Source organism: Tachypleus tridentatus, chromosome 13 (genome assembly GCF_004210375.1).
Source record: "Tachypleus tridentatus isolate NWPU-2018 chromosome 13, ASM421037v1, whole genome shotgun sequence".
Taxonomy (NCBI): Eukaryota; Metazoa; Arthropoda; class Merostomata; order Xiphosura; family Limulidae; genus Tachypleus; species Tachypleus tridentatus.
The window spans coordinates 79,998,853-80,142,445 of NC_134837.1; the positions used below are offsets into that span (position 1 = coordinate 79,998,853).

The 143,593-nt window shown below is 35.1% G+C and overlaps 1 protein-coding gene and 1 long non-coding RNA gene across 17 annotated transcripts in view; both read left to right on the forward strand.

Annotated features, from left to right (window-relative positions):
* Positions 1–16,020: 16,020 nt before the first annotated feature.
* Positions 16,021–112,579, forward strand: LOC143240344 (uncharacterized). 5 transcript variants are annotated; one of them, XM_076482614.1, is made up of 13 exons: positions 16,021–17,132; positions 58,767–58,868; positions 60,012–64,428; positions 79,513–79,605; positions 88,961–89,000; positions 89,630–89,722; positions 96,660–97,105; positions 98,943–99,050; positions 99,331–99,497; positions 102,890–103,035; positions 104,933–105,001; positions 110,493–110,643; positions 111,722–112,579. In XM_076482614.1, exons 2-13 carry the CDS (start codon positions 58,837–58,839, stop codon positions 111,990–111,992), a joined length of 6,033 nt encoding a protein of 2,010 aa, XP_076338729.1. In that variant the 5' UTR covers positions 16,021–17,132; positions 58,767–58,836; the 3' UTR covers positions 111,993–112,579. The 5 variants fall into 5 exon arrangements, with proteins under 5 accessions (XP_076338729.1, XP_076338733.1, XP_076338730.1 ...); XM_076482618.1 differs by lacking the exon at positions 89,630–89,722; XM_076482615.1 differs by lacking the exon at positions 58,767–58,868.
* Positions 112,580–135,921: 23,342 nt separating this feature from the next.
* LOC143237782 (uncharacterized) overlaps positions 135,922–143,593 on the forward strand; it is a 19,414-nt gene continuing 11,742 nt past the window's right edge. For 7 of the 12 annotated variants that reach the window (XR_013020269.1, XR_013020270.1, XR_013020271.1 and 4 more), the window contains exons 1-3: positions 135,922–136,626; positions 143,098–143,181; positions 143,486–143,593. The exon at positions 143,486–143,593 is cut by the window's right edge and continues 500 nt beyond it. This is a non-coding gene — a long non-coding RNA (uncharacterized LOC143237782). The other 5 variants (XR_013020267.1, XR_013020268.1, XR_013020265.1 and 2 more) reach the window with 4 other exon arrangements.

A 143,593-nucleotide genomic window follows, 5' to 3' on the forward strand; every position in this document is an offset into this window, starting at 1 on the left:
ACGGAACAAATCTTTGTCGGTAAAAGCGCTTAATGGCACATGAACTGAAAGAGTAATATACAAATATATATAAAAAACTTAAGAAATAAAATCCAGTGATAACTGGCATATACACAAAAACCTAAAAATAAAATATATTAAATAAAAAAATTATAATCACAGATATGAATAATGTTAACTAAATAACTGGAGTTAAGACGTTAAAAATGCAATAACAAACAATATAAAAATTATTTCAAATCATACTTTTCTAGGACTGTCCGGAAACAGAGAACAAAGATCGTCTATACTGGGGTCAAAGTTTATATCATATGAGGTAACAATGTTTAAAATACTGTAGAGTTCTGTTGTTCCTCTTTTCACTTTTGATTTAAATCCGGTTTCAATACCAATAAGAATCATGTTATTGATGGAATGGTTAAGGTGGTTAAAGTTTGGGGACAACAGGAATGTGTTTTTTTTTTTTTTTGAAAGAGGATTCGTGGTTAATAAAGTGTTTCCTCTGGGTTGTCTGGGTTTGTTCAAACAGATTTATAGTTACATGTGTTGCATCGTATAAGATAAATCATGTTTTGAGTTTGTCAAGAGATGTTTTTTCTTATAGGTGTTCTGGTTAGTTGCATGTTAGTGAGTTAAAAGTACAAGTCTGTCGTCGAACGTTCTTACAAGGGGGACAGTCATTCCGTGACACAGTAATAATTGACTTGTGTTAGAGAAAGGAATTTCAAGGAAGTTTTGTTTAGACGTTCCATCGAGCTGTAGTGACTGGACGTATTTTATTATTATTTATTTATTTTTGATATTCATGAAACATATTTCTTAAGTTTCGGGTGATAGCCACCGGAGGAAATATGTTAGGTTGTTTGGAGTCAGATCGGTTGAGGGTAACAACACATGAAATTTTGTCAGCTTTTTCTCTTTGTTTTATTTTCAGAAACCTTATAACCTCTTTCTTTCATAGAGGTTTTTTTGGCATCTCACTACATCTTTTCGATAATTGTTTGTTTGATATGAATTTCGCACAAAGCTACTCGAGGGCTATCTGAGCTGGCCGTTCCTAGTCGAGCAGTGTAAGACTAGAGGGAAGGCAGGTATTCATCATCGTCCACCGCCAACTCTTTAGCTATTCTTTTACCAACGAATAGTGGGATTGGTCGTCATATATAACGACACCAAGATTAATAGGGCGAACATATTTAGTGTGACGGGTTTCGAAGCCGAAAACCTGAGATTGCTAGTTGATTACCCTAACCGGTGTGTTTTCTAATCATTACTATTCGTGAAAATTATTTTTCATGCGAAGGACTTGACTGTAATTAGTGTTTAGGTTAAATGTGAACCGGATAACAGCTTTGATAGTCGAAATATGGTGACCTGTCCTTGTTTTTTGTTGTTTTTTTTGTACAAGTCAGTATGTAATGTAAAAAGCTGTCTTTAAATATATATTTGCACCGAAAATTATTCATTTAAAATTGTCTGATAAAAAAAAGAGTTTGTACATGAAACGTTTTTAAAAAAGTAGATGGTGGATCAAAGTTAAAGATATATTACCAGTTTATCGTTTCTAAAACTATTTATTTCTGTGGTTTGATTTTTAATCTCATCCTATAAATGTTTGTAAAGTTTGAGGCTATTTTAATGCCCATAACAATCAATACGATTAATTTGAATACAGTATTCATTATTAAATTTGAAATTACTTATCTTTAGAGAAAGTGGGGCTAAATCAATGACTTCATTGAATTCAGAATTGTTAAAATACATTTGTGGCAGTTTTGATAATCTAGACCTTAATTTTGTAGAATGTTAGTGTATAGAAATGAAATATCCGCAGTACAAAGAAGGCTGTTAAAGGGTTAATGGACCTTTATTATTAATGCTATGAAATTCAAAAGTGCCCTTTATATCAAAAGGACGAGTGAAGGGAATGTCTTTTATGTGGTGATTAACATGAACAGGTTATCTTTTCTGTAGCCGTATTAATGTCAGAAATAACCGGACGACCATGACTGTGGAGTTTATGGGTTTTAGAAAGTAGTTAAAAATCACCGTGGGCAGGTTATTTCAGGTATTAAGTGCTCAAAATTATTTTTGTTGTTAAGTTTCATTGATCTGAAGAAGCCGTTTAGTTTGTCGCATATGTTCATTGTAAATTCATTAGTTAGGTCATAAAAACGTTTTTTGTAAAATTACACTTTGCCGTGTTGTTGGTGGGTTTCAGCGGTGAAAAGTTTTTGATATCAAATATAACCGTTGCTCCATTTTTGTCAGCAGGTTATACTAATGATACAATGATTTTCATAAAGAGTAAGCTTTAGATGAAACCTAAGTTAAATTGCTAATTACTTGTGTTTTTTGACATAGGGTTCTGACCACGTAATCATATTTAAATAAAGGTCCAATGATAAAGCTACTGAGTGAGTTGCTTGATTTTTAACTTAATTATAACTGTTATCTCTAGTTACCAGATAATGGCTCCACGAGTGGTTGAAACGTTGTAATTAAGTTAAACAAAATATGAAGATAAACAAACCACTCAAAAGGCTATCTCTGAAGTTTTATTTAAAACATTTAACGGACTTCTCCTCACAACAAGTGTAGTCATATTATGAATATTATTCCATCAGTATCTTGCGCTAAGCACATTGTTCATCATAGTATAATGGTTTGAACACGTAATTGTATTGTTGACGTTTCTTCTATTAGTATCTGTAACTAAGTACAATTTTTACTGCTATAGAGTTTTAATCACACAATTATATTGTTGATAAAAGTAATTCCTGAAATCATTGTACGTCTTCTTTGATGTTGTCGTTTTTCTTTTCTTTTTAGTACGTGAAACCCTTTTAAATTAGGGAAAAAAAATCTTTATTTTAGCATAGGTTCTAAAACTATATGTCACCGTCCGTAATTTTGAACTAATAAACAGAGAGAAAGTAGCCACCCTATAACGACCACAAATAAGAAAGAAATGACTGTCACACTTATAACGCACAAACACCTTAGAGTGCGAATAATATTTTGTAGTATCTCACCAATTTGGACCGCAGTCGCCGGCTCTTAAATTTGTAGCTCTACTATAGACAGCACTAGCTCATGTTCCAAAATGGAAGAAAACAGACGGAAAGATTGAGCGGCACATGCAGGCGAAATTAACGGTTGCATTTACATAATAGAAAAGATACATATCACTTTTTCCGGGACAGATACGATTAATATAAATATTTTGAGGTATTAACTGTTATATAAATGAGATTATAGGATGTAAACGTTATTGTTCACGAGGACGGAAGTGCATGTTTCATTCTCTCTAACAGCACTGAAGGTTTCCCCACAGTTTCACTGATCGACATCTTTTAATCTCGGCTTCTAATAACACTAGTATCCAGTTAATTGACATGAATTTGATACTGTTAGGTTAATTACTCAGAAATAAATTAAAATGTAAATATTTAATACAAATAAAGTACACGATGATGTACTAATATAAATAAATAAACGTCAAGGTGTATCTGTTCCTCAATCATTTCTACATTTCTTGATCAATCAGCTCTAGATTTGACACGGTGATAGAGGATGACATAAGAAAGGTCATGTAGGGGTGGACCCTCCAAATAATTTAATGTCTGATTTAGTAAAACCTACCAAATCAGCACCAGACTTGACTCAGTAATACGGGATGACATGAGGAAGGTTATGTGGGGTGGACCCCCCTGCTTACCTAATGTCTGATTTAGTAAAAACTACCAAATGAGCACAACTTGACGCAGGAATAGAGGATAGCATGAGGAAGGTCATGTGAGAGTTTGGACCCCATTTAGTTTCATATTGTTAGAATTAATGAAAATAGAATGTCTTTCTTTTCGATATGTGTACCTCTCTGCATTTTCATTGTTCTTTTAATATACATTATGTTAAGAAAAAAATAGAAACTTTCTATCCTTTGTTATAAATGAATTTGTATTTCATCCGACTAACAGACAGATATTCCAGCTCGAAGTAATATTAGAGAAAACACTGTGGAGTGGGTTTTCTTATTGCAAAGCCACAACGGCTATCTGCTGAGTCCACCGAGGGGAATCGAACCCCTGATTTTAGCGTTGTAAATCCGAAGACATACCGCTGTACTAGCGGGGAACGAAAACACTCTTGAACATCGACTTAAGTATGCAACGAAGAAATGTTATACTACACGTGTGATGAATAACAGCAAAATCTATTTTTTCTTTTTTCTTACAAAAAAATAACAATCTATTCCAATATTCTATTCCCACCGCCAACTCTTGAGCTACTCTTTTACCAACGAATAGTGGGATTGACCGTAATTACGTGTCGAGTGCCTTAACCACCTGGTCATGCCGGGCCTTCTTTGTCTCGGACCGAACATGTCCGAATGATTAACGTACCGAACTATGAAGGTCCATTTTTCATGTTTCATAGCAATACTACGTAAGATTTATACTTTTAAGGTCATAGGTGCGTTATAGAAGTAACGGTGAAATCCTAATATTCGGCTAGACAAGAGTTGGCGGTGGGTGCTGTCGACTAGCTGCTGTCTCTATAATATCCGCTAAACGGACAGATATGCGCAAACAGTCGTTTCAGCAGTTTTGCGCAAAAGATCTGGAACAATCAATGAACATATATGAACTGAATTAATTTTCCAAGAATGTAATATCAATAAACAATGTGACAGAGTGACCTGGGCGTTACAAGTGCGAAATAATGCTGTGTCCTATTAATCAACCCTCGTAATATTTGTTAACGTAAAATGTTTACTGTTCTGTCTGGTTTCACGAATTGTATCGCTTTCATAACATATGCCATCTTCAGGAAATGAAGATAAAGCTCAGCGTGAAATTGTAAATTAACCCTTAACCGACGGCCATTATCAACTAATGATGCTACCTACAACATTTCTGACGTGTAAGTGTCAAAGAAAGATTATAATATATTAATTTATTTATTTTAATATCGATGTTTGTGTCAGTTAAATATATATTTAGAAATTAATGTAACTTATATTGTTTAATTGTATTGTGAAATTCCTGCCCACTTTTTAAATTGTAGAATATCCTGGAGAGTAAGAATCAACAATATATGTTTTAAAAAAGCACTAGTGTATTGTTGGGCCAACTGAAATTTTTAGAATCTCGCCTTAAAGTTTATAAACCAACGCGTCGAGAAAGAGTTTGTATTATTGGTTTGCAACAGTTGGTTTACTACACCAACAACAAAGAAACAACAATAAATTCCAGGATATAATAAATTACAAAACCTTATACTGCTGTATACCATACGTTCCCGATATCAGCGAAAAAATAACCAACATTTGGAAAAAAACTTATAACAAAACATAACATTCCAGTAAGCACCAAATATATTCAAAACCAGGTACAAAATTAAAGTCCATACTATGTAAAAAACTACACTGACAAACACAACATCAACATAATTTATAAAATACAATACAACAACTGCCACGACTTCTTTATTGAAGAAACAAGCAGAAAAATGGAAACTGAATTCAAAGAACAACAACAATAAAAATCTTCACACGTTTTTGAACACTGCAGGTCAAATGAATACAACATAACCATAGAAAACACCCAGATACTAAGTAGGGAAACAAATACAAACAAACGCAAAATCAAAGAAGCCGTACTTGTACAACAACCAAAACCAAAATTAAACCAATATAAAGGAACGCCTTTATATCTATACTAGTTAATAACTTAACATACACCTGCAACGCCCCCCTACAATCCTGTACCCGTTTTCACTCTCGTCTCTAAGACGTGTATGAGGGGCCTGGCATGGCCTAGCGCGTTAAGGCGTGCACTTCGTAATCTGAGGTTCGCGGGTTCGCGCCCGAGTCGCGCCAAAATATGCTTGCCCTCCCAGCTGTGGGGGCGTTATAATGTGACGGTCAATCCCACTTTTTCGTTGGTAAAAGAGTAGCCCAAGAGTTGGCGATGAGTGGTGATGACTAGCTGCCTTCCCTCTAGTCTTACACTGCTAAATTAGGGACGGCTAGCACAGATAGCCCTCGAGTAGCTTTGTGCGAAATTCCAAAACAAACAAACAAACAAGACGTGTATCCGGCAACGGTCACATTCAAACTCTTTCTTAACCTGAGAATGATCTAGGAAGGTCAAAACGTTGTTCTCTCCACATATCAATAAAGTGTTAATAACCATACCAGCCGTTCTGAGATTCATGTTTATCTCAAGCAGCTTTCTCTACATCAAGTATAATTTGTATTATTGTTTTCTTTTAAATTATATTTATATTAAGAATGAAAATAGTGAGTATTGATCTTGTTGACAAACATTATAAATTTGATACATATCTACATTGAATTAACTTATAAATTAAAATTAATTTGACACAGTTTTAGGCTATTTGATATCGTGACATGTGACATCATAAATTGGGGTCTCAGCCGTGTAGTTTACTGCAACCTAAATTTCGATACATGTATGTTTTACAATGTTAATACTGAGTATAAATCATTACTTTAATAATATAAGTTTTCTTTATATTGTAACGTTGTAAAATATTTGTTTATTTCTTATTTATAGACATTGAGGAATGGTTCAATAATAATAAATATCGGGAAAATTGTTTTGTTTGAATTTCACGCAAAGCTACACGAGAGCTATCTGCGCTAGCTGTCCCTAATTTAGCAATGTAAGACAGAGGAAAGGCAGCTACTCATCACCATCCACCGCCAACTCTTGGGCTACTCTTTTACCAACGAATAGTAAGATTTACCTTCACATTTTAACGTCCCACGGCTGAGAGGGCGAGCATGTTTGGTGCGAGGGTGATTCAAATCCGCGTTTCTCAGATTACGAGTCGGGTGCCTTAACCATTTGGCCATCCCGAGCGATAGAGGGACACCTCAGCGCTACAATAAAATACATAATTATATCATTTTAGAGTAAATTAACATCAGTTTACAGGTGAAATAAAGTTCCTTAAAATATATATTTAGGATAACAATGACACAGACGTTAGTGACTGACACAATAACGGACTGACCGAGGTCACAGAAAATAAATGCCAAACCTATTTTTTATCAAAGTTTAAAAAATTAATTCAGGTTATAAATCAGGTATTTTTTGTTTCATTTACCAAATATTTTCATATCAATTTAACATTTGAGACAATTAACTTATCGAGTTATGGAATGTTTGAACCTTAGCGGCGTGGTGACATAATTCTGCAACTGAAAACACTCTTTTTTACTCATGTTCAAATAGACAAGTTTTTAAAATTTAATTTGAATATATTTCTCCGTGAATTGATATGGGACAAATAATCCTGTTTTATTTATAAGACGTTCTCTGCAAAACAAGTCGGTAAGTGACGAGTCTGCGCGTTAAGACGCACAAACAAAACGAACTGGATTTTTGATACATGTAGCACGCGTTATACACTCCTGTATTATGAATCATAACAGAAATAAGATTGCAGCTCCCTACGGAGCTATTTTATAACATTCAAAGGTTATTTTAAAAGCGTAGTTTGTTTGTATGAATTTTGACTACCATTACGAAAGTTAGTTTTCAGTTTCTCTGTGTGGTCTGGACAGTAAGTGTTCCTTGTTGAGAGGTTTTGTATTTGCTTTACATTTCTCTCTACGGATTATTCGATCAGGTATAGTTCGATTTCTTCACTTTCTTCAACGCGAATGGTTTTAAACTTTTGTTTTATTATTATTATTTTTAATATTTTATCTGACTACTTTCTATAACTGCCTCACTAGTGAAGCCTGTAAAACACTTATGGTTTTCTGTGGTTATTATGTGATTTTACATGTAATAACTATTTTCATAAAATGACTAGTTCAGTTTTTATACTTCGTCTATACAATAATTGCCAAGTGATTAGGGAGCTGGCCTGTTGTTCACAAAATCCAAGGTTCGAGGAGCGTTATTGCTGCTGAACATGCTCTGTCCTTTTCAGTCCAGGAGTGATAAACGTCTTATTCACTCCTACTCGTAGTCTGTTAAGATTAGCCATGTAGGCGGCAGGTACTGTTGATTCTTTGTCCTACCTCTGGTCAGCGATTATACATTAAGGATGGCAAAGCCTGACTTTTAGGAGTCTCTTATGTGATCATTTAGTCCATATGCAGCATATGATACAATACATGTTAAAATACGCAATACGTATGTACTTGCACATTAGTAACAGGATTATCAGACTCATAAATTAAATATATGTCATCCGTTTGTTCTAATTACTAATTCTTCCTTCTATGCGGATTATCCTTTAGTCTGAAGTAACTTCTACGTGCCAAAAAAAACAGTCTTTCTGTGTTGATGTGTATGGTGTATGCTAATATTAAAAAAGTACTCTGTTTCACTTATATCCACATGCAAAAATAACTTTTCACAGATCTCTAAATAAAATAATTTCCTCAACGAGTAGTTAATGAATATTTATTGTAAGGATTTTTTTTGACAGCAACGGGAATAATATGTTTGGAAAATCTATCAAATCCTTTCCATAAATTATCTAATAATAATTAAAAATTAAACTCTGAAATTACTACAACTGATCCAATGAGAAACAATAGTTGACTTGTAAAAAACAAATTTCTTGAAGACGAGCGTTTTAGGTAATATAATTGGGTAGCCGTAATTACTGGCATAGGAGAAAGTAAGTCTGTACGTAATGTAACAATGTGAGTAATAAACATGTTTCCATTAATAAGTTTCACCCACCTGTAAGAGTTGAGTTAGGTTAGAAGAGCTGTTGTTTGAGTATAGATATCAGTTATATTTGATGTACCCATCCCTCAATGGGGCAGCGGTAAGTTTACACATTTACAATGCTAAAATCCAGGGTTCGATTTACGTTTGTTACTGACGAACCAAAAAATCCTTGAAATGTCCCAACCTCCTGGGTAAAATATTTGATTGTTTGTTATTGAATTTATCCATCTTCGGTGGATAAAGCAGATAACTCAGTGAATTTGTTTGTTTTTGAATTAAGCATAAATCTACACAATGATTTGTCTGTGATCTGCCCACCACGGGTATCAAAACCTGGCTTCTAGCGGTGTGAGTAAGCACACATACAGCTGTGCCACTGGGGGACAACCAAAAATTTCAACAAAAAATTTGCTCGACGTAATAAATAGACACTCCCCTATTTCAATTGCAGTTGTGAGTCCTGATGGTAACGTTTAAAACATAAATAAACAGAAATTCGTTTAGATCAATATAAAACATAATATCTCATATAATTTTAAAAAGATAAAGTAATTTGTTTTCAACATTAACGGAATAGTCTAACGCTCAACACCATCAGCCGCCTACAAGGCTACTTTAACGGAATATTTGAACTGACTGACTGACAGTTTTTATACAGTTGATTCAACATGGGTCTTTCTTTTCGTAGCGATTCAAGCTCAGAAAGCACGAAATGTCGTTGTTTATTATTGATGTTTAACCACTGCACTAGCTGGAGTTATGATATCTTACCCCTGGCCAGGTATGGCCAGGTGGGTAGGTTGTTCAACTCGTAATCTGAGGGTCCTGGATTCGAATCCCCGTCACACAAAACATGCTTGCCCTTTCAGCCATGGGGACGTTATAAAGTGACGGTCAATTTCACTACTCGTTGGTAAAAGAGTAGCCCAAAAGTTGGCAGTGGGTGGTGATGACTAGCTGCCTTCCCTCTAGTCTTACACTGCTATATTAGGGACGGTTAGTGCAGAGAGCCATCGTGTAGCTTTGCGCGAAATTCAATAACAAACAATCAAATATTTTACCCAGGAGGTGGGGACATTTCAAGGATTTTTTGGTTCGTCAGTAACAAACGTAAACAATAACAATTCGATATCTTAAGGTGATACGAAATTTAGTTAAGGTGAAAAACTTGTACTTGAGTATTAAAATTTAACAATCATGTTCAACGATACATGTTGATAGCAAATAAAATGAATTTTGAGGCCAAAGTTCTTAAATTGTTTGATTACAGTGACTGAAGGCAACAAAAGCACATAAGAACTTTGGAGAAGTAGGGGTGGGGTGGAGAAGAAAAATATGCATTACTAACTATGCAATCTGTTATACACCAACTCACAGTGTTATAATGAAAGGTAAACATGTGGTGTGTCAAACCTAAAACAAATTCTGTACTACAACGAACGTTTATTTGATCATGGATTACTTACGTCGGGTCTGGCAAGGCCAGGTGTTTAAGGCACTCGACTCGTAATTTGAGGGTCGCAGGCTCGAATGCCCGTTACACCAAACATACTCGCCCTTTCAGCTGTGGGGGCGTTATAATGTGACGGTAAATCCTATTATTCGTTAGTAAAAGAGTAGCCCAAGAGTTGGCGGTGGGTGGTGATGACTAGCTGCCTTCCCTCTAGTCTTACACTGCTATATTAGGGACGGTTAGTGCAGAGAGCCATCGTGTAGCTTTGCGCGAAATTCAATAACAAACAATCAAATATTTTACCCAGGAGGTGGGGACATTTCAAGGATTTTTTGGTTCGTCAGTAACAAACGTAAACAATAACAATTCGATATCTTAAGGTGATACGAAATTTAGTTAAGGTGAAAAACTTGTACTTGAGTATTAAAATTTAACAATCATGTTCAACGATACATGTTGATAGCAAATAAAATGAATTTTGAGGCCAAAGTTCTTAAATTGTTTGATTACAGTGACTGAAGGCAACAAAAGCACATAAGAACTTTGGAGAAGTAGGGGTGGGGTGGAGAAGAAAAATATGCATTACTAACTATGCAATCTGTTATACACCAACTCACAGTGTTATAATGAAAGGTAAACATGTGGTGTGTCAAACCTAAAACAAATTCTGTACTACAACGAACGTTTATTTGATCATGGATTACTTACGTCGGGTCTGGCAAGGCCAGGTGTTTAAGGCACTCGACTCGTAATCTGAGGGTCGCAGGCTCGAATGCCCGTTACACCAAACATACTCGCCCTTTCAGCTGTGGGGGCGTTATAATGTGACGGTAAATCCTATTATTCGTTAGTAAAAGAGTAGCCCAAGAGTTGGCGGTGGGTGGTGATGACTAGCTGCCTTCCTTCTAGTGTTACACTGCTGAATTAGAGATGGCTTGCACAGATACCTCTCATGTCGCTTTGCGCGAAATTTAAAACAAATCAAACCAAACACTAAGTAAATACAGACATAACATTCGTTTATCTAGTAAGACCAGTTTCTCTTTCATTAGGATTTTTTTTTTTGGGGGGGGGGGTAATTTTGGGGCACAAGAGTGAAGTCTTTCCGGATACGATATACCAACAGAACAGGAGTGTAACCATTTGGACACTAAGGGATTATTTGGTACTTCAAGGCTGTCTTTTCACACCCACCCTTGAGAAAGGTAAACATTTCAACCCACCCTTTACTTTTCAAGAAATCATCGATTTTCCGTTCCTTTTCAAGTCCTGTAAAGGTACGGGCTTTCACTATTGTGCCAATGGTAAGTCGTTCTATAAGTTAATCATGCTGTCAGAACTTATCCCGTTTTTCTGAATTTCGAAGTTATAACGTCCTGCCATATTAACTTCAGAATATATTACAAAACAAAAAACAACACACGTGAACACGAGCAAAACCTCGAAGCTTCAGAATGTATTGTAGACTAAAATACCATATAACAACTATTCTAACTAACAATGTTTGTCCGCACAGTAATAAAATGTTAACTTGTTGAGGCGTTGTTAAAATGACAACTATTACAACCGCAGTAAAAAATGTACTTGGTTCGGAGGAAATCCAGGTGGTCTTAAATTAGTCCTAAGTCCCTTAGCTAATCTAAAAAATGTGAAGAAATTTTTATGATACAAGATGATAAAATTAAAATTAGTACTATGTAGAATAAGAGTTATTGCAAAATAACAAGTATTAAAAAAATAGAAATAATAAAAAATTATAAATAAAGATAAATATATTAAATATTCTAATGAACAATGATTAATTATAACGAAACTGTTCTACATTGTTGTTTATTTGTTGTCAAGCTCAAAGTTGCACACTGAACTATCTGTATTTTAGCTACTGCAGATACCAAAACCCAATTTTTTTAGCGTTTTAAGCCCTCAGGCTTACTGCTGAGCCACCAAACGGGATCACATTGTCGAGGTTAACGTAATGCACGCTACTGATAGTAACTACAGTTTACCTTTGTTTTCCTGAGAGTAACTATAGTTCACCTTTGTTTTTATGAAAGCAACTAGAGTTCATCTTTGCTTTACCGTTCATCTATGTGGAAAGTTTGCCTTTCTCATTATGTGAGAAAAACATTGAATCAGAAAAAGAAGTTGATAACTTCCTATGCATTGTCTGTACTATTTTTGTTACCTATTATAATTTATCTCGGGCGAGTCTACGATTTATTATGTTACGTACGTTACATATTACGGTTTCAAATAGCCGGAAATTTAAATTTATAAGTTAACTGAATTTCGATATGTATCAAATTTATGATACTTGCCAACGAGATTAATACACACAATTTTTTTTGTCCTTAACTCAAGCCCTCCGCTGGTACAGTGGTAAGTCTACTGATTTACAGCCCTACAATCAGCGGTTCGATTTCTTCTTAGTAGGCACACCAGATAGCCTGATGTGGCTTTTCTGTAAGAAAACCACACTTCTTAACTCCAATACTTTTTGATATACAAACAACAATACAGTTTATAACTACGGTTATTACAAATAGATATTATAAATGTTGGTTTATATACAAGAGTTTTACAAACTATACTAAGTCTTCTATCTGGTCAAGAACTGAATTTTATAAGCGGTCCAGGTTCACAACAAACAAATTTATCCGGAGTTTATGTTATTACACACCGCTTAAGCTAGTGCCCTCTTTTCTTGGCTGGTCTCACATTGCTAAAAAGCTGACTTTTTACCGACGAATTTATTCGTAGGAATACTAACGTACGAAGTTAATTCATTCAAAATGAACGGTTTGAGCGTTCAAAATATATGGATGTTCCTGGCCAAATTCTTTAGTTTTTCGATTAATAAGCGTTAATCACAATTATAGATTCTGAAGCTTATAGTGTATCGACTATGGCTAACCAACAAAATATTCTGTTTTGTCTCTCGGCGCGTCGGTTTATATACTGTAAGGCGAGATTCTCGAATGTTCAACAATATTCGAAGACACACTAGTGTTTTCATAAGCCATATATTGTTGATTCTTGCTCTTGAGAATCTTCCACAAATCTAGAATACAGGCGCTTGCGCAATACACATTTAACAATATGTGTCACATGCATCAAAATGAAACAAACATAGATGTTAAAATAAATGTATAACAATATATTCGTTATATATTGAAAAGTCTTTATCACTTCGTGGACATTAGAAGTGAAACGTTCTTATCTTCTTGTGGACAGCAACAAAATATATATCTCTTGTTGTGTATATTCATGTTTATATAAACAAACTTTAAGGACCACTCTGCAAGCTTCCGAGATGGGAGTCTTGCATATTGTGAAATGCTGTTTCGATCCCTTTCATCAGTGTATCCATCTTCCTTCTAGGCTGATAATATTCGCTCTATTACCCACAATATTCTTGGAAAACTAGTATCCGAGCTTTGCATATCATTACTCAGAAATGTGTCAGAATTTCCAAGACATTAAGCTTTCTTGGCAGCTTTGAATTGTCGATTAGTTGGAAAATCGCTAAAAATAAAGTATATAGGTGCTAAAACTATACATAACGAAAGGGCTCCTATCTTTGTCTACGATGCCAAACCACTATATCATGATAAGCAAATCATTCCTTTAAAACGTTATTAACCTTTCATATACATAGACCTCAGACACATATGGACACACGTATTTATATAAGAGGTTGAGATGTTTGCGTCAAGCTACATAAGAACTATGTGCCCTAATTACACCGACCACCACCCGAATTTTAAAGCGATAGACTAAAGGGAAGGCTGTCAATTAACAAAATCTGTCACAATTAACCTATTTAAATCAAGTAATGAGAGTTCACTATCATTCTTATAACGAAATTACGCACTCAGTTAGTCAGAGAGCAAGTTTTTTGTAATAACAGGACGCGAACCATGGACCCTCAGATTCACAGTGCTACATGCTGTCCTCCAGATCACGATAGGCCATTGTGTATTCACACAGAGACATTTCTTAAAAACAGCGGTATGTTTGCGGACTTACAATGTTGGCCCGGCATAGTCAGGTGGATAAGACCTCGACTCGTAATCTGAGGGTCGCGAGTTCGAACCCCCGTCATACCACAAATGCTCGCCTTTTCAGCCGTGGGTGCGTTATAATGTTACGGTCAATTCCACTATTCGATTGGTAAAAGAGTAGCCCAAGAGTTGGCGGTGGGGGTGATGACTAGCTGTCTTCCCTCTAGTCTTACACTGCTAAATTAGGGACGGCTAGCGCAGATAGCCTTCGTGTAGCTTTGTGCGAAATCCTACATAACTTACTTACATACAATGTTAAAAACCTGTGATTCGATTTTACGTGGTGGGTTAGACCGTAGACGGCGTGTTTGTAACTTTGTGCTAAAACGGATCTTTAAGATATTTGCAACAAAAAAAAGTGCAGGATTCACTTTCTATAATCTGTCGTTAATAGATCAGTTTACTTTGTCTATATTGCTATAATTTATACAGCAAAGTGTATAAACGTAATAAACATTGTTTGAAAATATTATAAAGTATTCAAATTTAAGAATTACGGCTTAATACAAAGCAGATTGAAATTAAATATCTTGTATTATTAACTCTTATGCCAAAAAATGTGTAGGTTTGGATAATTTAAAACAAAATGTAATAAACACAGATATTTTAATAATGGCTTGAACATTTCGTGCTACCTGGGGTCGCGCGTCACCTTGTATTGACGTGCCCGGCTGCGGTTCCCAAGGTCCAACAAGGTTCCATATTTCGTTGAACACACTTTGCTTTTTCAACTGTGGGCATGTTACGTTTTGGTTCAAAATATGAAATAGCACATTTCTTCGGAAAGATGCTATGAACGTATCTGTAAGAAAAAAACAAGTCTAATCGTATTGTCTCTTATGTGTGAATGATATAAACATGTGATATATAACATCGTAAAGAATATCCTATAACCTCGAACTACTGCTTTGGGAAGTTTCCAAATTTTCTCACCCGCTTTTAAACAAGAAAGGCTGATTTAATCAAATTTCAGCGTTAATTTATTTCATTTTCAAAATATTCTGAATATTTAATCACATTATTGTCTATTACCCGCAGATTCTAATGTAGTGTTTAATCAAATACGTGCGCCCATCGAGTACCGTGCGTATGTTGATAATGTCTCGCAATCTCATTCAGTACGAAATAAAACAGTTGTACAGAATTAAATACAACTTTTGATGAATTATTACCATATATACAGGGTTTAAATACCGTGTTTTTGTAAAATTAGGGACATTAGCATAGAAAATTATATTGACGACATGTCACTGTACTGAGTTGTGAAATAAACAAACAAAATTTCCTGTTAAGAAAAAACGCCAATAAACTTTACTTATCATTGTTCTCATTACCACTTTTGTTCATATTTTTTTATTTATTCTGTCGCGTAGCGCTGATGAAGAGACATTCACTGTAAATGCTTACATTTCTACGCACCAATAGCAACACGAATACGTCATATTTAAGCTACTAAGCGTAAACTGGAACTTGATTGTGCCTTCATGAGATTAGGTCATCCTCGCCATTTACTGCTTACTTTAACTGTATTACTACGCTCAACATTGTAGTTTACATTATTGTTACGAGAAGAAAACAAAATTTGATATGGACATTCATTATATCATGTCAATGATTTATAAAAAGACTATAAAAATGTATGACACGTACAGGTATAGTTCTTCAAACAAAATATATTGAGAATATTTCTGCCATTTGGAGTAGGTACGCCAGGCTCGTTCAATGACGTCAGTGATTTTAGTTTACCGATTAATAGCAGAAAGCTGTTATAATACAGTTAGTGTAGTGATAGAGTGGAGGTAAGTAAATTGAATGTATTGTGCCAGTGTGCAACCAAACATTACTTAAAGATTAACACAGTATTGGTGAAAACAGTTCGGGTTTTTAAATAACAATACTATGGTAACATTTTCCCAACAGAAACAGCCATCAGAAACATGTGTTACTATCCGGTCTTCCTTTCGATATAGAAAGCAAACCTTCTACTGATGAAAGTTCCTTCACACTCAACGAAATCGCTGCACAGCTAGTTAGAAAAAATCTGGTTAGAAATGTCACAGTGAAAGTGCATGTGGTGCCTGGCTCATCAATACAACTAGATATAGGAAAGAAAGGGTTAATTAATACTGTTAACAATGTTTGCAAATACAATATTATGCGCACCCATCCCACGATCTTCCATCGATAGTTACTTACCCTATACTACAGTATACTCGTCTCAGAGCCACGTACTTCTGTAAAACCCGTAATGACGGGAGTCGACTGGGGACAGTAGGCAAACAGTCTGGTTTTAGCGCAGTCGTATTTTAGAGTTTGAACCGAAAGGGCGTGAAGTTGAGAGTAGTGAATTATATTCCTTATCATATGATAGAAGCTTACTTTGAGCAACGACAAAAGAAATAGCATACTACCTTTCGAAAGGAAGAAATTCTCTGAGGAATACCTATACATTTGTGTTTTGTTTTTCTCTGTGGATGATCGATATGGCGTTACCTAACTTATACTGTTAGCGCCTTTCTCTATCTTACGTTCATTAGAAACTGGTGTTGTCGATCGGAAAGTTCAGCGAAGGAAGAAGGTTCATGTGACAGAGTGAATAGCCTACGTTAATATAGCTGGTGCTTTTTCAAAACGTTGTGATATGTTAAGAATCGGGCTGTGCATATTATCATGTGAATATTTAGTTGACGTCTGAGTTGCTGTTAGTATTCAAAGGGTGCTTAGGCGATAGATTGTGTAACGTCACGTACGAGCCTTGTTATTCTGATCTCTAGCTTTGTTTATTTGTTAGAAATACGTACGTTAGTATTACCCCAATTAGATTTCGTTGTTTGCAAGCCAATTATAACATTTTTATGTTATACATGACTGCAATGTTCTAAAAAGGTAGGTTTTATCAGAGTATATAAATAATTAAATAGTAATATATTAATAATGAGAAGACATTGGTTTTATTTCTAGAATTAGGCAGTGTGACCTAATTTCTAGAAACAGATTTTGAAATTCGTTTGTAAGACTAATAGTAGTAGCAAGTAAGATACGAACTTACTAACATGGCTGACCTAACATTAACAATTACTAAAGCATAATTTGGTTATTTTCATTGTTTCAACTTTCAAGGTACACGAACAGTATTAATAAATGTTAAAAAGGGACTCGTTTTCTCGTTAATTTTGAAGAATAATACTAATTATTGCCTTTGGAAAAAAAGAAAAATGAAAATGACAATATTTAGTAAATGTGTTACAATTTTATAATTGTCACCGAATAAAGGTATGCCTCAGAGTTGACACGTATTATAATTTGCTTTCTGTAAAAAAGCGGAGTGTTTGTGGAAATTCTTAATTTGCAGAATTTCGCAAAATAATTTCTTTTATAATATCTTAATAAAGTATATTATTATAGTATTTTTTATTATTAAGCTGTTATTGTGTATAAATATGTATGGGGTTATTTATATCTTATAATTTGCTGTTGCAAGTCATCATTGCAAAGAAGTGTTTCAAAAATGATCCAGTTACGAATATTTTGTTACTATTATGAATAAGGGTTTTAGAAAGTATAGAGATGCACTATACTCGATGTCTAATGATAAAACTTTAAAAGACTAAGTCAGTACATACATTTTAGAGAAGTACATGAGGACCTTCTGTAAAATAATAATACTGAGCAAAGCTGGGTGACGTTATTTTTAGATTACCCTTACTACTACCAGTTAAAATAGTTAATGTGAACTGAAACTACTTATTAAAGTTACAGTATGTTCTGTGTACCCAGCGATATTTTCTTTAACGAAATCTGAAAGTTAAACGAAAATTAAATGTTTCTTCAAAAAGATCACGAACGAAAATTAAAATTTAAAAACAGCAACAGTAGTCGGTAAGAATTTAACTCGAATTTTAAGTAATTTTCTCTCAAATTCATAAGTCTCAAATCTTCTTATGATATTTGAAAATGAAGTAAAGGGTCAATGTGAATTTTACCAAGTTTATTATTAGGCATAATAGTCAGCACAGAGTAAACCTTTTTTATCACATACAGTCGTAATAGAAATTAATAACTATAAATAAGTTACTTTTCAAAATTGTTTAATAAGTTGTATATTTCAAGCTTAAATATTTCTCCTGGCCACTGTAATCAGTGTTGTGGTTACGATCTGGAACATAGCTAACTGGAACCTCTAAGTTATCGTTTTTTAAAAGGAAGATACTTAATTACTAAAATTATACTTCTATTACTTTTCATTTAATTTGTATATTGTTCATATTACAAGATGTTAATTACCAAGAGTAATTACTAGTAGTAACACACTTGAAAGAATTACTATACAAACAGGTGATTTTAATTTAAAACTCGGAGCATAGTGTAAAGTAAAATTAACGTCAAACACTCAAAATTGAAACTATTACTAAAAAGCAAAATGAAATAAAAACTAAATTTTATATATATATAAAATAAAACCATGTTAACATTAACCTCGCGAGTTAAATTAGTTAATGGTCAACACTTTTCTGTTTTTACCAGAAACAGATTTGCAAATACCTTCGTTGATTCTCTGTATGATCGTTAGAGTTAACACGTATACTCGTTTTGTTTAGTACTTTTTGTAAAACATTTTGACATTAATTTACACATGTTTATAAGATTAGTGAATATCATATAAAATTAGACTTACTGGGTTTTCTATTTTAGTGAAATAGAAAACAAAAATGTTAATTTTATATGCAATTTTTGCTCTAACTTTTCGACGACGAATTTAAGAAATACATTTAAATTGCAGTAATGCTATTTGTTGAGAAATCTTTGGCTTGCATCTAACTCGCACTAGAAACCCAACACCTCAGTTTTACGAGTGTATAAAACCCCTTTCCCTCCCGTCCACACTTCTCTTGCTTTTCGTATCCAAAAGTAGGGTAGAGAATAAAAATAAACTTATGATATAAGAACTTAATATCAATGGAACCATTTTAAAATCTGTAATTTTTCTAGCACAGATTGAAACTTGTTTTATCTTTTTTTGTTTTTGTCTTTGTTTCAGTGTTTGATGTGACTAATGTCTGATATTTTGATAAACTACATAATTGTGTGATCGAGTTAGCATAATATCCGACGCGTGTTACTGATTTTATGGGGAGGATTTGTGGGAAGTTTTCACTACATTTAATGAAAGCTAATCGTAACACTTGAAAGTAGAATGCAAAGTTCGTTCCCAAAAGTTTGGTGGTATTCGACGGTTCATGTAATCTCTTAAAAACCTTGTATGTGTCACGCCACGCTTGATTTATCAAAATACGATTTTAGTGATGGGGGCCTGAGGGTGTGTGCGTTCCATGAAACGTTTTAACTGTAGTGACTGTTCATTTAATTAATAAGCCTAAAATGAAGAGGTAGTGTGGGATCACCTAGCTTAGAGCCAAGCGCATAAAATTTGTCTTGAAAGTAAAAACAAAAAAATTCCTCGAATTTTAAACTTATAATAGAAAATTGCTTAATTCTAAACGACTTATCAATTTGTACAATAAAAAACAAACCTCTTTAATTAACAAATATTTTCCAGTTTTACTGTATTTACATTTTATACTTTCAGTACATACACTAACAATAGTAGATTATACTTTGTTGCTAAGCAACGTGAAATAAAAGCCATTGTTGGAACGTGGTTACCGAAACGCGCTGGCTTTTCTGTACAATAGAAGTTGTTAATATAAATGATCTTTCACCAATACTTATTCTATGACTACGTCACAGATATATTTCACGAATTATCTTAATTTTGATTGGTTTACAAAGGAATTTACCGAAGTTTGACTGTCACGACTACACTTTCCTTCAGCTTTTTTGGTGAAGATTTCACTAAATTAATTAAGTCAGTTAGCCACGAAATGTGAGGTTAGGATATACTATAAGATGGAATTAATTGCCCAGTCATATTTGATAGGCTGTAGAGTAGTTTATAATAAGTTATTTTTTGTGCTAGAAGTACTGCATGACTTGTTTCTAAAGTTTTGGGTGTTTCATCAGTAGCACTATTGGGACCTTTTTAACTTACGTCTTGTTTTAAAATGGTATTTATGCATTTTTTTAAGGATATAAGCTCGTATCCGAATGATTATTTCAATGATCTAAATTAGGATAAAACAGAGATTTGCTCCCTTAACTCAATATGGTTAATTTTCGGGTGGCTTGGGGAGAAGAGTTAACATTAACCTGAGTTATCGATCACGTGCCATTTTTTGAAATTCTAGATATGCTTGTGTAAAACGTATATTTATTGCACAACATCTGAACTGAAATAACCTGTACCGTGTGTCTCAGCACAGTATGAGACAAGGTAATAGTAAATATGTGATGTACCCGAGTTATGGAAAGGTATTATGTCTTTACGTAAAGGTCACAAAGCAGTGTCAAGGTCTCTTCACGTCACTACTTGGTACTAGTAGTGAAGAGGCCTATAAGCTAAGTGAGTCTATTTTCTTTGTAAACCCTAAAACGCCAGCGTGGGATCTCTGACCTGATATTACTTCGTGTTAATGATTGAACATTTAATTCTGGTATCCTAGGGTTACTTTAGTATACATACGTAGCAAACAAAGTTAGAGCTAGTGCACTGGATAACACGAATATTAAGTGATTCAATCTTTCAGCTGTAACACTATAACTGTTTGTTTGTTTGTTTTTGAATTTCGCACAAAGCTACTCGAGGGCTATCTGTGCTAGCCAACCCTAATTTAGCAGTGTAAGACTAGAGGGAAGGCAGCTAGTCATCACCACCCACCGCCAACTCTTGAGCTACTCTTTTACCAACGAATAGTGGGATTGATCGTAACATTATAACGCTCCCACGGCTGAAAGGGCGAGCATGTTTGGCGCGACGGGGATGCGAACCCGCGACCCTCAGATTACGCCTTAACACGCTTGGCCATGCCGGGCCCACTATAACTGAGCAGTAACTATCGAAAATGAAAAATCCGTTAAAAAAGTCCGTTGAATAACTAAACTGCGCTTAAATTATTAATTAACGTAACTGTGATTCGTTTATGGAGAAATAAATATTTACAGGCTCCATTTGAAATTCTTTTGTCGCGGGTGTAGTTTTAAATCTGTTAACTTCAACGGTGGTTGCACGCTGAAGTAATTGACTTAAGGTAATGACGCGAAATACGTTGAAACTAACCGGCCAGTAAAGAATACAGTTGCCTACGAAACTAACCAAACAAAAAGCGCATGTCTAACAATAGTAGTAGTAGTATAGTTTGGCTGAGTAATGTAAAACTATTTTACAGCAACACTTGCATTGCAGAATCGATTGCAACATTAGATTGTTGCACTAATTTTCTTAACAAGGGTTTTTTTCGTCTTCACGCAATTAACGCGCTCGCTCATATTCCTCTTACTTGCAAAGTGTATCTAACAAACATTTGGATTTAGCCGTATTACATATTGAAGATACAAAACCAATCATATTTTCGTTAAGCCACGCCTTTTACAACGGAAACTTTTTATGATATTGAAAATGTGCCAGCTAAATTTGAATCACTTATAAACATATTTGTATTTCATTGTTAATGTGATATCAATATAAATATGTTGAGTATTTAATACAATCTTTAGATTACATTAGTTTTTGTTAAAAATACTACAACAAATTTACACGTGGTGCGACTCGTACCTTCCCCTTCATGTTCAATTTTGGTAATGTACAAGTAAAGGACAGATAAAAGCCCTACACTATTAAGCATTGTAAAGGGTATAAACGGTTCATTGTGAACCGTTGAGATTTTAAAATAAACTGGTTCTACCTTCTACTGTACACTGAATCGCTTGGCAAACGAGAGCTAAACATGTAGCTTATGCAGTGATGTCGAGAAACCCACTTGTTGAGAAATTTATATGCAAAAAATTTTATATTTATTTTTATATTTTTTATTTATATTTTTATATAATACCGCCCTCTACATTTCGACACTCAGTTACACAACCCCTTTCAAACATGTGGTCAGCTTCCGGTCAGTTACCTCTTTCTTTGTGAACTTGACGATGATTGAAGAAGGTCGAAACGTTGTTCGCTCTTCTATGTAAAATATTTTCTCAACCCAAACGAGCCGTTTTTGCATATAAATGTAGCTTATGCCTTTTTACCCAGTTAAATGAGCCATTCGAATACGGTACTGTTTGTCCATTTTAAAATGTTTTTATCTTGGTTTATTATGCTATATTTGTCGTGGAGTTTGTTTACTTGAAAAGATACTTTTTTCATATAATACGATGGCCCTTCGGTAAAACGAGAATATCATAACATAATGAAGTAGGCTTAACGTCAGTGAAACGATCGTGTAACATTGCTTGAAAAGGAAAGGCTTGTACGCCCGTTATTGTGTGTGAACTTGTAATAAACAGCAGATCTATCTATACCATTAACCAACTGAAATATGGGCCAATCGTACACTTGCAGACAATACTGGTTGTTTGCAAGTGTGGTATTTTAATAATATACAAAGTACACGTCCAGTCATTTTTGTTATTAGATAGATTTAAAACACGTAAAAACGCTACTGCGCAGTAAATATTCTAGGTAAAAGTTTTGCGATAACACTATTTCCACCTGGTTTATCATCTTATCAATCGCTCGCAGCAAGCAGTTTAGGTTGTGACTTATTTTACCGTTGCATTGTGAGGATGAAAATATGCCATGTAGTTAACATGGCATTTATTTAATACCTTAATAAAGGCTGAGAGTTTTATCAAACTACTTTTCGACATGTAAAAATTTAGGTTACAACAGTTGGTAAGCATATGACATTCTGTTAAGTAGATTAGGTTCTTTCCTGATGCTAGCATCAAGTATACTTCCCATGAACAGAAAACATTTCAAAATTACTAAATTAAAATTGATAATAGTTACTCTTCATATATTTGATGTGTTTTACATCATTAAACTGCTTTTCATTCAATCAGTGATATAAACAAGAGCTTACAAACCGCTACAATATCTGTCGGCCTGATGATCCATGATATTAACGGAAAAGCCTTGTCGGCACTGGTCATGGCAGAAATAGTATGGTTGGCTTGTGATAACATATTATTGTTTGTTTATATTCATAACTTCTCAGAATTGCAAATATAGTTTTTTCCCCATTGATTATGTGTTTGTTTGACATGTGCTGGGAATAGTAAAACTTGCTGGTTTGTCAGCTCTGAAAGATAGTTAATTGAAATAAGTAAACGGTTGGTGTTATAAATAATAATAATAAATGTTATTAATCCGTACCTTAATTTTGATTTGTAAATGACTTAAAAATTGATAACAATTACACTTTACTTGCTTTGTAAAGCCTACCTAGCCCAAGACCGCTGCTCTATCGTATACCAATTTATTTGATGATTTTTTGGTATTGTACGAAAAACCCTGTCGATACTGAATATGGCAGATTTCTGTTTTTACTCTACTTTCTTAGACTTGTTTGCTGAAAGGGAGTATTCATACAATTTTTACGACTTGCATCTTGGATTTACTGTATTACAGTAGAATTCAACCTGTCGTTACTTTGTGTAATAATGGTGATGCCACATTACAGAATACAGATCATTATTACGTTAAGGAGTAGTAGTTGTGGAACTACTGTTACAATAGAATACAAGCTATTGTTTTTTATGTTGCATCACTTGTATATGTTTTATTTGATAATTCTCGTCCGTATTAAGTGTGTGTAGTTATTTATGAAACATTAATAACTTTTTGAACTATGATAAAGAAACTTAAGGATTTTGTGTACTAGATTTGTAAAGATTTATTAAAATCGGATTTAATACGTTTTGTGTACAATACGTAATGAAATAAGGCATTCTAACTCTATTGTTATGTGAATTATATTGAAAGAAATGCATGAAGACAGAAAATTTGTATATATTTTGTGTGTGTGTATTCGTCCGAGCCTACGTTCAAAGCTAAACGATTTCAGTATGGATATTACATCTTGATAACTGAAGTAAAACCTTCAGAATGGTATGTGAAATTATCACCTAATACGTTATTGAACTTCCTTCATCATAAAGAATATAAAATGTCGAATATGTATGCTAAACATTTAAAAGCAGTGGTACTGACTGTTATATTTCTCGAAATATTAGGCCCAGTATGGCCAGGTGGTTGAGGCGTTCGACTCGTAATCTGAGGGTCGCAGGTTCGAATCTCCGTCATACCAAACATGCTCGCCATTTCAGCTGTGGGGGCGTTATGTGACGGTCAATCCCACTATTCGTTGGTAAAAGAGTAGCTCAAGAGTTGGCGATGAGTGGTGTAGACTAGCTGCCTTCCTTCTAGTCTTACACTGCTGAATTAAGGACGGCTAGCACAGATAGCCCTCGTGTAGCTTTGCGCGAAATTCAAAACAAACCCGAAATATTAACCCATTGGCGTTTAACTTTTTGTACCAAATTCCTTGGATTCCATGTCCATTCGCTACAGTGTCTAAAATATACAAATCACATAAATAGTAACAAAATTGCTGTAGAGCAGGGACGACCCAGTGATCCATCGAATTGACGGTTGAACAAGCTACTATATGGATTTTGTCTGGTATAATAGTGAACAATGTTAAATAAAAGTATAAGTTGAGTATAACGACGTGAGATTATAAAATGTATCCTAGGTTTTGGAGGTGACTATGGAAGTAAGACCCACATTGCAGTGAGGATACACCGTCTATCAGTCTTAACCTCCAATTCGCTAGTCTTACATGAGAAAATTAGAAATTAGAAGAGCGAGATGTGGGTGCTCAAGCCCACAACGTCCCACATCTATATCACCCTTTACTGCCTGCAGGTAGTTGTGGCAAGGTGACTGATCTCCCAAATACAAATAAGAATAAGATAAACATAAAAAGATGAAAAATAAAAACTAACTAAATAAAATGAATACAAAATGAAAATAAGGTACTTCCATTCTGATTAGATTAATATATTAACGTGTAAGATAAGTAGATGAAACAAGCTCGTCCTGTATTAGTGGGGGCAGTCGAGCAGGGTAAACAGGTGCGATCCATATTCGCAAAGATTTCGAGGCCTTCTTTCCAGCTGTAATAACATAAGCACAGACGTGTAATACTAATGTTTTTCTAGCACCTGAAGACAACAGATGGAGTTCCGCTGACGTGAGTGGGCAATTTAAAAGCGTTTTCAACATTCTATTTCCTTGTTCCCCAGCCCCTGACGTTCAACCGAAGTGACAGGTAACCCCTTCCCAAAAGACAGAGCAGCAGAAGATATTTTGCATAGTGCCTCAAATGAATAATTATTTTCGCAGCCTTTCTTCTTTTTTCTTTAAACATTGTTTAAGTCAAAGCCTAGGAATGCGTGTAATAAAATAATAAGTTAAACACTAATTTTAAAATCTCTGTGACACTTTCCCATTATTTATTCGTTTTTTTTTAAATTGCTATGATATTTTATTAATGATATAAATACCTTTTATATATTTTCATCTTATTTTATTTTATTTCACCAAATGACTCTGCAAAAGAAAAAAAAAAAGTATGCTCTTTCTTCTGTTAAACAGTTAATCTACAAGGTGGCGCGGCATGGCCATGGTAGTTATGGTGCTTTAGTCGCATTTAGAGGGTTGCGCGTTCGAATCCCTATCCCACCAAACATGCTTGTCCTTTCATCCGTGGGGCGTTATAATATTGTAGTCAGTCCCATCATTCGTTGGTAAAACGGTAGCCCAAACTTAATCTTGTCAGTATGCCGAACGATACTGAAATGATCAATCTAGTTACACTACAACTGGTATAGACGTGGGGTAAATTTATTGCAGTAAAAATTGTACACTTACACCTATTCTTAGGTATTTCTAGTTTGTTTCTAGTGATTTTTATTTCCAATAATGATTATAGTACTGTTAGCCACTCTTGTTTTGAAACGGATAACGTGGTTTAAATTTGTAGTACCTACATGCACATTAATACTAACAGTATTAACTTTGTATCTGGTATTAGTGTCGGTTATTTAATTTTTCCAGCGCATATTGGTGTATACATATGTTTATGCTCGTGATAAACGGCTTCTAACACCAACGGACACTCAACGTTTCGATTCACAGATTCTTCAGTGTCTAATTAGAGAAAAATAAATTTATGGGTGATAAAGTCTTTTATTACCAATACTGGCAGTGTTGGTTTTTTTTAGAAACTGGTTATCATAAAGAATGTGTGGTAGTTGTGTTATGCAGCTTCCGGAGATTTATTCTATGTATGTCAATATAATTTTATTATTAGCTGTTCATAAAGTTCAAATATCCCCCCCTTAAAAAAGGTTACTAAAACTCATCCAGTAGGCCTAAGCTTCGCCTTGACATAGTTAAATTCCCGTACATATATAGCCAGCCTTTCTCCATGTTGATATGCAAGACTGACAGACGTAGTAACGACGTTGTTTTCATATTCGTTTGTAAGCGACCACATTGCATCCAAAATTGGGTTTCCTCCGGATGCAGTACTCAAAACAGTAGGTAAGATAACTATTTTCTCAGATATGCATTGCAGAGAGTTGTTTTAGTTGATGTACACAACCATAAATGTAAATGAATATTCACGTCCTTAATATCAATAACTTACTTGCATAGTCTATATAATATACACCCTTGTGGAAATTAATTGAAACAAGACGGAAAATTACGATTTTTTCAATTTTTTGCATTTTTTTATGAGAATTCAAAAATTACTCACAAATTAATACATGATATGACCGCCTTTATTTTTCAGAAGATCATTAATCCGCTTTGGCATCGATTCCACGAGTTGACTGCACTCTTTACTAATTTTTGGATCGCGGTACCATACTTCAATTATGGCCTCAATTAGCTTATCTTTTGTAGTACAGTCTTTTCCACAAAGTCTTTCTTTACAAATCGCCCAAAGATTTTCAATATGATATAAGTCTGGAGAGTTTCCAGGCCAGTCCAGCACCTTTATTCGAGTTGTAGTCATAAAATTCTTCATAAGTTTCGATGTGTGGCACGGAGCCAGATCTTGCTGAAAAATGCCAGATCCATTTGGAAATCTTTTTTAATTCTGGAACGACTCTTCTCTGCAAAACTTCGATGTACTGTGATTCTCGCATCATACCTTCTATGATATGTAAGCCTCCGACGCCATAGTAGCTGAAAAAGCCCCAAAACATCTTCAAGGGACGTTTTACCAACTGATTGATGTGAGATTCTCAAAGTTTCTCACCTGGAGATCTGCGAACATGCAAACTTCTTTGACCCTGTACGAAGAAATGAGTCTCGTCACTGAATAACACCTTCCTCTATTGTTTTTGCGTCCAGTTCTTGTATTTCAGACCCCATTGATACCGTTTTTTCTTTATTGAGTTGGTAAGAAGTTGTTTTTTGACTGGTTTCCTTGCCCTTCTAACGCAATTTCGAATGACGTAATATTTCTCGAAATTTCGTCATATATCCCAAAAATAGATCGACCGTATTGCAAATCACAGCTGATGACGCCGTCTGTGTGAAAAAATGACTATTAAAGGAAGTTAGCGGGTCCAGTGAGCCTACACCGGCCGCCATGCTGAAAGTATTGTAAAATGACCATTTGTTTCAATTAATTTGCAGAAGGGTGTACATATTTGTTACGAAAAGAGAGAGCCTTTACCCTAGCTTTCTTGCCGTTGTTTTATGTAAAATTCTGAGGAAAAAAAGTAAAATTCGAACCTTCATCAACGTATTTCTTGAAAATATATTTGTACAAGTTTGCACTTGCACTATTGCTCAATAGTAATCCAGATTTTGCGTCAAACCCGTAATAACTTTGGTGTATGCACAGTGGAACTGCATTAAAAAAAATTCTGTAAAATTTCGTTGTTCACTTTTACAGTTGTACAGTTTTTTACAGTCTTACACAGCAACATAGAGAAAGGTACAGGAATTTAACTAAAATCTGTCAACGTGAAGCTTAGGCCTAGTGGATGAGTTTTATTAACTTTTTTTTTGGTGGTATATTTGAACTTGAAGATTGATGGGCGAGTTTTAAGTGCAGATTTGAATGGGATGTTGTTAACATTATTGATTGTATTATAAAAATTACTGTAATACTTTAAAAAACAGCCGTATATTAAGTCTTTAAGTTTTTTATAGGCAGTGGATATATACATAGTTATTGTTACCGATCTGTCGAACGAGTGAACTATATCATTGAAGCTGAAGATAACCTCTAAGAATACAAAACGTTGTTAAAATGGACTTGGCTAAAATGTTTTCTCCTTTCACATATGGCCCGGTATGGCTAGGTGATTAAGGCATTCGACTGGTAATCCGAGGGTCGCGGGTTCGAATTCCAGTCGCACCAAACATGCTCGCCCTTTCAGCCGTAGTGACGTGAGTGATAATATGATGGTAAATCCCATAATTCGTTGGTTAAAGAGTAGCCCAAGAGTTGGCGGTGGGTGGTGACGAGTAGCTGCCTTCCCTCTAGTCTCGCACTGCTAAATTCGGGACGGCTTGCGTAGATAGCCCTCGAGTAGCTTTGCGCGTAATTAAAAAAACCAAACCGCCGTATGGGTACTTCGGTACTTCAGGCAGCACGTGTTCGGGTTTAACGACTTAATACATGTATCGAGTTGTACAGTTTTTTAATTTTATATATTATAATCGTACTTTTATTATATAGAATGTTTTGCATTTTTAGTTTAATATATGTATTTAGGACTAACGTAAATCTCCAATGCTGGCTGAACCTCGTCGTATATTATTTGGATTACGGCCGAAAATACGGCTAAGAACGAAGATATCCACTTATACGCACGTTAATCTTCATAAGTAGTATGTAAGAAAAGCCATTACTAGCACGATTTTTAGTTTCGCCTTGAGTATGTAGCTTTCTCTGATCTAAAGTTAATATTAAACACAGTTATATTTTAGCTATTATGGTATAGCTACTTGTAGAAGTGTATTTACCTATTTATGTTTGTAGCTCGTTGATACGTTTGTTTTTTACCCGAAATAGAAAGCTGGAAAAAATTCACATTTGAAGAAAAGGTGTACCGCATTTTCAAAGTACGAGTTTTTAGTTAAAAAGTGGATAAGCCAGATATCCCGCGCCATATTATGGTAACGTATTCGCTGTGCAGTGTGTAATACAATACAGTATGGTGTATTAAGAACATTATAGTATGCAATACTTACGAAAAAGAAAACAAGTATACTATTACATGCTAACTTTATTAAAAATAAAATAAATTGTAATAGTTCGTAATATGTAAAAGGAAATAAACCTTAACATTACATAGGTTAGTCTTCTTAAGACTAAAAGATAAAGAAAACAAAACAAAAAAATCTGTTTAGTTCCTGGTACATTAGTCTTGTGCATGTGATCGCCTAGTTATAGCATTGCTGTTTCTGTAGCGTTCTTAAAGGGAAACTGTTGTAAATATAGGAATGCTTGAAACCCTCAGCGGTGGTCTGTCCAACACTGTTTGTGCGTGTGTTCGAGCGTGCGTATGCGCACGGAGGAATTAGTCAGTCCTCGTTTCTATCCCCGTCTGATCTCAGTTTAGTTTGAGTATAGTTTGTTACTAGATGCGGGATAAGTAAAAACAGTAGGTACACATAAACAGGTATGTGGAAGACAACAACGTGTTACAGTTAGACAAAATGTCAGTATTGAATGGAAACATTACTGGTATTGTAGTTTTAAAATATAACTTTTTTTTTTTCTCTGGAATCGACAAATTGTCATCTTTTCTGGCTTTAAAGTTGAGCTTATGTGTCCAATTTTATTTTTTTAATTTATGGATTATTAATAAGAAAAGCTTTTTCATTTTCTGTACTGTGTGTTCCTACATAGAAGTGAAGCGATGCCAAATGTGGGAACATATATAAATAAAAACGGTCACTTTACGTTGATGGTGGTTATAATCGCCAGCCAGTTCCCACGTTTATAAAGTAAAACGGTTGTATAAACTCTAATTTGACCAGTTTCCGCCAGGTGCAAGAATATTTATTATTCACATTGTCGTTTAACTGATGCTGTAGTTCTTGGTGTGAAACATCAGAATTTACCGTATTTCACACTCCGTGTAAAATTCGAATGTACGGAGTTTCAATATTTACGTCACTTAATAAAAACAAATCATGTACTTCTATTCTTGATATAGCTCGTCTAATATGTGTTGTTGCTTTTAATTGGTGGATAAGTCGTCCAACAGTATTCTATAACAAATGAATTGCAGCTTCTAAACAGACCATCTTCCGAATTTCAAGTTTTAAAAGTATGTCATGTGTTAACAGTAAAGGGTCTTTCCTTTTTTGAGGTCAGAGTTGCAAACATAACGCGGTTCTAAACGCATGTAAAATGGACTTTCTACTGTGCGTGGAGACGGACATTTATTACACGTAGTTGTAAAATCGCAATTAAGAGACACGCTACATTCCCCTTTTTGGAGTTTTAAAGATTCCAAGTAGTACTTGAAGAATATGAATGTGCTTTAGATGTCATGATGTTATAAGTTGCTAGCATCAACAGTCTTTTGTTATTTAGAAAGAAATCAAGTAATGACGTAAATAGGCTGGGTGTGGTCTCGTGGTTTAGGTACTGGCCCATGAATTTGAGTGTCCAGGTTTTGTGTCCCGTACTTTGAGACTGTGGATGTGTTTTAAGAATGAAGGTGAAATCCCACTATTCATTCAGAGAAAGCCAAGCTTTGAGGGTGGGTGTTGTTAATTAGCTGCCTTCCCTCTAGTGTGTGATTTCAAGATTGGTTTCGACTAGCGTGGAAAACCCCTTGTTTAACTTGCGCGAACATTAGAAACAAGGAAATAAAGGAGGTAATATTAGGAGGTAAATGTTCTAATGTTATAATATGGAATTACCGGACATTACCTCCCCCCCTGTTTTGTTTTCTGGACATATTACTTACCTTTATTTCACAACTCAATTTTCTTAATATCTTGGTAAGATTAAACAGTGTTGTTTTGTACCGGTTGCTACAGCCGTTTTGGCATATCGTACTGGTGATGTGTGACGCATAGAAATTGCGTGGACGTTTAGATATGACGTGACGTCTCGAATTTTCCTGACACTCGAGCAAGAAATAATTGTAAGGATATAAAACACTAGAGTCGTTGATGAGTTTGTTATTTAGTGAGTATAAAACTGTGTAGGAAATTACACGTAGTGGTTGTTGAAAGAGGTAAAAAGAAAGTGTGTTGTAGGTCAAACCACTAAGGAGTTAACTATATATTTAATTAGTTTCTTATAACTTAAAAAAACAAACCGAAAAAAAAACGCTGCACTAATTGAAAATTACCCAGAATACACTATAACCCGATATTATAGTTTTTACCCTGGGATCTTTCCAATTAGTGCAGCGTTGTTTGTTTAATTTTTTGGCTTGGTTTTTTAAGTTGTAACAAATATAATTAGTCGGAGGTTTCGAGTTGTTGTTTTTAATGCAGTTCTTCCTTGTGATTTTGTTTACTTTTATCACAATGTATTAATTTTCGCTTATAAATAAGTGTGTAAACATACATACATACATACATACTGTTGTGGATGCAACGTTTCGGGAAATGCTCTTCTTCAGTGTGTGATATTTGAAAAAGGGCGTTGCTCGAAACGTTGTCCACAACAGTAAATTTATTGATATATATTTCTAGTTACTCTGGTGGTTTGACCTAATATATTTATTGTAAGCCTATCAGTGAACCAGTTTAGTGCCCGTGCCATAAACACTCGAAGAAATGTATCAAGTAAATAGCTGCTTAGTTTTAAATGTGAGTTAGGCCTATCGCTCGGCAAATAATAAAAGTTTCAGTTGAAGAAACGAAACTATTTCTCTTCATTAAGTACATTATACTTCCAATTATTATAACCGAATAATAACAAAAAGAACCCGCCAATGATGAAAATCGTTACAACAATGGTACCATTAAGTAGAACGTTATTTCGTAGTAATTAAAAACATCACCACAACTTATGCATAGAGACAGTAATAGTTCAAATGTATGATTTTTTTAAACTGTTTATTCAACGCAGAAAAAATTACATTGTGAAATTTTGTGCATTCTGTGTTTATAAAATTCTGGTTTCAAATACCATTTCATGGATACTTCGTGAATATTATATTTTTCAGCTTCTAGGGAAAGGATGAATTGTGTAGGTCAGTGGTTCCCAACCAGGCGTGCGAGATAGAGTTCCAGGGGGTGCGAGATAACATTTGTTTTGGCTACCTTCACCTTTATTCTTAAATAAATAATTACTGTGAGGGGTGCGAGAAGATATTAATTTTTTTTAGGGGTGCGGGGCATAAAAAAGGTTGGGAACCACTGATGTAGGTACTTCGATCCAGTGAACTGAACTGCTTGACGTAGTATGTAATAATATTTTTTTCTTATCTGATTTGATACTTCAGGGATCAGGCTTATGAAAATAAAGGGTATTGTTAACTAACAAGTTTTATATCGCATTTTCACGTATTATATGTAAATGAAACTGCCGCATTTTTTGCAGTTTTTAAGAATAAGAATTACGTTAAACAAGTGCAGTGTATCACAAGTACTGCTCCACGTTATCTAATTACCTTTCAACTGTTGGTAATGCGTTGTCGCATCGTATACCGTACTTGTTTTATGAATCTCAGTTTATGTGTTAGATGTCTTAACTAAGGAAACGTTTGTATATATGTGGGAGTCGCACGAACTGCCGACTAAATACTGCAGGTTTTATATTAGTTATAAAACACAAGGGCTTGCTTATACCTTAAGTTAAAAATGGTATAAAACGCAGTTGTGTTTAGAATGTTTGTTTTCAATTTCGCGCAAAGGTACAAGATGGCTATCTGCGCTGTTAAGAATGAATATATTTAAATTTTCACTATTACGTTTGTCAATTTTCTCAATACAACAACAATAACAAACAAACAAAAAACATGCTTACCTTAATATGAGGAATTGTAGCGTGGGAAGATAATTTTTTTATGAATTGCATGTAGGTCGGAAATGATTGAAATTAGAGTTTTGATTACATAAATATACGCAGTCGATTAGTTCGATAAGAAGAAATGGATGTAAAACATCTTAATGAACACATTTGTGAGAGTTTAGAATATTTGAACAAAAATATAAAACGTGTGATAGATGTGAGAGATGATATGACAATTTTATATTCACTAGAGGGCAGCGGCGTAGCCAGGCACATTTTTTCAGAGGGTTGGGTGCAGCTGGTTAGACTTGAAGCGAAAGGAAACTTAAAAAAGAATTCTTCCCTCATTTATTTTTTTTTTGGGGAGTATAAAGATTGGTACCGCCTCACCACTGCTACTTGTATGTCGTATATTTCTCAAATTACTGATTTATTTACATACCAATCACTGTCGATGAAGCTTATATATAGTACACCGTATTGAGTAGCATATTTTTGTCTGTTATAAACATTCAGTGTGTAAACAACCGATAAATTATTTATACGAAATCACTCATTTTTATATAAAATTCTCAGGGAATTCCAGCGGTGGATTAACCAAATTATTGAAAAATATTTTGTGTACAATTTCTGTGCAACGTATGTGTTATTGCAAACCCTGTTATTCATAAAGTCATCCAACCAAAAGCAGTTTGTTAATTAATTAATTTGTGGTTTTCCGTAGCGCAAAGCAACACAATGAGCTATCTGCATTCTGTCCCACCAGTGAGAAATGATCCCACACTTAATTAAACCTTGTAAGTTCGGTATATTTATCGCTGATCCACGAAGGGGACTGATTAGAAAAAAACTTTCACAAGTCGATGGACCCATGTGATCCATTGGTATTTCTATGGTTAATCATATACATGTTATACCTTTTTATACTGACCTCCGACCCAACGTGGACGAGAGTTTTCCTGTTTTGTTATTAATGTAGGTTTTGTGTATTTGGAGAAATGAAACGGGCGAATTATTTCAGATTGATCTCTTCTAATGGATTCGATAAATTGTTCACGTAATGTCACTTATAAGTAACAGCAAAACAGAGTATTTAATCATATTAACAAAACTGAAGAAATAGAGAATTATTAGATAAAACAGTTTGTTTCTTTCGTAACAAATAACGATTCGTCACAAAAAATAAGTGAGTATGCAAATAGGACCTGTTTGTATGTAAACTTACACTACAGTTGGCCAGTGTGTGTGTGTATATATATATATATATATATATATATATAATGATTCATTATGAACGTTACACGTATATTGATTAGTACAGCTATTGACTTGTAATAGAACATTTCAAAGTTACAGAAAGTTCTGTTGAAAATTCGATATTTGGCTTTCATTCTGTTATATAACGTAAATTCGGCGTGTTTAAGCAGTTGTAACGGTGTTTACTTGGTACGGAAGTAAAACTTCTGTACAGTTAATAGTAAACGGCATATACACTACAGTAATTAATAGAAGCGTATGTTGCAAAAACCCACGCGTATCTCTACAAACATAGCCGTTCTTAATAACTAAAACTAGATTATATTCTGTTTGAACCTAAGTACGTCGAGTTAGTTCATGATGCCAAGTTCTGAGTGTAAGTTTATAACAATGTAACGCCGTGCGATAACCATGATGTAACACTATCGGGCAGTAAAATAGGCGTTGATATATCATCTGGTTTAAATAACGTAGTTATCGCGTTAGTTCTCGCCAGTGGTTCGCGAGTCTGCCCGTATCTACGACACACAAACTGACCTCGATTCATTTTTCGTGTGTCAGATGAATTAAACGGATAAATTAGTACATTTATTTTCTTAAACTTTCTCTTAGAAATTCAAGGTTCTAGTTAGTCAAAGAATATTAACTATATATTATATAATATTTTCTGAGTCGATGTGATATTATTATACATAGTGTTTCTTGTTGCATTCTAGTAAATGATCTTATGCTATGTCCGCGTGGAGTATGACTTTTGTAGCCTCAACACTTACCCACAGTCTGACAGACTTGCGAGTTGGCAAGATGCCAAAATTTGGGACTTGACCTTCTTGTTGTTTTAATCTTGCTGCATGGTAGGCTTAGTAGACTTTGAACTTCCGAGACTGTACTGTAAGTACGTCCTTCGCCCATAACCAAACACCATGAACGCATTACTTGTGGACTTTTAACTTAAGCTATCTGCTGAAATAGGACCTTGTTGTATTTCTTTGATACATCTTGATGTCTACCGAAGCGGACCCCGAAGTTTCAAAGAATAGCAGTAATTGAAAAAAGGAAAACCTAAACTTTTAGGAATGCTACTTATAACTATTTATATTATGAGAAATGTTATACAGCATGAATATATTCGCATATATATATAAAAGTTTGTTTTGCTTTGTGTTTTTGATATCTTGACCTATTTTTGTCTCTTTAGAAACAAAACGTGTTGGAAGGAAAAAGTAAGGTTAAAATGTCAATTGTTCACTACGTAATCTCAAAATATGCAGTAGTTAATAAAATTCACAAACTTTGTTCACATGTATTGTTTTTATGTAGTTTAAATGTATTTCAGAAAGTGTAAGTAGTTAATTTTTCATGATTTCAGTTGGGTTAAGCCAATAATATAAGTAATGTTATTTGACTCCTGCAAGGGTTCGACTCGTCATCTGAGGGTCGCGAGTTCGAATCCTCGTAGCACCAAACATGCTCGCCCCTTTCAGCCGTGGGGGTGTTATAATGTGATGGTCAATTCCATAATTCGATGGTAAAAGAGTAGCCCAATAGTTGGCGGTGGGTGGTGACGACTAGCTTCCTTCCTTCTAGTCTTACACTGCTTAATTAGGGACGGCTAGCGCAGATAGCCCTCGTATAGCTTTGCGCGAAAATTAAAACAAATGCTAGTATTGAGTTAAACACCCGAGAATAAACTAGTTCTCCCTGTCTAATTTTACCGGTTTTTTTTTTCTGAGTATCAGTGTTAATTGATTATTATTTTTTGGTGTTATTTTTATTATTTTTAAGCCGTTGAAAAACACCCAAAACTATTAAAGTAAAATATTTAGCACTTTTTTCAGTTGCTCTTGAGGAAATTTTTCTCTGTTTATGACTTGACAAAATTGTAAGAATAATAATAATAATTTTGTTTCACAAACATTTATTCAAGTATCGGGTAATTTCTGTATTTAAATAAAATATTTTCAGTTGAAATACACATGCATTTTCAAATAACAAATAACGAGAACTGATTAGACATGTTTCAAATTTTCACATAAATATTTTAATCCTTTCTCCTGTGGCGCTCGCTCATAATGACAAGGCAGTATATCTGTGGACCACTAGAAAATACGTTTCGTTACTTGTGGAGGCTGAGCACAGATAGCCCATTCTGTAGTTTTGTGCTTCATTACAAATAAACAAGTTTTCCTGTGGCATGTATTTGGAAGTAAATACTTTTTTAAGATTTTAAGCTGCCAAACGTTAACCTTAATAAGAATAGTGTTATTTCTTCTTTTTTAACCAATTTTTAGACTTAATTTTCAGACATTCAGTCATATAAGTGTTATGTAAGTGTTATCTTGTTATTTTTTAATTTTGTATCATAATTTTAGCCGTTAGAATTCTTGTAGTATTAAGCCTAGAAGTGAAACGAGAATAAGCTTACGATAGGCACCTTTTTAATAATTCCTTTAGAATGTTTGTCTAAATAAGTAGTTAGAATAAATTTGACAGTTTAAAAGTAATTTAGTTTTTCAGTAAGAATGTGTGGTCAGTATAAGTTAGCCAGCTTTTTAGTAAAGCATGGAAAGACCTGGTGGTTGTTGGCGCAGCAATAGATTCGCAGTCTGGGGTTCAAATTTTGTCACTGAACATGCATGCCCTTTCAACCGTGGGGGCGTTATAACATTCAGATCAATTCCACGTTTCGCTGCCATAAGAGTAGCCCAAAAGTTTGTGGTAGGTAGTGGTAACTAACTAGCTGCTTTCCCTCTTTCACTTCAGAATTATGGGACGACTAGCGAAGATAGCCCTCGATAGCTTTACGCGAAATTCGGTATGAATGCTTTTCCTGAGGGAGTGGTTACCTTATCGAGTTAGAGTACTTAACTGTTAGATTTGTGAACTGTTTAAGATGAGTAAACGTGTTTTGATGTGCAATGAATAGTAAGACTTAATTTTCCTTATTAAGTTGTAATATTTACAAGTAAGTAACAGTTTAATTATTTGCATATCCTCATGGCGTCAAGAGGCCTTAGTTCATATATCACATATGAACTATTTGTCAGTCTTGCAAGAATCCCGTTGAAAAGCTCTGTGTATATATTACATTGTGAATGAATAATTATAAGATTTATTGACGAAATTTTTAATGTCTGTTTTCAAATAAATTGATCCCAAACTTGCTTAATTAGCGAGGGAACTTGGCTGTTCTGATGCACTCTAAAAATATTGAACTTCCTTGTGGTGTTAAGATTTACGTCTACGAACAAAACAACAACAACAACAAATTATATCCGATTACTACATCCAACGTGATTGCGTCACAACTCCGAACTGTTGAAATTTACAACTGTCTATTTATGATATTTGGTTTGTTTACACTTGGGTGGATACACAATCTGTATTACTTGTAGGTTAGAGAACAGTATTTCCCATAACATCGTAGGCTACATATGGTGCTATGAACGTGATTATAACCTGTGTACTCTTAGTTTTGGTGTTAGGTGTAACAAACATGTTTGAACGTTCTGGAAGATGGGTAGTGAACCCGAGTATTCATTTTTCGCATCCTATTGTACAGAAAATGCACTCTATATTTTAGGACATTGAGTGCTCCATAAGAATGAAGGTCAGATTTGGGTATTCGATCAGATAAGAATATCCGAAGAGTCCGGGGTTATTGTTGACTTGCCAGTTGCCTTCCTTCTAGTCTCTTAGTTCAGAATTAGGGATGGCTATGCAAAGGTGCTTAGTGTGTGGCTTTTTGTGAAAAATGTGTTAAAAACATACAGATGATTTCACGTTCATTGAACTAAATAATCAACAAATATAATTATTTTTACAGTATGCAAGATCCTACTTCAGTAATTGAACCGTTTCGATCCATAGTGTTGGTTTATCATTAAATCAAAGTCGCATATCAGTTCGGATTAGCGCACGATGAGTCTCGTTTGAGGGGTTTACATTTGGTTTAAGAATGGAGTCCAAACCGCCAAGTTTCAACCATCGTTGTATATTCTTCGTTGTTTTGAGTAATTAGGGTTATTGATGTGCTTTTCTTCCGATGTTACTGAGGTTAAATGATCCCTTGGAGAACAAGAGAAGCTGGTTGGTTCGTCAAGTGCTTGTGAATGATAGTTAATTCAGGTGAAGTAAAATAACCGTTGTATTATTAATTTTAACCACAGATCTGACTTGTAAATGGGTTAGATAGAATTGGTAATAATTACAATTCACTTGTTAATTTTTATCATGAAAATAAGTAATGTATATAGTGTTTAGGCCTAGATCACTGCTGTGGAAGTTGCACCTCGGGCAGTCCGATGAACCCTAGTTTTTTAACTGGATATAACGGTTGTAGTGTGGTTGCCATGTTATACTTTCCTTTGCTTTCACTCGTGGGTTCTTAGAATTACAGTAAAGCTCGCGCAGCCAGCGGAAGTCTTCTTAGTACGTATTGGAGCACATGCGCACATGGAGCTTTTGTTAGGTGGTAATTTCTGACATAACCTATGTAGGTTAAATACATTATTTTTGGCATAACTTTTTCACATCACTGGCTTTTCGGAACGTCAGACAGACTCTTAACAGCTTTGATTCTGTATTATCATTGCTTCTCAAACAAACTTTTCATGGATACTACGTTTTTGTACTGTGACTACGTCGAGATGATGAGTAACATGGCTCGTGAGATAACTGGTTTTAGTGTATATAATGCCGTTAGACCTTCTGTTTAATCTAAACTTTGATTGTAAAATTGTACCCAAAAGGTTTTTTTTTAGAACTACAAACTTAAAAAAAATATTTAATAAATTATATTATTTTGTTGTAATGTATTTGCCTTTTCAGTAGTTTTGTTGACTTTTTTTATGACAAGTTTTGCACAAAACAGAAGGTGTGTGAGATCTAGTGCAGTAGAAATTTCTGTCTAATATAGCTCGTTCGTCCGTCCGTCCTTCCTAGCATGTGTACATCTCAAGATTTGCTGTTTAATGTATATATAATAGCTTCATGCAACTTGAAGTGAATGTGTAAGTGTAAACTTTGGGTTTGGTTTGTTTTGAACTTCGCACAAAGCTACTCGAGGGCTAGCTGCACTAGCCGTCCCTAATTTAGCAGTGTAAGACTAGAGGGAAGGCAGCTAGTAGTCATCACCAACTATTCATTGGTAAAATAGGGGGATCAACCATTACATTATAACGCCTCACGGCTGAAAGGGAGAGCATGTTTGGTGTGACGGGGATTTGAACCCACGACCCTCATATTACGAGTCGAGTGTCTTAACCACCAGGCGTTGGTAAAATTTGGGAGCCATAATTATTAAACTGGTATAATTGGATCAATCTCCCTTTCCTCCAGGTGCAATGGTAACTCGATCAGAACAAAATAGATAATTTTGGATATCTACGTCTTTATCAGGTTTATTTTTCACTAATTAGAAAACATTTGGGTGAGGTTTTAATTTACCTTTTACAAAATGTTAGACTAACAAATGTTAACTAGCCTCGTTATTTGTGAGGCTTTTATTATAAGTTCATGGCACCCCACAGGGCTTACTTTAGTTCACTTGTCTTCGAATGTGGACCTTGCTTATTATTCTGAATGCTTTGCTTCGTTTCGTTTGTAAGGTAGGTATGGAAGCTACCCTGAAATGAAAGCAGATCATAGTTTTTTAACACCAGAGGTTAGTAGCACTGCATGATAAATAGGTTTTTTTTTTCCCAAAAAGGTAATACATAAATAATATGGTGTTAAAATTCCATGCTCTATCACATGTTGTGACATAAGCAAAAGTCATGAAAATTACATTTAACCAAGTTAATAGTTCATGTCTTGCTGTAACAGTTGTTTAATAAACTGATAATATAAACAGCGACTCAAGTACCACTACGTCTGGCGTATTCTCAGCTGGGCTAAAGATCTCCTTGTAGTAGATGAAATGCCTCGAGGGACCTGGATATAACCTATATTGTGTATTTGACGTATTTATGTTACATACTTTGACTTGGAGTTTTCATTTAAAAATTCAATGTGAAAACCTTTATATAAAACAAATGTTAGAATTGTTTTGCTGACATAATAATCACCCTGCATGACCAAGTGATTAGGGCGCTCGACTCCTAATCTGAGGGTCGCAGGTTCGACTCCCGTCACACTAAACGTGTTCGCCCTTGCAGCTGTGGGGGTGTTATGTTTAGAGTCAATATCGATGTTCGTTGGTAAAAGAGTAGTCCAATGGTTGGTGGTGGGTGCTGATTATTAGCTGCCTTCCCTGCCAAAATAGAGACGGCTAGCGAAATTAAAACAAACAAACAGTTAACAAGCTTATGGCAATTGTGGAAGCTAGGCTATAGTTGTTATTTCGTACCTTTCGTATTTAAAATCCCCCATTCTTTTTTTTTTTCTGGTTTTCATCTTGAACATTCCTAGAGTGAAATTAATTCTAAAGTCGGTAATAATAATAATAGCGATTATCATATTTTTAAGTGTTACTGCTTTAATATAAAATATTATTTTCTGCCGTTTATTCTTAGAATTTCGTTCTGCTAACGCAGCACGCATGTTCGACGAAAGTGATCCATCGTTACTGACTACAGAGACACGGTTAATGCCACAACCGTACCGAGTTGGTTTTATTCTTGCGTTTTTCGGTCAGAATTTGTCGAGTATGTGCGATGTGTCTAATTTACAAAGTTCAGAAAATCGCTTTTAATTCAGATTCCGAAAATAAAACTGATAAAAAGCGCATAAGGAAATGTTTCACTAAAAGTAGTGTGTGTAGCAGTGAATAAATAATATTAAGGGTGTATATTAGGATTAGCAGGTGCACAGCATTGATTAATTTTGGTGCGCGTCAACTTCTACTAATGTATGGTACGTAAGAAAGACCACGCCCGAGAATCTCTGACGTTTTATATTTTAACACGTGTATAGGCACGTGTTTGTGCTGAGAATGGGGTTCAGTTAACATGATTCAAGAATCCGCTTGTTTCTTCTCACTGTTTTTATAAAATGGGATTTCTAAAATGAATTCGCTATAGTCGGTGCAGCTGGAAGTAGAAACGGTAAGCTTGTTTGTACGATTTTTTTAAAGCTAGAAATTCCAAGAATGGAAACTAACAAATAATTTAAAAAAACACGTCTAAATTATGAAACTGAATCGTAACAAAATTAAAGAGGCCATCATTCGCGGGCGAGTGTAACGTGCCTCTGTCACACATTCCCAGCATGGCCCATTTTGACACCAGAAAAATTGTGAAAAACTATACAGAAAAAATATACATTTTTGGGTTGTTTGACCATAGATCATATAAAATAATATTTTCAAAGTAACTTAGTCCACTTTATTTTATTTTTTTTTAAGAGAGGTGACGTTTTGAACGAAGATATTTTATCACAGTACAAGACGGAAAGTGATAAAAATAACACTTTCATGGTTTATAGAAGTCTTGTTGTGTTAAAAACAGTTGTGTTACTATATGTCTTGTCAATCAAAATTGACGGAAGGCGATGAACAAAGACATTGGAACAGTAATTTTAATTTCCTCATTCCTTTCTGACTGTTTTAACTGTCAGTCAGATAATGGAACATTAGTTTTATTTAAACTTACCAGAATAAACTGCATCTTGTCTGGTTTTTACATGTATTCGTTCCCGTTTTTCTATTCGAGTTACCAGAAAGACACTGCACCTAGCGATTTTTTTAGTGTTTTTATTCTTTTCTTTCTATTGATGATAATGGGGAAACAATGAAGTATTTTGAAACGTTTCTGTTCCTCCATGTTTTTTGAACCTATCAAGTAGACAGTGAAACTGATTTTAGAAATTAACCCTTCATCCTTCCCCATTAAAACTGTCCTGTATAGATATGGAAACTGTGATGTGTAATTGTTTTTAACTACACACCTTTATTAAAACGCAGGCAGACACTGAAGCTGTGGTTTTAATGCTAATATTCCAATAATTTTGAGGAAGACTGATTACATTTTAGAAGTGAATTTTTGGAAATTGAATTTATCAGGAACTTTATGTCCCCCTATAGAGATCGTTACATATTCAAGAACACGTTCAAGCAAACGGAAGGAGGTTTGGCTTGTGAAACCGAAATATAGTTCATGTTGTTCCAGTGTTTTCTGAAGAACAACACCAAAAAGATGTGTTTGAGTGCCATGAAGTACTAAAATTGTGTTAAATAAGGTAAGGTGTAACTGGAACATCAGTGGGTATCCCTAAGACATGTCATTCGATCGATAGCAATTTACCTTGTTCGTTTCCGTTGTACCAGTCGCTTCTCTTCCTATCTGGTTTGTTTCTAGGTGTGCCAGTCTTTACTCTTACTACCAATATAGTTCGTTGTCACTCTGCCAGCCGCTTCTCTTCCCATGTAGTTCGTTCATTGTTTCTGTTGCTTCGCTTCTTATCCAGTTTTTTTATGTTATACCAATCGCTTCCCTTCATATATAAATAGTTGTTATTGTGGCAATCGTTTCGCTTTGTATCCAATTGGTTGTCCATCGTTTCCTTTCTTGCCACGTTCTTTTCTGTTGTGTCAGTCTTTCCTTTGTCGCACCGTGAATGTGTTAGTGTTTTTTTTTTTTTTTCTTACATTGGGTGTTTTTGGCCGACACGTGGTGTGGCACCGGAATAGATAGTTATGATATGTGATAGCAGAACAGTATGTATGAGTAAGTTCTATAGAAACACCAGGTTACCTCATTCTCAATTTGTAGTTAGCTCGATTAAATATTTTAAATTATTTCAAGGTATTTCGGTAAACTAAGTTCTCAACGACGTTAGCGGCAGTCTTTAATCGACGTTAGAAGTTTGCATTCCGTATTTATGTGTTCATAAGTAGTGTACACGTCAGATAGACCTGTTTATTTTTATAACTGAAGTTTGTGATTGACACAGATAATATCTCGATAAAATGAAGATAAAATGTATCTGTTTTGAACACTAAACGTAATTCGATTCTGCTCAAAACATTTTAAATAAATAACCTCGATACCTGAGCTTTGGAACGAAATTAATCATATACGATAAATGCAGTTTAATTATAACCTCTTCACACTCGTTGAACTGTTACTCATAAACTGGAAGATCAGGTTTTGATGTAAATAGATTACAGGTCAAAGTCACATGAAAATATTTTTAAAGCCCCTCCCCCCTTCTAAAAGTAAATGGGCTCGAATCCTTGTTACCAAATATTGTTTTTTCTTTCAGCCGTGGGTGTGTTATGTGATTATTCGTGTTGACGAGAAACCCACTTGAAGTAACAATGTATCTCAAGACGGATGGTATGGGAATTAAAAACTTTAATAAAATAAAGCAGAGAACAATGTTTCGACCTAAGAAGGTTTTGAGATACGATGTGACTATTCGTTGGTAAGTCTACCCCAAGGGTTGGCGGTGGGAGGTGTTGATTAGTTTCTTTCCCTCCAGTCTTTTACTGCTAAATTAAGGACGGCTGGCGCAGATAGACCTTAGTAGTTTTGCGTGAAATTCAAAATAAACCAAACTAAAAATAAATTATTGAAACATTACAGCCAAACTCTTCGTGTTTGACGAGACTTACAGAGCCTTTTTATCTAATTACTTTAGAAGTCATGATAGACAGTGGCCAACGTCATACCAGTTACCCTCTTTAAATAAACTGTATGTTGCTGTAGTTTCGATTTTCCACATCTACGCAGCTGGCATACCCTGTTGTAACAATGTTTCTGATTGGCTTGCTAATCAGTCAACGTCATTTTTTTTTCCAGCCCGGTGAATAAATCTTCACGATACTCGTGATGCATTAGTTGTTTTCAAAATCTCAGAATTTTCCTGGTAGTCATTCTAAATTCAATTATTATTTATCTTTGATGTTTTGCTAGAAACTACCACTGTAAATTAAAAAAAAAAAAATCTCACGAGACTCCTGTATTAGGTCTCACCGTCCGCATTTTGAACCGTACCGTTGGGGCATGCAGTTTGTTTAGGGAGCATTGGAGTGGAATTTACATCCGGGAACCAGTTCACTCTTTTGTCACCTAGTAATAAGAGAAAACACACGTGTTTTAATAATATTGGATAAAATTCCGTTTCTCACATTAATAAAATTATTGAGACTTGTGCATTGAGTAAATTCATTTAAATAAAATAACACGTTTTTTCATCCATTTAACCTTGTATTACTTGGAGTTATGAACAACAAACACAATCTTAATGGACATTAAAATTAGTCTGTTAAATAAAGCTAAGTGTATTTGTTGCTCATACGTTTCTACATTTCTCAACCAATAAGCTCCAAACTTGACACAATGATACAGAAAAATGTGAGGGGGTGGGTGGGGGAACACCAGTCTAATTTAAATTCGAACTTCGTTTTATTGATACAGTATGATGCGGGGTTTTGACCTCCCATTTAATTTCGTATTGGTAGAACTCTTGAAAACAGTATTTTTTGTTCTTGTTCTGGTACCTTTATGTATGTTTATTGCACGTTTTTATGTTTACTGTGTTGAGAAAAAATATAAGTACAATTATCGGTACTTTGTTACAAACGAGTTTTTATTTTACCCGTCCAACAGACGGGTACTTCAGCTGATCCCAAAAATACCAAAATATGAGGCCTAGAGCAAATCAGAATAGTTATACTTTTATATAACTTCGATAACTAATCATTAAAAAACAACAAAAAAACAACTGAAATCAGAAGTTACAGTACACATAATGTGTTTATCCTGTTTGTATAATAATTAACGGGAGTTTTGTGTTCACTCTGCAAAATTTTTCTGTTATTGTTCAAAACTAGTAAAGGCCTAGCTGATCATTAGCCCTTATTTTTTTTTTTTAACTGTTAGACTAGAGAAGTCAGCTAATCAAATGCAACTACTGCAGGTGTTTGGGTTACTCGCCCTGGATACACAAAGTGCAACTAACATTTATTTCAGCTTGTGGTATAGACGGCATTTCGGGTATTTGGTGGGTCCTGATTGGGATACGTAAAAAACGTATTTAAAGGCTGAGAAAATATATTCAAATGAATAATTTTTATTGAAAATATTAAAACTTTGTCAATGTAACATCGAGACACTACTTAACGATTTATTATATTAATTATTATTTATTACATATTAATTTTAAAACATGTTCTGGAATAAATTTTAATTTGTTACGTGGTGTTTAGTTAATTATTAGTTGTAGGATACTTATAACTGGTATTTCTTTTCCTAACCTTTGTTTCAACCTTTTTGTTACGTCGAAATTAATATTATTCAGTGTAGACACGAACTTTTTTCTTACATGCTTATATTCAGTGTTATTGAACAACCTTGAGAAGCGTAAGTGTCGTGTTCCAGTAATGTATGTAGTTCATCATCGTAACAGCCATTATTATATAAGATATTCCTCACGAAAATATTGATTGGTTATGGCAAATTGAACTTCATCGTTTTCATTCAGGCTGTATGTATTTTTCCGCTAAACGTAGTGTAGCGTATTTGCGAGGATTCGATAACGAAGATGTTCATTTGTTGTATATTTGTGTTATGATTATCATTCCTATAAATGACTGCCTAGCAGATACTAAACATTTTGGTGTAACTAAACACCGGAGTCGAGCAGATACATTTAAGTTTACGAAACAGAAATTATTTGTATATTAATAATTGTATTGTCTATCTTTTGAAAATTACTTTGAGAGGTCTCTTTATTTTACTGTACGAAAAAAAATCACTTATCATACTTCTCCAGTACTTTATGAGGAGATGATACTATAAAGTATCCATTACTACCGTGAAAGGTGTTGAAAGCAACAACCTTCTTTATGAAATGGCACTGCAAGGCTAGGTGGTTAAGGCACTCGACTCGTGATCCGAAAGTCACGGATTCGAATCTGCGTCACACCAAACATGCTCGCACTTTCAGCCGTGGGGACATTATAATGTGTCGGCCAATCCCACTATTCGTTGACAAAATAGTAGCCCAAGAGTTGGCGGTGGGTGGTAATGACTAGCTGCCTACCCTTTAGTTTTACACTGCTAAATTAGGGACGGCTAGCGCAGATAGCCCTCATGTAGCTTTGCGCAAAATTCGAAACGAACCAAACCTTATGAAATAGGTGTTAGATGACATTTAACTTTCACTCATTCTTATCTAGTCGGCCGGGAGTGATTAATGCGTTTATTGTGTTAAATACAAGGGTTTATGGTTCGTGGCCCATTGTCGCAAAACCGCACTTCGCACTTTTGAGACTTTAGTGCGTTATGAAATGACGGTCTACTTTCACTGTTTGGTAATCAGTAGTAGTTCCAGTGTTTGACTAGATAGATTCCTTTTGGTCTTATCAGGTTTAGGGACGAATATCTGAGGATGTTTGTGCAGTTTGTGGAGAAAATTCTGAAACTTATCTAGTCATCACCGGTTGAACTGCAATATGACCGTTTTAAGTGTTGGTTATCTGCTATGCCTGTTTAAGGTATCACTGACCTTTAAAACTGGGCAAATGTATTTGATGATGAAACATTGTTAAGCATGTTCTATAACCTTCCATTTGAACAAGGGCTATACGCTACTCGAGGGCTATATGCGCTAGCCGTCCCTAATTTAGCAGTGTAAGACTAGAGGGAAGGCAGCTAGTCATCAACTACCCACCGCCAACTCTTGGGCTTCTATTTACCAACGAATAGTGGGATTGACAGTCACATTATAACGTCCCCACGGCTGAAAGTGCGAGCATGTTTGGTACGACCGGGACTCGAACCCGCGACCCTCAGGTTACGAGTCGAACGCCTTAACACGCTTGGCCATGCCGGGCCATAATATAAATAGATGTGCTAAATTTCGTACTGATATCGGCCATCTTCTCAAAACGCACTGTTCAATGTGCTCACCGATGTATTAGCAGAATAACTTCACCGTTAAAGCCAAGATCAACATGAAACATAGCATACTTGTAATACGTGCTCTTCCATAGCTTGATTATTTTAATTAAAAAAACACCTTTATCAGTTGTCTCGCGAGTCTAATCATGACTAATAAAGACATCAATGTAAATTTTCTGCCCATATCAATTTTTACATGCTTTTATCATTACTAAATAAATATGATATTAACATAGTTTGTGTCATGTGCTTCTCTATTCCTGCCATAATAATGCATATGACATACATATGCTTTTAGAGATTGAGACATCATAATTTGGTTTTGTGCTCATCGTAAGTTGTAGGAAGAGTTTGCATTGTTTCCTCGCCGTGTAAATTTGCCCAGTTTTAAGGGTTAGTCCTACCTCGGGCAGTGTCTGAAACATCTTTTATACCTGGTTAATAACAGTTCAAGTTTTTTAAAACCATTTTGTGTTAACAGAACATTTTGTGTGTATAATTTATAAATGTTTCATATTTTCTCTAATATTTTGTTATACATTTCCCTTCTCATTATTGTTCGTTTATTAATTTACTCTTTTATTTCTTACAGCATCATCCCATGGAAATTACAGCGTAAAACACTGTTGATAAAAATAAGTGATTATACGGAAATCGTAAAGTTGTTCAAGCAGAACTGTTTAAAAAAACACTTCGTGTTTGACTGTGGTGCGATTAGCATCAGGCTTAGCAATTTTATTACCTGTTCTAGTTCTAGCCAGATTTTCAGGTTGTGGCATTAGTAGCTTCGTATTATTGTTCTCTAGGCTGTATACAAGGGCTTATGCAGAAATCTGTTAAAAGGAGGGTGGTTATGTTTTGAGGTAAAAGGGGATTAGAGACTTTACTACTGTGAGATTGAGAAGCATGCCTCTCAGATACTTTTCACTGAAAATCATACATTTTAATGGTGTTTGAGCTTGTATCGATACCTGTAGGATATGACTAGTAATTATACATGTGCAATTTAGTGGAGTGGGAGTGCAATGGGCTTTTTGTGCTTTTAGTAGTTAGACTTAGTGTCATTTCTTTTTATGGTACCAGAAGATGGTTGGCCCTATACATCATTTACCTAGTGCTTCAGTAATAATGAGAACCAATTTCATTATTTTATTTATCTAAGGTGCAATGTGCCTTCAATTCTTGTTGTACCAGAAATAGCGAGCTAATCTTATTTACCTAGTGCATGTTAGGTTCTACATGTACTACCTTGGCTTTTAATACGCAGTATATAGTTTTCCGTATATAATAAGTGTACGTAGATCCTATATTTCTGTTATTTATAGTCCCGTTCCCTACAAAGACAATTTATTGTATCCAGAAGGCCCGGCATGGCCAAGTGGTTAGGGCGCATGACTTGCGATTTTGAGGGTCGCGGGCTCAAATCCTCGTCCAAATTGCTTGCTTTTCTCAGCCGTGGAGACGTTATAATGTACGGTGAATCCCAATGTTAGTTGGTAAAAATAGTAGCCCAAGAGTTAGCGGCGGGTGGTAATGACTAGCCGCCTCTCCTCTAGTCTTACACTGCTAAATGAGGGACGGCCAGCGCAGATATCTTTCTCTTGTGGTTTGCACGAAATTCAAAACAAATATGCGCCCAGAAAACCATTTTTTTCATTAAAAGTGACATTGTTATTTAAGTAGAAAATTATTTGTCTTTTGTGTTTATCACATAGCTGTATAGGGGCTGTCTGTCTATTCAAGGCATCCTTAATGTTTAAGTGATAAGACTAGAAGAAAGGCAGCTAGTCGATACGATCCACCACCAACTGTAGGGCTACTATTTTTAGACTGAATAGTGGGATGCGATCATCACTTGTGTTCTGAAACTGCTGCTGAAAAGTGCAAAGCGTAATGTTACTACTGTTGTTTTTTTTTAAAGTAACCGGACGCGAACCATGGAACATCAAACTACCACGATACTGGGTCGCTCGCACTCGCCTCCGAGTGAAGTGAATTTAGGTTCGGGCTTGCAGCGTTCACTGAACTTTAGTTCGTAATACAACAATTATGGTTTTAAGATTAGAAACAATCGGTATTAGAAACAATCGTAATTATCAGTTATACTGCTAGCAATGTTTCTTGTTATATCATAATTAAGCATGTGAAATTGATTCAGCCCCGTTCACTTTCAACCCTGGTGGAAACAACTTTTATTAAGCATTGTTTACGAGCTTACAGTTCGCTAAACTTTCGTCACATGATACACGGGCGCGCCCTTCTGAAAACAACACGCAAGTTTAAAGATTTAATTTCGCAACAGTTTGTGTTTTTGTGGGTGTAATTACGTTCAACTCCCCCTAATTTATCTTACTTGAGTCATAACTGGAGTCCGTATGTTTCAGGTAAACTGTGATCTAGTTCTTAGTTTTACGTATTTTTCCTATGTTTATATTTTCTATAAGTAGTGTAAGGGTTTGCGTAATCTAATAAAGCTTTGTAAAAGCACTAAATTTGAATTACTTGAGAATATTAGTAGATAATGTTTTAAACGTTTCTGGTGTTACCGTACATCTTTGTATGGATATTATAAATGTGTGAAATATTGTCTTAGACAACTGTTAAACAAAAATGACCAGTTCATGTGGACTAAAGAACGTCGACCAAAAATCAGTTTTACTCGTTTTTCAAACGTCTAGGGCTGCAGTAGATACAGTATATTTCGTATTAAATGTGCAGTATGTGATTATTTTGACAGCAGAGTACTACTAGCCATGATGAAGCCACAAAATTGAAACTTTGGCTGAAATAAAAGTTATATATTATTACCTGGAGAACAGAATATGTTTGTTTGTTTTCAAACTTTACTGCCAACATGTCTGAACCCTTCTTAGTTACACCACAAGTTCTGAAAAATAATATAATATTTAATTATGATTTCCCATTTTCACTTGAAATTTCGGTAGGACTAGAAAGATTACGATATCATTATTGTTAACTTCTGTCAAAGCAAGCTGCATGAATCGGTATCATTATTGTTAACTTCTGTCAAAGCAAGCTGCATGAATCGGTATCATTATTGTTAACTTCTGTCAAAGCAAGCTGCATGGATCGGAAATGAAAATTTAACGAATTTTTTTTTCTTTTTCCTGTTTTTTTACACCGGTTGTGGCGGGAAGTAGCACTCTCTCATGGGCTTGGTGAATGGTGATGCCCTGAAGTGTCAATGCCCCTGTCTCTATCATATTCTCTCTTTTTCTGGGTCATTCTCTTGCTCACGTGTCGAGTGTGTGTGTTTTTTTTCTTATAGCAAAGTCACATCGGGCTATCTGCTCTGTCCACCGAGAGGAATCGAACCTCTTATTTTAGTGTTGTAAACCCACAGACTTACCGCTACTCTAGCGGGTCACTCACTCGTGTCGAATAGCATTTTATTTAATGACTGTTTTATTTTGTTTCAATCTTGCAAGGTGGCCACAGTTGCATTCTTTTTAAACCTTCGCCTCCACGTCTGTTTCGTTGTGTTCGCTGCTCTGTGCAGACGTCTCGTTTTGCAAGTTGTATTTTTTGCTTGTTTCTTTGTCCATCTTTTCTATACTGCTCAGTTTTAGCACTGGTAAAGAACAGCGTTGGAGTGAGTACCGTATTTATAAAGTTCGTGTTATATTACAGTGATATTGCTAAGTGTATTAACTGTAGATTCATCCAGTATATGACGTTGTTGGCTTTCTGGCAACGTGTTTCTATATCTTATAATATTTCTATCTTGAATGAAGATGATACGAATGTACTTAAGACGTATAGATTGTTTCAGGGTTGTGTTATTGTTGAAGCTTGTCTCGAATGACTGTGGGGGAACGACGGACAACCATTATCTCTGTTTTTGCAATACTGATTTTCACATCGTATTTCCCACACGCTGTTTTTGAATGTTGATGTAGTTCTGAATACTAGTGTTGATTTTCACACCGTACTTGTTATGGTGTGTCGTACGATGATGAGGTCCTGATGGTCAGTACTGGTTTTCACCCAGTGCTACTTGCCTGCACTCTGTGTAGTGTGGTCAGAAGACTAGTACTATCTCTGGCTATCTGAAAACAGGATCTCGTTTCTGGTTCTTCATTCCCCTTTTAGTGATCTTATCCATGCAGAGTAGAAACACTGGAGACAACCTACATCATTTACATATTCATGGTGTGATTTGGAATCGGTTTATCATGTCCCTTTCTGATTTTGATGTTATGTAGTAATTAACTCGTGCCACATTCCCACAGCACCTTCAATAGTTCCCACATGTGTACTATTTCATGTATCTATTTCTAGTCACTGAACACTATATTAAGGTTTCGTCCACCTCTGTTATCCTCTCGCAGAGCTGCCTCAGTCTGACGTCAGTCCATGAACATGTATAATGAGTACAAATATTTTGACACATCTGATTTTCCATTAAACAGATTTGTTCATATTCCTGTAGGCATTGTATTTAGGACTTCTTTTTTTTTTTTTAATTGTTTCTTGGGTTTTTACTATTAATACTGTAATGGGGTATGCTAATATACCGTGTATTCTATTCACACTAATTTTTCTTATAAAAGTAATAACAGCTACAAAACATAGTTCTGTTTTTGTTAAAGCTTTGTAAGATTAGCTAATAATTGGTATGAAATTACTAAACAAACCATTAACAGGAGAAACGTGTTCCTTCCCATAGAACTAAAGTGGATACATTAATGTAAACTGAATAATCATTTCCGACGTTTATTGGAAAAACGCCGACTTCTTTTTTTTTGTATTGGGTTTTATTGGTTAAAACCCAAAATGAGAAGCACTAATTCTATAATGTACATGTGCTCTTACAAGCAGTAGTAGCGAGACCATTGAGTTGTTGTGAGCGTCTCAGACGTAATCATTGTAATGGAAGTACATAATTAAATCATATATGATCGAACATTTAAAAGTAACTTATTATAAAGGTACAATTTCAAGGTTATATAGAATGGAACGTCACTCCTTACCTCTTTGATAAAGAGCGACAGTAATTCCGGTTCGGAGTGACGTTACTCGGTGCATATGCTTTAGAACAGCTACAGGTTCCGATACCCGTGGTGGGCAGAACACAGACAGCCCGTTTTGTACCTTTGTACTTAACTTCAAACAAACATCCGACTTGATAAAATGTAACTTCAAATAAGTATAGGTGCCCCACAGTTGAATAATTCAACTTTTACAACTGATTAGTTAAGCTAATAATATTGTTCAGTGTTTAGTTTCTAAAAAACGAAAAACAAAACAGAAAATTGCAACGTGGGGTGAGGAAGTTTTAGTTTTGAACGATTAACAGTTTTTACGGTATTTGGGATAAAGCCGAAAAATTTAATGATTCACTAAGTCTGTAAAATATCAATTCGCAATGCAACCGAGGCAGCCTGAAAATTCGTTGTAGTTTAACCAGTGCAACTAAGGCAGCCTTAAAATTCGTTGTAGTTTAACCAGTGCAACCGAGGCAGCCTTAAAATTAGATGTAGTTTAATCAGTGCAACTATCAAAGCATGTCAGATTCATTATGTGCATTTGGTGAAGAAGTACTCGATAAAATTTTCTGCGTCAGTTATTTTTTTTTTAAATTTTCATAGTATTTTTACGTAAAAATAACATTATACGTTAGAGAATCGCAAACATGAATTGTAATTACACAGTTTTTATCAAATCGTATAAATTATGTTAGGGTGTTTCTGTTGTTTTTACTCTGTATAGTTAATCGATATTTATATAAGATATGAGTAATATCTAGCACTAATGATACTAACATATAATATGTATTTACAATACTGTATTTTGTCTCTCGCCATCAACATTCCAAATTTGACATTTATGTTTTTACCGAAGTTTACGCGTTGGTTGATAAAATCGAAGAATTGCACCTTAAACCGTTCCTATACTGAATAATTTAGAAGACACTAGTTTGTTTGTTTGTTTTTGAATTTCGCACAAAGCTACTCGAGGACTATCTATGCTAGCCGTCCCTAATTTAGCAGTGTAAGACTAGAGGGACGGCAGCTAGTCATCACCACCCACCGCCAACTCTTGGGCTACTCTTTTACCAACGAATAGTGGGATTGACCGTCACATTATAACGTCCTCACGGCTGAAAGGGAGAGCATATTTGGCGCGACAGGGATGCGAACCCGCGACCCTCAGATTACGAGTCGCACGCCTTAACACGCTTGGCCGAAGACACCAGTAGCATCAGTGCTATGTATTCTTCAAAATATTTATAAAGCTAGGTTCACTATAGTGCAGAAAAACAACTCAAGCAACTGTACAATTCACAGTTCATTTCTAGAATAAATCTGATCTTCTTATATTTGCTCTCATTCGGGGTTGCTAATGAGGGACAGATTTTCCCAAAACCGCCTTGGCTGAGTGACAACTGGCCAAACACGTAATACACTGAGCCTCATATTTCCTTCTTGCCACATATGTACAAAGTTGGTGGTCTGGCATAGCCTGATAATTAGTGCTCGCTCTTTCAACTGTGGTGATATTATGTCACGATCAATCCCACTTTTCGATGGTAAAGAGTAGACAAAGAATTGGCGGTGCGTGATGCTGACCAGCTATCTTCTTTCTAGTCTGTCACTTCTAAATTAGGGATAGCTAATACAGATAACCGTTAAATCAACAAAGGTAGTTCTGATAACAAGAGAAAAAAATTCTGTCTTAGACGTATGAGATTTTTAAATTAATTTAGTTTTGCCTGCTCATAAAAAACAACAACAAAACATTCTATGTTGAAATGCAGAGAACATCCATAAGTAGTGAGAGTCTTGAACACAATACCCGTTTAGTTTTCTTAGTCTCTAAGACACTATTTTATTTAGTGTTAGGCCTTTTATCTTCTAGGCTTAGTATGGTCCTAAGTTATTTTACTTTAAGTGCTTCATTACTGTAACTCTATTATAATACAATTCGTGAGCAGTGTTTGCTTAATTTTTGTAAAGAGTTGCTTTGAGCAAACCCGAACCATGGGGTGGTTTATTTTTTCCCCGTGCTGTTGTACGCGTGACACGTTCGTATGCTGTGCACGCGCCATTGTGTGAATATTATTAGCTTTATCACTGTTTCAACCAAATGCGTGATGTGTTATGTTCAAATATAATTTCTACTTTCCTTCCCAATTGATACATTGACCGGATAAATATTTTTAAAATAACTTTTTTTCTCATACAAATTTAAAATGAAAGTTTACAATAATAACCTGAACCCGCAGTGTATATATAGGTACACTGTTACCCAGGCTGTTGAGTTGCATTAAGGAAAATAATAGCAAGTTTTACTTTTAGAATTTATTTATTTGTTTGTACTCCAAAGTTTCAGGATAATATTCGAAACGACATTTGCACGTTTGATGTATTTGTATGCAAAAATTTATTGTAGTCAAAGATCATGATAATTAAGGATAAAATAAAATAATTTAAGTTAATAAACTAACTTAAACTAAATCTGATGAGGGATTAACACAAGGCAAATAACATATCAACTTGTATAAACTAAATAATATACCTTCTATCCTGAAAATAATATACAATGTTACATAAACAATCGAATAACTTACAAAAGCAATTATATACGTTTATAAAAACGTTTTCACGAAAAAATGTAATGGTCATTTCTCCGATACCAACACCCGATATTTGCATTGAAGACGTACTGTAATGTTCTATGTTTATATAAACACTAGATGAATATATCGTATGTTCTTTCTCTCGTATTTTGTATTATGTAGGCTATTGTTATGATGTGAACGTCTTTTTTACAAAGTGACGAAGCATTATTTTTTTATCACAAGATAGTGTTAAGCCTATTTTATTTTTAAACACCATATTCTTTATCTATTCTCTTAAGGAACTTCACGAACCGGAAGAGGGTATAATAATAGATTCTAACCACACTATGTGGCAATGGATATGGCAAATACAATGTGGTTAGAATACTACTTTTGTAAATTCTTCTTAAAAATCTGTAAGGGATTAGATTAAGTGTGTAATGCTTAATACAGTATATCTAATATTAGTGTCTTATAACAAATATGAACGTAGACAATTGTGGTATTATTAAACATCATTTGAAAAAGTATCGAAGAGTAATATAGAATATATGGTCTTGTATAAGACACTTAAACGAAAAGTATCGTTAATATTCCTTTTCTAGTTTCTCTCGTTTAGCATTTTCCTTTTCGTGCGATATTACACGTCTTAAAATGCTATGTATAAATCACTTTTTCCTCATGTACGTGGCTTTCTAGCGCCATTTGTGTGTGTGTGTTTTTCTTGTAGCAAAGCCACATCGGGCTATCTGCTCAGCCCACCGAAGGGAATCGAACCCCTGATTTTAGCGTTGTAAATCCGGAGACATACCGCTGTACTAGCGGGGGGCAGCGCCATTTGTTACTAGTCCTAAAATACAGGTTAATCATTCTCTTTCTTCATTTGTCGATAATCGTTAGAGAATTGAATTTGTTTCGACCTTTGTCAGCTTTGTATTCTCTTTTTCTAACTTCTCTTGTTTCTCAGTTTTATCAGATGTTTATATATATATATATATATATAAAAAAATAATTCAGTAATGCCAAACATTGGTATTATGAATGAAACTTTCTTATTAAAAATTAATTTATATATATATTCATTCATTTATAAACTGAATAATTTTGACTTTGTATGGAACACTAGAGACCTTCAGTGTTAAGTGAAAAATTACCACATTTTCCATTTACGTCCATCCTCCCATTTCCTCATCTCTGTGTCTGGTCGCTTGAATGGCTGCTTGTCTTTGTAGCTGTCTAGTTGTGGTTTAATTATATGGTAAGAATATATCATATGAAAGGTGTAGTGAAAAGCATTAAACAAGTTTTATTAAAACCTAACCTTGTTTCAAACGATCACCCATCTCGGCCCTGTGACGCACGTAAAAATATAAGGGTATGTGGTCGATCTAGTAGAGTTCTTGGCGTTAAAAAGTCCGACCAACATATTTTGAGAGTGTGTTTAGATTTGGCTGTTTGCCACCAAGTTGAACGAAGGAAAGTAAACTAAGATATGGAAACCGTCTGCTCTTGTTTGCTAACCTGTGTTGAAAAGTTTTGTTTGTTTTTTACTGTCTAACATGCTTCCACTTCTTAGTGTCATAGGTTTTGTACTTTTCACCTTATGACGTTGTATTGCACTATATTCTATCGTTTCTTTCTTTTGAAGTGTGTTTAGTATGTTAAATGTGTATTGGTTGACCCTCTACTAAGCTTTAGATTGCAGAGCTTATGTGTCAGGTTCGAATTTGTGCGATACCAAAAAAAATCACGCACTTTAAGTTATTGATTGAACCATTGCAAGAGTGATAGTCAACCCGTTAGTGAGGAAGATGGGTGATGTGGTGCGAATGTTCTGGTCAGTAGTTCATAAACTTTACAGTGGTAGAAAGTCTTAATTTTGCTCTAACTGTATATGACAGATTATTCAGTACAAGTTGGGAACCTTCAGATTATATATCAATGATTTGTAAGGTCCTTTATTCCTATCATCCTTTAGCTATATCCTTACAAGATCAGTTGTGTAACTTGTGTGCTGTATTCCGTTTTGGGTGATTGTGCAACAAAGGTGAAACGATTCGAATATATGGCATGCGAGTGTGCATACTTCACTTTAGTATTAAAATACATGGGCCAAGTGGTTTGCATGCACAGACCGTGAATCTGAGAATTCAAGGCTCGAGATCCTTTACCGCAAAAATGCGCTCTATACTTTGGGACTGTGGATGCACTATAAAAGTCATAGTCAAACCCTACTATTTGATCAAACGGAAGTAGGCCATGTGCAGTTGATTAGGTGTGTTTTTTCTACGAGCTTAAAATTAGCGCAAAAAACTATTGTTTAGCTTTGCCTAATATTCTGAAACAAACATAAAACATTCCTATATTGTTTATTTAGGTATTTATACCATCCGAAGAAAGAAACAGGTGTTATTTTAAACAGTTGTGATTCTGTTGAGTAGATTCAACTTTACTGTACTAATGACCGTTTCCCATTAGTAATGGAACTCAAACTAATTGACATACAGTAAATGTTTAAACCTCCAGAAGACTGGTTTTAATGGCATCATGTATATACATAGAGAGAGAGAGAGAATTCATACACACAGAAAGTAAACTTAGTAAATCAAAGTGGTTGTTGATGTCATTGTACCTCTAATTTTGTTACATCCACTTGCAACGTGAATATTGAAGTTCGAAACTTTTTCTGAATATTTTCACCTTCGACGTTGTTTGCTTTAAATATTTAGTAGGGTTCACTTAAGTGCACGCAATGGAATAATAGAAAATAAAATCAACAGAAACAACTGAAATATATATGATGTCCCCCAGTTCTTGCTAGGGACATTCAAAACATTTTTTCGCCTTTCCAGTGACAGATGGTACCTAGCTCTCAGCCAGTTGGGTAGGCCATAGGTAACACCCCACTTTTCTTTTTGAATTATGTTTCAGACAGATTTGTTTCCATAATTAGTTATCTGTTATAATATTAATTAGTTTTGTATGTTCTGAAAGTGCGCGTGCACCTTACCATCGAAATTTTCGTACACTTCATTTAAAGGTACGTATGTAAATATACTTTAGAAGACGTTTTGTATAACAGCGTATTAAAAGCATCAAAAAATTTAAAAACGTTAGGTCGTAGAATAACATTTATAGGTTTATTTACTGATAGCATTAAGTGCGGTAAAGTTTAGCCCTAACTAAACTAAGGCAAAACAAAACCTACACAAGTTAGTGCTAATTTATATAATGTAAAACGGCACCTGTACAATTATATATTCTGTAAAGACGTACACCGTTAAAACATCACAATATATAATTGTACAGGTGCCGGTCTACATTACGTAAATTAACACTGCAGTGTCAGTTATTTTATTTAATTAAAACAGGATATAATCCTAAAATCACTAATATACTGTGCATAAAACATAATAAATTAAAACTCATAATTTACAAACTTAGTTGATAACATGAGAGTTTGTTTGCCATGTGTTCAAGGTTTGTCAGCAAGAATAGGCAACATAATCAAAAATATATATAGAATGTTGTGTAACATTCTTACCGCATTGTAAACTAAGTTTTTCTCACGAGTATAAAAGAAGTGTATGGGGTTTATAAAGTTCGTTATGTCTGTGGTAGAGTTTACAATGGCCAAGCGTGCAGTAATTTAGGCTAAAGGAGCATAACAATGCAGTAGAAAAATATGAAGTAAATAGTGTTGACCGTAGAACAAGTGGCAGGCACACATCACGTTAGACTGAAGTAATGTCAAATCGATCAGTCGAGTAAAATTGAAATTTAAATTAAATATTAGAAAAACGGTAGAAATTGGAAAGAAACAAACGTATTATGCTGAACAAAAAGATTCAGGTATAGAATAAATGAAAGTGCAGGGCGTATGTTTTATAGATTCTGTATGTTTTAAATCTAGATGGCGACAAAGGAATGGAAGTTATTGTGTAATGTTGAAATTTCAACTTTGTTCCTGATGACGGTAGCGCATGAACACCGAACCATATAGAGCCTTTACAGGGTTTGTCCTTGTTTTTAATAAGCTGTTTATTGTGTAATTATCTTAACTTTACACTCCATTTAACTTATAATTTATCTTTATCAAATATAGGCCGTACTTAATAAAGCCTTAACTAATAATGATAGACCTAAGATGAGTGGACTTGCATATTTCGGTGTCTGCGATTAGAGTTGTTTTATTCTGGAAATCCTATATATTTCAAAAAGTACTGTTGCAAAATAGAACTAATCCGATCGTAAATATTTTGCGAATAACTGCTAGTTTTATAGGTATATTTAAAGTATGTTTTTTTTCCTTTAACCCGTTTTAATAATGTTTGTTGTTACTGTGTTCGCAGTCTGTTAGTTCGTATTCGTTCGTCTCAGAAAGCGGAAACGCTTGTTCTATCGTAAAGTGGACATGCGCAGTGATCTTTCTTGTGTTCACTCCCAGTTCAAGTTAAAACCGGTGAACGTTTAATTTGTCTGTGTTATTTACGTTAAAACATTTTATACTTTCGGCTTTGACAGGGGTTTAACAGCTTATTCTTTTAACAACGTTTGTGTATACAAGATGGAGTATCCGTCCCCTGACGGAAGTTATGTAAATTCATGATTAATGAAAGGTTTATTAAGGACCACTTAAAAAACGAAAAACTGAAAATTCGTTTCATCCCCGTATGGACCTAATGAACCTCCATACCAATTTTCTTGAAGAACCATCGACACCCTGCGAATAGTACATGGACAGATAACAGAGAGTACTATTTTATATATGTTTTTTTTTTATTATTTATATAGATGCATGCGGTAAAATCCTGGTCAAAATTGAATAGTTATTGCACTGTACTATTTTTTAACTTTTTTTTTAGGAAGATGGGTAAAAATGTGAGAGGCCACAATTTTAATATATTTCGTCATTATAGTCATCAGTATTTGGTAAAAATAGTACTACTTTCAAAAATGTAAGTTATGCTACCTCTATTGTATCTTTGAAAAGTTTCATATTTCTTGTGGCGTGTTTAGAAATGAGAGAATCGTGTGTCCGTAGGTCAAGGTTTATTGAGACACAGGATAGTTGTTAGGAGGAAAACGTTTCTTAATTTCAATCGATTTGTAGACTCATTTTCATAGCCACTTAATATACTTATTATTTTTCCCGCAGGCAAACCAGCTCCTTCAAGATGTACTATCAAAGTTTTGTCACTTCTGTCCATCCGTGTGACTCTCGGACAGCTACTTCAGTGGATGTACCCATGACAACCACTGGACGGGAACGAAATATTCCTCTCGACCTCTCTGTGAAGCAACCGTCTCGCTCCATGAAGCTAGCTGCGCTATGCACGTCGGGATTAAGTCGGACTAAAATTTCATCACCTGTCACTGACCCTTCTTCTATTCACTTAAACTTCCGGCCTCACGGAGAAGGATACACAGGTAACAGCGCAGTTAACGTTATGCCCACATCTACGTTATTGTGTTCTAGAAAAGGTCCTCTATCCCCAGACTTGGGTGGACGTCCCTCAAGTGGGAAAGTCAGTTTTCTAGAAAATGGAGAGCCACGTTCAGCAGCAAGTGTCCCACCCTATGTAGGTCCATACACACACCTTCCTGTACATAGATCGACCCCAACAGACGCTTGTCTGGTTACTAATGCTCCATACAGGCAAGCTCCATACCACGTTATAAATGCATCTCCGACGATTAGCACTCGGGGCTACGACGTCAGAGAACATTTTGTAGCTACCAGATACGATGGAGACTCGCACAATGGGACCGTTCCATCTTTTACTGGATCATCTCAACGTTTTCCGTATATTAAGAGTTCACACACTTCACGGTCACTACCTGCTATCGGAACGAACCAGAGTCAAAACCATCTCGCTTGTCGAACTTCGTCCTCAGACACGAGAAGTCACAATTCCTGGAACGGTTTGATCAAGGAAAGGAATTGCAATTCCGTAGAGAGCCACGCTGTTGGACTCTCCGTGAAGTCGTATTATTCCAGTTTAGGAGGACTAGCTAGGCTAGAAGATGACATGCGATCACAGTTCAGTCTGGTCCAGTCGTCCCAAGAAATGTGTAAAGGACAACGAAGTATGCAAAACGGAAACGTTGGAGATAAGCTTCCACCAGCTTTGCCTGCAAGGACTTGCTTCAGAAATAGTAAAAACACTGTGAATGAAGTTATAGTTATCGATGACGAACCCGAACCTATACATGTTAGTCAAGAAAGCAAAGTAAACGTTGAACCCACGGTTACACAGCTGTATGCTGTAACCACCGATCATTGTGATATATCAATCAAACGCCATTGCAGCACTGAAGATAATGAAGCCAGTATCAGAGGCCCCAAAATGCCACGTCTAGTAGCATTCTGTGGGAATAAATCTTCTGAGAATGACAGTCAAGCGAATGTTATACTATATCCTGATCCCCCCGCTCTTACAGCGGCTGTGGTAACCATAGCAGCCACAAAGCAAACAGGAATGCTAAATAACACTAGTTGCCCTTCGCTGAAAGTGACAGTTGCCCATAATATGGAGAAAAAATGTGAAACAAATTATTATTTGACCAGAGATCCGAAATATTTATATTTGTCCAAGAACTTGCAAAAGGGACAGGGAGAACTCGACGTTAAAGTAAATAATATACCCCAAGAAGAGGCATGTCGTAGTATAAAGTTGGCTGCCTTTTCTAATTCATTGAACGACAGCGTTCATCATACGTCTCGAGAAATAAACCATACTCAAGAATTTGATAAAAATGAGTCAACTCTATCGCTTATTGGAGTCGGTTCATCACCAGATAATGCATTACTTTGCAAAACCGAAAATTTACAACCTAAATCAAACAAAATGTTTAGTCACATCACGGACGCAGAGGGTAAAAAGAATAGCTTGTTGGATGAACATTCACTCCAAGTTTCATCTGTAGACGCAGAGGGTAAAAAGAATAGCTTGTTGGATGAACATTCACTCCAAGTTTCATCTGTAGAACGTAACAATTTGTCTTTTGTTACTACATCTCAGTCAATGTTTGGAGTTGGGAGTTCCAGTTCTCTGCTTTTACCTTCTGAAACTCACGATTTATATCGGCAAAATGTGTATGCTGAGAAAAATGATAAATCGTTGGTGTTTGGTGCCTCCTCTTACACACAAGTAAATACTAGCAGTGGAACCCTAGTGCCCGATTCAGCACAAAATCTGTATAGATCAACTAGAATATCAAACCCACCTATGTTCAACAGTGTGTCTGGTCAGGTCACACACATAGACACCTCAGATGTAAGTTTACAAAACGAGATTTTAACGAATCAGAAAACAGATGCTGTATCTTGTATCGAACAAGACAATACGTCATTATTACGCCCCTTATCTCGCCAGCCTTTAAATATTGATAAAAATAGCGCACCTTTATTGAAAACTGTTCATTATCAGCTTCCTGGCATTGAAGCAAATAGCAGATCTTTGATAAGCCCCGTCCATCCTCAAGCTATATATACTGAAGCAAATAAAACTTTTTTAAAACGTTTACCTCAGCAGGTCTCATTTACCGAAAAAAATAATGGACCTTCATTAGGTTCTGTCCACCATCAGGTCCTTCGTGTTGAAGAAAGCAGTGGATCCTTGTTAAGCTGTGCACAACAACGCGTTTCTCAATCTCAAATAAACTGTGGTTCATTATTAGGCCCTGTCTATCATCAGGTTTCCCATATCAAAACAACTAGTGGACCCTTGCCAAACCCTAAACATCATCAGGTGCTTCAGAGTGAAGTCAGCAATAGATCTTTGCCTAGCCTTGCTTATGATAAAGTTCCTTATCGTGAAGATAATGTTAGCAATGCGCCTTTAAGCTCTTTATCTCACCAAAACTTGCGTGCCAGTACAAACAGTGAGGCGTTATTACAACCATCATTTTTTCAAGTGCAAAGCACCGACGTAAATATCATACCTGTGTCAAACCTAACATCACGTCATGTAACTCAAATACAAGCCAATAATGTATCTGTATCGAATACAGCTTCTCCAGTCTCAAATATGAAGGCTGCCAGCATGGCTATATTAAACAGAGAACCTGATCGGAACCCAGGCCGTACCGCCAATAACACAAGTTATGGAAGCCCAAATGTTGATGTAAATAGAACAGTATCATCTACCAACACATCTTATGCATTTTCTCATGCAGAGGATGGCAAAAGAGGTTCGACAAATAACTTCTGTCATCAGGTACCATGCAGTGAAACTAGTGGTATTCACATGTTGAATAATAAATCTCACCAAGGCCTGCCATTGTTTAATACGTCTTATCTTACCACGCCCACTAAGGCAAACAGATTATCCTTATTGAACACTATTTCAGATCCAATTATCTTTACAGAGACGACCAACAATGCAACTATTTTAAACAATAAATCTCATAAAATATTAGGTTCTCAGGTCAACAGACCACCTGCGTCAAACAATATGTCTTACGTAAATCCGGTTGCTGACGTAAACAAATCGCCACATACATCTCGTCGGTCTCCTGCAAATGAGATAAACAAATCACATTTTTCGAATACCATAGGTTCTGAGATTGATGTAAAGATTTCGCCAGATAAAACTTTTTACCAAGTTTCCAGTGCTGAGGTCAATAGGAAGAAGATGGAAAATGGTTCATCTAGCCACATACCAGATAACCAGAAAATTTCATTACCACAGCCAGTAGTTCATCAGACAGCCTTGCATACACAAACCAATAGTGCCTCAGAAGTGAACAATATTTTTCTCAATCGAGTCTCATCCAACGAGAATACCAGCAAATCCACTCGTTATCAGATTCTAAATGCTACTCTCAGTGGTATACCCGTTTGGAAATTCGCCGAAGGTCTGAAACCTGAGAAAACCGAAGTACACGGTAAAATGATATATCGCAAAAACTTTCCCGAATTTACAAATTACAATAAAGTTCGTAGTCCACAAACAATGTGTACAGTTGCATCAGGAAACATAGAATCGCGTATAGTTAAAGCACCTTCCTCTCCAGGACTGAAGGAAGTTTTGCTTCAAGCTAGTAAAAACAGTCCAGATATGATTGACAATCTAACTGCCACGTCTAAAACGCCTATTTTGATTCAATCTACAGCCGGAGCTACTGTTGAAACCAAAAGTTGTTTGTTAAATAATTCGATCCAACCTTCCAATAGTTCATCCTTAAGCAGTTTGGAAAGACAGACGAACAAAATATTTAGGACCACTGAAGGAAGCAGTTTATCAGTAGAGGCGACAGTTGGTGGTCACCTAAATCTAGAAACTACGACAACCACCAGCTCGTTAGTATCGAATAACAATAGAATAAAAACTACCAATACTAAAAGCTTGTTGAAAAACACTGTCCTTCATAAACTATTGTCGTGTCCGCCGTCAGGGTCCCCTTCCCCAAATAACAACAAAAACACGAGCACAACAGACTTGAAAAAAACTGTTAAACCCACAACCAAGACAAATGACAGAAAATGGGTTGGAGTCCAGTGGAAACCAGGAAACAGTGGTCGAGAAGAAAGTAAACAAACCATCGAAAGATGCCTGAATGGCTTGAAGGTAAGTTGCCGTGTTTTATATTCTTGACCAAAACAAAATTATGTAACATCAAGAAACTCAGTTAACGATACTGATTAGACTAAGGAAAGTGATAAACCATAAATTTTGTAATTATTTGAAACTTTTATTAATCAACTTTCTCGTGTGTGTTGCAGCTCATTACTAATAATAGAAGATTCCCCTTGCTCGTATGGATAACGTGAAACCGTTATATAGAGTTTTACTTGTGAACCGTTGAGTTAGTGGTTCGATTTGTTGATTTAATATTCTTAGGCTATAAATGGCACCTGACGTTTTTTGAAAGACAGGTACAGATAAATGAACAAAAATACTAAGCTGGTTCGATTTTACTATTTCCAAGCACTAAAAAATTAAATTTTTATAAATTAGAAAGAACTTGTTTATTATTTCGGTGAAACATTCTTACAGGAATCCAAAACAGTTTATTTTTCTAATCTAAAAGGGCCCGACATGGCTAGGTGGTTAGGTCGTTCGACTAGTAACTTGTGTGTCACGAGTTTGAATTCCCGTCACAACAAAAACGCTCGGCCTTTCAACTGTGGGAGCGTTATAATATGACGGTCAGTTCCACTATTCGTTAAAAGAGTAGCTCAAGAGTTGGCGGTGAGTGATGGTTATTAACTGCCTTTCCTCTAATCTTGCACTGTTTGATTAGGGACGGCTGGCGCAGATAGCCCTGGTGTGGTTTTGCGCAAAATTCAAAACAAACAAACGTAATATAATTTTTTTTTCTTCCTCTTTACATATTCTTAAACTGTAACAGGTTTCTCATAGAACCCTATGTTTTAAAGTTTATACTTATAATTCAGTACGAAAAAGTTAAATTTTTTGCAAGTTAAAATATTAAACCTTTTTCGTTTTTGTTAGTAGGCCTGGTGGTTAGGGCACTCGACCTGAACTTTGCCATTCGTGGGTTCGAATTTTATCATCGAATTGTGCTTTCAACCGTGGAGATGTTACAACGTGTTTGGTTACTTTCATTATTCGTTTGTAAATAGTAGCCTAAGAGCTGGCGGTGGGTGGTGTTGACTAGCTACGTTCCCTCTGGTTTGTCACTTCTGAATAGATATTCCTACAGTAGTTTTCCCAAAATTCAATAAATAAAAAAAAAATTATCTTTCAACTGCGAAAAACAAAAGTTTAAAATATGTACACTGGACACAGTATTAGTTTTTGATATTTTTCTCTCTCTGTCGTGATTGGCTCAGCAGATGCAAATATTTTGGTATAGTTCACAAAATCGAATAATTTTATTTTGTATTTGCACACTGAGATTTTGACACTGCACGCGGGATCGCAGCTGTTACCGTATTTTAAACTCTGGAGTTCTCAAGTACGGTTGTGTCTATCAAAGTAACATTCGATCTTTATTTTTGCACAATGTAATTTTTGATAAATTGTTTCTGTAAGAGAAGTTGTATTGATCCAGTAGAAGCAGGCCACGCATACATACTACACATCGGAAATCAATTTTTCGTTTTGTCTTCTGCATGGATACACAGCGCCCTCGCATTCGCGCAATTTAAGGTTTTCGCCGTTCCTGATTCATCTAGATTTAAAAGAAGACCGTATACACAGTGATTGCATTTTACATCATAAAACTAATGTACTTGTTTTTCGTTTTTCCAATCAGTTTAATAATTTTTTAATAAACTTACGTACCTATGCATATGAGAAACCTAACAGTTAAATTTAACCTAACACTGGAGTGTCTGTGATGTGAACGTTAGTTTCAAATGTGTGCTTTTGTTGCGAACTCTTGAGTTAATATATGTGTGACATGAACGTTAAGATAGAGCGCGCGCGTTTGTGTCTGGTGTAAACGTTAAGCTCACGTGTTTGTATGTGTGTATGTCAGTTGTGAATGCAGGGTTGAACGTATGCCTTCCATGAACTTTGGGTTCAAATGTGTAATGTAAGTATGTGTTTTGAGCAAACATAGGATTATCATTTGCGTGATGCGAACGTAAGGTTCACATATGTTTGCGTCTGATGTGAACGCGAGGTTTAAGTGTATTTTTGATGTAAATTTGGGTTCACGTATCCATCTGATGTTTGTTGAGATAACGTGTTTTCTTAGTCTGGTGCTTTTGAAGAACAGAAGTGACCTGTACTTCTTACTGGTAGAATTTAAAACAACCTGGAATCGAGTGTCAGTAATGGCCAGCGTCTTTCTGTTCATAACGTTTGAATAAAAATGTTAGTGGAACACCATCTCGAATTTTTTAAAGTGTGATGTACGGCTTTATAGAGGTAGAATAATAGGAAATGTATTACGTTTTTATTCTTGTCTTATAATACCGTACAGGTATGTTGAGTTTAAAATAAAATAGGGTGAAACAACTTATGGAGTTATAGTAGAAATTAACGTATACCAAGCGATGTGATGAAAGTTAATTTACGTTAGTGTAGTTACAAGTTGACTATGACGTGTTTGTTTTGTTTGTACTATAGTTATTAGTTTAGAAAATTATGGTTTAAATGACGTTTACCTAAATGCATTCGTTCCTGATGTACGCACTATGTTCGGTGACCTTTTATAACCAAACAGAGGAAACGAGTTTTTTTGGCTCTTTTGGTTTTTTACTCACAGGGAAAATCCCCTTTTTGAGTTGCATAAGACTGACCTTTAACTAGGATAACTTGCACAACTATCGTTGACAATCTTATGTACTGCATGACTTGTAGTACTGAACCAGATGAAATGATGCTACAGTCATACAGTGATTACTTAAGACAAAGATTTACGCATAGTTCATTTAAATATGCATCATTTTGAAAGTTTAAACAGAAAGGTTAAAGACGTATTAAACTTCTCTTACCAAGTAGAACCAATTATTTTGTTATTTTGTGTTAGTGTTTGCGCAGTACTCCTGAACTACTTTAGATAAATGTTAAAACGTAAACATGGCGATTATTGTGTCCACGCATATTATAAAATCTGTATGATTAAGTTATCCAGATTCGTCCTTCCTTCAGGAAAATAAAAAAATCGTCAGAAATAAAACTGTTCAATCACAAATAAAGTTAATTTTATACGTTTCGTGTGAGACATGAAACGGCCAAAAATGAAGACAGTTTTTAATTTTAAATATTCCTATAAAATGTAAATCTGTACTTTAAAAGGACACGGAAGTTTGTCCTACTAGGAGAATTACGGCATTGTATAAAATATAAGCCTGGCATGGCTAGGTGGTTAAAGCACTCGACTCGTAATCCGAGGGTCGCGGGTTCGAATCCCCGACACACCAAACATATTCGCCCTTTCAGTCGTGGGGGCGTTATAAAGTGACGATCAATCCCATTATTTGTTGGTAAAAGAGTAGCCCAAGAGTTGGCCGTGGGTGGTGATGATTAGCTGCCTTCCCTCTAGTCTTACACTGCTAAATTAGGGACGACTAGTGCACATAGCCCTCATGTGGCTTTGCCCGAAATTCAAAACAAACTAAACCAATCGTATATAATATACAACTATTTGTGATATCTATCCGAGTGTTCGCCTGTCCCACGTTTCAGGTGGCTACGCGCTACGTTTGAAAAGCTGTGGACGCAGACAAAGCTCAACATTCACTTTTGAGATAATTGGAGAGTAGGTACGAATAATGTTGATGACAAATTATATTTTGTCAGCAGGATCTTCTACATTAAATTGTTAGGAATTAGACACACCCCAAATTGAACCGAAAGCGCACCCTGGCTAATTAATAATTAATGGTTTCTGTTAAATTCTTAGCAATATTATAAGTGTAGCTACTAGTTTGACCAACAATTTTGATTTTATTTCTATAAGTCGTTCACTGAATCCTTTTTTGGCTACGCTATTTTTTACACTTAAAGTGTTTTCTATCAGATATCATGACTTTTAATCAATACACACCAACAAACCACATTAAATATGAAAGTGACGCTCGATAGTAACCAACATTATCCTTAGGATCACAACAGATCTTTGTAGAATCAACAGAATTTTAAAAAAATATATATACGATGGTAGTTTTCTCTCTAAAACAGCATTAATAGTTTCGTTTATAGTAACGCCACGGTATTTAGATTAACAGTTTCTTGTCATTACCCGCAAGTAATCGATTCAGTCGCATCCAAGAATATCTATTTACGCTAATTGCTTAATCTAATATCACGTGACGCTAAACGTTTTTTAATCATGATTACTTCATAAAATTTAGTAAATATATGCTGAAAAGTTGGCAATCAATAACCGCCCACCCGTACGATTCTTTTGAAAACATGAGTTAGAAACCGATAATCAAGTATGCTTGGCCTAACAGATACTTGTGTATCTTGTTTTTGAATTTGAATTTCGCACAAAACTACTCAAGGGCTATCTACGCTAGCCGTCCCTAATTTAGTAGTGTAAGACTAGAGGGAAGGCAGCTAGTCATCACCACCCACCGCCAACTCTTGGGCTACTCTTTTACCAACGAATAGTGGGATTGATCGTCACATTATAACGCCCCCACGGCTGAAAGGGCGAGCATGTTTGGCGACCCTCAGATTACGAGTCGCACGCCTTAACACGCTTGGCCATGCCGGGCACTTGTGTATCTGCACGTTATTTTAGCTTATTGCTATGCTGCTTTAAATCAGCCGTCTTCAATTCACGTGACAAAAGAAACTTAAAAACTGTCCACTTTTACTATTAGGTGAAGCTGTAGTAAAAATGTTAGGCTAATAGCTCAAGTGATATACGCCAAAATTTTCGTTAAATTTAAGCGGTTTTTGTTGACAAACTTTGCACACGTAACTTATAATTACATCAAATGAGACCCCCTAATTGTAGGTTGGATAAATCTGTCAGCGTACCAAATTTGGAAAATAAAAATTGTGTTTTTCTATCAAATAATGTTCCTGTACGTTTGGTGTGAAGAAAACACGGAAGGAAATAATAATTGGAGATGTTGTATCTCGGGTATTTCTTGATAAATTTCCTTAAAATTTGGCATATGAAATAAGAACCCAGTAGGGCCCATCCACGTGATATTGTGTGATAGTATGGATTACCACATTCCGAGCTACAGAATGTGGAAAATCGCTAAACCGTCACTCCTCTTACTAATGCACAGTCAGTTCTTCAGTTTTTTGGTTTTTTTTTTTCATTTCTCAATTAATCGAGCAGTTGTAGTGATGTGTTCGTTGAGTTTTCCAGCTCTGTGGTGCAAGCAGTTGGTTTTCTCCTTTTTTTTTTCTGGATAAAATTCTTACTGCGCATGCTTTTGTGGCATACCGACTGCAGAATTATAACACGATTTCGATGTCGACGATTAGAAGTTTTTTTATGTTATTCTAGTAATCCTTCATTTAAAGAAGCATTGTTGTGATAAAAGACAGTAATCTGAGCACAAATGTTTTGCGGGTCTGTCCTAGTCCATTATAATAATACTTGTATTTCGTCATGTGCGAGAACCTTACTATCTAAATACGCATGCGCGACACGTCATTTCTGTAATAGAAGCATGAATAAACCCATTATTATGTAGATTTATCAATCGTATTTGTTCTTCTCATATAATTATTTTATCATAATCATCAATAATAATAGTCATGATGTATAAAAAAATTCATAAAAATACCAAATAATTAATAAGTTTAAAAGTGAACAAAATATTTTCTATTCAATTTATCTGTAACGACCGAGGTACTTATTTTTTATATCGTTATTGAAATGACAAATTTGAGAGAAAGAAAGTGAATCTCAGTCCGTCCTTCGATTTCCTCTTTTCAGTGAGATAGGCTAGTTTCGAGGAGTTCCATCTTTCATCAGTAATCATGTACAGTGTAACAAACCGAGAACCATACTGGTTCTCTCGTAGGGTGACCTGTAAATTATGGTGTTTTAATTCTCCTTTTACTCACCACTGTAAACCCATATTTATTAACTTGGTGAAAAGTATTGATTTCATTTCGATTAATCAGTGGGCCAGATGTTTAGGATTCTGGATTTATTTCTTGTCATCGCCAAAATTATAAACGAAGGAGAAAAGAAAAAAACTCGTAAAGCACAATTCAGACAACATGCACGTGTGTAACGTCGAATATTGTTTCAGGAAAAAGTACAAAGGCCTTACATGTAAGAAGGTCATAAAGAAATGAAGGTTTAGTGGCATCGCCAAGGATCTGGGCCTAAACACAAGGTTGCGTTCATGAGAGAAGACAGCTAGTCAACACCACTTACCGGTAACTCGTGGGATGCGTTTTTTACCAACAAATAGTTGGATTGATCATCACTATATAACGTCTCCATGACTGAAAGAGCAATCATGTTCAGTGTGACAGGGATTCGAACCCGCATGTTGTGAGTTGAGAGTCCTAATCACAAGTCCATTCTAGGCCTTAACACGTTAGAAAATGACTATTAGTGGGAGAAAAAAATGCACATTTTATAGGTGTGAGGAGATCTTTGTTAACTGACAATTTGTCAGAAATTGTTTTTACGTAGCATTTTAGACTTTAAATAGTGGTGTATTTTTTTGTTCTTGCAAAGCTTGTCCTATGTTTAAATTATGTAAAGATTCTTCTAACGTGATTTGATACTCACGTGATATTGTTCAGAAACTTGTATACTAGGCTGTCGCGTATGTCTATGGATTTACAACGCTAAAATCAGGGGTTCGATTCCCCTCGGTGGACTCCGCAGATAGCCCGATGTGGCTTTGCTACAAGAAAACACAAACACAAGCTATCGCGTGTTTGTAGTCTGCATTACCTTAAGCCTATCGTTTATCATAGTTAAAATGTCTATTCATTTTTTTTCTCGAAGCTAGCATTACAGATTTCTTGACATAGATAACCAGAAGATGAATGTATGGTTATATTTACAATAGTTTTTTTAGAATAAAAAGTAACGGATTGTTGTGTGTTTTTGAATATTAGTATCTGTGTTGTGTTGTTAATCATGACAGCGTGAAGTTTCTGTATTAATAATTACTACTATACTGAAATACGCAATGCAAGCATACATCAGGATACAGATCATTCGTAGACATTACCCTGATTCTAGGTGAATAAATTGTTTGTAACCTCATCAGTTTTTGGTATCTTACTCCTGATGTTACTACCTGTACGATAGTTTACGCATCCAGATATGTAATTACATTGAGGTGAAGTTTCACTCCAAAATGTATTGCCTTTAGCACTTCAACTGAATTTTCGAGAGTGGATTAGACGTATTGAAATAGATTAGAAACATTTGTCGTAGGACGCTTGAAGTGCTTTTCTTTGTTTGTTTCAACCCCGCATGACTGCTCTCATTTCATCGAAACTAGTTTTTCGTCTCATGTTAGTTACAAGCAGTATTTGGCCTTAAGGAGCCGGACAAGCGACCGCTTGAGACCACGCGCTTCTAGAAGCCGTTGCCCCATACCAAACAAGTACAAAAATAAAATAAGTATGTTTCGCCTCACCTCAGTTACTTAAGTAACAAAGAGGTAGTAAGTTGCATGACAGTTTAGGAAATATTGGTGAGTTGAAAATGTCGTGTCAAATTAATGCATATATTTTTTTAATTTTTCGCAAATTTGCAATAAAATAATCATCTAATTTAAGCCTTAATTAAATTATTAAACAGTGTGGGATGTACAAGCTTTCCTACTCCAGTATGTAACCAGTTCATAAACTGATTACATTAATGGTTTGTAGCCTGACATATCGGTTACTAAGGCTAGAACCTATTTGACGTAATAACCGTGATCAGTTCAATGTAGAATAAAAAACAAAACACGAAACTAATTATGTGTTTACCTCCATCGGAAGAATTGTTAAAATACACAATAACAATTGATAATAATTGTCGTCTTAACTACGAGTAACTGGCATGTTTCAAAGGAAGACGCAGATGTCGTACCATAATGAACAGTAATATATTTTCTTATAACATTTATGTAAATATATAAAAGCTTATTTATTTATATGAATAAAATTGTACTTAGATGACCGTGAGCTGATATGGATGTACTTACAGTCACAGGGTGAAATAATTTGACTTTTATATAATATTTACATATGCTAAATTTTTATTAAATTTAAACTAAATGAGTACGGTTTTGCATATTCCATTTTATACTTGTTACTAATAGCAGCTTTAGTGTTGATTCATATAACGTGCGTAATTTCTTACTTGTTTGTTTCTAAATAGTTGGTTTACTTGGCACCTAATGAAATAACACTGGTAATTTGACAACGACGTAACTCTTGTTGCTAAGCGACGCCAGGTAATGACTTGCTGCTAGTCTCAGCATTAGGCCTACTTTTCATTTGCCGATTGGTACGTTGTGTTTTCGTCGCCGTTATACGCACATTACGCAGTTCAAAGTTCTGGAGAAATGAGATTATCCTGTGAACGTGCTTCTTGAGCACCTCATAGGACGTTGCTCGCGTGTCCGCGTTTATAGTCGAAACGAGAACAAATGTGTGGTGTTGACATTTGTAATGGAAAGTATTTCAAGTATTTTTACAGTTTCACTTAATTTCATCTCTATAAACACACGAACTTACACACAGTTTAAAAGAAGTGCCAGTTTAGTAAGTTTTTTGGTCGAAACTAAAATATTACCATCCTGGTGTAATACCTTAGTTTAGAATGCACCTTTTTACTGGTTCGCAAAAATGAGAACACTTCGAAATTGATTAGAAATGCGACACCTAGTTCTTATGAAAAGCTAGAAGTTGTTATTATGAACGAAGAAATCTACCTATCGTTGCTAATTTAGAACAGACATGGAATTACATTTTAAAATATTTTCACACTATGGAATTACTGTTTCTCACTTTGGCATTAAAATGTGCTAATCATGAAACGTTGAATGTACTTCATTGAATATACAAATTTGATTTATGTTAGAAGTTGATTTTTTTTTTTAAATATTGGGATTTACCAAAACTTTTAATGCGACCCCTTTTTAGACAAACAGCCTACGGGTTAACGTGCAGGGCTGTGGAAAGAAAGGTTCGAGCCCGTTAAGTACTAATATGCGTAATCGACAATTTCAACTTTATAAATATGATTTCCGCTGTTCGGTTAAGAGTAGCGAATACTGCTAACCTGTTACTTTCTAGAGTTACCAGTACAAAGTTAACTCTACCTGGTGATAGGCCATATCATGCTTTCGTCATTACTACTTCAAAGCGAGGCTGTCGCTGCTAGTGCTAACAACATGGCCTATTTCTCGGTGTTGAATTACAGCAATGACTGGCGTTATAAAGATAAATAATTGTCAAGCGACATGAGAAACGTATCTTTCCGCCATTTACAGCCAAGTAAAGACTTAATGAAGAAATAAATTGTGACTATTAATAGTTAAAGATCCATATTTCAAGGTAAGGTAGTTAGTTGTATATGAGCGCTAACTTGTGGCTTTGCTATCAGTGATTTTCAGTGTTTATATAGATCGAATGCTAAACATATGCCTACATGTATAAAAAATATGGTAATGTGTTTATTTGAAATTATTCATTATTTTTCATGCATAACATACTATTTAATATTACTGTCAAACATGCCGTTTTAAACTATCCTTGTCTTACTCTGTGTTAGACAATTTATTGTTGATCTAGCCAAATGATGCTAAGTTTCTCCCTATGTATTAATTCTGGGCCAATAGCAACGTGGGTTTTCAGACATAGGCCTAAAATACATTGTTTGTTTGCCTAGATGTATTTGGTATGTGCCTTTGTTACATCGTTTTTAAGGACTGATTACATATATCTGTGTCTGTCACTTGGATATAAGTTTGATTCTATCATAGTATAACTTATATCAATACTAATTTAATAGATCTAGGCCTACTGTTACTCAAACAGTAAATGTATAGGTGGCTTAGTGGTTGGCGTTTCAGATTTTTCACAGGTTTAATTATATTTTTAAAACCTCATTTGTCCAAATTTAACTTTCATGTGCACATATATAAAGGCAACAAGCTTTCTAGGCCTATTTAATATAGACATTTTGGATGGTAATGTGTAGGATAGTTACTGTTGACATCTTATCACCATGGTTACCGATTCGCGTTAGGCCACATTCATAGAAAAGTTCATCGACCTAAGGTAAGTTTTTTACAGACTGAGTCGATATTATATATACAACGTTACCAACGATAACCTTTTGACTCGTGTCTGTAGTAAAGACCATTTGAGCACATCGTTGATCTAAAATACAAAAATCTCTGCCTAAAGAATTGGCATCGTATCTAGTGTCAACATTGTTTTAATCATTGTGGAACCGATTGGCAATGAAACTTATCTTGAACCTCGTAAATGTAGCCCGCTAAGAAAATATTGCGCCCTGCTTGATGTCACTTTGACCGTCCTTTTGTTTGCCGATTAAGCCTTCGATAACATCTGCGGGAGATACAGGTACAACGCTGAAGTTGAACCAAAGGTGTGCCAAAGGTCACGCTGAGTGATTTCATTCATACCACTCGCAGCGCTTACAGTAACACTGCAGCAGTTGTTACCTCGTTTTGAGCTGGCGGTACATTTGAGATCGTGAATAAGGCCTAAGGCTTGGTGGTTACACTATAGGGTCTGTTTCGTTGGTAATGTATCGGTGAAAACTTCCATAAGCATCAGACGCAGAGGTCAGTATGAACCTGACCCTTCCGGATCTTTATACCCAAATCCGTACAAGAGAGAGAGAGCCAGGTGGTTAAGGCTCTCGACTCGCATTATGAATCCTCACGGGTTCGAATTCCCATCGCCGAACATGCTCACTCTTTCAGTCATGGGAGTATTATTATGTTACAGTTAATCCCACTATTCGTTGATTAAAAACAGAGTTGCTCAAAAGTTGAGTGTGGACGTTGTTGGCTATCGCTGCTAAACGTAGGGGAGGCTATCGCAGATAACCGTCGTGTTTGTTGCTTTGCTCAAAATTCCAAAACAAACAAAATAAATTATACGCCAAGATTTTTTGTTTATGTTTCTGTTATCATTCTTCAGTGTGCCGTAATGACATTGCTTTGATTATTAAAAAAAATCCCTTATTGTTTCTAGTCATTTTATGGGTAAATATTTTTCTTACTTGTCTCCACAAAACTCTTCATAGAGGTTTTGGTTGCATGCTTTTACAGTCTGATAAGAACAACCTATATAATGACATTTAGAGATCATATCTGTAGTTACTGTTATTTTGATTTTGTTAAGGTTATATAACACTAGTGACCGATTATTTTATTTCTTACGATATCTGTATAGCAGATGACGAGTGCTTGAAAAAAGCCAACACAATTTCTCAAACACTTTATTCCTACCCACGTAAAACCGACTCACGCACACCACAAATATACGGCATCCCCAAACTTCGTAAACCAGATTGTCCATTACGACCAACAATGTCCACATATGAATCGTTTAATTACAATCTTGGTAAATACATAGCATGGGCATTCTCTAAATATGTAACATCAGCCAGCTCATTCATCAAAGACTCTTTTAATTTCAAGTCTAATCTAAATCAACTTAATCATAAAGCCTTAATGGCCAGTTTCGATGTTATATCCCTCTTTACAGAAGTTTTAACCACTGAAGCCTGCAAGATAGCCTTAGAACCCTATATCCGAGACCCTAACCCAACTATAGATATTCCCAGTAACCAATTAGCAACCCTCATAGAATTCACCACGATAAAGACAAACTTCATGTTGAACAACCACAACTATATACAAACAAATGACCTAAGCATGGGCAACCCAGTATCACCAGTTCTAGCCAATATTTTTATGACACAAGTTGAAACACAATCAATTAACACAGCATTACATCCACCACTATACTGGTACAGATATGTGGATGACACGGTTGCGGGAATCACATTTACAGAACACATACTTAATTTTTTCAATCACATTAACTCTATACATCCCAACATTAACTTCACATGTGAACAGGAAGAAAGCAATCGAATATCTTTTCTTAACCTCAAAATTACAATAACAGACACACAATTTAAAACACAAATCCACCGAAAAATCACCCATACTGGATTATACATTCCTTGGGACTCAGCACATGAAACAAAACAAAAACTCAACATTCTAAGAAACCAAATAAACACAGCCATAAAACTATGCTCACCAGATAAAATTAACGATGAATTAGACAAAACAATACTTCAACATCAATAAGTTTTCTCCACAAACCGTAGAAAACATTATACGCACACACCCAGACAGGAAGCAAAATCAACCAACAAAAGTAAATACATCTCACGAATAAAAAAAAAATCACGAAACCATATACTGCTGCATACCATATATTCCCGACATCAGCAGACATATAACCAACATTTGGCAAAAACTAGTAACAAAATATGACATTCCAGTTAATACCAAATTTATTCAAAAACCAGGCACAAAACTTAGGTCTATATTGTGTAAAAACTACACTGACAAACACCACACCAACATTATTTATAAAATACAATGTGATAACTGCCACGACTTCTATATTGGAGAAACAAGTAGCAAAATGGAAACCAGATTCAAAGAACATAAAAAGTCACTTTCATACGTTTTCGAACACTACAAGTTAAATAAACACAACATAACCATAGAAAACACTCAAATACTAAATAAAGAAACAAACATAAACAAACGCAAAATGAAAGAAGCCTTACTTATACAACAACTTAAACCCAAAATAAACCAATATAAAGGAACGCCTTTATACCTATATTAATATAATAAATAAATAAAATTATATATTCAAACATCTAATACCGCCCTCTACATTTCGACACACAGTTACACAACCCCTTTCAAACATGTGGTCAGCTTCCGGTCAGTTACCTCTTTTTTTGTGAACCTGACGATGACCGAAGAAGGTCGAAACGTTGTTCACTCTTCTACGTAAAATATTTTTTCAACCCAAACGAGCTGTTTTTGCATGTATAGTGGCTTGTCTGGATATTTCCCACGACCTATTTTGAGCGAAATGTTAAACAATCAGTTGATAGATCTTTATTGTGTGAAAGTGATCGACTGGCAGAGACGAACATTTTTCGTAACTGCAGTTGATATTTGAGTGATAGGATATGCCTAGTACTTTAATCTAAGCCTCATCTTCTCTGAACCGATAGGGAAAATCTGCATTTCTTAGCATTTTCTCAATTACTTGCTCTCCATTGTTTAGAATATAGGGTTATGATAATTCTTTATCGTCAACTATTAATATCATTTTTAAACTTGGGACATAACTTGTTCTGATAAAGCCTATCGTGTTAACCGCCTTCACACATAGAAAATTTGCCCCACAAGCTATCACGTACTGTTTATTGATTGTTTTCAGATGGCGTACGTAGATCAGGTAGTGTATGTGAGTGTATATATGTATAATTTGTGGCCATTGGCTATAACTTTACCATGAAAGCATAATATATTAAAAAGCGCACGTGATTGTTCTAAACCCAAATTGAATGTGTTTTCACCGTGAATATAAAATATTTGCTTATTTTCTTACAATTTAAATAAAAATTATATTAATTGCATTTACGAGTGTAACGATATGTGTATTTTCTATATATATTTTTTTTTATAATTTTTTGACTGAAATGTGTTTTGTGTTCAGAAACTCAGCGGTAAGTCTGTGGACTTATGACGCTCAGACTCGGGGCTTGATACACCTGCTATGGGTACAGCACAAAAGGTCCGTTGTGTAGGTAGTTTTGTGTTTAATAAACAGTTTGTGTTCAACTGAATTTACAGTAAAGAAACAGTGCGCAAGTATCGTGATCGGATATTGAAGTAAAGTATATCTGAACTGACTTTAATTGCAGGTATATGGACACTGACAGGAAATGACGTTTGAGCTTTGTTTCTTTTTTGTTTTCTGCTTTTTATAATAACGGATAAACGATGTAATAAAAGATTAAACGAAGAAAGTAGTTGTCAATAAGAAGCAAGAACGAATGCTAACTTGTATGTAATGACTGCTAGAAATAATTGTCTTTATTTTTCCCAAATTTTCTATAAATTCGTAACAGTTGTCTGGACTGTGGTTAAGATCCGCTAGGTTTTCTTTTACGTTGTTTATTAGTTCGTATGTAACAGCTCATTTTTATTGCATTCTCTGGTTACGTGTTCACATGCAAATGTATTAAGTTAATGTAACAACCAACCAAAGAAGTCAATCTGTTATTTAATGAACACTTGTGATTCCACACAGAAAAATGCTGTACAAGAAAAACATTTAAAAATACATGAAAATAATTATTATAAGTTAACACAATTTTATATTGATCAAATTTAAATCCTATAAATGTTTAGTTTTCTTTACCTCCACTAGATGGTGACTAGCCGGAAAAAGGGTGTTGTCGGGTGCTTGTTTATTGTTGTATGGCTTTCTCGTTAACTAGAAAATGCAATATTGTATGATGACAGAATAGTAGGTGAGCTAACCAAGTTACGTATAGTACGGGAACAGTTTGGGGAAAAGTGGTTCAACGTCTTGTCTTGCTGGACATACGATTTATAAGTATAAACGTGTATATTTCTGCACACGTATTTGTATGCGTATTTAATATTACACGTGTATACTTGCAGATTCACCTTTGGACTCACTCATAAACAAGAAAGTGTAAAGTATCTTTCTGTGCATTTGTGTATTCAAGAACGCCGAGAGTCAGCCCATGCCCTGGGGTCAGTGATATCGCCCCTCCCATTTCCTTCTATTTGTTAATTTTTCCTGATTTGTCATAAAATAAATTTAGGTGACAAATTTTTCACGAGCCTATGAAAAAGCAGTAGCCATTTTAGAAAATTAAGTAGTATGCATTTACACTAAGTTTTGGGCTCTCAACAGACCCCAGATTCCGGGGCAACTGCCCCCTCTCGTCAGCCCTGCGTCTAGTGGTATTAAAGTAACCAATTACGCGGCGTTCATGTATATTTCTTTTTCTAATGCAGTTTTAATTTTTCTATTTAATGGTTGCACTCTTATATCTGAACATGAAAAAGCAATTAATTAAAAAAAGAAAGAAAACGTATATGTTGATATTTATTTTAAACCATGATGTCCGTACTGCGCGTGATAATTTGTATTATTTTGCTCTTCTAGCATCAAACTAAGCCAGTCAAGAAGCGGTGTCAAACAGTACAGCCTCGTACTAAAATTAAACAACGCCTTCGAAAAATCACTAGATCAAAACAGGTAAGCATATAAGATATAAAGATACATGTATTTTAGGCTTAGGTAACAAAATAACTGAAATATTTGTTTTACGTCAGAAATTTTGTGTTTAGTTGAAATCTGCTAACGTGTGAATTTTTTAATCTCGAGGGTGACGAATCCACAAAACCACATTTAGCATGTTGTTTCCAACGTTCACAGATATCACCTTAGTGTAGAATTACTGATATAATTGCATGTGCGATTGTGGTACATTTTTTGAAACATTATAAAAATAAAGTTGTATCTCTTTGTAACGGACCGAGCATGGCTTAGAGGTTAGCGTGCAGGGCGACGGGTCGAAAGGTCCGCAGTTTGAGACGTGGTTCCCAAGAATATGCTTTTCATTTTCGGTTGTGGATGTGTTATAAAAGACTTAGTTCTTACTATAGCAGGTTCTACTGACTGGCTGCCTTTCCTCTTGTCAATAATTCAAACGTACGGTCGGTAATGCTTAATTCCTAGAGGAACTGTGAACTAGACATTTAGCCTGTATAAGGTGCCTGTATCCGTGTAGTAGAATAGATACGATTTAAAGTTTCAAAACTTGTTTCTAAGTTTAACCAGACGGAGACTTTGAATAGCTTATTCTTGGGTGGTGGAGAGCATATTACATTACTGAAGTATTCTGATGTTCAAGTGATTAACAAAATGGGTTTGTAATTGAAGTTATGCCAATACTGTAATACATCATTATTGAAGTTTTTAGTTTTATTAGTAGTATTATTAGCTTTCTTGTTTAGGGTCTAACGTGGCTATTAGTTGACAATTAGAGGTTTCGAAGTTTCTTCGCGTACATTTACACTTGTTTAAAGACAGGTGTTAACTGAAGAGCTTGATATTTTCGTAAGAAAAAAGTGACGGATGTAGATATCAACTTGTAGCTAAACTGGCGTTTGATAAACAATCACAAGTATAGTTTACCACGTGCTTTCAGAATGTTGTATTGTACTAGAAACTGGTAACGGTGTTTTATTTACTAAAACTTGATATGAAATGCAATCGGTTAAGGCTTCACGTTAGAAAAGCGTGATACTGTTTCAGCGTCTATTATTAAGAAGTTTGTGGCGAGATTGATACTTTAATTGTGAGACTTGTTATTAATCATGATTGTAAAATTCAAACAAATCTCCCATCTTGCCTAAAATAGATGGTAATTGTGAAGTTACTGTATGTCAGATTTATGTTATTGCAGTGGAAAGTAAATCGTGGAATCATTGTTAAATTGGAAACTTTAGCCTTTGTACCTAATACAGAATATTATAAACTTAAATTTTGGTCACATTGGTCTGAAAGGTGTCAATGCCACAGATGGATGGTACTGACTTTGGAAGATACCATCATTTTATCATGGTAGAAGACGGTTGTCGTGTTGTATTTTCAATTCTTTCTTTGGTGAAATGGAAATAAATTTGTAATATAATAAATTAGGCGCACTGTCGTAATATTATGTATACACCTAAATGTAATTTTTATTGCTATATGGTGATTGAAAACAGGTTTAAAATCCATAAATAATTATATATATATATATTTATTGGTTCCAGACTATAATAGTCAGGTTTGAGAAATTTGAGAATGTTTTATTAGGGCAGTAGTTCGGGCAACAACACAGGGTTAAATGTCGTAGTCTGACTGGCCACAGCCACATCTTTCTTTGAAAAACTTTGTGATAGGATGTTACACAACAAAAATGATTACACATCCTATCTTGCTGTGGAAGTTTGTGCAAATATTCCTCTCTGACATTTTGTAAGTACAGCACGTATGTTCTGTCTTCTTAAGAGACTCGCACGTTTTTACTTTCGTTTCACGCACCCAACTGGTCCATCACCTACTGACAGCAACTTGCGCAAGTTACAACATGGATACCTGCTTGCTTGCATGTGCGATTTCCCGCCATTGTCTCGTTGTCACGGCAGAGTATTGTTCCAATGTGAAAGGTAGGGTGAACTTGCTGGAGTGTAATATAGTACCTGTGCAGGTGGATGACCTTGTTGTTAATGGTCCCGGGGCCAAAATAGTGCAGAGCCAAAATACCAAAAATAACTCTTACTTTACAAGCTAAGCATAACTCGAATAACCGCTATGCACGACTTTTATTTATGAAGTTTCACTAATGCAGAGCGTAATTTTCCACCTACAGTTAACTTGTATAGCGAATAATTAAATAAATAGTGGGGAAAATGTTTATCAAAAATCTGTAATATCAGGAACATGTTACCTCCAAACATTTCAGTTTTATTCGTATCAGAACTAATGGAAACTTTAGATACGCTGTCTTTATTTCCACACAGCTGTAGTTTCATGTCATTATATACATTTACAAACCTTCGATTATTGCAGTTCTACCAGACGGAATCTGTCTTTCACCAGAAGTCGAGTAGTTGGGTACACGATGTCTACCTTTGATTTAATAAGTTAAACAACAGCTTTTACCATTGAAAATCTGACTCACTGTGGTTTCAGTTTCAAATACCAAACTTTTCCCCCAACACTACGTTCTTTCATTGTGCAGGGTACTTAACGTACAGAAATAAATTAACGTATAATATAAATCACATCTGTAGTACTCTACGTACAAGGACATCGTATGGGAAATAAGTATTTGACAAAAAACGATCTGACGACCTCTGTTGTAACCAAAGCATCCAGCAGTTGTCACTATTCAGGAACTAGAAAGACTGTTATAATGTAATGAAAGGCGTAGTATAGTGAATGTAACCCGTCCATCGTTGTGGGCCTGGCATTGCCAGGTGGTTAAGGCGCTCGAGTCGTAGTCTGAGGATCGCGGGTTCGAATCCCTGTCATACCAAACACGCTCACACTTTCAGCCCTGGGTGCGTTATAATGTTTACCCCCCAGTGGCTCAGCGGTATGTCTGCGGACTTGCAACGCTAAAAACCGGGTTTCGATACCCGTGGTGGGCACAGCACAGAGAGCCCATTGTGTAGCTTTGTGCTTAATTCAAAACAACAACAACAACAACCATCGTTGTCGACACAATATGGATTACTGTTGACTAGTTGTGCTCTCAGCTATTTTATACGTAGGGATGAGATGCTTCCATTATTTTATTTTATTATGACGAATTTTTGTTATTTTCTACAGTCTAGGAAATTCGAGCTTTAGATTATTGCTGTTGTTGGACTGGGAGGATTTACGCAATGCGCACGCCAGAGGCTGAAGACCAAATGAGTGTTATGATAGCATTAAGTTGTTATTGGTCAAACGGTTTCATTTTTTTTTCAGGTAAAAAACGTGAAAATGAATGATTACGTATGTTCAGAGTCCTGTGTGCTTGTACGTATATAAGGAGAATTTAGACTGTATTTGAAATGTCTTACCGAGTGTGATTAGCTGTAGTTAATGTACTTTCCAAGCTATTGTTTCACAAGTCTCGTTGTTGTACGCAATATTACGTTTCAGGTTTGTCGTGTTTGTGTTAACACTCCTACGAAAAGACGTTTCTAGTCCTGATTTCTCCAAGCCCGTTCCCCTGGCTGTGGTTTCGCTAGATAGTAGATAGGGACAGTGGGAATCTCGTTAATCCATTCATTAATGGATTTAAATGGCAATTTCATTTAAATACAAAATTATTAGCCTAATATTAATAACCTTTCAAGTTGCTCTGGGGCCTATTAGGCCCCACTTTTCGTAGGAGTGTTAAACTAGTGTTTGTTATTTATCGTGGTGAACGAAAAGTAGCCCCTTGTGTAGTTTGATCAGTAACGAAATGGCCAGCAAGTATGATCGTGGGAAATTGAAAACTTTTTTTCACCGGTTGTAGGAATTATTGTTTTTCAAGGCAAATCATACTTGTTAAAATGTTGATAATAGCTGATTGAATTTCCAATTCACTTCAGAATTCGGTTCGTGTTTTGTTAAGAGTACCACGCGAATGTAGTTGTTCGCATGAAGCGTGGGACGGTGACGTAGCTAGTTGGTTTATTTCTTATTTTGACAACGTGTCTATGAGAAACGACTATATAATGTTAACACTATTACTTAATACAACATAAAGTATAAGCCCAAATGCTTCGAGTTCAACGACTCTTAGACTTTCATGTCTGGGTGAACTTCGGAGCACGTTTTAGTCTCCCTTTGGTAGGGAGGTATGTTGTGTAGATAAGGTCACCCCGAGTCCGCTTGCCAAGTTTGGCCCTGGCGGCTCCAGAACTTTGGAAGGAGTTACTTGAACACGAATTAAAACAGCAAGCTGGATTAATGAAGTGCCCGTATACAGAAGAGGATGGAATATTTTTTTCACTTTGTTTACAGGCCAGGTTAACCGGTTAGGGCGCTCGATTCGCGGGTTCGAATTCCCCATCACGCCAAACATGCTCGCCCTTTCAACCGTGGGGGCACTGTTATGTGACGGTCAGTTCCACTATTCATTGGTAAAAGAGTAGTCTAAGAGTTGGCGGTTAGATCGTGATGACTAGCTGTCTTCCCTGGAGCCTTACATTGCGAAATTAGGGACGCCTAGCTTTGTGCGAAATTCAAAAATAAATAATTGTTTTGAGAGTGCTGCAGGTTGGCATTCTGATTTAACAAGGTGTCTATAACATATACAGGACCCTGTCCACAATACTAGCTTAAGGTGTTACTGGCCTGGGAGTATTCTTAGTATTACATAGTTTTTCAGTGGCGTTACCACACATGACGTTATAAATCCTGAAATGCTATTGTAATACAATAATGAAGCAGGTCCCTCAAAAACTTTCGTAGATTGAGCTGTCTATGGCAACACGGGAACTTCAAAAAACAGCTCCTTGAGCGTTCAGTCTATCATTATAAAATCTGCATGTCTAGACAAGCACTTCCACTTTGCAACTTCTTCCTACGCTGTTGCAATGATTGTAATCTACACACGGATCAGAATTTGAACTTAATACCTATAAGTATGTAAAATAATAACAAAAGATTTTGTTCAACGCGAGCTTTATGGAAATGGATGAATATAAGTCTTCAATTTCTGGGCTTCATTAGACAAAATCAACTGTTTAGCATTGTGCATTTTATTGTAGGGCTGTTTTTATTTTTATATTTGCTGTGTTAAAACAGTGACGTTGAGGAAAAAATAACAATTCTGACTTATAAAAATATTAGTTTTGCATCTTTATTTCAATTTTGTGTCACAATCTAAACTGTGTTACTTAAGTACTATGTGATGACATGAAGTTAAGTATTGTATTAAAGACTTGAACTGAATAGCAACTCTGCATTGGACATTTGTGTTATTAACACACTCAGGAATCCTTGCAGCGTTTTTTCTGAAACTGTGTGTGATATCTATAGAAGTAAGTAACTGGGGATATTGGAAGAGCTTTATCTGTACACTGAGGCCCCTTGAATTATGAGGTGGCTTTTTAACCCCGAAGCGGAACGAGGGCACTTTGTTACTTAAATGTAATTGATAGTGCCTTAAAACCAACTACTTTATGCTAGTTAAAGGTAATTGATAGTGTCTTATTACTTATTACTTTATGCTAGTTAAATGTAATTGATAGTAGTGTATTAGAACCAACTACTTTATGCTAGCTAAATGTAATTGATAGTGTCTTAGGACCAACTACTTTATGCTAGTTAAACGTAATTGATAATGTCTTAGAACCAACCTCTGAGATATTAAACATATGGAAAGTTTGAAACAGAAAGCCATTGGAGAGAAGAAATGTGATACATGAGTACCAATGTCACAAAAAGACCAATATATGGATAAGTTAAAAAAAAAAAAGATAAAAGGGTGCCAATGAAAAACCCATATTTTGTTGATAACGCAAGAAAGTCAGAAGGTGGTACAGGAGGCGACAATGCTTTACAGAGTGCCATGATTCCACCTTAAGTCTCATCAAATAGATATCAGTGTTTCCAACATTTGTATTTACTTATGACCAACCTGCTAGATAACCCATAGAGGACCACTAATCGAATTATCTAGCATACAGACCACGTTAAATAGACAAGCTCTTGGTCAAACCTTTGAATGTGTGAGACAGCTCCTAAGGGCAAGATTGTAGAGGTGCTCAAGGTTAAGTGTGCATCCTTTCAGTGTAAAACTTGTAATTAATTACAACAACTGGTACTAAGGCCTTGAATACTTTCAATGAATAAAAATGTACGTTAATATATTTGTTAGAGGACTATTTGTATTTACTAATCACCTTATGACTATTTGCGTATCTGGCTCCGAGGAGTGGACGATTGGAGTGGACTAGTAATGGATTTATATCTCAGAACGGCTGGTATGGGTATTAACACTTTTACTGATAAGGAGAGAACAACGTTTCGACCTTCCTAGGTCATCTTCAGGTTAAGAAAAATGGATTTACCATTCTGTGTGATGTCTTATCGTTATGAGGTGTCATGGTTTTGTTGTGTGTTGGACACAATTTCAAAATATACTTTTAAAATTGTAATTAAGGGGAGAAAATTACGAGATCGTAATAACAGATTTTATTAATGAACTTTTACATGTTATTTTCTCGATTTTACTCTGTTTTCTTTCATTTTTGTGTCGTATTGGATTGAGACTCGAAACGCCAAGTGCTATTATAGTATTAATACTAGTGATTGTTTAAATACTCTATTAACGATATCTTTGTAATATGTGTTTATAAATACGAAATGTGTGTTTGTTCGCGCCTATTGGGCCAATCTCAACCAACATTTGTGTGCAAAACAGTATGAACTGTGGAAAATATACTGAAGGGGTAAAAATTGAACTTAACCTTATCTCTGTTTTGTAAAATCTGTTGGTTGATTACTCCCTGCCTATTGAGACAACCTCAAACAATCTTGACAGATTGATATCTTGAACAATGTTGAATATTCTAAAGTGATTCAAGGTCAAGGTATATGAAAGTTGTCAGATTGATTCTCAAACAGCAATGCATTTCTCACGATCGGTGAAATGTGAGGTCTTCAAGGGTGGGATCACCTCAATCTTTATTTGTTGGTAGACGGAAAGTAAACTGTAAATGTTTTTTTTTATGAAAACAGCTTTTTATAATTTTAAAAATTTGAGATAAAATTTATATTCGAGTTATTACTATATCCCCGTTGTGCATTCTTATTAAAGGTAAATGCGCTTCTCCTATTGGCACAGTGGTAAGTTTGGCAGACTTATAACACCAAATATTGAGTTTCGATACCCCGAAGTGGAAAGAAACAACACATAGATCATTGGGTAGCATAGCTCTGTACTGGTTGTACAAAAAAAAGTAAAAGTTTACAAAACGTAAGCTAATTTACAGTGCAGTACGTCTCTGTATGTGTCCTGAAGTAAAGTTATTGATCATTCATATAGGCTATCAAAATATTGTTCTTACATAAGTGTCCCAACACATGAGGTATGTATTACAAATAACTGGTAGTTATAAATATTGAAATACCATATTGGCCTGATTATAGGGCAACGTAGAATATAAGGCGATACCCACAAATGAATACCAAAACATCCCTTTTTTGGGATACGGAAAATCAGTACTAAACCAAACAGCCTGCAGGTGGATTAGTCGCAAGAATTATCAATGACCTTTAGAGAACATCAGGTGCGCATGCTTAGGCGGATGTTATCTGGATATTCAGAAATGCGACAGGCTAGAGTAGGGTGAAAAACTGTGGTCGGCCGCGGTTATAAAGCAACAATGAATTTTATAGTTTAATCATTAATAAAAACACATCGCCTTATAATTGGGCCAATGAGGTACATCAGTTGCTTATTGCTGTTAAACTTCTAAGTAAGACTCTAATATGGTATGAACTAGGTAAATTTCAGAGACAAGAGATTATAGACTACCGAAAGCATTGTACTTCGGTATTTGAAATATTTGCAGCATTTAGTTACATGCGACTTGCTATGCATGAACATTCAGATGTAACAGGACGTTAAGATTACTGTATCGAGAGTCGTTTATGTTGTGCAGAGAAACTTTCATTTGTTAAAGTTCTGAAATAGTGTCAAAAATAGTCTTTCACAACAAATTCACAGATTTAATTGCATCTGATAGTCACAAGTGAATGAGCACCTTGTGTACGATCTATACAATGTGCCACCCATAAAGGGAGCTTCTATATGAGGACTGACATAAGGAATAACGTTTTTACACTTTCAGAAGCTGTATAATATAAATAATTCATGTTTAAAATGTTGGTTTACAAATATACACAAATACTGTATATTTTGTGATGTGGAAGTGCTCTATAAACTACAGGTAATTTATCAAGTGTATTTTTTTATGAGACAGGAATACGAGTTCTTTATTTAAGAAATTGATAGGTAGGTTTATTGTAAACAAGTTGTGCTTGAATATATAATTTAAGTGCTGAAAATTAATTAGGATTTAGTTGGCGATCCGACACGAACAATTTTCGAAATAGTTGTGTTATTTAATCCATCTTCGAAATGATGTCCAAATACGGTTGTAGGGACATTTAGGTGAACAATCTAACACCATTGTGTTTGTCAACTGTGGTGATCCGATGGTTAAAATACTGAGTTCTGTGTATTAAGTTGAGACTTGTTTGTAAAGTACCTGGACTTCTAAATACTGATGGCAGTGTTTTTTAGTTCACAGAGAAACTCGTTGTTGCAGTAAAATTATGGCCTCTACAACATAACTTTTGTGGCCCACGCTTAGTTTTCAAAGTGAAAATACCAGCTTTAACTTAAACCACCCAGAACTCAGATCTGAGCCTATAGAACGTCATTGGAACCATCTGGGAAGCTCATTTGAAAGGTTAAGATTCAGTCACCCATTGGTCATCAACTGATCATGCTTTTGAAACAGTAGAGTTAAATTGTAACGGATACCTCTCAGATTTTCACTGAGGAAACACTTCATGAGCAGTGGTACTTATTGAGGCCAAGGTCAGTGATCCACCATGTAGAACGATAATCAATGAAATCTACACTCATGTTACTACATGTAAGATAATTGCCGTGTAACTACCTGAATTCATACTTGTGTTTTTTTCTTCGAGGTATTAAACAAATAAATTATGATACCGTGTGGGTTTATTGTAAGTACTCATATCTACTTCCCTTTGGTTTCTTCTGTACAATAATATAAAATTTAAATAATATTTGAAAATTTAGGTAATGTTTGTCAAATAGTGGGATATGATCAAGTTAACAAAGCGAAGCCCTGATGAGCTGGACATGCTTGTAGAGTGGTAGCCATATTGTCCTGTTAGCTTCTGTGAGGAGTCCGTTCCAATCAACGCATGATTCTGTTTGTAGATAAGTAACGTTATGATACAGTTATTAAAGTTAACTTTACATTTCTGCGCCCTTGTCGGTGATTAGCCATGTTTGTTTTTGTTTTTTTAGAAAGTCGCTGCGATAGGGGACAAGGATCGATCGTCAACAGGTATGTATGTAGTGCAGAGTAGATTGCGTACAGTGGTGTGACATTTTGTAGACCGAGAGTTATTGTTATACTTTGTTTATATAAATAATAAGTAACTCAGTTTTTCACCGTACTGGATTTACATAATTGTCATAAATTTGTACATAGGATGGTTAATTGTAGGTTCATTACAACTGTGTGAGTATGTATCTATATATGTGTGTGTGTGTATATATATAATATAGTTTTTAAAAATTTTATTTTACTTTTCAATATTAATATTATCTCTACATATATATGTAGATATAATTCAGCGATGAAGTAAAACGATAAATATTATATTAATAATTATAATCTATCTCTGCTTCAATAAGGTATCAATTGCCTATGTTTGCCTTAAGTAGTTTAAAACTGGTTAAAAGAGTTAGACACAAGGCATCCTTTTTCAGTGATAGCGAAAATCAGTTTCGTTGTTTAATGAAATTTTAGCTTAAACTGGATGTGACATATTGTGTCTTAGCTGACAGCATTGGAAACTTGTTCAATTCTCGTTTATGTCACTAGCCTTATATATTGGTATTGTATACACAAATATTTTTAAAATTATCTTGTAACATTCTAAGTAACGTGTCTCCTCGATATTCTTCAAGAAAAACACGTGAGCACAAGATCCCAGCAACGTCGACACCAGTTCGTAGACTTCCAACCCAGAGTGTTAGGAGTTCGAACCAGGAATCAAACTGGTTAGTTTGAATCGTCCTGTGTGTATCTTTTCCTTGTTTTAAATTGGTTATTACTTTTGTTTGTTTTATAATATTCTAGTTATCATGTAATTCAACAATCATCAGACTTAAGATGAAACAGTTGATGCATAAAATAATTAACCATTGTAATTACTAGTCTGGTTCAACCATTATTCTGTGAAACTGACGTCATTAACTATTTTTCATTCAGCGTTTCTTCAGAGATGAGTAATCCTATATAGGATGTTATTCCATGGTTTATTTCTTACAAATAATTGTCAGCTTCTTGGAACATTTTTTTCTCTAATTCACATTTTGAAAATTAAAACTGTAGATGTCGTTTCTTGATTTTTGCAGAATTACATTAGTTAGTTATACAGTAAGTGAATTTACAGAGATGAATGCTGGTATATGTATATTGTAATATTTTCATTTTCAAATCCGTAAGCTAATGATTGAGCATTAAACGTAACCCTTCTCAAGATTTTTTGCCAGTCTTGTACAAGAGGGGCCTGGGATGGCCTGGTTGTTTGGGTTCTTGACTTGCAATCTGTGGGTCGCGGGTTCGAACATGCTCGCACTTTCAGCCATACGGGCGTCCTAATTGACGGTAAATCTTGTTGTTCGTTGATGATAAAGTAGCCTAAGAGTTGACGGTTGGTGGTGTTGACAAGCCGCCTTCCCTCTAGTCTATTATTGATAAATTACAGATGGCTAGCGCGGGTAACCTACGTTTAGTTTTGCGCAAAATTCAAAACAAAACAAATTCGTTCAAAAGATGGTATGTATTAAAGCTCTTGTTTAACATGTAAGTAAACGATCTCGTGGAGTTTGCGGCGGGTGATTTTAACTAGCTTTCTTCCTTTCAGTTTTCCCTTGGTGTGGATTCTTGTACGTGGTGATGGAACCTCCCAGGGAAGGTTCTGTTCTATCTGGTTACCTTCTCTGGGATCTAAACATCCACCCACGTGTTTGCCGTGCGTGGTGATCCATGCAGGGGAGGAGAGTATCCTGGTGGTTGAGGGGTCCAACTCTAACACACCACTTTGGCCTTGAATTGCTGTAGACGAGCGGCCTTGGGTCAATCGGCTAGTCCACTTGGGCTAGGATCAACCAAGTACCAGTGTTGGATGTTCTCAACAGGTGTTGTGGACATTGTATCTGATGAAAAATGTACATGTAAAAACGGTTGGTATGGGTTGATCGAAGAAGGTCGAAACGTTGTTCTCCTCTCTACATAAAAATTTTCTCAACCCAAACCAGCCGTTTTTACATATGTATTTTTCTCTACAAGTAGGTTTTCTCGTCATCACTGACTATTGTATCTGATGCTGGCGTTTCAGTATAGTGCTCACGAAACTGGCGTTGCTCATTGTTTGACATTGTAGTACGTCCCCTCATCGGGCTCCATAGTGAGTGGGGTCAGATGGCACCGAAATATTCCTTTTTTATTATGGAACCTCCACATAAATTAAATAAAATAGTGAAAAAACAGTCCATAGGTAAACGACCACGTCTTGAAGATTCTGTGCAGCAATCTTCAACATCTGCAAGACCTGTTTTACCTAATCTTCTCATACTGCTTTCTCTTTCAGACAAAACTTTAGGGCAAATGTCTCCCTTTTACATTCAGAAGGGACAAGAGGGACTTGCTGGCTCTTCAAAGTCAGTTAAGAAGCTTTGATCTGGTGGCATGTTGATGGAAACATTCACATCTCAACACAGTGAACTCCTCTTGTGTTGAAAGGTGATTGGAGATATACCTATTGAGGTTACACCTCATGCTACTTTGAATTCATCACGAGGAGTTATTTTTGAGAGAGATTTGAATAATATCCCCGAGTCGTAGATTTTGCAGTGAGACATTTCTCTACTCGCAAAGATGAAATTACGATGCCGACCAATGCTCTCATTTTGACATTTATATCACCATGTCCACCTGCCACCATCTAAGCAGGTTATCTTAATTGTAGGGTACGGTCGTACATTCCAAGCCCTCTCAGATGTTTTCAGTGTCAGCGGTTTGGTCACTCGAAGATGTCATGTCGTGGTTCCTTCATGTATGCTCGTTGCAGTGGAAAGTACCATGATGCCTATGAGTGCGAAACGGACCCTCATTGCTTCAATTCCAATGGCTCTCACCCGCCCTACTTTCGTTCTTGCTCTAAATGGTGGGAAGAAAAAGAGTTACTGCGTTTGAAAACTATTAAAATCATTACTTACCCTGAAGCTCGAAAGTTGATGTCCACCGCTTCATCTCGGACGTATGCTGCTGCACTTCGTTCCGCTACTACAGTAAGAGTGCAGGCGGATCTCTCCGTGCCTCCAAAAGAATCGTTCTCAAAACAAATGAAAAGTCTTTTGACCTTCATGGTTAAAAAGTTGATGAATCAACTTCAATACCCATCTCTGTGCCTTACATACATTCCAACAAATCCCAAGATCCACTTCCTTTGGCTCCGGGTACAAGCATTTCCTCGGGTACATCTTCTTCTCCCGCCCCAAGATGCCAAACAATCATTCGTTTACGTCCTCAGTGACTGAAATCCTCTTCCAGCAGCAAAGACCTGCCCAGTCGACCCAGGGCAGGATCCATGGAGGTCGATAGACTTCCCTCGAATAAATATAGTAAAGAAAAAAGGTGTGGTTGTAAACAGAAGGGTTCTCCACCCAATTAGCTTACACATAAATAAAAAATGGGACCTTGATACGTGATACATGGAACTGTCGAGGTTTACGTTCTAATCTGGGTGACATCAAAACAATGATTGCTTCCTACCATCCTGTATGTATTTCCTTAAAAGAAACATTTCTGAAACCTGCCGATACAGTTACCTTTCGGCGGTTTTCTTTATACACCAATGACAGGCTGTGTGATGGACGAATGCGTGGAGAGTTGGCACTATTGGTTGACCAGCATGTGCCCACCCTGTCTTTGCCACTCTACACACCCTTGGAGGCCGTAGCCATCCGTGTTTTCTTGGGTTGTACCATTACTGTTTGTTCTCTCTACCTGTCGCCTGGGGAGACTTAAGATAAATCAGACCTTGATGCTCTCATTGAACAGTTGCCGTCTCTCTTTTTAATCCCGATGGACTTTAATGGACATCATCCTCTCTGAGGAAGTGCTGATATTGATAGGAGGGGTCGGTCCGTAGAGCGTATGCTCTCTGATCACAACCTTTCTTTATTCAGTAGCGGTTCTTCTACTAATTTTCATGCACCTAGTCAGTCCTTTACTGCTACTGATCTCTCAATTTGTTCCCTTTCACTATTCTTCCATTTTTCATGGAGGGTTGACAATAATCCATTAGGCAGTGATCATTTTCCTATAATATTGGGAGAAATTGGCTGTGATTAATGCCAGCCGACCTGCGTGCCCCGGTGGAAGCAGGATCAAACAAACTGGCCCTCTTTCACCGTTCTCGCAGAACTTGATCCTGTCATTGTCTGTAAGTCATCAATAGACGACTGTGTGGCAGCAGTAACTGACTGTATTATACAAGCAGCTGCTCAATGTATTTTTAAAACCTTGACACGTTTTCCACGATATTCTCGTCCGTGATGGAATCCTGCCTGCCACATGGCACAGAAGGATAAAAAAACGAGCCTGGGATACTTTTGGTAGGTATCTCACATTGCATCGCTTTCCAGCAGGCCCATGTACATGCTCGGTGGGTAAGACGTCAAAGCCAGAAGGAATCTTGAATTAAGTTCACAACCACCAGTTCCAAAGTCATATGGGACAAGATTCGAAATATCAGTGGATCTTGCTCTGATGGCCAGGAAATAGCTGATACTCTAGGTGAAAGCTTTTGCCGGGTATCTAGCACTTCTTCTTCCTCCAACCTCTTAGCTATTAAGACTCTGGCAGAGCGATCACCTTTTTCCTTTTGAGCTGGTTGCCTTTATGACTACAATCATCCCTTTATACTGGTGGAACTCAAACTGGCCCTTCATCGTCTGGCAGTACATCGGTTGGACCTGATGATGAACAGTATGAAATGCTGCGCCATCTATCTTTATCTTCTCTTGCTGTTCTTCTGATTGTTTTTAACCGGATCTGGCAGGAGAATGTTTTTCTTGTTGCCTGGCGCCAGGCTATTGTCCTACCTTTCTCTGAGCCTGGGAAGGATCCCAAGATTCCTTCAAACTACTGTCTAATTGCTTTGACGACCTGCCTCTGTAAGACCTTAAAGAGGATGGTTAATACTTGTCTTGTTTGGTTCCTCGAATCAAACAACTTCCTCTTGCCCATCCAGTGTGAGTTCTGACAACAGCACTCCACCGTCGACCACCTGATTTGACTCGAATCGTCAATTAGAGTAGCCTTTCTCAATCGACATCATCTTGTACCAATATTCTTTAACATTGAGAAGGCTTATGATACAACATGGAGGTATTGCATTTTGCGAGACCTCCATATGTATGAATTACGTGGCCATTTGCCCATTTTTATTAAATTATTTTTAATGAACAGGAGATTCCAAGCCGTGTGGGTTCGACACCTTCCCATTCTTTTCTATAGTAACTTGGAGTCCATCAGGGCTGTGTTTTGCGTGTCACACTTTTCAGTATAAAGATTAGTGCCAATACTGAACAACTCCCTCTTACTGTTGTAAACGGGCTCTTTGTCGACGACTTTCATATCTCATGTCAATCGTCGAGCATGAGGTATATTGAGCAGCAGCTATAGACCCTCAATCGTTTACTGAAATGGACCACAGTAAACGGCTTTAACTTCTCACTCTCTCAAACCGTTTGTATATACTTTTGCTGCCAACGTTGTATTCAACCTGATCCTGAACTCTGTGTCGGTGGAGTTGTGCTGCCTGTGGTTCCTGAGCCAAAGTTCTTGGGGCTTATCTTTAACCATAAGCTGACTTTTATACCACACATCAAGTAGCTAGGGGTCAAATGTACAAGAGCACTGAACATCCTCTATGCCCTCTCTTCCACCACTTGGGGAGCAGATCAATGTTCTATGCTAAAGATATATCATGCTCTTATTCGATCGAAACTCGACTATGCATCACTGGTTTATGGCTGTGCCAGAACCTCGGCCTTAAAGATGCTGGACCCCATTCATCATGAAGGACTTCGGCTCTGCATTGGGTCTTTCTGCACTTCCTCAGTTCAGAGCTTATACATAGTCTCATGAACCTTCTTTGCACCTCCATCGTTTGCAATCGTCTTTACTATATGCTTCAAAACTTTGTTCCGTACCAAAGCATCCCACATGGGGTTGTGTTTTCCTTCCTCAGTGGGCCATATTTTTTCGCAACAGATGACCTGCCATTGCTTCTTCTGGTCTTCGTATTCAGGCGCAGTTGGATGAATTGGATCTGTCCTTGGATAACATTGCTGTATCTACTAGCCAGTCCATCCCACCATGGCTTCTTACAGTCCCCAATTGTGACCTATCTTTAGGTTATCTGAGAAAAGCAGACACTCCCTATTGGAAATACTGCCCTCTATTTGCTGAACATCTTTTGAGCCATCCTTCCATTTCTATTTATACAAATGGTTCGAAATCAGATGACGGTGTGGGCTCTGCCATAGTTTGTTGTGTTCGGTGGTTGCGCCCAGAATCCCCTCTACAGCTTCTGTGTTCACTGCTGAACTGTACACCATTTCTCTTGTCCTGAATCGCACAGAAGCTAAGCAGTACTGAAGCTGCACTATTTATACTGATTCGCTTAGTTTTCTACTGACCCTGGAATCGCTTCACGTTAGTTCACACCTTGTTCTCGCCGATATTCAAAACCAACTGGCCAATTTCTGTTTAACATCTGCTTCTATCCAGTTTTTATGGATACCGAGCCACGTTGATATTCGCGGGTACGAGCTCGTCAACACCGCAGCAAAATCTGTCTGTTCTGGCACTATTACCGCTGTACCTGTTCCATACATGGACTATGGTCCTGTATTCAAGGCTCGGATTCTTGCCAATTGGCAGTCGACTTGGAGTGAGTAACGTGAAAACAAGCTTTTCCAAATAAAACCCTATATTGGACTTTGGCCGTCTTGCTTACGTAAGAATCGGAAATAAGTTGTTCTCACAGTTTTTTAAATCATCGTTTTCTGTTATCTGGGACTGATGCACCAATGTGTTGTCTGTGTAACACTCAGGTCACAGTAAACCACATTTTACTGTCTTGCCGTCATTATAACTCTCAACGACGGCACCATTTTAAAGATGTTCTGTCCCAAGGTTTGACCATAACGTCAGACAGTATTATTGGTGATGATGACACCTGGTAATGTTTTTAGTTTTTTAAAGGCCATTAATCTTTTTAGTGTATTTAAGTTTTTTAATTTATACATTAGACCTTTTTTTAATGTGATTCCCTTTTAAGAATCAAAGTCCAACTAATTCAATTTGAAATTAGCAAATAACTCGAAACCAGGACTGGAAAGGCCAACTTCAGGTGATTAACGACTGTTAGTCCTCCTGGCGAGTTATGATAATTACAATTATGCTACAGAGAGTCCTTTACAACTTGTATTACTGTAGTTTTTCTCTTACCGCTATAGACTAGATGTAACATTGGTTTTATGCTGTTTATGTGTTTTAAACTTTGTTTTGTTTTACCTTAATTTCCTTTTATGAATTTTACTAAATTTACTTTTAATTTTAACTTTTTACCGGATGTTTGGTGTAGATAGCGTAGCTGCTTTGTGCCTTAAAACACCAAACCAACAAATCGTTTCACGTTCACAATTATAAAGGGATATGTTTAGAGGGGCTCTTGTATAGCTTTTCACCAAAAGTCCGAAACAAACCAACAAACTGCGTAATTGAAAATAAGTCTGTTGAAAAACCACTTTCAAGAAATACAACATTTGTAAGAGTTTCCAGTTAATGCACGTTAACATCGTATCCTAATGTAAAGTAAGGACATATTAAAGAGTGTTTTGTTTTCCATTTTGTTAGGACTGAATCGAAACTTGTCTAGAAGATGTAGAAACAACAATAAATACATTAATACAAAAAAACGAGAAAATGAATTAGTTCGTGAAGTCAGAACTAAAAGAAATCTCCGAAAACATCTGTTAAAGAATGTATACGTGGAAGAGAGAGGTTCTGGAGATGAAGGTTTTACAAGAGATCCTGAGGAAGGGAATGCTGATTCAGCGTTAAAATTCACCCAAACTAACACGCCAATGTCGCGATGTACTTCGTCTTGGCATTCAAAGCGAAAGAAACAAAATGGTCGCCAAGCAATTCGAAGAAAGAGATTGAAATCAGGATTGGATATGATACCAAAACCATACAAAAGGAAGAAAACAAAACCAGTAAAATCTGACCTATCATTGAATGTGGAGACAGCAGATGTGGAGAACTGTAAAGAAGAGAGAACTAAAACTAAATATGATAAGGTGTGTTTCCAACATTTTAAGTTAATAAACTATAGGTAAGAGTTAATGTGATAAATGATAAAATATTGAACAGGTTATACATATCGGGCAAAGTGTGCGAATGGTTGGGGAGAATTAAAATGTATTAAAGCTACAAACATTTTAAATTAGAAATACTAAACATAATGTTCTTATAAAAACAGAGCTACGATGCGTTAAATAGCCTCGAACTTACAATAGGCCACAACATTACCCCTTAATAGTGTTTTTGTTTCTACAAACTTTAAATGGTGGCGCCCTCCGGACTCGGCAGAGTTTCCGTTGCACATTCCTTCACATTAACATCGTTTTGTCAAGCTATAACAGATAAATCGACATTTGTATTTTCTTGTTTTTAACACCCTTTTTAAAATGAGAAATGTTTATAACTAGTGAGTAGATTCAAGACCGAAAACTAAAGTTTTGAGGAGAAAGCGATAGATTTTTTTTTTTTCAGGTTATCGTCGTCTGCAATTCTTCTGTAGTTATTTTCTGGCTCTCCACCAAAGGCCCTCCCCTAGCCACCACTTACACCACACCCCATCTGAAATGCCCCATTTGGAAAACACTTAATTAAACAGTTAACGCGTAGGATTAACTCATGACAAACTATGTTTTAGTTGCTTATAATTTGATATTTGCGACCAATTTTAAAAACGTCGTATTAGATAGAAGTGGACCATAGTTTGTTGTAGTAAAATATGGGCACATTTTAAAGGATTACTTACTTCAGCAGAGAAAGTGACATAGTAATTGAGTTATGATTTTACCGGGGTTTTATATAATGCAGAAATATTATGTTAGTACGGGGTTTTCACTGACAGACCGTTTAAACGGACACTATTTTAAGCTCGCTTTCAAAGCTAACCCTAACAGCTCGGCTTCAGCTGTTCGTGTAAGGGTACGTTTTTCTTCCATGAAACATTTTGCCCTATGTATGGGCAAAGTTTAGGTGAGCTCGCCTTGAGATTAAACCCTACTGGAACCTCTGAAAAGTGTATGTAAGGCCATGTTCATACGCTTACGTTGACTGATTTTTATAACAAGCGAAATCGCAAGTAACGTGAGCAATAAAACCGAACAAAATATTCTGATTTAAAGTTCACGGTTTAAAAATGATAAAAGTTCGTAAATCTTTATTATTCAAAGTGTTAGTAGCAAAGAAATGGACATAGCTTTCATGTTCTGAGTGGCTGAGAGAACTCAACGCTTAAAAAGGGAGGGAACGACCTTAATTGTTAAATAAAAGCAATCCATGTTCATCACCAAGAAACAAAACATCTTCGAAATTGTGTTTATTTCTTCGTTATATCAGTTCCTGAGGGGTGGGTATTCATCACAGCGGAGATACGTGAAACGTATATGTAATTCTCAGATGCTGTTTATCTCCATCTAATTAAGTCCAGAACTAGGCCCGGCTTGGCCAGGTGGTTGAGACACTTGACTCGTAATACGAGTGGCACGGGTTCGAATCCCCGTCGCACAAAACATGCTCGCCCCTTCAGCCGTGGGGGTGTTATAATGTTACGGTCAATCCCACTATTCGTTGGTAAAAGAGTAGCCCAAGAGTTGGCGGTTGGTGGCGATGACTAGCTGCCTTCCCTCTAGTCTTACACTACAAAATTAGGGACGGCTATCGCAGAGAGCCCTCGCGTAGCTTTGCGCGAAATTCAAAACAAACAGTCAAGAATTACATTTTAAAAACGTTATGAAAAACAAGTTCGTCATATGATGTATTTGCGCAACGTAAAACGATTTGCGCTGTGAGATCGATGGGTTACCTGAGAGCTAAATAATTTTTTCTTCCGTTTCTCCTCAGATATCCTTCGATTTCTCCAATGGCGCCCCTCTTGAAATGAAACGGATAATGGTAAACAAAGCACTGGGGGAAACCGTGCTTCATAGAGCTTCCAGACTCGGCTATCTGGTAAGTAATTTTCATGTATCGTGCTATCATACTGGAATGTGTTAGGTAGGTCTCTATGTACCATACTATCATATCGGAGGCTGATAACTTCTTCGTTATACCTCTCTTTATTGTATTTCGTAGGTAAAAACACAATCGAGTCCATTCTTCTTGTAATTTGTATATTATGTTACAAGATTTCCAGAGACAACATTAATTCAGAATATTTGTATATTCATCCCTATCAGTTAGAGTATCTGTTGATGTTAATAATGTTTTTTTACTCCGCTTAAATTTACAGGAAGCGGTGTTTTATTGTCTTGAAACAAACTGTTGTGATGTCAACGCTCGTGACAACGCAGGTTACACGCCTCTGCACGAGTGCTGCTCACGTGGAAACCTTGAAATCGCAAACGCTCTTGTTCAGCACGGTAGTGACGTCAGTGCAAGCGCTATCGGAGGAATAAGGTAGGAGTAAAGTCACTTATGAAATACGGAATAAAAACTGATATCGTAATTACCTTTTATTTTTCTTTAACCAGCAAATTTTGTATGATACTTAAAGATTAATTAAGTGGGGAATCTTTCGGTCTACGAACATGACTCTTTCGGGTAAAAAATTAAATATCTTGTACTGCTGTTTTTAAAAAAATCAATTTCGGGGGATGAGATGATTGCAGTGTTATTGAATAACATTTCACTATTTTGATGTATAACGTTTATCGTTGTTTGGCGAAATATGCTATCAATAAACTATAAGTCGGCAGTGTGCGATAAGGTACGTTATTTAACAGTGCTGCAGTGTTTCCTACATGCACAAACAAGAGTTCTATCACAGTATAAGCTTTCAGCTGTGGTTGCGTTATAAGAGTGACAGTCAGTCCCTTATCGTGGATGATGGGTGGGAAGCTGTTGCTGTCGTGCTACCTTCATCTCTGATCAGTAGTTTAAATAAATTAGGAATGGTGGTAAAAAGCCTTAGTAACTTTACCGCAATCGCATAATATAAATACCAGTGCGTCCATTTTATGATAGGTTTTCGAACTGAGCAAACGATATAATACATTATTGGTACCCTGAACTGGTGCATCAGTGTATACTGTGATGGAGAAATATGTGTAATATCGTAGCAGATATTTGGTAGAACTAAAAATGCCCCCAGTTGGACATGGAGCATGTGCACTCGTATACTTCTAGCGAGACATTCAGTAGACGTTGTTTGTCTTTAAGGATGAAGAGCCCTTTTAATTAACCTAGACTCTGTTATAGACTCGTTTAAATTGAACTTGTATATGCAGAAGTTCATTAGTTTCCATAGTGATCACGCGTAAACTGTAGCAAAGTGTGGTATGACTTAAGTAACAGTTTTATTTTGAACATGTAACCAAACTCGGAAGGATTATTTGATGTGGATGAGGATTATTCTGTTTAGGAACGACAGTGGTAAACAGTTTATCTTAAACACTTGTTTATTGATCTCAGCAATAAGTCCAAAGGCTTGTAGCATTAAAACCAGGTTTTAATACCCGTGTGGAGCACAAATAACACATTGTGCAACTTTGATTAACAAAGAAATAAACTCCTGTTTCCAAAATGTTTGATCTCACGATATAACAGAAGTTCAATAAGATTTCGTTTAGGAAATGAAGAAGTGAAACTTCTACAGTGTGAATAAAGTCCAATGAAGGTGGGTTTATAATACTTTATAGTGGTAAGCTTACTCTGATTATCTAAGGGTCCGGCATAGCCAGATGGGTTAAGGCGTTCGACTCGTAATGTGAGAGTCGCGTGTTCGAATCTCCGTCGCACCACATATGCTCGCCCTTTCAGCCGTATGGCGTCATTATGTTACGATCAATCCCATTATTCGTTGGTAAAAGAGTAGCTCAAGAGTTGGCGGTGGGTGGTGATGACTTGCTGCCTTCCCTCTAGTCTTACACTGCTAAATTAGATAGCCCTCGTGCATCTTTGCGCGAAACTAAAAAAAAAAAAGAAAAAATTATCTAAGACATGAACGTCTAATAACGACAGCTTATCGTTCAGTTGATTTCCGACAGCAAAATCTTTTAGTAAGATGTTTACGTTTTAACAGCTGGAGAAATACGTTAACTGTTTCTCCATTATTAAATACTACAAAATAAGACGTTTATGAAAGCGCAGGAAGAGAAGAAATAAAGAGTATCAAGGCTCGATCCAGTGATGTATCTGTTCATACATTTTACTCTGTTAAACATAAAATGTGATGGTTTCCTTACAAAACGAGAAAGTTAAAATGTATTTATATTCTGTACAATTTCTTTCTTGGAAAACACAAGGCTAGAACAAAAAATCGATGATTTCGTTTGGAAATGTATCTGTAAACAATGACTCCATGACGTTTAAGTTATTAGCAGATTCAGAGTTATCATTGATTAGATATTTATTTTGTACAAATACTTTCAAAAAAGAGTGCCAAAATTTTGCTTTTGTGGACCTTAGGGAGTCCGTATAAAAACCACTCATTGTGAACCCTCTTAGTCAATTTTTTTTTTTTTAATACAATTCCTCCTTTATGGTGTTGTCTAGGCACAGCATGGCTAGGTGGTTAGGGTGTTTGAATCATAATCAGGATTGTGGGTTCAAGCCCCTTCACACCTTACTCTTTTAACTGTGAGGGCATTAGGTAACAAATTTCACTATTCGTTGGTGAAAGAGTAGCCCAAGAGTTAGCGGTAGGTGGTGATGGCTAGCTGCCTTTCTTCTAGTCTTACACTGCAAAATTAGGGACAGATAACAAGTAGCCCTTGTGGAGCTTTGCATGAAAATTCAAAACAAATGACAGTCTTTTTATTAAATTTTAAATGTGGTGTCTCCTTAAGTTTGGTTTCCTCAGTTTCCTTGTTTCTATAAATTTATCCTTATTTCTTAGAATAGTTTCCCCTTTGATGGTATATTCTACTTTATTTAAAATCCCATTGCTTGTATCTGGAATAATAATTATGAAGTCTTTAGGGTTTTTTAAAAACGTTCAAATCTTGGTTTGATCCTTGTTTAAGTTACTGTTTTTTTGTTGTTTTTTTTTAACTAAGTCTGAAATCTTGTAACATTCTGAGGATACAGTCAAGACTTGCATTTTAACCAGTTCAGAAGTTATACATCCATTTGTTTAAAAACCTATATAGTAACTTTATGAAAATCAGTTAGCATTTTTCTGTGATTCTATGGAAAATGTTTGACTACAGTCTTACTCTAGATACCAGGAAATCAAAACCTCTTTAAAGGAGAATTTGAGAACATCCAACAAAGACTTAGAGGAAATTTTTCCATTGTAATTCTTAAATAGAATAATCTAAATAAAAGCTGAAAAAATTAAATAACCTACTTAGGTATGATTTTATACAGGATTTAATAGAAACTTGTTAAATATCCTTATTTATAAGTTCACTTACAATATGTCTTTAAAGCAATCTAGGTTAATTAAAGGGTTTTCAACTTTAAAGGCAAATACCATTCATTGATTATCTCAGTAGTACTTGAAGTGCAAACACACACACACATTAGATCAACCACTAGAAATTCCTGTTGTGGAATAAAATAATTCTGTAGCACTAAAACCTACAACAGTATTATTACTAACCACTCTCTAACAGAGTATGTTGTTGTGCCAAACTCCAGTTTTTTCATGTCATTCTCCAGTATTTGGAAGTATTCCACCTTTAGAGTGCTAGAATCTCTTATGATGAAGTTAAGAACACTATCTTTGTCTTATTCAAAACATTATCATATTACTGTATCCTCAATTGTAAGAATAGAAAAATAATCTTGATCATTAGACTATAAAAGCTGAAAGATCATCTGACAAAAAATTGAATTTTTTTTAGGCCTCTTCATGATGCAGTGGAAAATGATCATTTGGAGATTGTACGGCTGCTGCTCTCTCATGGAGCTGATCCTTTAATAGCCACGTACTCTGGACTAACTCCTCTCAAATTGTGCAAGTCTGCCATATTAGAGGAATTCTTTAAAGGTATGTGTTACAGGTTAAGTACTGTAATTTGTTAGAGACTGTTAAGTCTAGGATATACACTTAACAGACATTTTTATGGGGTTCCATACAATACATACAGTCTAGGGGGGGTGGATGGGCTGTCATATAATTCTCAGAATTAAATATTGCTTAAAAATCTGAAAGAAGGAACAAATGATTTTAGGAAGTGAAACCACAATTATTTATGGAAACATAAATTTCTTTTATAGATAAAAGTTAAGTGACATTAACCTGAAACATTAAAATAATCATATGTTGATGTCGTTCATCTGTTGAGAAGAGAGTCAAAGTCTAATGAAGCTTAAGAGCGTAAAATTAAAGGCACCACATTTTTTAAATGTGTACAAATTTCCCAATTACAGAATCAGTGTCCCCATTGGTAGATTTGAAAAGGTATAACATTAGATATCATGTTTCAATACATGTGGTAAGCACTGACAGCCCAATGTTTAGTTTTGCACTTAACACTGACAAACAAACAACAAAATTCAGTACTTGTATACTGAAAAATGGAAATATAAGTGTGTAGAAAAGTTAAGTATGAAAGAGTAAGTGTTAAGTTGTTTTAAAAGTATTGGTCAGAAGAAGGAAATATGAAGAGTAAGTGTTAAGTTGTTTTAAAAGTATTGGTCAGAAGAAGGAAATATGAAGAGTAAGTGTTAAGTTGTTTTAAAAGTATTGGTCAGAAGAAGGAAATATGAAGAGATGTATTATTTTACATTACACTACAGATCATATATGGAAATTAAGTGATAGCAAGTATTATTTTCAAGGCTTCAAGAGGCCAAATACAACTTAGCTGTGGTTTTACTCTGAAATAAATATAAAAACAATAAAATAATGAAACCTTTATTAATAGGCCTTGTAATACTAGAGTGAACATATGGAAAGTTGGTCATCATTGTATGTTTTTAAGTAATTTATTAACCTGTTATTTCATAGTGAACAACAACTTAGAGATAGTGAATTTTACTTTTGGAAATATAAGTGTGCATTTTAAACGTGTCCTATTCGGTTATTCCTTCACATATGAGAGCTATAAATGTGTTTAAACTAGTGTAAACAAATTATATTTATATTAGTTCTGAAAGTTGAAGGAAATCAAAATTGTAGTTTAACATAACTTCATGAACTATCTGTGTTTTCACACTATTCTATAAACTGTATATTCTCTTGGTTTTGTCTTTCTCAGCAGAAAATAGGCACATATTATTTATACATCTCACTTAGTTGGGTCAGAGGAAACAGAAATGGGTGTATTTAGTCCATAGATGTTGAACTACTGATAGTAGCTGAGTAAGGAGGATTGTCCCATATTCCAAAGGAAACAAAAGGAACTTGTTTAATTTGTAGCTGCTGGATTGTTAGCAGTTCAGGTGTTAGAAGGATCGCACATTATTCTAAAGGGAATAAAGGGGTTTATGTAATTCCTAGGTTTTGAATTGTTGGACAGTCCAAGGGTTAGAAGGATTGCCCCTGTTATTCCAAAAGATTGGGACTAAAGATATTTTTGTTAATTTTACCCACCACAGACATTTTAAAAGCAATTTCTGACTTTCTTCTTGTTTATTAGTAGTGTAGTTTTGTTGAAGTTTGATTTTTTTTACATATATAAGCACAGATAGAAGATAACTGATGTATGTTGTGTCGAAAAAGACAGCTTATTTTAGCTTATCTATTTCGGTGTGATTCCTAAATGGAGAAAAAAAAACAACAACAAAGCATGAAGCTGGTCTTAAAAAAATCCAAGAAAGCAAAATGTGTTTGAACAGCAAAAAAAAGGCCGTTTCTTTATAAATAAGTAAATATTTACAACAAAACCCGAAAAAAAGATAATTGTTGAAGTTTCATGTAACATTGTTTTTACATTCTTCAGGCTATATGAATGATCTCAGTGGACAAACAGAAACACCATGGTTGTTTCCAGGCTCAGCAACTTGTTTAGGTGAGTCATAATTTATTCATTGGAATTCTTGTAGATTTAACCTTCAATTTAGAGACCCGTTTTCTGCTCTCCACTTCTCATAAAGCTCATGTATTTCACCATCTTGAGCAATTCTGTGTTTTTATTTGTTATAACAACGAATGTAAAGAATAATAACCAAAATAAGTTGGCTTGAATTCCTCAGTTTCCTTGTGAAGTACAGAGGAAACTCCTCTGTATAGATCTGGTTGAGGAGAGGAATCTAAACTTGCTCTGATATTCTAAAACGTTTACAAGGTTCACTGTCTTCTATTTTTTAAAACTAAGCTGGTGGTGTTAGTATGTGTATTTCAGTAACCATGTCATCAACAGTGTTGTGTATTAAAAAAAAAAAAGCTTGTGTTAATACGTGTATCCTGTTAGTAACCCTGTAACCAACAAAATTGTGGATGTTTTTTTTAAAAATAAAGCTTGTGGTGTTAATACGTATATCCCATTAATAACCCTGTAACTAACAAAGCTGTGGATTTTTTTAAAATATAAGCCTATGGTGTTCATATGTGTATCTCATTAGCATCCTTTGTAATCAACAAAGTTTTGGACTCGCAGGCAATATATTGCATATGCGTTAAAAATGTTTAAAAAGCCCATGAGGTAAATAATTCTAGGGTTAATCAACGTGAAAGTTTATTTTAAAAGTCTAGTAAGATCTTAACAACAAAACGTAACTACTGAACGTGTTCTTCGAAGGAGATATGAAGCATAGGAAGTAATAGGAATTAGAAATTCTTTTCTTTTTCTGTTAAGTATTTTTTCAACAACAGTAAATTTGACCATGTGAGGTAATATATAGGAAAAATTGAAATGTCTCAAGTCAAATAGGTGTAATATACGAATCAAATAACTAGTTACTTGTACTGTTGTCAACTAAATAAATCAAACGGAAGTTTACATGTATTCTGCGATTGTTACTAGACGTTTATCTTACATAATTAATACGAGTACCATGCATTTAGAGAACTTAAATATATATTTTTATATGTGAATTACTAATATAAATCACTTGGATTACATTCTGAGTCTACAATAATAACTGACTCTAAAATCCGACTTTGTAGTCGTAAAACTGGACGTATGACATAAGTAACTGTCAGCTCAATATATAGAACGCAACAAAAGTACCCGACCCAGTTACGGAAATAATATTTAAGATAATACATCGAAAGTGCCTGGACCCGGCAGTTTAAGGCACTCGACTCGTAATCCGAGGCTATCGCTGGTTCGAATCCTCGTCACACCAAACATGCTCGCCCTTTCAGCCGTGGAGACGTTATAATGTGACGGTTAATCCCACTATTCGTTGGTAAAAGAGTAGCCCAAGAGTTGGCGGTGGGTGTTGATGATTAGCTGCCTTCCTTCTAATCTTACACTACTAAATTAGGGACAGCAAGCGCAGATAGCCATCGTGTACCTTTACGCGAAATTCAAAACAAACCAAAAGTATTTGACATCAGTGACGAGAAAAATTCAAATTAAGCTATCAATTTCAATAATTTTACGGACTTTAAAAATTTCAATTGTTTTAAACACTTGGTTTCACTTTAGAGTCAGAGCTACTTATACTGTTCACCATGGAAATCAATTGTTGAACATTTCAGTCATACTAAGAACCACTCAACAATAACATACAATAAATCTGCGTTTTTATTCTTTAAGTGATGTCACAATTTGAAATGTTAATAATAGTGTGATTATTTCTTAACAGTTTAGTGTAGAATATGTTGTTTGAGAAATAAAATTTCTCCTCAACATTATTCATGCCAGTTTACCAGTCATTTCAAAAGTGAATGTTGATCGGATTCAGCCGTCAGTTTGAGTGCAGGTAGTGATTTCAAAAGGCACAGTGCGATTAATGTTTATTTGTTTAGGGTTTAACAAGTGGAAAGATTTCGTGTCGCTGATAATCTTCAGAACGTGTTACGGTTTTGATTGAGAAGAAATTTGTTCCTAGTTTGTAGTGAACGTTTTAGACACTTCCCGAAGATGACACGTAGATACACAGGGTACTCCTTCGTTAGTTGCAATGAGATGACGTTCCTTATTTTACTTTAATTGTTAGCTATCGCAGTAATGCGAACGTGATTTTCTGGTAGTTATACAATACCTTATTTAATATAAGTTAAAAGTTTTTGTTTTTCTTTAATAAATGCCAGTTGTTGTTATTTTTTAAATATAATCTGCCATGTTTTAAAACTAGTTTCACTAAGGTTAATATTTTATTACATTTCTTCTATAAAGCGCGACTGTGTCATGTTTTATTAAGAGTAGAGACCAGCCATAAACAAATACACCTATCGCACACTTTTTTCTATGAACTCGTGTTTTTTTATTTTTTTATTTCCATAAGACGCGCAGCGAAGTCAATCTGCTTTCTGCAGAAATGCTAGGCTGTTTATGACGTGTAGGACTTTAGATCACATACTATATTTGTAATGCATATTTGTATAGTAAAATGTGCTAGACTGTTTATGACGTGCAGGACTTTAGATAACATACCATATACAAATATGTACATTATATAATAAAAAAAAATGTTGCGTGTTTTAGAAAAGGCACGACTTGATATAAAGCGTGTGACGTACTTAAATGACATTTGGCGTTTGTATGAGTGTAGCAGCGTTTATGTAGTAAATGTACAAGTATTACTTTTAACTGCAAGATATTTGATTTCATTATATGTTCCCGATGTTTAACATACCTTCCCTTCCATTCTTTTCGGCTTGTTGATTTATTTTATATGTGTATTTAACAGCCCAATCCGAAAAACACGTTTGTCTAACGTATTGTTTTTGTCTTTGTCTTCATTTTTTATTCAATGATACAGTTTTTATTTTGCATCTTTTGTCTTTGTCTTCATTTTTTATTCAATGACACAGTTTTTATTTTGCATCTTTTGTCTTTAGTATCAGAGAAATATTTAGATATATAACATTTCTTTCACACTTTTATTTCATGTACAACTAAATATTTCTGTCATACTACTTTTCTTTTATATCCATATTTTATATGTATAATAAAATATTTCATACTACATTTTTTCACACCTTTGTTTTATATATATTTAAATATTTCTATCGTACATTTCTTTCACACCTTTGTTTTATGTACAACCAAATATTTGTGATACTACCTTTCTTTCACACGTTTTATGTACAAGAAAATATTTGATACTTTTGTTTTACACCTATTATATAATTAAATTTGTCATACTACTTTTGTTTTACACCTGTTATATAATTAAATTTGTCATACTACTTTTCGTTTACACCTGTTATATAATTAAATTTGTCATACCACATTTTTTTCTTACCCTATATATAAATAATTAAATATTTCTGTGATACTATGTTCTTTCACATCTGTGTATGTGTAAATATTTCTGGCCAGTTCGCTCGCTTCTGTAATACGGAGTGCAGATAATAAAAAATTTGTTTAAATGTAATCCTGCAGAGTCAACCATAGTGTTGCACGTGGTCTGAATACAGACATGCACGTAAATCATGTAGATTGCAACTGACTTGAGATGTCCTAATGTACTCATAATACAGTTTGGCGCATACGAACAAGTAGCTAACATTTCTTTGAAGTTGTTATGGAATAAACGTCGCCTAGGTTATAATGCATTTTATCACGTTCTGCGTTTTAATGTGCTGTTTTTCATAGCGTCATTTTTTCAACCGTTTTATGACTTTTAACATGAATGATTTCGGACAGCGAATCTTTTGTGACGAGGAAAGAACAGGTCTGGTTTAAGATTATAATTGTTCTTTGCACTTAACTAATACTGAAGCAGTTTCATATATTAAAATATGTCAGTGTACGTTACATATCTGACAATTCAACAGGGAGTTACTTTTTAAGAAAATATTACGTGGTTAAATATTTACCAGTTCGATAAAATGCCCCCTCCTCCACCTGGTTTAGTCGTGTCGTATTCAGTACTGAGAAAATGAAAACTCTGCTATTTAAAAAAAAATCCAAATACGTATGTTAAGACCCATGCTGAAATTTGTTTACTCCACGTGTTTAACATGCAGGATTTCAGATGATATCATGCCAAGTACCGCTTCTGTTACGAATGATGTAGTTTTCCAAGTGTAAAGTGATGTGTCATGTTACGACCATGTTACACATTGGTACTGGTACGAATGATGTAGCTGTTCAAGTGTGATGTAATGTGTCTGTTTTTTTCTCTGTTGTTTAATGTTACGAATGATGTAACTGTTCAGGTATGAATCAGTTCAAGAAATTTGCCAAGTGACAATATGACTCGTTCTTAGCAACCTGTGTCTCTTAGGGTAACATTCTGGCTATAAGAAATAACAATCTAGAACTTCATCAAAGTGTTGGTTTTAAAATTTTAAATTCAAACGATGACTGTGAAAATCTAGTCTTTTTAATTTTTGTTGCAGTTTTAATAAAGGTTAGTTTAAGTGCTAATGGCGCATGTAAAAGAACCTGTAGTAGGATACGTAAGTACAGATACCATTTGTTTTAACTGTGGATTTAATATACATCATTTGTCACAAAAATAGCTAGCTGGATCGAAACCTGTTTCCGAACACGCCGTCCTTTGCAGTGTAGAAGGTGTTTTAATGTGACGCTGAATCTTTCTTTTCGTTGGTAAAGAGTAGCCCAATAGTTGGCGTTGGGTGTTTTTGACTAGCTGCCTTTCCTGTAGTCTGTGACAGCAAGGGTAGATAGCCAGCCCACGAGTAACTATGGACAGAAATTAAGCAAAGCAAAAAGATTAAAATAAGAGTGACCTCTCAGCATGACCCTTGTGTAATAAATATATATAAGGGTTAATTAAACTGAATCGGATATTGTTTCGATTTGCTTGTATTGAAACCAAATGAAACGTAGAGAAAATTTTGAACACTGGGATACCTGTAATGATTTTAAAAAATATATAATTTACCAAATATATTTTTATCAGAGACTAAATGTTATTTATCGAAAAGGTTTACGACCAATAATTATTCCTCTTTATATACATAGGCTACTGTTGTATTTCACGTTTTCTTTTAAGCAGAAAATTAGAGTAGACGTGTTTTTAATAGTTTTATATAGACTAAAGTCAATCTCGTACGTGACTTGCTGCTTCAACATTGTTTGTACCAAACCATGAACAATTTTTTTGAGTTGTTCATGGAAACTTGCCCATGAACTAATGTAATTGTCATACCTAAAGAACATGTTTATTGCAACATGATATGTGATTTAAATAGTAGAAAAATTTGCTGAATAAATACGAAATTTTTGTTGCAATTACAAAACATTGTACAATGTATTGGTGTATTTGGTTTACGTATTTGATTTGAGAGCAAACGGTTCAGTGTAAACTTAATTCAGTCAATGTATCAGAAAGAAATAGTGTGTTGACCATGTGTTAAATCCTGTTTTCCTTACTGTATAATGTGATCAATATTATTTTTATCTAATCCCTCAGACGTGAAAGAAGTAGGCTACGATATTTGGGAAGGTCTCCCGTCAGATTCTGAGAACGAGACTAAAGACAAGGACGACTTCGTGTTCGAGGTTAGCGATACGCCTCATCTCCCAACTTTTCGTGTTCAGTTTCGTGGCGCGGACAGTAGGATGTAAGTGTTCATGCTGTCTAGGTTCGTGCTGTGTTCGTGTTAAATTTAGATGCTGTTCATTATTATATATATTAAACACACACGATTAGTAGAAGGCACAAATTTCATGTGCGGGTCTGTTGGGGTTTTTAGCGAAAACTTATAAAGTGTTCTAGAGTTTATGAAACAACGAAGCGTATAATTCAGTGGTCTGTTACATCTATTATTATAATCCATCAAGTATTAAATTAATAACTTACATTACGTGTTTGCTGTACCGGAGTTCAAACATTTCGGTTCATTTGTGTTTCTGATTAAGTTCTTATTATAGCAGAAACGTGATGCAGATTGGAATAAATTTAGCATAAATGTAACCGAAGAGCACGAGTGAAGGTGTAATTATAATACAACAGGCTTCATTCAATAAGCAGCCTTTAATTCTGTGTTTGTTTCCGGTTGTGTATTTGCACTAATGTCTTTTACAGATGCTTTAGTCTGCATTCTCAGCAAATTCGGTTAAGAAGAGGCTGTAACAGTTAATACTAAAGGAAAAACTCAAATGGGTTATAGTGCAGTGTCGGGTTTACATTCCGTTTAAAATTGTGGTGAACTAGTAACTCGAAAACAACTTATAAAAGTGATAAAAAGTTATTAGTTTGTGAGACTTGTTTCGCACGTGTTTTTACCGTTAATGATGCTTGCTTAAATTATATTGGTAGGGATAAACTCATACTGGAAAAAAGTTTTTGACGTTAAATTTTAATTACAGTGTAGTATTATTTATCTACCGTGTTATTCTAGAGCAGTTGTCTAGTTAAAATAGTACGCCCTCTACATTAGGTAATGTTAATGATACAGAGATTAAAGTAAAAATAATATATGTATAGACTGTTAGTGAAAACATGTCTTCATTAAATATTTACCCGACACGATTAATGAGTGTTATATTATATCTTTTCTCAAATGTGGTCCATACTTTGAGTCGTACGTAGTTATAATTAACCTGTGATTCACTTTAAATTCTACGTTTTTACTTTGTTACTACAAACTACGTATAATAGATGCAAAATTAATACTCGTATAAAAATATCTTATTCAGACTATCGAACTGCATTCGACTTACTGATGTTCTTCGACAAATTGGACTTACTAAAGAAGAATTCGTTCAGTTTTATCGCAATATTGAGATTTTCTCAATTCCTAAGCACGAGTTTGATGAAAACGCCACCTGCAGGCAGCTCGGAACCGACACGAAACTGGACTCGCTGTCGACTAGTTCCGAGGATAACGAAAAGTCGACAGTTGATGTTCTTAACCTGAGTAATGATGTAAGAGAAGTCCTTGGAATTGAGATAGTTACTCTCAGGTAGGGATGTTCTAGAAACGTACTGGACACTTTAACGTTAAATAATTCCCCAAGTGGTACAGGACGTTATATTTCGCCGATGATGCTTCGTTAAATTATTATAAAATGAGAAAGTGCTTGAAATATGATTGTTCTTGGAGTAAAGCCAGTTAAACAAGCATCTGCGAGTACATCAGTCGTTTCAGGTTGCCATGGCTACTGTACGCTAGGTGATACCAACGTGAATGTTTTCCAGAGCACGTGAAGCACTGACGTATAACGTGATCACGTGACTTGTATGTTTGAGCCATCTGCGGTCATGTATACCTCTTCCCATGAAATTAGACTTTCTTAAGGATGTGAGACATGGAATGTGGTTAACTCGCAATGTTTTTAGAAGTGAATAAATATCTACTTTGTTTTGCTTTATACGTATAATTAACAACAGAAAAAAAAAAGTTCACCAACACTTCAAGTGTTGTCATATCTAGATTGGATGTACATATGTACATAAGAGTTAGAATACATATAAATTATTATAATCCGTGAAAATTATTAATTTCTAAAATTGTTTTCTTGTTGGTTGTGCTATATTAAAGTCGTTTTCTTAAATCTGCAGTCTTTTCGAGTGTTTTGACTATAAACACCCTCTATATTTTTCATTATTTATTTATAACACTTTAATTAATTATTTTTCAACCAAGTTTTTTGGTTTTTTTAAATTTTGAACAACTTAAGCTCGCGCACACACACATATACACCGGAATACATATAATTTTGGCAGTTGTTCTCTCTACCCGGGAACTAGTTTGTTTACCATAAATATTAATTATTTGTCAGAAAAAGAGCTATGTTTGTTTAATTAATTGGTATAAGAGTATTAAACTGCCCACATTACATTATTAATATCCTGTGGTAAATCAACTTGTCATTTTCTGGGTTTATGAATTACATTTTTAGCGCAAAGCAAGACAGTGGGTTGTTTGCTCTCTATTCACCGTAGGGGATAGAACCTTGGATTTTATTGTTGTAAGCCCGTAAACTTAGCGGTAAACCACCCTCTTGGTAAGCTTTATTTTACACACATACAGACACTTCCTTTATTAAAGTCTCGGCTGACTGTTTATTAAAAGAATGCGTAATAAACTCTGAAAGTAATTAATTACACAACAGAAGTAGAATTTTGAGGCTTCCTGCTAACGTATAACAAATATTTCCGATAATTAATACAAAAACAAAATACATTTTACTGTCGTAAGGACTTCAGAAATGTTTATCTACTACTGAAATAATATTTCCTTTGGGTTTGCTGTGTGTGTACCACGTATGTACGTACAAGATTAACTATTAAACGCTCTCGAAAAACAACGACAACAAGTCTTCCTGTGGAACGTCTGTTTAATCTACGTACTTACAATACTAAAATCTGTGGTTCGATTTCCTCGGGGTGAAAACGGTAGATAGCCTATTATTTTGGCTTTGCTTGAACAACTGTCCACCTCTCTCAAGTTAATCATATTATATAACGGACACTTTGTAAAATTAAGTATATGGATTACGGGTGATTTTATTTTTTTCGTTTATCCGTTTACTTTCTTGTAAAAGTATTAGAACTCTTAAGTGTGACCCTAATTTCATGAATATTTATCCAAACCAATTTCGACTACGTAAACCATAATGATACATTAAATAAATCACTATGATTGAAGACAGAAGCGTCAAATAGAGTGATAATAGTTTTCACTTTTATATCATCGTATATGCTAAGCATTAACACGAATTTTGAGAGAGAACTAAATATTCAATTCTAGACTTCATCCGGGTTTCTCAGAATGCCATGTCACCTACGTCATCTTACTGGTTCAACTTAAACTCAGGGATAGCAGTATTAACATATCTTTGTTTCCACATGTAATCAGCAAGCCACAGAATCGTGTCAGATTTAAGGTTAATAAAGTGCACTTCAAGTTTGAGCACGTTGTAAATTGATTAAACTTTTGCTTTTTTTTTAATTCTAAAAATTACGTATGTAAATATTTCTTTACATTTTACGTTTAAATATAAGTTTAACTGATTATGTTTATATGTCACATCTCCATATTTTTCTAGGCTTCGGTGCAGTTACAACATTAATGTTTTGGTTTCGTAGTTCTGTTGTTTTATTAAATTATTTTGTTTAGCTGTTTTAAAGTAGGATTTGATGGGAAATATTTACTTTGTATGATACTTCGAAGTTTGGAAGACAAACAACATCAGAATATGTTTGCTTATATTTATTTTTAGTTTAACTATATAATTAACGAGTTACCTTAAGGTTGCATACTTCCACGAGTTTTTGTTTCATATAACTTTTTGATAAGTGTGACAATTCACATGATCTTAAGATGAACAAAATAATTTGTACTTCTGGTCCACGTACATACCTACTTACGGTCACAACAATCCTACTTAACGGCCCGGCATGGCCTGATGGTTAAGGCACTCGACTTGTAATCCGAGGGATGCGGGTTCGAATCCCCGTCACACCAAACATGCTCGCCCTTTCAACCTTGGGGGGCGTCATAATGTGACGGTCAATCCCATTATTCGTTGGTAAAAGAGTAGCTCGAGAGTTAGTGGTGATGACTATGTGCTTTCCCTCTAGTCTTACACTGCAAAATTAGGGACGGCTAGTGCAAATAGTCCTCGTGTAGTTTTGCGCGAAATTCAAACAAACCAAATCAATCCTACTTGAATTAACTCCAAATTTTTTTAGTATGTTCTAAATGTTTAACTTGGATACGGATTGGCGTGACTATTTTTAACAAATGTCCTAATATTGATTAAAAACTTTTATAACAACCTTAACATTTGAAGCACGTCATCCGATACATCTTTTCCACGACAGTATTATTTAAAGCTACATTTTCAGTGTTTTAATGCACGTGTTTTTCACTCCTTTGGTATCGTCTTGTCAGAAGAAGGATGGACGTACAAAGTTATACTACTGAAAGGCGAATGTAGCTACGAAGCAAGAGTTAACCGAATGCCAAGTATTGATTAGTTTGGATGTTCTATCTGGATCAGAATGGTTTTTAACATTGAATCCTCAGAGTGGATAGTACGAGTCAACAAAACAAGTAGAGAATGTAAACTTTACTGTAGGAAAGGGATTTTTGAAACTGTTACTTTGCCATCTGGATTATGTAATGTGATGTGTCTAAACTACCACGGAAAATAGTGTTTATGTATTTGGATGACATAATTCCACATGAAAAGATCTGGGATATTGCTATTGCCTAAAGAAAGTTGTGCATATGTTGAGGATAAAGAATCTTCAGCTAATGAATTCCAAGAAATTTGAAATTTTCCATCAGTAGGCGAGTTTTTTGGAACACAATAGTCAACTGAGAAGGAATGCCTACAAGTCAATTAAATTTTTTCTGAAATTGTCCAACACCAAATAATTTCCATGATGCAAGAAGATATATTGGACTGTATACTTACTTACTGTCATCATTTTGTAAAATCATACTTTGACATAGCTTGCCCTAAATCACTTGAAAACCCAAATAAATTTTGTTTGACTGCTGACTATGAACAATCGTTTAACAAACTGAAGATAAAGAATTAACCATTACTCTTATGTTATTAATGAATGTTACAGTTCTTTCTGTACAATTCGAAAGTAGCCACTAAATTTTGTTAAAAGTGTCAAGTCATTGCCACCATTACATAAATAAATAAAGGTTTCTACTTTTGACTGATTATGCAGCACTGAAGTGGCTAGTGGATTTTTACAACTCGCAAGGCAAGATAGCTTCAACAACTGCAATAATACAAATCTCATGATGAATTGCTTCAAATAGCATTATGAAAATACACATTGTCATGAAGAATGTAACCATTGTGATGTCATGAATAATATAACCACTGTGAAAAGAGAGAAACAAGCTAGTGAATTCTGAAGCTAATCTAAGGTTGAAACGTAGTTCTCTGCTTTATTAATAAAAGTGTTATCAGCCGTTCTGATATACAAGATGACTAACCTAGAGTAGAAAAGCGTGTAATCCAAAATGTTATGTCTTAAAGTATTGACGAATAACTAATGGTTCAAAACTCGACAAATGTTATGTCTTAAAGTATTGACAAATAACTAATGGTTCAAAACTCGACAAATGTTATGTCTTAAAGTATTGACAAATAACTAATGGTTCAAAACTCGACAAATGTTATGTCTTAAAGTATTGACAAATAACTAATGGTTCAAAATTCGACAAATGTTATGTCTTAAAGTATTGACAAATAACTAATGGTTTAAAACTCGACAAATGTTATGTCTTAAAGTATTGACAAATAACTAATGGTTCAAAACTCGACAAATGTTATGTCTTAAAGTATTGACAAATAACTAATGGTTCAAAACTCGACAAATGTTATGTCTTAAAGTATTGACAAATAACTAATGGTTCAAAACTCGACAAATGTTATGTCTTAAAGTATTGACAAATAACTAATGGTTCAAAACTCGACTGAAAGATGCTCAAAATAAAGATAAGAGTTTGAAACCAGTTATCCAGTGGATAAAAAATAATTTAGAGAATCCTCATGACAAGAGATTTACTGGTACCTGACACATTGGGATTCATTATGGTTACAAGAAATGTTATGTTGGAAATTGGAAAATGTCAGTGGATAGAAACTGTTCGTACTTTCATAGTCTCTACATTCTGAAGCACATCATTGTAATAACCTTCCAATGGCTTGACACGAGGTGTGACAAAGGCATTGGAGAAGAGTAAAAGAATGTTCTTATTAAGTTGATTGCTGGGAGTATACTATAAAAGGTGAACAAGATAAAAAAGTATGGACAACTATAGAAATATTTTGTTGGAGCATCACTGATGATGTGTTTTGTCCTATATCACTAAGTAAAAGTGGAAATAAATACATTATGGTTGTGATAAACTATTTCAACAAATAGCCAGATCATATGTTTTTCCTAACCAGGAAGCAAAAACTCTAGCAAGGAAATTCGTCAATGAATTCCTTTCAGTATTCGATGCACTTATGGAACTTCACTGAGATGATGGATGGAACTTTGAATCAACTTTTTTTTACGTGAAAATATATTGAATCATAGGGATAACAAAGACCAGGGTAACATTTTTCTAATCATTTTGTGGCAGCATGGTGGTAAGGTATAAGGATGAAGCAGCCAGTGGAATCACTGGAAGAATTTCTACCCCCCCCCCCCCTCCCTTAGCAACAGGACAAACAGTAATGGCGAGAGACAAGAAAACTATCAAAACAACTTCCCGAATAAACAGTTGAATGTGCTATTTTATTTCTTTTATGTAGGGGTTTCATATTTGAAGGAGGAAGCAGTATTGTAAGCTAAATTTGAAATGTTTTAATTCTAGAGGGAGCTTCCCAAGATGATGAAAATGCTAAATTTAAAAAAAAGGCTGATTCTAGAATACCTAGAATGTTCGCGAATGTTAATTATCGATAGCCTTTGCTAAATATCTAGAAATAAAGCTGCAGTATAAACACAAGGTTTAATGAAGCATTATGTCAGTTTCAGTTTTTCAGTGATTGAGAAGTTAGTGAAATATTGAAATCGGTTGTTTTAAGTGTGCTATCAGTGATATTCGTTGTATTAAGTTATATATTAATAAAACCACACAATCACCAGAGCCAAATCTTTCTTTAAACCTTATGCTCCTCTGAGACCGTATACAACGGCGATGTCTTCCGAACTAAATAACATATTTAGAAACAGTTTCTAATATCATGAAGAAATCCAAGGTTTGAGCCACTGGCGCTTCACTTTTTTTTTTTTTTTAATAGTAACCAAATTATAAAAGTGACAACCTATCCCACTATTTAGTTAAGAGTTTAATACTGTTAATTGGTTGCCATTTCATCAGGTCAGCAGCCCTAATTTATGGATGTCTATGGCTGAACTCCTGTGGTTTCTGATCTATCAGTTTAGCTTTTTTCGTACAGATTGAAAATACCATATAAAGTCAAAGACACACCTCTAATTACAAAGACTGCGTATATAACAATACATTTATTTCTTATGGCTGACAGAAACCATTTTCGTATGAATCCCTGACATTTTTACAAGAACATAGATTGTCTTTCGTGAACCTACAATTAACGAAAGTTCAGAACCACTACTGATGACGTTCCTTGTTTTCTGAATGTTGAGAGAACCTGCCATCTTCCCCCTTTTCTCTGGGTGTAATCCATCCTGTTTTCCGTGGTATATAAATAGTAAAATGCTTCGAAGTACAGTAAACAGGAAATTTAACAATGTGCAAGAACTGTGAACTGAATGAAAAGGACTCGGAATGTTTTGAGTCAAGTTGGTCTCTGGTGGCGACACTAAGTAACTTAAGGAATCAATGAGCTATACATATTAAGCATATATAGCTATAGAGTACTTTCTTTATGAATATTTAAAATACAAATTTTATTGGTAAATTCTATTATATCTTATCTCACCAGAGAGTGACTACGTATTTGGGTTGCACCCGGAATATACAAATACATTCGTTTTGAACGTATGGCGATTTTTTATTTTATTTTTCACGAATGAATATGACCAAAATACATAATTTGTCCCCCGCTGGTACAGCGGTAAGTCTTACGGATTTACAACGCTAAAATCAGGGGTTCGATTTCCCTCGGTGGATACAGCAGTTAGCCCAATGTAGCTTTGCTATAAGAAAAACATACGCATACAACACGTAATTTAAATTGTAAGTCCACTACACCTGTTGACCAAGACAAGAGTTATAAAGGTGCATGCATTTTTAGGTTATTGCTGTATAACATCTCTGATGTCTAATATTACGAGCAATTTTTCGCTGCCATCGATTATCCTGGAATATACCTTTTCGTTATCTCTAAAAGTAAACCTGTAGTCATGCGCTGTACATACTTATCATTTGACAAACATCCTCACTCCGTTCGTTAGGTGAACTCGCGCTTGAGAAATTAGTTCTCGCTCATGACATCACAGCAACCTTGAAGAAACGCCAAAAGCGACGCTCGGTGGCCACCGATTTTAAAAATATTATCTGTGGAGCATATACGGCAACTTACAACTAACTTGCACTAACTTTATGTCATTACTAAGATCAGTAATATTTAATAATGATATTAGGATTTGGAAGAAATAAAGAAATACAACACAAAAATAATAAATGCGAATTATTCTTTAGTTTTTATGTAGAAGCAGTTAAACTGGTTTAAAAATACTTTGAAAAGCTTCATCAGGATTGTTCTTGTGGAAGGAGAAAAACCTTAAACAAATTAACAGTGTCACATGGAACGTATTCCTACGCACAATTTATTTTAATATTTCAACAATTAAAATTGAAATTTTATTTTTGCTTTGGTTGTTATTAAACACAATGCTAAACAATAAACCATCAGTGTTCTGACCATCGTAGGTATCGAAACCTGTTTTTTAGAATATTATAAACCCACTGACTTATCGTCAGGGTTATGGGGACAAATTAATAGTGTCACGTGAAACGTATTCCTACGCAGAGTTTGTTTTAATAATTCAACAATTAAACGTGAAATTTTCTTTTTGCTTTGGTTGTTATTAAACACAATACTATACAATAAATAATCTGTGTTCTGACTATCGTAGGTATTGAAATCTGTTGTTTTTTTATAATATTATAAACCCACAGATAGGGGGTAGGGGCGTAATGTTTAGGATTCATCCTAATAATCAACGTAGAAAGTATCGCACAGATCACATAGAATGTTATTAATCTCATAAACAGCGCCCATTATTTTTACGTCTTACATGTAAAAGTTATACTGTTGTAAATGGCACAGAAACAAAGCTCTTGCTAAACAGGAACTGTGTGGGTGGAGCTTTCCCGTTAAATAGCCAGAGTAGCGTTCTCCTTTTTAGCTACGAAAATGTACGTACAGTGAGCGTTCCGTGTAGTAACAGACCTCGAGACTTAACCTGGTGGTGATTAACGAGAATTAATTAATTTAACTTAAAACATAAACGTAACTTAATCAACGTTTATAGCTGACCTAGGAAGTACCTGATCAGTTAAACGGACCGTTTTCATTCGTGTACTTTTAATTAAAAGATGTTCCCAATTTTAATTGGTGCATGTTCAATATCTTACTGACGTCATCGTAACGAAACTTTCTCAAGAACAGAACACATTTCGCTTTTCGAGCAAAGAATTATGTTTTGTGTGTGTGCGTGCATGTGTGTTTGGTACGTAACATATATATATATATATTTACTGTGGGAGTTTATTTTTCCTTGTAAATAAGTCTCACAAGTTTCAAGTCAATCTTCAAGCAAAGGTCCAGAAAATCACCTTCGTTGACCCGTGCTTAATAAATTCATTAATATATGTTAATATACAGGTTTAAGAACTTTTTGTTACGTTTTCTCTTTCTCTACGCGCACACACACACACACAAACACAAATATGTTATGCTAAAATCTGGGATTCGAATTCCTATAGAACAAAGTACATATGTAATAATTTTCTTAGTAAACATCGCAAAGAAATCGTGTTGGCATAACCTAATAATTTCTCAGAATGTGTCTTAAACCACATAGAGAAAATCAGAAGTGGAATATTCTATTGAACAATGACTACGTCATTGGTTACCAAAAGACTTGCAAGTTTCAGTTAAAGTAATAAATAAATGTACAAAATTGCCCTATATTAAGCCGTAAAGAATGAGACTGTGTATTACTGCCTATGTGTACTGAGTTTTCACAAACTGTTAAATGACCTACGATGTTTAAAACAGATCGAGTGGATCCCTCCTCACAGTGTTCCTGCTCTTCTTGGAGTCATTCCTATAGCCAGAACTCGTGATCAAATAAAAATATTTATGGTATTAAGTTTTATACTTCACTGAAAATTTAAAGAGATAAACTTACAGTATATATATATGTATATACACACACTTACTGCTGCAACGTGTGGTTATTACTATGTGGTAATGGTTCTCGAATGTTCTTTAGTGCAACTGGAGAACAGGGATGGATTGGCATAAAAAGATCAGCCTGGGCAAACTCGCTAACAGCAGTCCAGTGATATTTCTCATGCTGGCTACACAAGGAAGAACCAAATGTACAAATCCACCAGACAATTGTCCCATGTCCTGATGGACCAATTCACCCCTGCTGGAGAATAGTAGGTGGGGGGTATGGTGCATACAATCATCCCCCCCTACAGTTTGGTCTGCTGAATTGTTTTATTGCATCACAGGCCTATAAATTGTGTGTTTGTTCTTGTGATTCTCGTGTTCTTGCCAATCGAATTACATAATTAGGCCTAGATGTAGACTTTTTCAGTAGCCGAAATGTACATCTTTAACATAGGCGTGCTTTTAAGCTTTTCGATCTAAGCGATAGTTCGTAAGTATCAGTCAGTAGGCCTAAGTATACATGCAAGTATCGTGGCAACAAGATTACTCTGTGACTGCATGTTTTCAGCTTTCAAGTTCACGTAATCAGAGATTACCAATTTCCAAACTGAACAGTACACATAAGTGGTTGCAAAAATCATCCCCCCCCCCATAGGGTGTAAAAAATCTACGCCCCTGACTGAATAATTGTAATACCCAATTATTATATTGTAAATATAATTGTATAACATTTATATTTCTCTGATAGAGGAATAATCTAAACTTGCCCTTTTTTCCACGTCCCACAGTGGCACAGAGGTATGTCTGAGAACTCACAACGCTAGAAACCCAATTTCGATACCCGTGGCGGGCGCAGCAGAGATAGCCTATTGCTCTTAACAACAAACAAACCATGTTTTTATCCATATGTCCAATATTCCCTTAAATCTAGTGCATGCGCAACTTCTTTCTTACTTTTTACGTACAGTTATTTCTTAGTGTATGTAATAATGGTGATGGACCAAACCTAGTGAGAAGGTCAAAGGGATCTTTGTACCCGCTGATTAAAAGTTGATAAACGAAGGTCAAAAATCAAGGTTGCACGAGTAATGAGCAGTATCTTCCCTCTAGGAAGTGGGAGATCTGGGATCTTACTGAAGGTAGGCATTACATTGGCTAGCATTCTATCAGTCATTCACGCGAATGTGCTGCCATCTTTGGGTATCTTTTAAAATGTATATATTCTCTCTCTCTCTTTTTTTTTGTATAGGAAATAATTAGATAGTATCTCACCAAGGGTGGTAGTAAGAGTGAGCATATGGATTTGAACATATTCAAAAATGGTCCTTGACCTACCCTGTAGCTCTCGCACCTAATGAACAATTTTTATTATTAAAAGTGGGTCACTTCTTAAACACTACACTATGTGTGCTCTCAGTAGTGCAGCCCCTTTGTTCTTTTACTTATACAGCAGGTTACACCCGAGTGAACTCTCAGACATAAAATATGATAACAAAACGTTAATTCAGCTAATTTAATTTGGTAAGTCTGACAATACTTGCTGTCTTTATTAAATAACTATGTACTCCACATGTACGATCAGAGAGGAAATTTGTGTTAAACGGGACATATAAGATTCCTTAATATATTTCAAATGTTGCAAAACGCCAAAATCAGTGAAATGCTTCAAAAGATAAGTTTTTATACGTATTAACCTTGTACTGAAACAAAAAATAAATGAAACAAATCATTCTTCCAAAGCTGGGAAATTTTCTATTTCACTCACAGAATTTTGATGAGAAAAGGTTATCAAAACCAGTTTCTAGTAGACATTCCGCTGTGCTACTGGGGGTAACTCGAAGAAGAAAAACGATACTGTAATTTTTATAACTCAGAAATGGTTTTATGGCAAAGAAATATATAAACTAGAACTCAGTTACATTAAACTTGATGAAAATCATGTATTAAAATATAAGTAAACTCGTTATGTACTGTATTCATCGTTTACTGTAACAGGATTTGGAGTTTAGATCACTGCAGTAAACAGTATAGCTATTGTTCTACTCGCACACATCTTTTTATCAGTTACGTATCTTCGCTGTTAACGACTTCTTTGGCCATAAACCCAATAATATCTAACGAAATTGGCAAGTTTAGGAGATTTACTTTAGTCCTAAATGCGTATTTTAAGCAAAAATGTTTTATTTACTGTAAATTACAAAACTACACGATGGGAGGGAAATTCGTGTTGTGGCCATCATAAGTATCGACGGTTTTGGGGACGGATCCAAAATTTTTGGGAAGAAAAGTTCTTCCAGCAGCCCATGAAAATTTTTAGGAAAAAAAATCACATTGTTTATTAATTCTAACTGTGCTTTCCTTGGTCGTCCCTCGAAATGGGCAAAGCGGTAATACTTTAAACTCCATGGGATCTGCCAGTGTGAGCCTATATATACTTTCATATGAATGATGTGCCACTTTTTTTTTTTTTTAAGGAGGAAGATTGGTCATTGTTTTCTTTGTTTTTTTTTCTTCTTCTGTGTTTGCTTATACTGTTTTGCGCGAAGTTCGCTTTGCGATTCATCTTTATACAGACTGCTGGTTAGAATAACTCTTTTTCTATACCCTAACTTTTGATTTTGAACGCGAAGTTGCTTTTCGATAGAGCGCATTGTTTACCGTAAAGATTTAGCCTAAAGTTGAAGTGAGATTACCTTTATTTGACATAAGAACCGGCCTAGCAGGCGTTGGTGTAAGCGTCAGGTTGTGGACCTTTGTCTACTTCCTTACGCTTATGTTACTTCTTCATGCCAAGATAGGTCTCCAGCTGGTTCGTCACATCCTATTGTTGACTAAGGCATCTCATCTGGAGAAATAATGTAAATACCAGGAAATACGTTGCAAATGACAGGATAAATTACGTTCTTCTGGAAACTGTTAACAACACATTCAACGACGTTGCAGTTCTAATTGAGACAACTCCCATTAATCTAATATCTCAAACATTATAACCACTCTGCTTAAAGGATTTCAAAGCCATTCTTGGACTTTCTGATTGTGTAATGTAGACAATGGTCTTAAAAAGGACAGATAAAGTAGCTGAATATGATGGTTTCATGTGGTGGTAGATACAGAAGCATTTTACCTCTCTCTCTACTATTATCTGTGTGTAGATCTTATAGTCGTCTAAGATAAGAAGCAACATGTCTTATGTTTGTGCTTCAAGAAATGATTAAAACCCTGTCAGTTGTATCCATCCTAATCAATGGTAGGCTCTTAATGTTTATAGTGCTGTTCCTTCAAGTATACTTTTGTAAAAATAACCATCGGAGAAATAAATGTTCATGGGGCTTACACGAAGATTATAATAGTGGACAAGGTTGCGCGATCATCAGAGGTTAGTGTTCCAATTGGTTTCTACCCCTCCATTACAATAGTCTTCAATGCACATTGTTAAACATTACAATTTACCTCGGATGAGACTCCGATTTATTACGTTATGTATTACGATTTCAAATAGCCAGAAATTTTAATTTAATGTTAATATGCATCATATTTATTATTTTTGCCAACGAGATTGATACACACAATTATCTTTCTTAACACAAATATATTTTAATATACAAACAATAATACAATTTACAATAGTAGTTATTACAAATCAATTATTTATATACAAACATTTTACAAAGTCACAAACAGTATTCAGTCTTCTATTTGGTATGGAACTTAATATTTTGTCGATGTTTCAGATTCACGAGGTGCAAATTATTTTTATGTTGATACACAAATATACTCCACTTAACGGGAATGCTAGCTAGCTATATTCTTGTTTGGCCTAATGCGGTTGGTATTCAAGCTTCCTTTTCACTAAGAGAGATAGATATCTAACGTTCTTGTAGAAATACTAACGCCCGAAGTTAATTCACCAAAGTTGAACGGTTTGTAATGTTCGATTTCTATAAACGTCCCTGGTCAAATTCTGTAGTTTTTCAATTAATAACCGTTAACTACAATTATGGCTTTCGAGGCTTATAAGATACTGATTCTAACTAACTAACAACATATTCTATAACTGTTTCTCAGCTAGCTTTTATACCAATAAAGCGAGATTCTCGAATGTTCAATAACATTCGAAGACACGCTAGTGTTTTCGCAAAACATATATTGTTGAAATTTGCATTCAAGAATCTTCTACAAATTTTGAGAACAAGTGGGACCCATGCAATACACATCCAACAAAACACGTCACATGCATCACATTGAAACTAACGTAGGTATTAAAATAAATGAATAAGAGTAAATCTGTTAAAACATTCTTGCACTTTTTCAATTTGTGTACGCTTTGAATTCTTTCCAACAGTTTCAAAACACACTAGCAGTTTCTCGGTTGAAAGTATTCTATAACACCAATAGACAGTCTGTGTTGTTTTGTCAATAAATGCAACCATTACTATTTACCTAATTTGTAATCCATGTTGAAGTAATGAGCTAATTATGACTGTTAACCAGTCTGAATGGTATGTTCAGTATCGCTATAGTTGTAAGACCATACAACATATTTTTATGTCATGGAAATACCCTTACGAAGTCCATTGGAAAAGGGAACATTTAGCCTCTTAACACCTTCAGACTCCGTTTTCCATTCTCAGTTTTTTCCTTTCCACGATCACCCCAGTATAGTCTTCAGTACACCATATATATTAACAATTTTCAGGTAACCACAAACGACCACTGGAGATCTTCAACGGTCTTTGTTATTATGTGTCACTCTGTAACGTAACCTGGTATGACCAGATGGTTAGGGTGATCGACTCGCAATTTGGGGGTATTGAGTTGGAGTTCCCATTACACCAAACATGCTCACCCCTTCAGTTATGGGACGTTATAATGTCACGATCAATCTCATTATTCGTTGGTAAAAGAGTAGCCCAAGAGTTAACGGTGCGTGGTGATGACTAGTTGCCTTCCCTCTAGTCTCACACTACTAAGTTAGGGACGTATATTGCTGATATTCCTCGTGTAGTTTTGTTTGAAAGTCTAAACAAATAAACACTCCAAAAATATCGATTACTTTTACGCTGGTAATTGAAAGTCATGATTAAGCAGAAGACTATGGAACAAACAAAACCTGTTACAGTTCAAATTTTCTTTATTATACCTCCACAGACAAATTAATAATTACAAAACTAATTACAATAATTTTATACAATTTCCAGCAAAATTTCATTAATGATGTATATTTTCGTAATTTACTTGAATAAAATAAGATAGATGTAAAATATTTAGGGTAAAATAGAACACCCTTTGTTCCATATTATTTAAAGCCATATCTTCAGACTGCAAACATCGTATCGCACAAGCAGCTAAGCCTGTCAAACGTGGTCAGCAACTTTTTTACACCGAACTGAATAAACTTTCATGAAATACGGACGTGTCTTATGGTCACTCTGAATGTGTATCTAAGAGGCCCATTTGTTCACAGTCGACCTTACACAAATAAAATAAGTGTACGTCATACGTTTTGTTAATTTGTTTGAATTTTATGATGGTTGACTATTTGCACTAGCCGTTCTTGATTTAAAAGTGCTAGATTAGAGGGAAGCCAGCTAGTCAATACTACTCACTACACACTAACTCTTAGACTATTCTTTACTGATGAAGATAAATTGATCGTTACATTATAATAACACCGCTGCTGTTTAACACGTTCGCTGACGGGATTCGGACCCGCAATCCGAAGATTGCTAGTCGAGCATCCCCAATCGACATGGTATGCAAGGCTACGTCAAAAAGGTTACGTTAGGTTAATTGATACTAGATAGCAGCACTAGTGATATTCCGTTTTGTTTGTTATAATCAATTTTGGATAATTAATTTTGGGCGTGCTAACATTCCATACAACAGTACAACCTTCTATTTATGGGCATATGATGCTCATTTGAAAAGACAGTAGTTCATCCACTTAGTAGCCATGGGTCGCCCTACAGTCAGCAAGGGTAGCTGTTTTACTGTACTCCAGCAAATGTTATACTTATTTCATTTCACAAGAATATATCTAGCGTGGACTAGTTGAAGCAGTAACGATTTCGTGCGTCGTTTAAGTAGACATTTATTTGAGCAGCTATTAGTGCAAGAAGTGTATGTCATTATATATGAAAGTGTCGATAATATATTCTATAATTGAAAAAAAAAAGCTGTTGTAATTTCGGTATTTTTTCATTTACTACCCTTAATATCTTTCTTTTATATTGCTTTGGCGCATTTTGAATTTTGTGCAAAGCTACACAAGGGCCATCTGCACTAACTATCCATAATTTAGTAGTACAAGGCTAGAAAAAAAGCAGCTAATCATCACCACCCACCGCTACCTCTTGGGCTACTCTTTAATCAACGAATAGTGAGATTGATTGAACAATTATAAGTCCCATCAGCTGCGCATGTTTGGTGAGACGTGGATTCGAATCAACGATCCTCAGATTGCGAGTCCCTTGCCCTAACCATCCTACCATGCTGGGCCAGGAAAGTAATAGTACAATCATCACCCAGATGGCCACCCTTCCAAGTACTATAACCAGACCCGACATTGGTTGTCTACGAAGATCACACGAGATCGTGATTTTTTCAATGTGTTAAGAACAATGGCTTTCTCTCAGAGTTTGGTTTTGTTTTGAATTTCACGCAAAACTACACGAGGACTATCTGCACTAGCCGTCCCTAATTTAGCAGTGTAACACTAGTGGGGAGACAAATAGTCATCACCACCCACTGCCAACTCTTGGGTTACTCTTTTACCAATGAATAGTGGGATTTATCGTCACATTATAACGCCCCCAAGGCTGAAAGGTCGAGTATGTTTGGTGTGACAGGGATTCGAATCCGCAACCCTCAGCGTACGAGTCGAGTGCCTTAATCACTCGGCCATGCCGGGCCAGCGTTTGTGAATCAAAAAATGCTAAATTTAGGTGTAACCATCTATAATTTTTAATTACAGATCAGAGGAAAAAGCAGCCAGCTAGTAGCACCAGTCGTCACAAGGGTTTTCCCCCAACTTCTAAGATTATATATGGGATTCTTTGTAACTTTTATAACGTACCTAACTGAAAGTATTTAACACACTCAGCAGACCATGCTCAAATATCGGATCCTTCGATCCACAGACCAGGAGAATAAGCTCAAGATCCTGTATGATCCAGCAGCGAAAGAAAAACAAGCATTTATAATATTTGACCCCTTTATTCATGCACCATATTTTTAACACCAGAGTGGGTGTAATCACTAAAATTAAATCAAAACTTTCAATATTTATAACACCAGTTTTGTTATCAAGTAGTATAACTAAGCAATGGATAAGCAACTAAAAAACACAGACCGTGTACCCTGAGAAGAGCTATGGACAAATTAACGTGACTTGAGGCCTTGGCAAATGTTTTACTTCTAGCAGCTACAAGCGAATGTTCCATTCCTTCCACCTCATATTACCCTTTTATGCTTGTAAGACAGTAGACAGTGTCGTTCCCAATCGTTGGATCGGACCCATTGCTTAAATTAGCTCTGTACTCACCGAAACGCATCATTGTCGATTGACACGGCGGACACAGTATGGTTGAAATACTATTATCCACTTTTCCTTTAAAAAAAAAGTAAGAGTTTGTTTGTTTTGAAATTCGCACAAAGCTACTCGAGGGCTATCTGTGCTAGCCGTCCCTAATTTAGCAGTGTAAGACTAGAGGGAAGGCAGCTAGTCATCACCACCCATCGCCAACTCTTGAGCTACTCTTTTACCAACGAATAGTGGGATTGACCGTCACATTATAACGCCCCCACGGCTGAAAGGGCGAGCATGTTTGGCGCGACGGGGATGCGAACCTGCGACCCTCAGATTACGAGTCGCACGCCTTAACACGCTTGGCCATGCCGGGCCGAAAAACGTAAGAGAATAAATGAAGAATGTAGTGATAGAAGTGTAATAACCTTAATACCAATATCTTGTGAAGAGTATAATTGATTCCACAAAACTGTACTAGCCCGCGAACGCTTAGAACTTCACAATATATCTGGTTTCACAGTTGTATTCCCGTTCTGGAGGCGCGATCAAAGTATTTAATGACGTCATAGATACACTTACTTTCCTGTTTTATTGCGAAAAAACTTGCAATTGAAAATTAAGCTCTGTGTGCGTTACACAAAGTAATTGTATAAAAATCCCATTTAATATGATATATTAAATGCTTATTTTAAATTAAAACCTGTAATGTGCAAAATAAAGTGGAAAACGTGGGAATTTGGGAAATACGGAGTACAAGATAATACTTTATGTATATTTTGAGGAAACTGTTCTTGACTTTACAGGACTCTATCAATATCACAACAACGTGTTTGACTGTATTAATTATACCTCAGCAGAAGTATATGTTAGTTTTGCATAAAACAACGATTTTTAATCGCAAAATAACTACATTCACAGTATAATTTCATACAAATGCGCTCAAACTATGAATATTTGTCCACATCTTTGTATATACTAATATCACAAAAACAGGTTTGGCCAGGTTAATTTATCACATTCCATTAAGAGAACAACAGCTAGGCACAGTGTGACCAGGTGCATAAGGCACTCGACTCGCAATCCGAGAGTTGCGGGTTCGCATCTCGGTCGCACTAAACATGCTCGCCCTTTTAGCCGTGGGGGCGTTATAATGTTTCTGTCAATCCCACTATTCGTTGGTATAAGAGTAGCCCAAGAGTTGGCGGTGGGTGGTAATGACTAACTGTCTTTCCTCTAGTCTTACACTACTAAATTAGAGACGGCTAGCGCAGATAGCCCTCCTGTAGCTTTGCGCGAAATTCATACACAAACAAACAAACAAACTTGTAGCTATATAAAACAAATGCAAGTGTGCCAAGCTATTGACTAAAAGATCCTAGGTTCATGTCCGCAATATGCCGTTGAACATGCCTTTTACCTTTGTCAATGTTAGTTGTGAGGCAGGTAGGTGTTGCTAACTGATTACCCTCTCTCTGATAAAAGTTTTAAATTTTAGAGCCTTCGGGTCTTTGAACCTGATCTTTCACCTATGTATCATGTATACACAACATGTGGTTCAGACCAAGTATATATAGCTGTAATGAGATTAGAAGGGCTCTTTGCACGAGCCAGGTGTGTTTTATTTTTATTTTTACATACATGAAAAGTTGGGCCTATCCGTGCGGGAGTTCTAAGCTACCTACAAATGCGGGACCCTTCACAATATCCGACAGTAAAAAGAAAAACAAAGTTTTAAGGAGATTGTACAGCAAAACAATGTTGATACACCACTTGTATAAGTTTTGAATTTTATAGCCCAAAGAATTACTGATAACACACACGCACACACATATATTTATTTATGAAATACGTAAGTACTATCTTATCTTCTATAATTATGGGTCAATTCAAATGATGGATTTTCAATCAATAAGCAGAGTCAGTATCGAACGAAAAAGAAATCAATATGTATGAGTAGATATAGAGAGAATTTATCGACCAAGATGTATATATATATATATATGGTTCGTCATTTTGCACTCGCTAATCGCTTTGCTTTCAAAATGAACAACTACGCTTTTATGGACGACGTGAAGATATAAGAAAAAAACAAACAAGTCTCTATGACAACATATCTTCATAAAGGTGATAATAAGTTAATATATGAAGGATATTACTTTTACATGTAAAAATAATTAATGACGTATACAATGTTAACAAGGTTTTTGATACTACAGTTTACTGTTGTTTTCAGTCTAGTGGGACTGAAAAAACAACACGTGTTTCTTTTATTTGTTCCCAGTCATTGTATCCTATTCCAGTGTTGTAAAACTATGATTGTGTGTTTCGATTTACGAACACCTTTGTTTCGGGACCTAAAAAAAGAACATTAATGACACAGGCTTGTTGTTTTGGGGTTAATAATAGATTTTCTACAATTCAGCTATACATATTTCGAAAACAATATTTCAATATTTTCTATCAACAACTCTTACTTAGATCAAATTAATATTTCGTTTACCACAATGAAATTGTTTTAAAATTTTTATGTTTAAGTTCTAGAACGATCGATAAGGCTCTTACCTCGCGATTGGTCAAGAGAAATCTATCGCCAGCAGTTGTCAACATTTTAAGCGTAACAATATGGCACCCGTTGTTTGTAAAAACAATTCACTTATGTAAAATAACATATGACGTTTTGTGAAAAATGTATACGTGATGGAGAAAAATGGATGTTATTTTCGGATTCAGTGCAAAGATTACTGTTGAACATGTAAAAAATTTTGAGAAAACAAAACCATCATAGGCCTGTGTAACTGAGAGCGTTACTCCTATAATACTTGCAAGTGTATAAGTTCAAACAAGAAGGACCGGTATTCGTGTATCAAATATATATGTGCTATAAAAATAAGAAAGCCATTATTCTTGTAACATCCATACTTGTATCACTACAAATATAAACAACTGTTATTTATCTAATGCACATATTTGCATAATTAAAATCAGCAAGCCATTATTCGTATAATTATATAATTAAAAAATGGAAACTCTTTTTTGGTGTATATTAATTAATATTGTTTAATATTTACTCCACAAAATGTTTTTCCCGCTAAGTAGAGGCATTAGGGGTGACATCTATGGTTCACTGTTACAACTAAATATCAGCAGGAAGTTCAAACAATGCCGGGAAACTTAAAAACCTCATAATATACCAGATTTTGGTTAATTTTAATTTCGAGCAAAGGTACACCAGGGCTATCTGCGCTAACCGTCCCTAATTTAGCAGTGTAAGACTAGAGGGAAGGCAGCTAGTCATCACCACCCACCGCCAACTCTTGATCTATTTTTTACCAACAAATAGTGGGATTGGCCGTAAATTATAATGCCCCCACAGCTGAAAAGACAAGCATGTTTGGTGTGACGAGAATTCGAACCTGCGACCCTCGGACTACGAGTCGAGTGTCTTAACCATCTGGCCATGCCAGGCATGAAGGCCATGTAAATAACGTCACAAAAAGAATGGAAAAATCATAGGTGTGTTTCGGCATACCAACCGGAGATTCAGTTATATTTTTGGTCATGACCAAGAGGATTTTCACGTTCCATTTTTACGGTTTTTTGACAGCTGATCTAAAAGGGTTAAAATAAGCTTCTCTTTCTATTAATATCGTTTAAATTACGTCATAGAAGGAAACGAAAGCCAGTCAGTTATATTTTTAGTCATGATCAAGAGAGGTTTCGGGTTCCAGTCATATAGCTGTTTCGATCACTGTTCCGAAAAAGCACAACCGAGTCCTAGTGTCGGTTGAGAGGTCTATAATCCAGTTAAAAATGACGAAAAGGTAAATATCTAAGTTTATCATATGATAAACTTTATTTATATTTTTTAGCTTTATCTACATTGCATGTTTCTTTTAATAGGCCTTTTAAAGTCACTTCATATTTTACACGACTTCAATCTTTTTTTCCAATTAATGTACCCACACCACGTAAAACAGTTACACTTCATCAATATCTTTATTTGGCACCTCGTATTCATAATTTTATTCCTTATAGTATAAGATCTTCTATTAATCGTGTTAATCAAAAGAAATACTTAAAACAATGGATCTTAAATACTGATGATAATATTCTGGGAACTTTATATTGATTTTGTAAGTTTTGATTTTACTTTATTATGTGTTTAACCATCACAGGACGAGTTAACTCTTTGTTGATGGTTTTATATTGATATTTGATTTTTTGTGTCTAATTTATTGCTTAATAAATTTATTATTATTATTATTATTTTGCGACTATATATATTTTCGTTGGAAGGAAATATTTACATGATGCACAATACGATTCACTAGCACTGGAAACATCAATATTTTCCATAATGGGAGGTACAGTTGTTTGCGTATATAATTATTTCACCATCAAAACATAAAACACATTAGTAACAGGCCTATTGAAAGACATAATTAATGGGTTGGCGTACTATGAATGTTGTTTTATAATTTGTATGTTATAAAAATAAAACTATCTTTGCTCAAGATGACACATACCCTGCCAACGTTTATAACTGAATCTCCTAGCCCCACAATTCTTACCGTTAAGTATATAAAAAAATGATACAACAGCACTATCAGATCCCCTAGCAATCTTAAACACCTCAATCAGATCCCCTCTAACTTTTGTACTTTCTTGAAGAGGAAACAATTTCAGATATGTTAACCTCTACTTGTATGATAACCCACCTACCCCAGGCATCATTCTGGTAACCTTGTTCTGAACCTTTTCTAACAATTCAATGTCCTTTCTAAGGCAAGGAGCCCAAGAATGGACACAATACTCCAAATGTGGCCTAACCGGTGACTTATACAATGAAATGATGACATCTTTAGACTTGTATTCAGTATCTCTCTAGATACAACCTTAAACACTATTTTTGCTACCACTAAAACAGCACACTGCTTGAATAGCTTAAGAGACTGATCAACCACTACACCAAGGTCCCTTTCTTTTATAACACTATTAAATTTATCTTCATCCAAAACATACTTCAAATTTTGATAACCTCTATGTATTATCTTGCATTTATCGCAATTAAAACCCACTGTAGTAAGTAAAGCAATAACACCTAAGACCATCAGCAAATTTGAGTAATTTACTAAACATTCCTTCATCTATGTCATTGGTGTAAGTAAAAAAGAGCAAAGGTCTTAAAACTGAGCCCTGAGGTACCTCACTTGTAACATTAATCTATTTGTCTGAACTGTATTTATAAACAACTCATCCTTTTATTCCATCCAGTCGCTCTTCTATCCAGTTAGGTAACTTGCACCCCGCACCTATAGAGATAATTTTTACAAGCTTTTTATGTGGTACGTTGTCAAGCGATTTCTGAAAATCCAGATACACCAAATCTACGTTCTTACCCTCATCTACATAAGAAGTAACCTTTATAAAGAATTTCAGAAGATTTTTCCGTAGTGAAATCATGTTGACTATACAATAAGTTTTATCAGACTTTCCAATTTTTTTCTCTACACTTAATGTAAGGCTAATATGCCTATAGTTACAAAGATAACTTTTATTTCCTTTCTTTCAAAGAGGAGTAACATTAACCAACTTCCAATCCTCTAGTACCAGCCCACTATTCAAGGACTTACACAAAATAGTAGCAGGTGGCTCACATATCCAATCCTTAACATACTTCAAAACCCTTGGGGGTAATAATAACTGGCCCAGGAGCCTTATTATTTTTTAAACAACTCAGTTTTTTTTCTTTACAAGCTCGAAATTAATGTTCTCATTGTTTAAATGCTAGAATTACTTTTTAATATAAATTTCGCTGCTTTTAGTGATAATTGTAAAGTGTAATGTGGCAGCAGCAGCATTAACTGTACTTGATTTGGATTGTAACAATTACTACTGTTGTAAACCATATTTTAAATATTATGATTTAGTTATTTTATAGGGAGGGTCACTAATCACGATGACGATGATACAGTATCTCAAAGGTTCATGATCAATATATACAAACCATAAAAAATATGTCTGTCTGTTTGCCTGTTATCTTACTACTTCTAGATTGATAGGCCAATCTGAATTAAACTTTATAGAATGATAGTCTGGAACAAGGAGCACGTTAGTAAGGGGTTCACTACCCCTCTACCCCATTATTGCTGTTATTGAGCATTGACTTTCTTTGACGTAAGTTAATTACACATGTAAATGACGCCACGTTTTTACATCATAAACATAATTAAATTTCATATAATACAACATACACGTAATGTGGGAGAGGATGCACAACCCCTTTATATATCTCAGAGAGTGCATTAACACTCTTTATGGCAGAATTCAATGAAAAAAATGGCCGTCATTATTGCATATACATAAACTCAGCTGAAGTTTCTACTCTTAACAGCCGCTATAAGGTTGATATGAAGAACTGTTTTCTGAGTTTATGACTCGGACAAAGGACGGGTATCTCAGCTTGTGCTACATAATTTGGTTACTCGATTATTCAGTCGTGAAATTGTTCAAGTAAGTTTATTTATACGTTAGTCGGATTAGTATCATTAGAAAGTAACTTTCTATCGAAAATGAAAACATTACTTGTGAAATTCAATCACCAACAGTGTACTAGTGATAGTATCTTGTAGCAAACATTAAGGAAGAAATAAATAATATCTGATTCTGTTTTTTGCACAGGGCGAAGTGTTTCCTGTTCATCTTTCAATTCAACCCTGAACACGAAAATCATTTCAAGGAGTTTTTAGTTTATTGAGAGTTATCGCATCTATTCATTTAATTAATTGATTAGTAAGGAAATTATTTAATTTGTTATAAATTAGATGTAGATTTCATCTTTAAATTTCTGCTGCAATGTTGTTTGTGAACGTAAGCCTACACTTTACGAAGCGTAAGTGAAGGTAGCCAGTAAAAACGTTTGTTACAGAAGAAATAAACGTTACTCGTATTTGGGTTCATGGTAATGCTAAAATCGAGTACAAGATTCCTTGCAGCTAAAAAAGTGCAGAATGCTGATTGTGTAGTTTGCTCTGTACTAAAACAAACAAGTATTATAAATTCTATACAAAGTATTTACCTCTGTATTTGAAAACGTGGGTAAAATGGTTTTTCGTTTACATATCATTTTGTTCTCTTTGCTAGTGGTACAACGGTAAGGCTACGGACGTCTAACGCTAGAAACTGACCTTCGATATCCTGTGGTGAGCACCGCATATACAGCCAATTATATAAGCTTTGGGCTTAACTGCACACCAAGAAAGAAAAACAAACAAGAATACATTAAATTATTTTAATAAGAAAGAGAAGCTCACCTCATAACTTCATGATGTGAACTACCACTGATGTGGTTTGAAAGTAATATGTTTCATCAATGTTTAGAAACTTTAACAGTAAAGTACCTGCAGAACCAAAGAATTTCATTTTCTTTGAACAAACTTATAGGTATACAAGTAGAATAATTTTTTGTAATTTTTTTTTAAATGACAAGTAGGGTTTGTTTGTTTTTTGTTTTTTTTGGAATTTCGCACAAAGCTACTCGAGGGCTATCTGTGCTAGCCGTCCCTAATTTAGCAGTGTAAGACTAGAGGGAAGGCAGCTAGTCATCACCACCCACCGCCAACTCTTGGGCTACTCTTTTACCAACGAATAGTGGGATTGACCGTAACATTATAACGCCCCCACGGCTGAAAGGGCGAGCATGTTTGGTGCGATGGGGATTCAAACATGCGACTCTCGGATTACGTGCCAAACGCCTTAACCCACCTGGCCATGCATGGCCTTGTCACTTGAGTAATTCGAAGGGTATGCCCGCAACTACAGATGAGGTGTGATTTCAAACTTATTTGTCACCGTAATTTTCCTTTAAATTCAAGAACCAAAATTCGACTTTGTAATTCCCTTTCCTTATTTACGATTTACTTTTCCCTGCTGTCAGCAGGATACGTTGGTTCTACTTAAAGAAACTTAATAGCACATGTGAAAGTATTTGCTAACCTAAAATTTCAAGTCTAATACACTAATACTGTTGTACATGTTTCGCGAATGTTTCTGACTTAATTAAAGATCTTGGCCAGGGTGAATGACAAATATAGCTATTACACAAAATAATTTTCAGATTTCTGCCGGTCTTGATTATGACATTAAATCAAAATGTTTAGCATGATCAACCTATACATAGAACTTCGAACACCTAGCAAGTTTTAAGGTAATGTCATCAGTGTTTTTTGTTTTTGTATATTCTTAGCTAGATTAGGAATATAAGATAGCTGTTAAGGGTTATATTAAGATACTTAGAGAGTTGAATAAGTCTGTGTTTTAAAGAAGTTTTTGAACCTGGGATTGCTATCGCGCTTACTGGTATACTTTGTACTAGGATAGTTTGAGCGTCATTTGATGTAGTTTTACAACAATTAGCACCAAACTACAAGTGATCAAGCTTATCGGAAGTGAAACCTTGATTAAGTTAAAGATAAAATTCGTTTGCGTTGATATGTGAATCGCACTTTACATTTAAACCGTTTCATTTTTATTGTTTAAACCATATGATTTAAAAGAACCCGTCAAGGAAAGAACGCTGTAACTTGCACCGATGTAACTAATAAACCCACATGGATGAGAGTAAATATTTAGCTTTATCACTATTAGTGCTTTTTAAGGTTAATCTCTGAAGAGGAAGACAGGAGCTCTTGTTATTGTTGATAATAAATTCTCTTCATCATACACAAACATCGGCAACAAATATTATTTCATCTTGAATTCTTTATATTTTTTACAAGGAAGAAAATAGGAGAGCACAGCAGTAAAAAGCCAGTGTGGTTTGGCCTTTGGAAGTGTGAGGTAGTGGTTTAAAATTATTAAACGAAATATAGCTCTTCACATGTATATTTATATGCATCAACTTTGCATTAAGTATAAAATTAACTGCACCTTGTTGGTAGTATAAGTACATTTTATACGAATATTTAGAAACATTGTGCTTAGAAATGTTACCTGCTTTGTGTTATGTTTTAGTTTCAGTATAGTTTTGGTTAGGTGAATTACTGGCATGTGTAAAGTAAAAGTTTATTTTTCATATAAAACTATGATGTATAGTGCTATAGTAAAATGTACTGTTTACTTTGATGTTGGGTTTTCTTTGCTTATAATTGTATACTTTTTAACCCTATATTCATGGTTGAGGGTCAGAATTGCATGTTATGATATTTTACAGAGTGTTATTCAAATGGTGCATATTTGAATATAGAGTTATTAACTGTTACCCTGCATTGCTAATGTAGCATCTGATCTTTCTGTGTACAACAGACTTGTACATTTTATTAATAGTTTGTTAATGGACGAGTCTGGTAATCCTCGTGGTAGAGGACAGTAACTATCAGATATATATATAGAGATACCGAAAAAAACAAACTGTAGATATGTACTTAAGAGATTCTAGAGGATGTTTTAATACAAGATGTAAAATATATGATGAATAAAAGTATCTTCATTCTTTACATGAATATCACCTTGTATCCTGACTTGTCTGAGTCAGACCAGTGTTATGATTTCACAGACACACCTTTATAACTCATCAGTTTTTGTTTTGTACAACAAACCTGTACATTTTACTGAAAGTAAAGGAGTGGATTGACCCTATGCATACTAAATTAAACAGTAATCAAATCTATATAACTATTTTCACATTACAGGTAATATGGTAAAAGATCATCCTTTTTATTTACCATAAACGTTTGATTAAGAAACAAAATGCCTGATTGATCAAGGTAAGGGTTCTCAACCTAATCACTAAACTCTTCTTATTTCTAAGATCTTTATTGTTTTTATTTATAATGCAAAACATATATATATATATATATATATATACAACTTAGGCCATAATTTTTATATCAGGGATGAAGTTAAAAAATAGGCCTACAAAAACAGGATATTCAGTTTTAAATAGCTTAGAAATAGATTTGATCACAACAGTTTATAGAAATTGTGTTATTTTGATATTTTGGTTTACAGTTAGTTAGCTTCCAAATTTATTGTTTGAGTTTTAAGAATAATAGACATTAAGATACCATACATAAGAGAGAAAATATTAGTTATTTATTTTGTGGCAGAAGGTGATTTAAGAAAGCGAATGAAGTGAAAGTAAAGTAAATAATTGTAATATAATAATGATAATTGGTGTCTTTTTGTTTTAATAAAATAGTTATAAAACATCTGAGGGGTAATCTTTTCAGTTTTGGATTTTTTTTCTTGAGGTAATTTTAGTCATAGTTGAATTTTTTAAACTGCATATTACACACTAGATACCATGCATGTCACAGCTATAGTGGTTTTGGAATTTTTCTTGGTTACTGCACTACAATTAATGAACTATTTTAGAGTGTTTGTCTAGTTTGAAGCTAATGTGGATTTTTAAATAAATCTAAAGGGAAATTAATAATGATGAAAGAACTGTTGGTATTTCTGTAAAAAATGTATCTCAGGATGGCTGGTATGGGTATTAAAACTTTTATTAAAATAAATTAGAGAACAGTATTTCGACTTTCTTAGCTCATCTTCAGGTTAACAGTTAGTATTTCCATTCTGTAAAGAACATGTCTTAATTAAATATGCTCAGTGTAAATTTTTCTAAATTTTTATTATGGATAAAAGTTAAATGCTATTTTGCAGGTTTCCGCCTTCTTCATTGCAAAGTTGGCCATCAACTGAATTCATTCGAACCCAGTGTGATTAATGTTAAGAGTGAAGTGGAGGTGGTGGGAACAAAATAATAGTAACTAGCAAGTTCAGTTAGAGATTGCTTTGTCTCTTTTGATATGTTTGCTAAACTAAAATTGGTATGTGAAGCTCCTTTTAACTGTGTGGTTGATAGACAATCTTAACATGACTTTTCTGAAACTGAATATTTCCAAACTCCTCAGAAATGTATGAATTCCTTAAATAGATCAACTTTAAGAGACAGCTGTTCATATTTTGCTATATACCATGATGGTTAGTGGTATTTGGTCTATTTGATTGAAATTATATAGAATAAACATTTTTCCTTCATTAAACCTAGTTTTCTGAATGTTAAATCATTAGATGGAGCCTGAAAGAGGACAAATAAATATAATTTAATGAAAGTGAGGTAGATGGGAGGAGCAGTGATAAAACTAAGTTCTTTAAGTTGTTTCCGATAATTAAGAATGTTTTGTTATAAATGAAGGCATATTACAAATGTATTAAGGGTCACATATTACAAAACTGTTATCAGTATCGTGAGTTATACATGGGAGGGTGAAGCTGTAATACCGAGTAATTTCAGATATAAAAAAATCAGTTAAGGTCTGTGTTATTTTACTTACATGTTTTTACAGGAAAGTGAACAAAGTATTTAAATATTAGGCTTGCAGTTTCTAACAGAGAATGACCAGAATCTAATTTTATTAGATAGTTAGCAACATTTTACTTAAGAGGGGGGCAAAAGAATCTTGGCTAACCATTATTTTAATTTAGACAATCCTGAAAAAGATGTAGATTTGGTGTATTTGGATTTTTAGAAAACATTTAATAAGGTACCATGTAAAACACTTGGTAGAACAGTTATCTTTGTCAGTGTTGTGGTTAGGTTTGCTCATTGGATAAAGAACTGGCTGGTTAGAAGAAAGCTGAGGGTTATTATAAATGGAAATGAGGTTGGATTCATGTTGCCACAAGTTGGGTACCTCAGGGCTCAGTGTTAGGATTTTTGCTTTTTTTAATTTATATCATTAACATAGCTGAAGGAATGGTCTGTAAATTATTTAAATCAGATGAAACTAAAGTTTTTTGTTTTACTAATTGTGAGTAGGATACTGTTCCTTTATAAAAAGATTTGAGTTAGTTAGTGAGTGAATAAATGGCATATGGTTTTTAATTATGATAAATTCAAGGTAATGCAGGTAGGATATCACAGTTTAAATTATGAATATAATTTTGATAGGAATAATCTTAATATTATGGAAGAAAAATATTTTGGTGTTTTGGTTCATCAATCTCTTAAACCATCCAAGCAGTGTACTGTTCCTAGTTATAGAGCAAGGCTACACTTGGAATATGGTGTTCAGTCTTGAGCTTCTTACCTTAGGAAAGACATTGAAGTGTTGGAAAAAATTCAAAAGAGTGATACTAGAATGGTGCCTGGAATGGAAATGAAGAAAGATTAAGGTCTCTGGAATATTTTTCTCTTTGAAAAAGAAGAGCTAGAGGGGATTTGATTGAGGTGTTTAAGATTGTAAAGGGAACTTATTGTTGGTACCTCATCTTTTTGGTGAGAAAGATAAGAATAGGAGACACTAATATAAATTTTTGATAGTGTAGGTGTGATCTTGTGCAAAGACAGCATTATTTTTTAACAAGGTGATTGGATTTTCAAATGAGTTGACTTCAGATGTGGTAATTGCAGTTAATCTAAGGGACCTTAAAGGAAAGCTTGATAAATCTTAGAATGATAAAGACTGACTTTGAGTGTTTTATTTTAAGGTTTGCTATAGAGATGAGGCAGCTTAGATGACCTAACAGATTTCTTGTTATCCTTAAATTGTATGTATGTATGAACAGGAAAAGCATGGTCAGAGCTTAAACAAGTGGTCCTGATTCAAGCTTGTTCATGAAAGATCTAAAAAGAATGTTTTTTTCAATTATATTTTGGTAAGACATCTTTGTACTTACATACAAGACAAAGGTTCTGTCAAGTAATGCTTATAAAAATGAAAAAAATATATATATAATTAATTTTGTCACACTGATCCAATGATCTAATAAATTATCTGCCATTATATATTATGTTTCCCTTTATTAGTTAACATGTCTGGAAAAAAACTGACTTCACAATGCATACAAGTTCCAAAATGCATTATTTTGCTTAACAATAAAAAAGAAGGCTTAGTAAAAAGCCTTTGAATACACAGTCTGTAAATAATCTGTCTAAATATTTTGTGAAAGGACCACTCTATATGTTAACTGATCTGTAATTTTGATCATTTGAACGTTAGTGAATGGGAAAAGTCTGATGTTTAATGAGCATTCTAGTAGGAAATAATATGAATATTTTGTGCTATAAACTGCCCTTAGAAAGCACCAGGTCACATAGATACTAACTAGGCTGGGATAAAGATCATGCTACCAATATCTATAGTTTACTTTGTGAACATTAACCTTCTATTTTCAATTTCATGAATATATACTTGTTAATTAGATACACAATATTGTAGTTCAAATAAGAGAACAGCTTTCATTTCATTTGTGTAAATTTGCAACTGGATCTCTCTTGTTTATATACACCTAAGTATAGATTGTCTTATATGACATTGTTTGCCATTTCACTTAAAATAGTTAATATATATTTTAATCCTGTAATTGCTAGTGAGATCTTAAGAATTCATCTGCTTTTTAAACACATTCTCCTAAACTATTTAAGTACCATCTTTCTGTGAGTTCACAAATTTTTGTGATCATGGAATATTTAGTGAAAATGTAAACATAATGCTACTGATATTGACAATAAATCTGCTAATTACTGTTGGAATCCTTCTGTATTTTATATAGAAAATTACTAATTTCAGCCAATGTTTTTTGTAATTTTTCAGTGAATTTTATAATAGGCAAATCATAGCTTTTCTCAATATCATCAATGGTAAACAAGTCAGTAACATGAGGGTTAATTATTTTGAAAGATGATGTAGCTATCCTTTGGTGGATATTTAAACCTATAAGTAAAAAGTGTGCAAGTGTACTGCTGTTAAATTACACACATATTTAAGTAGTGGACATGAGATATGGTTCACTACATTGACTATAGGAATATGTGTAGGTATTAAGATCAGCATTGGCTGATGAACACTAATTTACATATCAATAAATTTGTAAAGTGATGTTTGTCAACATAGATGTAATGGAATGATAAAGGAATGAAAGATCAAGTATGGACATTTTTTTAATATTTTACCCTTTTTAAGCTCCTGATCTCTCATTTGCTCTATAACAGCATTCTGACATGACATTAATTTTATTTTCAAAGATTGGTATAAGATGTTTAATTTTATGAAATTTTGTTGCAAAAGTATTCAGGTGAAACTTGCATCTGTGCATGAGTAGTTATATTAGAGTTCAGTGTCTTAAACTGATGGAACATTGAATATTTCTCAAGAATATCATGAGACAAGAGGAAGAATACTTTTATGAAATTTTTTACTAGGCTATTCTAAGACTTTTTATATATTATAAAGAGTTTGTACATGGCCTTGGAAAGGTTTAGTTTGTTTTGTTTTGAATTTCGTGCAAAGCTACTCCAGGGCTATCTGCACTAGCCGTCTCTAATTTAGCAGTGTAAGACTAGAGGGAAGGCAGCTAGTCATCATTGGTTTTAATTTTGAAGCATTTCAATTGAATGTAAAATTTATATTGTGATAAATAAATCAATTTGTCAGTATTACAGGTAGGTTCTTGTTTTGAAGTGATGATGGTTGTCATTGAAGTAATGTTTTGTTGCATTCTTTGGGTTGGTTGCTTTTGAGTACAGTCTTAAAAATGACAGAAGTTCTTAATGTGGACTTTTATTTCCTCTATGAAAACACAAGCTGTTTCCTCGGTTTCAGAAGTATGAATATATTCTTATTTTTGAGTTTTTAAGACACTGTTTGATATTATGCTATCTTCTATTCAGTATTTAGATACTCCTGCCAAACTAATCCTGATGAAGACAAGAACAGAAAAATGTGCTTAAAAGTGTGTTAAGTGAGGAATTAAGGTAAATCCAGCAGCAATAGAAGCTAATTTGGATAGTTTGAACAAAAGAAATGTTTCTTTCCTTAAATGAATAATATGTGAACATTTGATATTGGTATGTGTGTTTTAGACAAGATAGTAAAAGTAAAGAGACCTTAGGTTAGACTGCACTTCCAAAGTAATAGCAAATGTCTTGTAAGCCTATTTAAGAAATCTCAGGATATGAACACATAATCTATTTGTAAAAAAATATATGTTAAAATTAAAAATTGAAGTTACACGTAATTAATTGTGTTTTTTTAAATATCTTAATATCATTTTTGTAGTGCAAAGGTTCATGGTGTGTCTTGTACATTCATTTGGAACTTATTGGACATTTGCACTCTGACTAAGGCAGCAAATAGTTTGGTGATTAACCACAGAACCACCAGAAT

What these genes read in the sequence shown, in the direction of transcription:
- LOC143240344 (XM_076482614.1), top strand. Translation starts at nt 58,837, where the DNA reads ATGAACACCGAACCATATAGAGCCTTTACAGG. An exon ending in CAAGGATCGATCGTCAACAG is followed by an intron (nt 89,001 to 89,629) that starts GTATGTATGTAG and finishes ATATTCTTCAAG; the next exon opens with AAAAACACGTGAGCACAAGA. An exon ending in AGCGCTATCGGAGGAATAAG is followed by an intron (nt 99,498 to 102,889) that starts GTAGGAGTAAAG and finishes AATTTTTTTTAG; the next exon opens with GCCTCTTCATGATGCAGTGG.